Source organism: Candoia aspera, chromosome 2, assembly GCF_035149785.1.
Source record: "Candoia aspera isolate rCanAsp1 chromosome 2, rCanAsp1.hap2, whole genome shotgun sequence".
Classification (NCBI taxonomy): domain Eukaryota; kingdom Metazoa; phylum Chordata; class Lepidosauria; order Squamata; family Boidae; genus Candoia; species Candoia aspera.
Genome location: NC_086154.1, coordinates 15,772,442 through 15,916,620, shown reverse-complemented (window position 1 = coordinate 15,916,620; position 144,179 = coordinate 15,772,442). Strand labels below are relative to the sequence as shown.

The 144,179-nt window shown below is 44.7% G+C and overlaps 3 protein-coding genes across 5 annotated transcripts in view; all 3 read right to left on the bottom strand.

Moving 5' to 3' along the window:
- LOC134492197 (uncharacterized) overlaps positions 1-5,366 on the bottom strand; it is a 9,217-nt gene extending 3,851 nt beyond the window's left edge. Inside the window, exons 1-3 of the mRNA XM_063296386.1 lie at positions 5,288-5,366; positions 2,539-2,928; positions 828-911 (exon numbers count right to left, since the gene is read on the bottom strand). Of these exons, the coding sequence (XP_063152456.1) occupies positions 828-911; positions 2,539-2,928; positions 5,288-5,321 (508 nt within the window). The 5' untranslated portion in view covers positions 5,322-5,366. The remainder of the gene's footprint in view (positions 1-827; positions 912-2,538; positions 2,929-5,287) is intronic.
- Positions 5,367-28,165: 22,799 nt separating this feature from the next.
- Positions 28,166-45,231, bottom strand: LOC134488948 (nuclear factor 7, ovary-like). The gene is made up of 7 exons (XM_063291308.1): positions 45,047-45,231; positions 41,613-42,134; positions 38,001-38,096; positions 35,663-35,896; positions 31,602-31,624; positions 30,443-30,780; positions 28,166-28,971 (listed from the first exon to the last, which is right to left on the bottom strand). Exons 2-7 carry the CDS (start codon positions 42,036-42,038, stop codon positions 28,448-28,450), a joined length of 1,641 nt encoding a protein of 546 aa, XP_063147378.1. The 5' UTR covers positions 42,039-42,134; positions 45,047-45,231; the 3' UTR covers positions 28,166-28,447.
- Positions 45,232-51,984: 6,753 nt separating this feature from the next.
- DDR1 (discoidin domain receptor tyrosine kinase 1) lies at positions 51,985-122,748 on the bottom strand. 3 transcript variants are annotated; one of them, XM_063291304.1, is made up of 18 exons: positions 122,589-122,748; positions 93,270-93,394; positions 87,814-87,916; positions 86,123-86,351; positions 85,810-85,957; positions 84,625-84,727; positions 79,009-79,195; positions 76,402-76,648; positions 74,634-74,786; positions 74,342-74,505; positions 73,207-73,405; positions 67,938-68,048; positions 67,222-67,460; positions 64,673-64,800; positions 62,700-62,900; positions 58,761-58,995; positions 56,375-56,524; positions 51,985-54,764 (listed from the first exon to the last, which is right to left on the bottom strand). In XM_063291304.1, exons 2-18 carry the CDS (start codon positions 93,343-93,345, stop codon positions 54,624-54,626), a joined length of 2,814 nt encoding a protein of 937 aa, XP_063147374.1. In that variant the 5' UTR covers positions 93,346-93,394; positions 122,589-122,748; the 3' UTR covers positions 51,985-54,623. The 3 variants fall into 3 exon arrangements, with proteins under 3 accessions (XP_063147374.1, XP_063147375.1, XP_063147376.1); XM_063291305.1 differs by lacking the exon at positions 67,938-68,048; XM_063291306.1 differs by lacking the exons at positions 87,814-87,916; positions 93,270-93,394; positions 122,589-122,748 and adding an exon at positions 87,072-87,154.
- Between the last annotated feature and the right edge of the window lie 21,431 nt (positions 122,749-144,179).

The following is a 144,179-nucleotide window of genomic DNA, read 5'->3' as shown; positions in this document are numbered from 1 at the left end:
TCTCCTGAGGTAAAACAACACATTTTCAGAAAGCTTTTTTTTTTAAAAGGAAGTTGAAAATTGGCATTTTTTTCTTTGATTGTGCCATTGTGGAACTCCCAATGAGCTTTCAGCTCAGAAATATAGGAAAATTACTAAGTATAATTTCCAGTTCAGTTTGCATCTGACACCTTCCAATCAATCTCTATATCCAGATCAGAGCAAGCCCACATGCCAGCTAGCAAAAATATTGCTTGATGTTTCTTTATTAAACATCAGCAAAGATCAGAAGAGTTAACTGGCAAAAATGGGAGAAAAGGCTGGCAAAAGCAGGGAGAGAGAAAACCATAAACACCAGGCAATAATTTATATCAAGGTTTCTCTACCTCAGCAACTTTAAGATGTGTGGACTTCAGCTCCCAGTGGCTGGCTAGGGAATTCTGGGAGTTGAAGTCCACACATCTTAAAGTTGCTGAGGTTGAGAACATTGTGATGTTCATTATCTCTATCCCTCTCCGTCTGTCTGTATCAAAAGGCAGAGAACTGTTCAGAGCCACTGGAAGCAATAAGGGGGGTGATTAGCATGGACTGTCCCAAAGGGAGGGGTCTTTGGTTATTCCAGCTTTAATCTGTTTATATTACATAGCAATAGTAGAATAGAGATGGAAAAGAGGACACCAGGTGATCCCTCTTCTTTTTGGCACAATGAAAGAAACCATTCGATGGACGGGGATGATGTCTAAAAATCCAATCAAGTTCCCTCTTCCAGTATCTCATGTCTTTATTTTCTTCCATATTCCATTTATTCCTGGTTTTCTTCTTCACTTATTTCTCTCTCTCATACAAACCTGCTACATTTGTGCTTTTGCTAGAAGAGGTTCCCTTTCTCTGATCATCAAAGGCTGCAGCATTGGACTGGGTACTGCTGGTTTCTGTTAAGATTGTTTTTTTTTTAAAAAAAGGCATTACTTTTTTTAATGCAGACTCTTTAGGCCTGTGTGTCAGCCCTTCAAGGTAGACCAGACAAGAAACCAAAATCACGAGTACTAACACTACCTTTATTGCAAGGTAACAGGAACAGAATCCTACGCCCTCTCTTATCTGACCGTTCCCTAGGCAGTGTCTCTGGGCCCATTCTCCCAAGGTCATTCCCACATTCCATTACATCTTCTGAGATGCTTCCCATGCCCCCATTCCTTTGGTGGGCTGTGATATTTTTTGTCTGACCATTGTCTAGGCCAGCCTTTCTCAACCTTTTGACCCTGGAGGAACCCTTGAAATATTTTTCAGGCCTCGGGGAACCCCTGCACATTCAGGCTTAAATATAGGCCTTTCATGGGTAGGCCTGTCTATGTGCACTAGTTCTTAAACTAAAAATAAAGAATGAAAGATGTAAGTTATCTTTAATATGAAGTTGCCCGAATTTGAAATAATTTTTTAAGTAAATCATGACCTCCCAGGGAACCCCTAGTGACCTCTCATGGAACCCAAGGGTGCCACATAACCCTGGTTGTGAGAAACCCTGTGCAGCTGTTCCTCCAGTCTCCCAAGGCTGTTCCCACATACCATTACAAGATGCATTTGCTTTGAGCTTCTTCTGGCTTAAACTGCACTGTGTTTTTTAATCACTATCCTGATTTTTAAAAGCCCCCTTCCAAAGCAGCTGTTTGCTCCCTAATGGGGGATGTAAAGCAGGGGTGGGAGATCCGTGGCCCAGCAGCATCATGGGTAGGACGTTCAAGAAAGTCAAAATGACACCATAACCATCAAGCCTAGTCAATTTTTTATGTGTGTCTGACACACAATACACCTAAAAAGGAGTGGGGTTTCAGTTGTGCACTGCAGCTGCCCTCTTACCCTCCCCCTGATGTTCCTGAATGGCCCCATGGTGGGAACAGAATTTCTCCCATGCATATATGGGGTAACAGGGAATGAACCACAAGGATCTCATGCAGAGAGTTCCAGTGATTGCAATCCTTTTCGCAAATTGCCATGAGTAAGTTCCCATCCCTTTCCGAACCCCCGACAAAGAGTAACCTGGAAATATGGGCATTGTAGGAGGAAGGAGGATGGCAGATTCTGCCACCATGACTTTGGTGCAAAGTGTTGCTGGACAAAGAAAACAGTAGCTTCAGGTGGACATGAGGACTTCAGTCCAGAAAAGGTGGGTGGGGAAAGGATTAAGCATGGCCACACCCCTTCATCTGCTTTTAATGTTTGATTAGCCACAGGAGATCCAAATGTTATTTAAATGTTATTTAAAATGTATTCATCCAGAGGGTCTGATGTCAGGTTCCAATCCATACAAGCAAGATCAAGCAATAAAGCCAAACAAATAAATAAAATTTAACTTTGATAAATAACACTTAGGGTCCTCCCCTCAAGGGTATCTATGGGGAAGTTTAAAAAAATCAAGGTGGCCACCACAACTGGACAACTCAAGCCCCATTTGTTTCTGACACAGTTCACAATTGTGTGGTTGCAGCTGACATCTTGACTTTCTTGACCTCCCCACGGATGCCCTTCTCCCCATGTGCAGATCTACCTTCATTCTCTTACCATTGATCACCGTTAGGTTGATGTGGGCTGACAGTCTTACACCCAAAGCCAGAAACTTGATGCCATAAACCCCCGAATCTTCTACTCTGACGTCCTGTAATATCAGCGAAGCATCTTCAGAAGACCATTCTGCCCGATGCCTGTATCTCTCTGCTTTCTCCACTGTGAACTCACAGGCATCCCACCAGTGATGGCTACCATTGCCTCCCTTGCAGTTATCAGCTTTCACAATCAACATCAGCCATGGGCCGGTGATGAAATGCCATCGAATCTGGAAATAGTTAGGCGCCAAAGAAGACAAATTCAACGAGGCTGAGAGCAAGGCTGTCTTTCCACGGGAGACGTAAATCGAGGACAGGGGCGTAGACAGCCCAAGACCCGCAGCAGGGCCTGGGAGAAAGAAAACAGGGAAAGGGGTTAGCCATGAGGTCTAATCCAGCTCCTAGAAATTGATCTTTGGGCCTGCAAGGAGAAGAACTAGATCTGTTCTAATTCCTCTGCTGAACCCCATCATCTCCTTCCTTTTCCTAGTCCATTCCTTATCAATGGACCAAGGGAAACCTTACAGCTGAAAGATCTAACCGCCCTTTTCCTAATGCTGTAAAAATGTTTCCTTCTTGATGCTACCACAAAGCCGGAAAATAGACCCCACGGGCATCAATGGAGACTATATTAAGTCCTTTTTTAAAATATGATTTTTATTTAAGAAAAATAATAAGAACTACAACAAACTAAATTAGAACAGAAAAAGTGAAAACGAAAGAAAAAACAGAGAAAGCTAACAGTGCAACAAGAAAAGAAAATAGAGCAAAAAAGAGCAAGATAGAAAGAAAGAAAGACTTAAAGAAGTGGCTTCCAATGTTCTTCACAGAAGTTGTAAGTACAACTGTAGTTTAAACTCTCTCTCTAAAGTTACAAGTCTCTTCTTTCTAGAATCTATCCTGTCTAATCATTGAAACCATAAATTACAATACTTTTTTTTTTCATTTTTATGCAAAAAGTCCATCAGGGGTTTCCAGTCACCAATAAATGTAGATATTGTCTTTTTTCTAATCAAAGAGGTCAGTTTATCCATCTCAGCAAGATCTGTGGAGTCCTTGGTGCTCCCTGAGCTTGGTTGTTTGCTTGCAGACGTTTCATTACCTGACTAGGTAACATCATCAGTGCTAGTGAATGTGGGGTTTGCTCCCTGTTTATATACAGTAGCTTGCCCTGCCAGTGTTGGTGAGGGTGTGGGTTTCTCCTTGGGAGTTCCCTGATATTAGGGTATTGTTTTCTGCCTTCTGTTTCTGTTCTCTGTTTCAGGCAGAAAATAATACCCTAATCAAGGAACTCCCAAGGAGAAAACCACACCCCCACCAACACTGGCAGGGCACAGCAAATTATGGTCTTGATTTTCAAACTTCACCAAACCACACATTCCTTCAAAATATACTGAACTGGCATTCTACATGATAACTGCTGCAAGGATTTTATACACTTTACGTTGGAAAAAAAACTCTGATCTCCTCTATGGAAGAATGGTTAATTAAACTACAGGAATATCCTTCGATATCTAGAAGAACGCCGTGGTATCAAAAAGTGGTATATATTTTAATTTGTTTGGAAATCATTTCTGGACTACAATTCTATATATGGAATTGTGGCACATTCCAGATTTGGGTTCTATATGTTATATTTTAATCAGACATCATCTACACATTATTTACCCGATTCTTTTAACATATTGTTTACAATTTATTTTCTTTTTCCTCTTACTGATTTCAGTTGTGTTAACCAAATATTTTTACAATTCAATAGAGACATCTCTTGACTAGAACTTGAGTATGAAATATCTTGCAGTACATACTCTTAACGATGTATTAAAATATATTAGCCATATGATATTTTCAATCTGCTGGTATTCACAATTCGTTGGCTATTCATCAGTATTCTATTTTTTTATTCCCTATGTTTTCTTTATTTTAAATATGTATTTGTAGTAGCTTTATTCCCTTACCTTTTTTCTTGAAATTATCATATTACATTAAAAAATAAAATAAATAGGTATAGATGCAAATTCTCAGCCTTCTAACCCAACAGGCTTATATTATATTATATTATATTATATTATATTATATTATATTATATTATATTATATTATATTATATTATATTATATTATTATATATAATAACAGGTAATTTTGATCAAGAAAACACCATGAAGAGAAAGAATAAAACACTCTGCAGTTCCATTACTCTGACCAACATCCAGCCTTCTAAGTCCATGAGGAGTAAAGGGGTAGATAAATTGATTGATTGATTGATTGAATGATCAAAGACAAGAAGGAGGGAGAGATCAAGTGAGCATTCATTCTAAGAGTGGCTACCACCTGTCCATCTGGAATAGTACACCTTGAAGAGGTTGCATGGTCCTTCAACCAATGGATCAAACCAAGGAACAGGTTGCAGACCCAAGTTGCATGGACCTTCAACCAATGGATCAAACAAGCAAAGGTAAAACATTTGGAACTATAATATTTTAGGTGGGTTGGTGCAAGTTGGGAGTTCTACTTTGAAAGGCTTTAAAATTAAATTAAACCAAACTCCCCTGCCTTCTGTTTTGATGCTGCCCAAGAATTCCACCATCACTGCCGCTGTCCTGCTATGCTCTGTAGAACATGGGCAGCCTGAAGGTCCCATCCCAAGAAAAGTTTTTCTGTCCCTTTTCTGGTTAGCAAAACAGCCTCTGCTCCATCGTTTACTCACCCACCAGCATCAGGATCAGCCATGGATTTGGCATCACAGCCAGGATTCTCTTCTCCCCTGCCTCTGGAGCACTTTCTCCCCTGCCTGTCGCTCTCCCTTCATCAGCACATTTCACTTTCATTCTCATCTGCTCCACTTTGAGGAAGAGAAATGGGGCCAAGGCTTCCGTCCTACATCCTGGCTCCAGCCAAATTTTGCCAGCTCAGCTTAAATATAACCCGGGTTAAAGACCTTTGCACAACAGGCAGTAGCCAGGGGAGGAAGGAGTGAGGGTGGGGGGATATTTGTCCCCAACACTCACACCCTCCTGCCATACCCCTTCCTGGGACCCCCACCTTCACACCCCCATTATCTGAGTTCTGGAGTATGTCGGCGAAAGACTTTCCCCAGCAGGACTTGTTCTTGAACGAGGAGAAGCTATTCTCATTTGGATTTTGGATGGGGTGCAAAGTGAAGCATCTTCCCAGGAATAATGTTTTTAAGAACTGGACCCAGTTTTCCCCCCTTTTGCTGAGGTTACCAGGCCTGGATAATTCTGGAGTGCATGGTGCTAGACGACAAATCCAGCCATGGAATAATCCAGGAAAGCAAGATCGTTATTTTAATCCAAAGCACTTTGTGGCTTAACATACTGGGCAAACTTATGCCTACCTGATGAATCTATGATTCAGGATATGGTGCTAAATCAGAAAAGGGGCTAATTCAGTAATCAAATTGTATGAACTCAGCCAGTAAGTATTAAACAGAGATAAAGACATGAACTATTCCAGTCCATGAAGTAATCTGTTCATTGTGAATCAGGGATATCCGCAGGAGGAGGTCAAAAAAGTCAAGAAGGAAGGCGCAACCATGCAACTGAAGCCCCACCCCTTTTGCATGCATTGTGGTGCACATAAAAAAGGGTGGGGCTTTATTTGTATGGTTGTGGCTGCCATCTTGACTCCTTTGACCCCCATTGTGGACCTCCCAAGTGTAATCAGCTTCTACTGAGAAACTGAGATTTGAGGTGGGATGGAGTTCCAAATGCCTTCTATAGCCCTGATACATTTTTTAACTAAATTAAAAACCATCCTATATAGCAGCAGCCTAACTCCTCCTGACCTCCATAGACTATATAGTGGACTTCTGCACTGTTATTTTGGATCTTGGCCCCCAGAAGGAGAAACTAAACCCATCACATTCCTTTCTTCTCCATTTATCATGAAGCTGTTCCTTGAAAGGAAGAGAAAAATAAGCTTAGGTGGGTCAGTATTGTGACATCCCCACTACTTTCCATCCCACAGGCTAAACAGCTGGCACTCTGCAAAGAATATCCAGGTTTGGGTGTATTCATCATTCTTAACCCCCTCTTAAAAGCTGGGCCAGAGTTTCTGGCAAGTGCCTGCTATTCTGATCTGCAGTGAATCTTCAATGTGTGTGTGTGTGTGTGTATGTCTGTGTGTATTTAAACCTTGCCTGAATTGTTAAGCATTCAGCAGTTCACACCTAGTTAGCTTGGCCTGAAAATGGGAACAAGAAAAACAAAACAGAATAAGATTAATATCCTTTCTGTTAAACTTTCCATTTTTAGGAACTCTGCACGGCAATTGCAGAATCGCAGAAGTAGGTCTGGTATTTGCTAAACACACAACTTTACAGGACCCATGGGAGCAGGATTTGCCAAATTTCAAAGGGGTGGTGGTTCTTTGGTTAATGAAGATAAGAGCAGAGACATGTTATAAGCCTTAAAAGCATCAATACTCTGCCATCATAAAGTATCCTCAATATGAATTGGTGCTATATTTTCTAGCAATGGGAATTATTTGCCTTATGAGTAAAAAGGGTCTGAGCTGGGGTTCATCTGGGAACCTTACCTGGGGTACACTGAAGTTCTGGAAACTGCAAAAACTGGAGGGTTTTCTTGCAAAAGAAACCACAATTTTAGGAGCAGAGATGAGTACCCAATGGGCCAAGCATCTGGTTCTATGACACTGACTTTTGTTGACCTTAGCATTTTGTTCTGTGTCTCTTCCCCACCTGGTGACAATTGGATAATGTACATCTCACTGCCTTTCCCCATCTAACAGTTTTAAGTCAATAATTCTTGCCTTCTATTTCCTTGACTATTGTTATTTATTTGTTTAGTCGCTTCCGACTCTTCGTGACTTCATGGACCAGCCCACGCCAGAGCTTCCTGTCGGTCGTCAACACCCCCAGCTCCCCCAGGGACGAGTCCGTCACCTCTAGGATATCATCCATCCACCTTGCCCTCGGTCGGCCCCTCTTCCTTTTGCCCTCCACTCTCCCTAGCATCAGCATCTTCTCCAGGGTGTCCCTTCTTCTCATTATGTGGCCAAAGTATTTCAGTTTTGCCTTTAATATCATTCCCTCAAGTGAGCAGTCTGGCTTTATTTCCTGGAGGATGGACTGGTTTGATCTTCTGGCAGTCCAAGGCACTCTCAGAATTTTCCTCCAACACCACAGTTCCAAAGCATCTGTCTTCCTTCTCTCAGCCTTCCTTATGGTCCAGCTCTCGCAGCCATATGTTACTACGGGGAACATCATTGCTTTAACTATGCGGACCTTTGTTGTCAGTGTGATGTCTCTGCTCTTAACTATTTTATCGAGATTTGTCAATGCTCTTCTCCCAAGGATTAAGCGTCTTCTGATTTCCTGACTGCAGTCAGCATCTGCAGTAATCTTCACACCTAGAAATACAAAGTCTTTCACTGCTTCTACATTTTCTCCCTCTATTTGCCAGTTATCAATCAGCCCGGTTGCCATAATCTTGGTTTTTTTTGAGGTTTAGCTGCAAGCCAGCGTTTGCACTTTCTTCTTTCACCTTCATCATCAGGCTCCTCAGTTCCTCTTCGCTTTCAGCCATCAAAGTGGTATCATCTGCATGTCTGAGATTGTTAATGTTTCTTCCAGCGATTTTAACCCCAGCCTTGGATTCCTCAAGCCCAGCATGTCGCATGATGTGTTCTGTGTACAAGTTGAATAGGTAGGGTGAGAGTATACAGCCCTGCCGTACTCCTTTCCCAAACTTAAACCAGTCTGTTTCCTTGACTATTGGGATTATGAAAAGCATCTCATATCCTGATATGTTTAATTCATGTTTTTTTTTTCCTTTTAAAAACACTTCTGTAAGTGCCGTTTGTATAAGAAGCATCAAATGGAGAAGGGAATTGACAAAATAAAAACCTGCATTCAGATAAGGGACTGAAGTCACAAGATTGTTTGGGAGACGCTTTTCTTCTCCTTTTCTGGTCGGGGTGCTTCCTCATTTCTATTTTACAGGATCCTAAGCCGTCTTTAAACCAAAATCGACAGCTAAGAAAAAAATAGATGAAGGTTCCAGGGGGAAAGTCAAAGAGGTTTTTTTCTGTGTTAACAAGAGGCTGGAAAGAAAAGAGAAAAATAAAAAAGACTTGGAGAGAACTTTATAGAGGATGAGCAGCAGCTGGATCAACATCTGTCAGAGATACCTTAGTTTGCATTCCTGCACCAGGATTGAGGATTTCATTCAATTCTATGATTCAGTGATCAGAGGTCCAAACGCCTAACTCTTTAGAGGTTGCAGTGAGTGACCCTTCTCATCACAATTCATGTACAGAGTTCTCCTCTGCAAGGGTGAGAAAATGCTCCTGGTAGAAGAGATAGCCTGTTGGAGCAGATGAGGGCCCATCTTCTCTAGGACTCTGGTCCACAGCCTCTTAAGCAATGGCCCTCTTTCAACTGATGCAGAGAGACTGTGATATTACCAAAAGTTCAGCTGATGTTGGTAGCTGTCAACCTACTCTTCCTTGTAGGCAGGCTACTCATAGGTGAGGGGAGTTTGTAAAGCAGAGCTTGTAGCCACCATGGGACCCCCAACTCTGGCAAGAAAGAATGTCAATGGAGAGCAAGTGATGGTCTGTTTAGTGGCATGGCAGTTGCAAGTGTTTAGGCCAGCCTTCACAGTCCTTTGACCCTGGAGGAACCCTTGAAATATTTTTCAGGCCTCAGGGAACCCCTATACATTCAAGCTCAGATAGGCCAGAAGTTACACAATTATTATATTTGTTTCATGGGTAGGACTGTATAGATGCACTAACAGAGTTCTTTAACTAAAAATAAAGAATGAAACTTACCCCTTTAATGTGAAGTTGCCAGAATGTGAAATAATTTTTAAAATAAATCATGATCTCCCAGGAAACCCTTAGTGACCTCTCGCAGAACCCTAGGGCTCCCCGGAACCCTGATTGAGAAACCCCAGTTTATGCCATAGCAGTCTGTTTTACCACCAGAGATGTCCTTTTCTGCAGTAGCTGGAGCAGGAGAGTGAATTGTCCAGCAGTCTCGTTCCTTTTTTTGCACTGGTTTCTTTTTCAAGAGGAGAGAACATGTGTCTGGGTTGGAAGAAAGGGGAATTAAGACAGAGAAAAGGAGCTGGGCAGATGTATTGGAAGAGGGAAAGTGAAACTTCCCTTTTGTAAAATGCACATCTAAGAAAGAAAGATTCTTCTATTATCCAACTTTTATCAGTAGAAGATGCTGGCCTATCTTTGCATCCATCACCCCAAAGAGAGGAGAGAGACATGAATTTAATTACAAAGCATTGTCATGCGCTGCCTACTACTGAGTAAAACACAGACACTAATTTAGGGAAGATCAGGTTCTGGTTTATTTCAGCATAGTGCATAGCTGGAAAAAGCTGAGAGTGAAGGGAGCGCGCCGGTACGGGGTTTAAATAGCCCGCGCCGGTCAGTGCCCCCCCCCACCTCGGGTTGTGTCATCCCCCCAAGTCCTGTAGGCTTCGTTGCCAGTAGGTGAGGGGTCGCGGGGCCCCTGCTGGTGCCCCGGGCTTCTCTCGTAATCGTTTTCTTCCTCCGGCTGGTGATTGCTTTCAGCTGGGCGATATCCTTTGCGTTCCTGCTGACAGCTCCAGGTGTGCCTCGTGATCCACCCAGTCTTTGTCGCTCTTTCTTCCCCCTTTGTGTTCTCTTGACTGGATTTTCCGGCCGGGGTCGTTCCCTCCTCCTCGGGGTCTGTGTCTGTTGTTGTGCGTCGCTTTGCTTATCTTTTAATCCCTTGCTCTTGTTTCAGTGGTATTGTTATGTGTGCCATTGTGCTGATGCATTCAGCTCAACGGTGCTCATGACATACTGCCCCCCTTTCGAATGGTGCCCCCCCCCCCGGCATTTCCGGGAGAGCTGTCAAAAAAAATTTTTTTTTTTGTATTTCCGCCAGAGTGCTTTCCCGCCGGAGTGCTTTCACCCTTCCCCTTGCTCCGCCCTCTACCGCGTTTCCATCTTTTGGGTGTGTTCCGAGTGCACATGCCTCGACCACACCCTGCTCGTTCTTGCTCAGTTCGTCATGAGAGGAGGCGTGGCTGGTCTGGTGCTGTTTCAACTCCAGGTAGGATCCTTATCTTTTTGTTTTGTTGATTGTTTTGTTGTGTTGTCATGTGTGCATCCTGGCCATTTGCCCTCTGGCGATGCACCTATGACCAATCTTCCCTCCCCAATGGGCCCGGAGAGGGTGAGGGGAGGGTGAGTCTCAGGGGGGAGGAGGCCTACTCAAGTCGCGGGCTTGGGGGGTCCCTTCCCCTGGGGGTGACGCGGGTGGGGGGGGAGGCCCGAGGGGGGAAGTGTGTCCTAAGGGGCCAGTTCGGCTGGGCGCCCCTTTGGTTTGTCAGGATACGTCGTGTGGAATGCTCGGGTCAGGTCCGGTGCCTTAATGTGTTGAGCCGCCACCCATTCTGGGTGGGGGAAGTGTTTCCATTTTACTAAATAGTATAGTGTGCCCCGTTGACGGTGGGAATCGAGTATTTCTTTTACCTTGAAATGTTGTTGGCCGTCGATCATCACTGGGGAGGGCAGAGGCGTGCTTGGGTGCCATCGGGAGGTGGTTGCTGGTTTCAGGAGGCTGCTGTGGAATACCGGGTGGAGTCTCCTTAGATTGTGCGGCAGGTCCAGGCGTACTGCCACCGGGTTCACTATCTGTGTTACTCGAAGCGGCCCGATATACTTAGGCCCCAGTTTCTTCGAGGGTTGAGGTGATTTCATGAATTTGGTGGAAAGGTAGACCATATCCCCTACCTGGAATGTCGGTTGCTGGCGCCGGTGCTTGTCGGCCTGTTCTTTGTAGGCGGACTGTGCTTCCTTCAGCGCTGCCGTGATTACTGGCCATGATTCCGCTATCTTCCGTCCCCAGTCGCCTGCGCCCACTTGGGGTCCCGGGGGTTGTGGTAGCTCCGGTATGGGTACGAACTTGCGCCCGGAGACTACTTCGAACGGGGTTTTCCCTGTACTCGTGTGAATGGCGTTATTGTAGGCGACTTCTGCAAATGGAAGCAGGTTGACCCAGTCGTCTTGGTGGTAATTGGTATATGAGCGTAGGAATTGTTCTAGTGTGGCATTGAGGATCTCCGTGGCTCCGTCCGTCTGGGGATGCCAGGCTGTGGATAGGGCTTGTTGGGTCCCAATCAGTTTTAGAAAAGCCCGCCAGAATTTCGAGGTGAATTGTGTGCCCCTGTCGGTCACCACACGTACGGGGCATCCGTGTAACCTGTACATGTGTACAAGGAAAAGTTTAGCCAGCTGCTGGGCGGACGGGACTGATGAGCAGGGGATGAAGTGTGCCTGTTTAGAAAAGTAGTCTTTCACCACCCAAATGGTTGTTTTCTTCTGGCTGGGTGGTAGATCTAGTATAAAATCCATGGAGATTTCCTCCCATGGTCAGGAGGGCTCCGCCACCATTTGTAGTAGTCCCGGGGGCTTTCCCGGTGCCCGTTTGGCCATTGCGCATATCGGGCAGGATGCTACATAGGCCTTAACGTCCTGTCTCAATGCGGGCCACCAGAACTGTCGTCGTGTTAGGTGCAGGGTCTTTAGAAACCCGAAGTGTCCCGCTTGTTTGCTGTCGTGTGATCTGCGCAGGATTGCCTGGCGCTGCGAGTCCGGGACATATATTCTGCCTTCCCCCCATGCTAAGTCCTGTTCCATTGTCACCTTGTCGGGGTTTGCTAGTAGCCAGGGGTCGGTTTTGAGGGCGGCGGTGAGGTCCGCACGTATCCCTCCTGGTAGTCGCGGGTGGCACCGTCTGGTCGCTGGTTGGCTTGCCGTCGGTTGAGACGTGGGGTTGAGCTGTTTCTGGATAGGACCGTCCCAATCATATCTGGGATGGGCTCTTCGTCTTGGGGCAGTCAGGAGAGGGCGTCAGCCAGGAAGTTCTTTTTGCCTGGTATGAACTTCAGTTGAAAGTTAAAGCGGCTGAAGAATTGGGCCCATCTGACCTGTTTCGGGCTGAGGCGTCTGGGCGTCCGGAGGGCCTCGAGGTTCCGGTGGTCTGTCCAGACCTCGAATGGTTGGGTGGCTCCTTCCAGTAGATGCCTCCATGTTTCTAGCACCGATTTTACCGCGAACGCCTCCTTCTCCCATACGTGCCAGTGCCTTTCCGTCTCCGAGAATTTCCTTGACAGGTAGGCGCATGGTTTCAGGATTCCTGCAGGGTCCTTTTGGAGCAGTATGGCCCCCAGGGAGAAGTCTGAGGCGTCGGCTTGGACCACGAACGGCTGTTCTGGGTCCGGATGTGTGAGGATTGGCTCCGTGGTGAACAGCGCTTTCAGTCTGTTGAACGCTGTCTGACACGCGGGAGTCCAATTTAGTACTGTCCCTGGGTTCTTGGCTCGCCGTGTGTCCCCAACTCCTTTAGTTTTGAGGAGGTCTGTTAGGGGGAGGGCTATCTCCGCAAACCCCCATGCGAATGACCTGTAGAAGTTCGCGAAGCCGAGGAAGCTTTGAAGTTGGCGCCTGTTACGTGAGCGTTCCCAATTCACCACTGCCTCGACTTTTGCGGGGTCCATTTCTATGCCCTTGCTGGAGATTCGGTACCCCAGGTAGTCTAGGCGTGCTTTATGGAATTCGCACTTAGATGGTTTGGCATAGAGCTTCGAGCTTCTTAGCTTTTCGAGGACTTGCCTGACTAGGGTTACGTGTTCTTCGTGTGTCTGGGTGTAGATGAGGACGTCATCTATGTAAACTAGTACCCCTTTGAACAGGTGTTCATGCAGTACCTCATTGATGAGCTGCATGAACACTCCCGGGGGCCCCGCTAATCCAAATGGCAGTACCTTGTACTGAAAGGCGCCTAGGGGGCAGTTGAACGCTGTTTTCCATTCGTCCCCCTCCCTGATTCGGATCCTGTAATATGCCTCGTGGAGGTCCAGTTTGGAGAATACTCTTCCCGTGGACAGGTGGGCGAGCATGTCTTTCACGAGGGGTAGGGGGTATTTATTGGATAGGGATGCCGCATTGAGGCCCCGGTAGTCGGTGCAGAGCCGTAAGGTGCCGTCTTTTTTCTCTCGGAAGAGGACGGGTGCTCTGACCGGTGAGCATGCTGGCTCTATGAAACCCCTAGCCAGGTTTTTATCGATGAACTCCCGGAGGGTTGTCATCTCCTTCGGGGTCATTGAGTAAATCTTCGGCCTGGGTAAGGGGACATCGGGAAGCAGCTCAATTCTACAGTCCGTCTTGCGGTGGGGGGGTAGTTGGTCCGCCTCCTCTTCCCCAAAGACCTCTGAGAAATCAGCATATTGTTCAGGTAGTTCTTCTGGGGTTGCTGTGTTGTCCTGGGCTACTGCCTCTGCCCGTCCCACTGTGGGGTTGATCCTGCCTGCCAGAACTGGCGCCCGGTACGGGCCGTCATCGAATTGGAAGGTGCGGGTCTTCCAGTTAATGCACGGGTTGTTGGTCGCGAGCCACGATATTCCTAGTACTATGATGGGTCACCCTATGTGGGTTACCACAAAAGATGTTTGCTCGCTGTGGGTGCCCATTTGCAGGGTGACAGGCTCGGTCTGCGTCGTGGCTGGTTTCCCTCCCGCTGTTGAGCCGTCCAGTTGGTGGAAAGCCAGTGGTGTGGGGAGGGGGAGGCAAGGCAGGTCGAGCTTGGCGACGATGTTGGGGTGGATCAGGTTCTTGGAGCACCCCGAGTCCACTAGCGCCGCAGCCGTGGTGGCTCTGTTGCCGAAGGAAAGCCTGATTGTCCCCATTATTACGGAGCTTTCGTCACTCTGTCTATGTGTTTCGTGCCCCTGTCCCACCGCCTGCCTCGCAGCGCGTTTTAAGGCAGGCGGGGAGCATTTCTCGCCAGCCGGTCTGGGACTTCGACGTCCTCCCCCGCCAAGTAAGCGTCCAAGTCTTCGTCCGGTGTCGCTGTGGCTCCGGTCATCCGGCGGTGGGGGGGGGCGGCAGTGGGTTAGTTGGTTTGAACGTCGTTTTCAGTGCAGGTTTGGGAGCGCTAGTTGGCGTTCTGTTGGAGAAGCAGTCTGCCGCTTTGTGCCCCATTTTCCCGCACTTCGCACAGGGTCCACGAGCAAACTTCTTCTTTTGGTACGTGGGACCGGCCGGCCCCAAGTGTGGCGCGGGTACCTTTGGGCTGTTGCTTGTTTTGTCCTCTGCCATCATCATCAAGAAAGTGCGATGAGCGTGTTCCGCTCTCCCCGCTAGGTAGATCCAGCCTTGCAGTGTCTCCGGGTCATCCCGGTAGAGTGCCCATTGGAGTACCTCGCGGCTGAGGCCCCTTTTGAACATCTCTATCAGGGTAGTCTCGGACCAGTCGTTAATCTTCCCTGCGAGGGCTTTAAATTCAAGGGCGTAGTCCGCGACAGTTCGTGCGCCCTGTTTGAGGGCTTGAAGCGCACTTTTAACCCTCTCCTTGGCTAGCGGGTCCTCAAAATAGTGCTTCATCTCTGTGATGAAGGCGTGGAAGTCAGAGAGGGCTGGGGAATTGGACTCGTACATTTGGACGTACCAGTCTGCCGCCCTGTCTTGCAACTTGATCGCCACAGCTGCGATTTTGTCCGCTTCGGAGTCAAAGGAGTGTCCGTGCCGCCCCATGAACTCCCTAGCGTTCGTGACGAAAAACGACAGCTTCGTGGGGGTTCCGTCGAAGGAAATGGGGAAGTCCTTTGGGGCCCTGGTGTTTGGTGGATCCCCTCTCCTCGTGTCCCATCCCATGGCTTCTTCCGCCGGGGAAGCTTGCCTGTTAGCATTTGGCCTATGGGGGTGCCATGACCCGCTCGGGGTTTGAATAGGGGTGTGTACCTGCGCGGGTATGTTCATGTGAGGCATGGAGGACATCAACAACTGCAGCATGGTCCTGAGGTCCCTTAGTTGGGCTTCCATGGCCGTGAGTCTGGCTTGCGTTTCTCGGTCCAAGGTCCACGCCGCAGCTGTGATCAGACCGGTCAGCGTCTCTGCGTAGTTGGGCCACCGGTGGGGGTTAGGCGTTTCCATCCGCTGGTCAGCTCCCTCGACTTGGGAGCGAATCGGCTGGTTCGTCCCTCCGTCCTCCACCATGTTTCTTGCAGTTGGGCTGAAGCTCCACGCCTGTGGCTGGGGTGCGATGTGGGGCGGGGAGATCTCCGCGGGTCTCGGGAGGTATGTTGCTCCCTCCCGTGGTCGGGTCGCCTCCGCCTCCCTCCAGGGGTGGGGCTGAGGCTCGGGATGGGCCGGGAGGGTGTCCGTGGCTCCTGGGGTCCGCGTTGCCTCTGGCCTCTGTCGATTCTCCTCCACCTCTCGCCGTACGACTCGCCCGTCCTGGCTGCGACGCGTCGGCTCCATCGCTCTCCGCTTGTGTTCTTCTCGCCGCCTGTTCCTCCCGTGGCTCGTTTTTGTCCGGTGGGGCTTGGCGAGGCTGAGTTTAGGACTCTCAGCTTTATGTCATGCGCTGCCTACTACTGAGTAAAACACAGACACTAATTTAGGGAAGATCAGGTTCTGGTTTATTTCAGCATAGTGCATAGCTGGAAAAAGCTGAGAGTGAAGGGAGCGCGCCGGTACGGGGTTTAAATAGCCCGCGCCGGTCAGTGCCCCCCCCCACCTCGGGTTGTGTCATCCCCCCAAGTCCTGTATGCTTCGTTGCCAGTAGGTGAGGGGTCGCGGGGCCCCTGCTGGTGCCCCGGGCTTCTCTCGTAATCGTTTTCTTCCTCCGGCTGGTGATTGCTTTCAGCTGGGCGATATCCTTTGCGTTCCTGCTGACAGCTCCAGGTGTGCCTCGTGATCCGCCCAGTCTTTGTCGCTCTTTCTTCCCCCTTTGTGTTCTCTTGACTGGATTTTCCGGCCGGGGTCGTTCCCTCCTCCTCGGGGTCTGTGTCTGTTGTTGTGCGTCGCTTTGCTTATCTTTTAATCCCTTGCTCTTGTTTCAGTGGTATTGTTATGTGTGCCGTTGTGCTGATGCATTCAGCTCAACGGTGCTCATGACAAGCATGATGCAGCTTGGTTGAGGGTTTTCTCTCCATGAGGGGGTTCTTTTGGAAAATGGTACAGACAAGCAACAAAGAGACTGTATTTATCTTCCCTGTGTTTCCCCAGGGAAGTTCTTATTACAAAAAATTTAATAAACTTATTTCCTACCTTATTTACATAACAAACTTCCTTAAACCTATACTTTAAGCTAGTGTTTCTCAACCGTGGCCACTTTAAGAAGTGTGGACTTCAACTCCCAGAGTTCCCTAGCCAGAATACTGGCTAGAGAATTCTGGGGGTTGAAGTCCACACTTCTTAAAGTGGCCACGGTTGAGAAACACTGGTTTAAGCACAACCTTATACCTCTGTAACCCAACAGGAAGGCTGGAAGGGGAAAAGGAGGAGTTCAGGAAAGTGAAGGGTTTTTTTATACACATACACGTACCTATACCTATACCTATACCTATACCTATACCTACACCTACACCTATACCTATACCTATACCTATACCTATACCTAAACCTATACCTATACATGGAGTCGTTGGTGCTCTCTGAGCCTTGTTTTCTTGCAGAGGTTTCATTGCCAGGCTAGGCAACATCTTCAGCCCTGAAGATGCTGCCTAGTCTGGCAATGAAACCTCTGCAAGAAAACAAGGCTCAGAGAGCACCAAGGACTCCACAGTTCAACCCTCAGCTACAAATTTTTGCATAGACAGACAGACAGACAGATTTAAAAGCAAAGGTAAAAACTAATACAACCTAATATAGAGTAAGGAAGAAAAAGGAAAAAGAAATAAATCAAAGGAAGAGCTAAAAGTACAAGAACAAAGGTAAAAGAAAAATCAAAAAGAAAGAAAAAAGATACAAAGTGGCTTCTGGTCTTCTTTCCAGCAGTTATAAGTACAATTATAAATTACCTCTTTCTCTAAGGTTACATCAGGACTCTCTTCTTCCCATAATCTATTGCAGCCTTTCTCAACTTTTTGACCCCAGAGGAACCCTTGAAACATTTTTCAGGCCTCGGGGAACCCCCGCGCATTCAGGCCCAAACAGTGGCCAGAAGTTACAAAATTATTATATTCGTTTCATGGGTGGGCCTGTATAGATGCATGAACAGGGTTCTTAAACTAAAAATAGACAATGAAGCTTACCTCTTTAATGTGAAGTTGCCTGAATTTGAAATAACTTCTTAAATAAATTGTAATCTCCCAGGGAACCCCTAGGGACCTCTCGGGAACTGACGGTGCCATGGAACCCTGGTTGAGAAACCCTGCCCTATCCTGTGTAATCATCAAACCCATAAATCATAAATGCATTTTTTTCTGTTTTACAGAAAAAGTCTGTAAGGGGTTCTGGGAGAGTGAAGTTACAGCCCCCTGGGGCAAGAACGGCTTATTTAAAAAGCAAGCAAGCTGCTCAGCTTAGTGTGGCGGCCATGTTCCTGAAACCTCTTAGAGAACCAGCTTGCTGTTCAGTAGGGAGAGAAATTAGGCTCTGCCCTGCTTTGTTTTATGAGTTTTGACAAGTCCTGATTGCAAAGGCTGTTTTAGGGTTGAACTGATTTCAACTCCCATTTCCCCCACCCTGAAGGTCTATTAATGGGCTTGAGGATCACCATCCCCCATTTTTTTTCCTGATCTCCCAACTTGTCCTTGGAACCGGACCATGACTGGCACACAGGAATGAGCAAAGTCCATCTGTATTGTTTCATACCATGTCTCCTGCCCGGGGCGGGAGGTGCACAGGGCTGTGGGAACGGCCAGGGTTCCATTGTGACATCAAGGTGGAACCCTTGACTTGGCTGCTCAGGTCAATTTCAAAACCCGGGGAACTGCCAAGATGGTTGTTGGAATGTGGGCCTACAGTGCCCCACCGCAGGAAGGGAAGAGACTGTGGGTGTGCACCTCCGCCTTGATCCTCATTCTGGGTGGGCTTTTGGGGCGATGGATCACGGAGGTTGGAGCTGGGCCGATGAGTGAGAAACTAGCTGGTAAGAGGGTGAAGAAGCCTGGAGAAAGAGCTGTAGGCCTTAGAGATGTTTCCAAAAGTTGGCTCACTTTTCCTGTCCCCCAGGAGCACCCAGGGATTGGGGGGGAGGGGAGGGAGCCAAGGTGACAGCTACAACTGCATGATCAAAGCCTGACTTCCTTTTACATGTGTGCAATGCACATAAAATAGGGGAGGGTTTCAGTTCTATCATCCCAGCTGTTATTTTTATTTATTTTTTTAACCCCTTATCCCATGGATGATCCTGTTGCCTCTGCTTTGCCCGTAAACACATCATCTCTCACTGCAGGAACAAACAGGAGTCTTGAATGCTTGGGTTGGGTTCATGTTCTGTCAACATCGTCCTTCTCACAACAGGCAGCTAAATACAGCTCCTCTCCATCATGGCTTGCCTCTTTGTAACTGATTTTCTAAGATTTTTTTTTTAAACCATTCAATCATGTCCAAGTCTCGGAGACTGCCCAGACTACTCCCTGCAGTTTTCTTGGCAAGGTTTTTCATAAGTGGTTGGCCATTGCCTCCTTCCTAGGGCTGAGAGAGTTGGTGCCTGGGGGGAAGGGCACTTTTGTATTTATCCATGTTTTATGGATTGTTGTGAGCCACCTAGAATCCTTACAGGAGATAGGTGGCCATATAGGTCTGGTAAATAAATAAATAAAAATAAATAAATTGGCTGAATGGGAATCCGATTCTCCTGTGTCCTCATGGCAGGATAGCTTGGAGTCCAACCTGGCATCCTAGAAGCTCTTCTTTTAGAAACTAACTTTTGGTAGCTGCCAGCCCTGCTGTGCAAAATGATTGCTTGGTTCCCCTCATCTTCCCTTCTCAAGAGCATCACATTGCTTTCTGGCACCCTAACCTGGGACAGCTGGTTCTCTTATGCAGTCAGCCAGATATTGAAATAATAAGAATCAGAAGAATAAGAATCAGAATAAGCCAGTTTGGTGTAGTGGTTAAGGCACCAGGCTAGAAACTGGGAGACTGTGAGTTCTAGTCCCACCTTAGGCATGAAGCTGGCCGGGTGACCTTGTGCCAGTCACTCTCTCTCAGCCCTGGGAAGGAAGAGGCAAAGGCAAACCACTTACAAAAACTTGCTAAGAAAACTGCTGGGATATACTGTATCCAAGGAGTTGCCAGGAGTCAGCAGTAACTAGAAGGCAAATAATAATAATTACTCAAAAGAATTGGGATAAAAGCAGTCTGGGGAGACAAAACAGAATATTAAGCAGGGATAATTTCAGGAGAGTAGTTGGGGAATGGACCATGTCTTATATGAGGAAGCTAGACTCAATATAACCAGGTTAAAGCACTTGTGTTGCCTGAACTCTGTCTAATTCTGTTCTCAGCTAAGCTAAGGTTTTACATAAGGCAAGCCTGACTCAATGCTCAGTGGGACCTCTTTGGAGAAGAGCAGCCCAGTTTTGCCGGACTTGCATCATGACTCAATAATATCTCATTCATGACTGGATAACAGGATAAAGTTTCACTTTTCAGGCACCACTGTTGGCTGGAAAAAATGGCAACTGTAGTGGGATCTCAAGGACGCTGAAGTTGCAAGGGCCTCTGCTGGAGGAGGGTCAAAACAGTCAGGATGGTGGCTGCAAATGGACAGTTAAAGCCCTATCCTTTTATAATCTGCACTGTGACTGTGATGCATGTAAAAGAGTGAGGCTTGGATTGTGTGGACACAACCATCACCTTGACTTTTTTGACCTCCCCCTCTGCAGACATGTCTGGTTGTCTGTGGACATAGAGCCATCTGCAGAAGATACAGAACAGTCCATTGGAGTTGGGCAACTAATAAATTTAAAATCATCATCATCACCATCAGCAGCAGCAGCATCTATACTGAGGATAGTTATTACGAAATGGATATCCTCCCTCAATTTCAACCTAGAAAACTCCAGTTAGACCTGACTGTTTCCAAATCAAGTTAAACTTTGCCTGGATCAATAAAATGGTGACATCATTACCACTTCTTATGGACAAGTTTCAAAAGTAATGAAGTGTGCTCCCATCAATTCTTTCCATATGTCAGGTTGAGATCATATGTATAATATGATCATTCATATATATATATATATATATATATATATATATATATATATATATATATATATAATTTATTAATCAAATTTATCACTGCCCATCTCCCAAAAGGGACTGTGGGCGGTTTACAACATAAATAAAACTATAAAACTATAAAACACTATATTGCACAATAAAATAAATATAATAAAAACCTCGATGGCTGGAAGTTCTTTATAATTTATAAGCAGAGCAGGGTCCTACTAAGAAACTAACCATCCCCAGGAATGGCTACTCTCTCTCCCGCCCCAGGCGTAATTACAGAACCAGGTCTTTAGCTGTTTCCTAAAGTCCAGGAGGGAGGGAGCCAATCTCACTTCCGGGGGAAGGATATTCCAAAGGACAGGGTCTATTGCAGAGAAGGCCCACCTCCTGGACCCCGCCAGATGGAATTCTCTTGCAGACTGGGTCCGCAGCATGCCCTCTCTGCACAACCGGGTGGGACAGGTTGATGTGATGGGGAGGAGACGGTCCCTTAGGTAACCTGGACCCGTGCCATGTAGGGCTTTAAAGGTGATAACCAACACCTTTAAATATAATATAATATAAGATCATATACATAAGACATGCTCCAGAGCTAAGGACTGTTCCTCTTCAGGGAGCAAGTTTTCCGCCTTCCTAAAGAATGTCCAGCAACTGGAGAGTCTGGGGTATGCTATAAGGCGGGGTTTCTCAACCAGGATTCCGCAAGAGGTCCCTAGGGGTTCCCTGGAAGATCACGATTTATTTTAAAAATTAATTCAAATTCGGGCAATTTCATATTAAAGAGGTAAGTTTCATTCTTTATGTTTAGTTTAAGAACACAGTTAATGCATCCATACAGGCCTACCCATGAAGTGAATATGATAATTTTGTAACTTCTGGCCTCTACTTGAGCCTTGAAAAATATTTCAAGGGTTCCTCCAGGGTCAAAAGGGTGAGAAAGGTTGCCATGCAGATATGTTACAGGTGATGCCTTGAAGTGAAAGTACATCCCAGAATCCCTTACAAGGCACAGAGGTGTCTCCAAATGAATCCCGTATGGAAGGGATCCTGACAGGATGATGTCTGAATACTATTGAGAGGGACTAGTGGTGCTTAAAACCATTCCTATTTTTTTTCTGTTTTTGTTCACCATTTGAGTTTGGTTGTTACAGCTGAACTGCCATGGAGCTGCAGGGAATATTATTAAGATACTTCACTGGCAATGTATACTTGCTAATACTGTCTAAAGTATTTAGGATGAAAGATAGCACACGCATCAATCCATAACTATGTATACCCGTCTCATTTCTTCTCACTAGCATCAGGCATGTGCCCCATCATCCATCGGTACATTCCTCGTGATTCCAAAGCCTTCATCCCCATACCCCGCTCCAACAGTTACGCAGTCCTGTGCAGAGTGAACATCTCCTCATCCCAGTGTGAGTGGGTCTTGATTGCCAACAGAGGACGCTGTTACTACTTCAACCTGGGCCTGAAGGAACACCTCATCCTCCACCAGATGGGCCTCATTGTCATGCATATGAAGAAGGAGCTGGAAGGAGAGTATCAGGTCCTCTCTGGGGTAAACCGGACCTGCCAAGGACGAGTCTTGATGACAGCTGTGGGTAAGAGTCTCTGGGGAAGGAAGAGGGAATTTGCTAGAAAAAGTGATGGTGGACTTTTTGATTAGGGTGCTATATAAAGGGATAGTCTGATGCTTCTGGAATGCTTTAGATCTGATGTTTTAGCTAGGCCTGGAAAGAAGTGGTGATACGTCCTCAGCTATGGAATTCTTTGAGTGATCTCAAACCAGTGATAATTGGCTGCATCCATGCAACAAGCCACATTTACCCAAATGGCAGGCTTGGTTAATGCTGACTTTGGAGGGTGAGGTGTTGTAGCTCAGCATATTATGCAAACCCAGCCTCTTTGGTCGACTTATGGTTCCATGTATTGTTTGGGACCTCCAAATGGGTTGATTCAATAGCCAGGTTAATCATGTTGTGTGAACGCAGCTAAAGAAACAATCACAACACTGCTTCACAACTCACCCAACCTAACTGAAGCCACAAAAATTGAAATACCCAAACTTAAAGAACTCATTGACTTCTGCCTCCCCACATACTTTCAGTTTGATGGCCAAATCTGCAAAGAAATCAAAGGGGCTCCAATGGGACCTTCTGTTTCAAGACTTGTAATGGCCTATGGGAATGACCTTGGGAGAATGGGCCCAGAGACGCTGCCTAGGGAACGGTCAGATAAGAGAGGGCATAGCCTGCAGCTGGATAGTGGGTAGGGCAAGAGGCTCAGAAGGGACCTTCCCTAATTTCTCAGGGTGTAAAGGAGACAGGAGGAGAATTGTACTTTCAGACTTGCAAGATTCTGTTAATGTAGCCTTATAATGAAGTAGAATTAGCTCATCTGGTCATGTTTCCTATCTGGTCCACCTGGTAAGGCTGACAAGATTCATAGCAGAAGCAGTGATGCATCAATAGAAATTATAGTCCTTCTGTTAATACAACCCCAAATATGAATGTAGGGGTCTATGTAGATGACCCCTTCCTAATAAAAAAGAAAAATTAGGAAACACACATAATCTAATCAATCGCACATTTGATGGAACCAAATTCACAAAAGAAGAAAATAACAACAAGCTATCTGTTGTAGACATCCTTATCAGCAGAGATAACCATAGCGTAACCAACGCAAGTATTAAAAAAGCAACTCTCACAAACCAAATCCTCAGCCACCACAGGACACTAAGTTGCATAAAAACTCCATTAACACGCTGCAGCAGAACGCTGAAAAGCAGAAAGAAAGTAGCTGCAAGACGAACGCCCACACAATGTCAAGAAAAAGTCCACCCAACTGAATATGACATAAACACTTCCCAGAATAATACTCTCCCTTACCTCAAAAGTGTTTCAGAGTCCACCAGAACCGTCTGTTCAAACCCAAAGACCCAGTACCAGTAGAAGACAAAACAGAAGTCCTATACAAAAATGTAACTCAAGGACTATGGATACCACTACATAGGACAGATATGAAGAAGACTAGCAAAATGGATCCAGGAGCCCCAACTAGTAGTCAAAAGACCCAATACCACCTCAATAATCTCACTTCACACCAACCATTTGGGGGCAGAACATATTTCAACTGGGAAACCATCAACATTTTAGATTTAAATTTAGGTAACGTTTTAGATCTAGATTTAGCCAGATTAGAAAATGCAAGAGAATGTTTAGAAGCTCAGGACTCCAACTAAGCCACAATTTTGAAAAAATAGACTTAAACCTATCCAGGGATGCACCCAAAGATATTACCAAAGACTTCATTCACATGTCAATTTACTGCTACCAGTGGATCTCCCCCACCCAAGCATGTCCACATTTGATATAGTAGGAAGATAGATACAACTTTTGCTGACCAACCAATCTTACTTCCCCACCTCTTGCACTGGTGATATTGCCTACTGGGGTAATGACATGTTTGCAACCTCAACACCTACCTCAGAGAACTCTGCCCACACTAGATGCCAACCCTGAGCTACATATCTCCTCTCCTACCACAATGCAGTCTTTCTCTGTCTGGTGGCTTGTGGTGAGGACCATCACAGGAACCTTGGTGCCCCCTTGTGGGATTTCTTTTCAGGAGACACATAAGCAATAAGTCTGCTGTGTAGGGCCATTTAGCATCCACAGCATGACCCTAAGCATCTGTATCCCCAAACGTGCCCAGTTAAGAACAGTGGAACTTAAACTCCACTCAGAAAGATTATTCTGGAGGGGAAAAAAGATAATTCAGTCTTACTGAACCATTTGTGCTTCCTTGCTACATCTACAGAGAGCTGGCTTGTTAACAATTATGACTCAGAAGATTTCTCCTTCTCCTGATGCTTTTTTCAATACTAGGGCCGTTATTTCTTTATCGGATTTTCTTGCTGATCCCCGGCATCATGTTCCTGTGCGGATTGGGACTGCTGTGGGACTGGCTGATCAAAGCCCGCAGCCGCCTGGCAGCCTCCGAAGAGGAGCAAACCACAAACCAACGGATCCAGCGTGTCATCCCTCCCTTGGATCTGAGTGCCCACCCGTGACAGAGACTCAGCCCTTTTCCCCATTCACTAAGGAGGCAACACCAATGTGACCTGGCACTCATTTGCTCTGGACAGAGGGCTTGTAAATATCTCTTGACGTTTGTCCTGCTCGAATTCTGATTTTTGGTTCATTCATTTCAGAGGTTCTATTTAATAAAGAGTTGTAAACCGAACTGATTTCAGGGCTGGATAGTGATTGCTTGTTTGACGTTCAAAGCTCAGGCATTTGATGCAGGGCTGTCAGATCACTCTGGACTGGGCTCACGGTAACTGGTGGCCAAACCGTCTTAGGATCCATGAGGACTTGGAAAGGACCTTTTGGTCACGTAGGAATCTAGATTGAAGTATCCTTGACTCTGTGGAAGACAATCTGTGGAAGAAGCCCACCCTCAAAAGTCTGCAGAGGGGGTCAAAAAAGTCAAGGTGGTAGCTTTGCTCATATGGGTATGTCCACCATATCGACATTTTTTTACCTATGGACAGCCCTGGCCACCCCCTCTCTGGGTCACTGAGCTGCTGTTGAACTGCTGTTTTAGGAACTTTTTTCCTAACGATCTGAACCTGCCTTCCTATAACTTCAATCTGTTCTGCCACAGGCTGAACTTTAGAAGACGGCTCCTTTCACGTATCCAAAGAATGCTAGCATACCTTCCTTCTGTGGCCTTTCCTCCAGTCGAAATACACCCAGTCCACTTAATCTTTTCTCATCAGACTTCGTCTCCAATCCCCTGCCCATCTTCGTGGTCCTTCTGTGCAACTCTTCCAAAGTTGCCTGAATCCTTAAAAGGGGGGTGCCAGAAATGGACACAGGATTCAACGTGGAACCTGACCAGAGCAAGGGGGACTGGATCTGACCAAGGCAGGCTAGAATGCAATTATTTTGCGATACACTTTAAAAAAATATTGTAAGCGGTGCCTGCAGAGAGTTTGACCATGTAGAGATGAAATGAAACAAAGATCCTTTCTTGGATTAATTGCAGAAGGGGGAAAAGCTTGATTGATGTTTTTTAAAGAACAGCACATCACGCATGACATGAGGCCTGGTTATTTGAGGGACCACCTATCTCCCATAATATCTGCCCAGCCAATTTGATGTTGTAGGGTTGGCATACTCGGGGTTCCTTCACTTAAATGATGTCATCTATTGGGACCCGAGAAGCACGCCTTATCTATAGCATAGTTTTCCTCTGGAACGAGGTTCCCCCCAAGATCCAGATGATCCCCACCCTGCTGTGGTTTAGAAGAGCTGTGAAGACCTGGCTCTGCACCCAGGCCTTTGGTGAGGGTGACTGGACCCCCTTTGGATGTGGGGGCTTTGTTTCTCTTTTGTTCCTGTCTGGTTTTTCATGCTTGCCACCTTTTATTCTTTTTATTTTTGTCTCTTGTTATATTATTTTCCTTGTTTCTAATATTTTTACTTGTGAGCAGCCCAGAATCGTTGGGAGCTGGGTGGCATACTAATTTAATATATTAAAAAGTTGTTTAAAAAATCAGCCAATCTCATGTTTAGCTTGACCCTGAGTTATCTGAAAACCAACAGGCTCAAGAGGAGGAGACCAGCAGCAAAAAAAGTAGGTATAAATGATACCATCTAGGGCAGGGTTTCTCAACCAAGGTTATGTGGCTCCCTAGGGTTCCGTGAGAGGTCACCAGGGGTTCCCTGGGAGATCACAATTTATTTTTAAAAATTATTTCAAATTTGGGCAACTTCACATTAAAGAGGTGAGTTTCATTCTTTATTTTCAGCTTAAAAATCCTGTGAATGCATATAGACAGGCCTACCCATGAAATGAATATAATAATTTTGTAACTTCTGGCCTGGCCTATATTTGAGCCTGAATGCTCAGGGGTTCCCCGAGGCCTGAAACATATTTCAAGGTGTCCAGTGTCAGAGGGTCAAGAAAGGCTGATCTAGGTCCTCTTCTAATTGCTCCTATACATCCATTCTGAAAAGCAGTTCCAGGCAGGACTGTGATGGCTGACAGATTACAATGAGCAATAACAGATTGATTAGACGAACAGATTGGGAGTAACCGAAACAACTGAAATTTGAGCTCGAATTGATTCAGGACATTTCCCAACATCAAAGAGATGCTGGCAATCTAGAGATACCAGATTTAGGAGGCTAACCAAGTCTCCATTCTCCCATGCAGGGAAAAAAAGGGCTTCACAATTACTGTGGCACATGGTACACGTTTTTTCATATTCCTTTCCACTCTGGTCTCTGATCCAACATTTTACTGTTGCTGTTACATGACATCAAGCTGGTGTCAACTCTTAGCATCCGTACAGACAGACCTTCTCCAGGATGATCTGTCCCCAACCTGGTCCTTCAGATATTCCAATGATGTACCCATTGCCACTGTAGTCAAGTCCATCCATCTTGCAGCTGCATATCATCTTTTTCTCTTTCCTTCCACCTTTCCAGCACTATGGACTTCTCAAGCAATCTGGGTCTTTGCATCATGTGTCCAAAATATGATAATTCGAGCCTGGTCATTTGTTCCTTGAGTGAGAACTCTGCGTTGATTTGTTCGGTGATCCATTTGTTTGTACTTTCAAGACTCTTCTCCCACACCGAAGTTCAAGAGAGTCAATAGGCTTTCTTTCTATCCTGCTTCTTCGAAGTCCAACTTGTGCTTCCATAAAGGGTCATAGAGAAAACCATCCCTCTGGTTTTTGCAGGTATAGACACATCCCAGCATTTGAATCTTTACTAAGGCCTTCCCAACCGAGGGCAAGAAGTATGGCTTGCTTTCATTCTTTTTGCCTGCAGCTGAAGGTATTGAAATCAGGTAAAACCTTGCACTGCAGGCAGATCACGGGTCACATGCATGCTCCCGGAAAGGGTCTGTCTCAGCCAGCTTTGCCTTACAGGAGAAGTGTGCCTACATGGCTGAAACTTGCACTGCAGGTGGGCAGAGGCAAACTCTGTCCCCACTACTGTCTATGGGTCTAGGAATTTAAAGATAGGGGAAACAGGAGGCCAAGTTAATGAAGCCAATTTAGTGGCCTGCTAGAACCACTAAAATGGAGCAGAGCTTATAACACAGCTGAGAAGCTGGCACAGAAAAAGAAAATGATCTTAGATGGCTTCAGTGAGCACATCAGAGAGACACAGGTTATGGATCTTACACACTCAGCCCTCCCGAGCATAAAGAATCACACGCTCAGACATATTAGGTTAAGAAATAAAAAGAATCTTACTGACTTTATTGTTGCTTTTGTTACATCCATCTTGGTGGAAAAGATGAGGTTCCTTTGTTCTTCCTTTCCTTCTAAATACTTCGTTTTGCCCTAAACTCTCAGCCCTACAGCTGCCAAGAGCTGCGTGGAAGAAAGGGGAATTCTAGGCCCACCACATGGTGCCCAGAATGGAGGAGAGCAGCACACATCCCTCTGCTTGCTTCTGGTGGAGAAGAAGGAAGAGAGGGAAAGGAAGTGGGAGTGACAACAAACAGCTTCCTCAGAGTTGCATTGTGGGACAACTTAATTTACATGTTAATTCACATGCAAATGAGGCATGCTGTCTATGGGTCGAGGAATTTAAAGATATGGGAGATAGGAGGCCAAGTTAAAAGCTGTACTATAGAACTCTCTGTGTCAAGAACAATCATCATGAACCATAATAGTCTGATCAGGCCGGTTTCAAATCTTTGGGCGATTGCTTACAAAGAATGAATAGAATGGGTTGTCTCTCCCAACATCCCTCCCAGCACATCTAAACGGCTTCCTGTCCCTGATTTTCACCAGCCTATTCTTTGCCATGCTGCACCCTGAGCTAGGATCTCAGAGCTCCAGGTCCCACACTGAGAGGGGATGGCTGCTTTGGGTGCTGAGAAAGGGAAGCAGCTCTTCCTGGAAGCATGCTTGGAAAGTGTAGAGGTGGCTCATGCTGCTGCTGTTGTAGAAAGAGAGCTGCCCTCCTTCAAAGTCCAGGTAGACCCCAACCTTATCCATCCTCCCGCAGACTGAGAGCGGCATACGGGGTTCGCTCAGAGCTTGGTACTCTCCAGCCTTCAGCTCAATGGCCCACACGCCTTCCTTGGGTAGAAAGTTCAGCCGCTTCTTGCGCTTCACAGACTTTTTGGCTGTCCCCACCACCCAACCAGTGCTGTCCCCGACTCGGATCTCCCAGTAGAACCGCCCCGTGGCGATGCCCTTCCGTCCCACCACGCATGGGCTGGAGGTGAAGCGCTCTGGCTTTCGTCGCCAGAACCGTCGGCCAGGACTGAACTTGACCCCGGTGGCTTCTTCCACAAGGACCAGGCTGGGATGAGCTGAGTTGCAGTCAAAAGTGATGCATGCAGGGACTAGAGAGGGAAGATGGGAAGAACTGAGAATGAACAAGAGTGGACTTGCGCAGGCTAAGGCAGGAATGTAAAGTGGTCCAGGAAAAATTAGACACAAATGCAATATTAGCAATCTATCAACAGAGCTCCCATCCCCAACATCTCTGAAGCTTCCCTTTGGGTGCCAGTAGCATCATACTTTTCTACAGCCAAAGCAAACACCTAGAGCTAGTTCTGGTCTGCTTGCCGAAGACACGGCCATTTTTATTCCTCTAAATCTGAGATGTCGTTCTGAACCTTGTGGGATTCTCCAAAGGTCATCCCCAAATTGGTTTTTTTTAAAAAAAATCACACTATGGGAAAAAATATTCACCATAGATTAATCATATTCACAGTAGCTTTAATTTAGTTAGTTTTAACCAGGTCAAATTTGGGATTTATTGTAATCTAATCTAATTTGGGATTTTTTTTTCTGGCCTCATCCCTTTATTTGCCCTGGGCACATCTACTCTTCCCCCCGCCCCCAAATTGTGCAAATCCTATTCTAAATGATGGTAAAAATATTATCTTCAGGAGTTATCACATAGTCTAAACTTCTAATACCTCATTACACAAGGAAGACAAAAGAGACTGGAAGAGAGAACAGACATAAAAAAAATCCAGAGACAGCAACTAGCGAGCCCCTGGGCAGCTCACTTCGTAAACAGCAACCCAGCCCAGGCGCCAGAAACCTGAGAAGAAGCATTTCGGACCATTTGAGACAATGTATTAACACACCACTGTATAAAGAGGTAGGACATTCTCCTTACAGCTTCCAAGATTCTGTGTTTACCCCAGATGAACATTAAAGAGACTTTCCTGAACTCCTGTACAGCTCTTGCCTTCCTGATCTTGCCCAGCTACATGGGACTTAGCAGAAGCCTTAAGACCAGCTTCTAGTTTGAAGCAAAACAAGGGATGGACATCTCTAGAGGTGTACAACTGTGGTAAGGAGGGGAGACCTTTACAGTGCCAGTTCCCCCACCCGTGACATGAGCAATGGTCACAGTAGCTCCACTGCTTACACACTATGCATTTTCCATAGGATGAGGGATCAATAGTGGGGCTTTTTATGTGATGAACTGAAAGATATCTGGATACGTCCTGTCATCATCCACCCATGTTTGCTGCTCCTGATTAACAAGGCAGAACATCTAGAAAGCAAGAAGGAACGTTATAACCATGCCTATCCTGGATTTTCAAACAGCCAGAGGAGCATCACGGGGAAGGTGTTGCCTTTGAACCAAGAAGAGCCATGTTCAAGTCCTCCCTTGACTATGAGCTCACTGGGTAAGTTTGAGCCAGTCATCCTCTCTTTTAGCCCAAATCACACTACGGGGCTGTTGCTGTGGAGATACATAGCCTTGAACTTCCAGAGAAAAGGTGGGGTGTAAAAGTCATAAACCAATACTGAAACATTTAGTCTAAAAACCCCATCTCCACATCCCCTCACCTGGATGTACTGCACCGAAGAGCTCCTTCCAGGCATAGAATTGCAGAGGTCCTTTAAACTCGCCCAGGTTCAAGTCTACAGCCACCACTCCATCTTCACTCTCCTCCTCCTCTTCTACTGCTGCTGTCTCTTGTTCTTCCTCTTGTTCATCCTCTTCTTCTTCTTCTTCTTCCTTCTCCTCCTCCTCTTCCTCCTCTTCCTCGTCAACATCTTCATCCTCTCTCATCAGCCCTTCATCAACCTCATTCTCACACTCATCTGTGTCTTCACTGCTGGCCACCAGCCCATCTTCTCCTTCCAGTTCGTCTCCATCTGGGGCTCCTTGCTCCTTACGGACCCTACAGGAGAAGAACATCCCAAGGGTCAACCGTTTTAGAATGAACTGTTCCTATTCTACCAAACTGAGAGAAATCACATCTGGATCCTTCTAAAGAGAGAACTCTGAGCCCTGATGATCAAAAAGAATGATGTTGCAATTTTCCCTTTCTCCTCTTTAATGGGTTTTGTGCAGTAAGAAAGAAAAAGGCATGGAAAATACTGGGGAAAAGTGGGAAGATAGGAAACGGAAGACAATTATACCTGGGTCCCTCTCCTGCTCCATACATCAGGTTCTTTTTTTTATGTAGTAATTTTATTGAACATTACAATTACAGGTAGTCCTCGCTTAATGACCACAATTGGGACTGGAATTTCAGTTGCTAAGCGAAGCAGTCATTAAGCAAATCCAACCTGATTTTACGACCTTTTTTTGCTGCAGCCGTTAAGTGACTCACTGCAGTCATTAAGTGGACCATGTGATTGTTAAGCGAATCACACAGTTCCCCATTGGTTTTCCTTGCCGGAAGCTGGCTGGGATGATTCACTTAATGGCCACTTTGCTTAGCAACCAAAATTCCAGTCCAATTATGGTCATTAAGTGAGGATTACCTGTACTCATTTTGGCAGATCCAGCCACTTCTGAATGGTGGAAGACCATTAAGTCAGGCTGATGGTTTGCCCTTTTTCTACTCAGCTGGCAAGTCTTCCCCATGCCTAGAGTGGGGAGGCAAAACTGATGCATCCTGTAGGATCAGAAACCCCTCAATGGTCAGTCTCTGCTGGTTCATTTTTTTCTTCCTTTCATATATTTATTATATAAGAAAAGAGAAACACCACTTACTTCTCCAGCAACTCTTTTGCCTCCTATGGGAGGGAGCAAGGGAGGGAGGGAACGAAGGAAGAAAGAAAGGAAAAAGTGAGATAACAATCAAAATAATCCTTTCACTGGGTTACCACCCACTTTCCTGTCAAAGGCTGCTGTGTTATAATGGTGCCCAACAGATTCTTGACTCAGTAGATCAGGCCCTAGTTTATTATCAGAAAAAAAAAATCCCAGTGAAATACTATCACAACACACAAGGAAGAAAAGAAAATTGAGGGCCTGCAGACTGAGAAAGCTTGATCCACCATGAAAAACCCAAGGGTGATGAAGGAGCATGCACTGGCCATTCTCCCTTTTGAATGAACAGACACTGTGGAATCTATCAGCTGCTTGAAGAAAATCAGCCATAAAGAAAGTGCAGAGATGTTGTCAGTGGTGAACAGAAGCAAAGATATGCAAAGCAGTTTTTATATCAGCAAAGCTGCAAATTAAATTTAAGCAGTGTATTGTAGTTTAACTTCAGCAAAGGATCGTTACCTTGTCGTGGTGCTGGAGCTTGAGCACCTCAATGATGCCATGAGCTAAACCGTGAAAGGCCACCCAAGACAGGAAGGTCATGACAGAGAGGTCAGACTAAATGCGATCCCTGGGGAAGGTAATGGCAACCCACCTCAGTATTCTTGCCGTGAAAACTAAATGGATCAGTACAACCAGAGAGATGTCGGTATACCATCGGAAGATGAGACCCCCAGGTCGGAAGATGGTCAAAATGCTACTGGGGAGGAACAGAGGATGAGTTCAACTAGCCCCAGACATGATGACGCAGCTAGCTCAAAGCCGAAAGGACGGCTAGCGGCTGACGGTGCTGGTGGTGAACGGTGAATCCGATGTTCTAAGGATCAACGCTCCATTGGAACCTGGAATGTAAGATCTGTGAGCCAGGGCAAATTGGATGTGGTTATTGGTGAGATGTCAAGATTAAAGATAGACATTTTGGGCGTCAGTGAACTGAAATGGACTGGAATGGGCCACTTCACATCAAATGGCCACCAGATCTACTACTGTGGACAAGAGGACCAAGAAGAAATGGAGTAGCCTTCATAATTAATAGTAAAGTGGCTAAAGCAGTGCTTGGATACAATCCAAAAAACGATAGAATGATCTCAATTCGAATTCAGGGCAAGCCATCTAACATCACAGTGATCCAAATATACGCCCCAACCACAGATGCTGAAGAAGCTGAAGTAGAGCAGTTCTGTGAGGATCTGCAGCACCTACTGGACAACACGCCTAAAAGAGATGTTATTTTCATCACGGGAGACTGGAATGCTAAGGTGGGCAGTCAAATGACACCTGGAATTACAGGTAAGCATGGCGTGGGAGAATAAAACGAAGCAGGACATAGGCTGATAGAATTTTGCCAAGACAACTCACTCTGCATAACAAACACTCTCTTCCAACAACCTAAGAGACAGCTTTATACATGGACTTCACCAGATGGACAACACCGAAATCAGATTGACTACATCCTTTGCAGCCAAAGGTGGCGGACATCTATACAGTCGGTAAAAACAAGACCTGGAGCTGACTGTAGTTCCGATCACGAACTTCTTCTTGCACAATTTAGGATCAGACTAAAGAGATTAGGGAAGACCCACAGATCACCTAGATATGAGCTCACTAATATTCCTAAGGAATATGCAGTGGAGGTGAAGAATCGATTTAAGGGACTGGACTTAGTAGATAGGGTCCCGGAAGAACTATGGACAGAAGTTCGCAACATTGTTCAGGAGGTGGCAACAAAATACATCCCAAAGAAAGAGAAAACCAAGAAGGCAAAATGGCTGTCTGCTGAGACACTAGAAGTAGCCCAAGAAAGAAGGAAAGCAAAAGGCAACAGCAATAGGGGGAGATATGCCCAATTAAATGCAAAATTCCAGAGGTTAGCCAGAAGAGATAAGGAATTATTTTTAAATAAGCAATGCACGGAAGTGGAAGAAGGCAATAGAATAGGAAGGACAAGAGACCTCTTCCAGAAAATTAGAAACATTGGAGGTAAATTCCAGGCCAAAATGGGCATGATCAAAAACAAAGATGGCAAGGACCTAACAGAAGAAGAAGAGATCAAGAAAAGGTGGCAAGAATATACAGTAGACCTGTATAGGAAGGATAACAATATCGGGGATCGCTTTGACGGTGTGGTCAGTGAGCTAGAGCCAGACATCCTGAAGAGTGAGGTTGAATGGGCCTTAAGAAGCATTGCTAATAACAAGGCAGCAGGAGACGATGGCATCCCAGCTGAACTGTTCAAAATCTTGCAAGATGATGCTGTCAAGGTAATGCATGCTATATGCCAGCAAATTTGGAAAACACAAGAATGGCCATCAGATTGGAAAAAATCAACTTATATCCCCATACCAAAAAAGGGAAACACTAAAGAATGTTCAAACTATCGAACAGTGGCACTCATTTCACATGCCAGTAAGGTAATGCTCAAGATCCTGCAAGGTAGACTTCAGCAATTCATGGAGCGAGAATTGCCAGATGTACAAGCTGGGTTTAGAAGAGGCAGAGGAACTAGGGACCAAATTGCCAATATCCGATGGATAATGGAAAAAGCCAGGGAGTTTCAGAAAAACATCTATTTCTGTTTTATTGACTATTCTAAAGCCTTTGACTGTGTGGACCAGAACAAATTGTGGCAAGTTCTTAGTGGTATGGGGATACCAAGTCATCTTGTCTGCCTCCTGAAGAACCTGTATAACGACCAAGTAGCAACAGTAAGAACAGACCACGGAACAACGGACTGGTTTAAGATTGGGAAAGGAGTACCGCAGGGCTGTATACTCTCACCCTACCTATTCAACTTGTATGCAGAACACATCATGCAACATGCTGGGCTTGAGGAATCCAAGGCTGGAGTTAAAATCGCTGGAAGAAACATTAACAATCTCAGATATGCAGATGATACCACTTTGATGGCTGAAAGCAAAGAGGAACTGAGGAGCCTGATGATGAAGGTGAAAGAAGAAAGTGCAAAAGCTGGCTTGCAGCTAAACCTCAAAAAAACCAAGATGATGGCAACCAGCTTGATTGATAACTGGCAAATAGAAGGAGAAAATGTAGAAGCAGTGAAAGACTTTGTATTTCTAGGCGCGAAGATTACTGCAGATGCTGAGTGCAGTCAGGAAATCAGAAGACGCTTAATCCTTGGGAGAAGAGCATTGACAAATCTTGATAAAATAGTTAAGAGCAGAGACATCACACTGACAACAAAGGTCCACATAGTTAAAGCAATGGTGTTCCCTGTAGTGACATCTGGCTGTGAGAGCTGGACCATAAGGAAGGCTGAGCGAAGGAAGATCGATGCTTTTGAACTGTGTTGTTGGAGGAAAATTCTGAGAGTGCCTTGGACTGCAAGAAGATCCAACCAGTCCATCCTCCAGGAAATAAAGCCAGACTGCTCACTTGAGGGAATGATATTAAAGGCAAAACTGAAATACTTTGGCCACATCATGAGAAGACAGGACACCCTGGAGAAGATGCTGATGCTGGGGAGAGTGGAGGGCAAAAGGAAGAGGGGCCGACCAAGGGCAAGGTGGATGGATGATATTCTCGAGGTGACGGACTCGTCCCTGGGGGAGCTGGGGGTGTTGACGACCGACAGGAAGCTCTGGCGTGGGCTGGTCCATGAAGTCACAAAGAGTCAGAAGTGACTAAACAAATAAACAACAAATTGTAGTTTAAATCTGAGTAGAAGTCAAAATGGGCAACATTACATAATGGGAATGTAAAGTATCATCTTCAGCTGGTAAAGCCTCATTTTCTTTGTGTTTTCTGATGCTCCTACTGAATAGCTAGATTGGGCATACTCCCTCAATTTCTCCCTCTCACTGCCTGGGATCACATAACACCCTAAGCCAAACCAAACAGTGTTTTGTGGTTTAATGAAATGTGTGAACCCATAATGGTAACTTGGGCAACAAACCACAATTGAACAAATCATGGTTTGGTGCAATCTATGCACCCAGCAACTGTCTTCTTCCTAAGCAAACCCCACAGCCCAGGGTCCCCATTACCTTGAGGAAACTAATGTGGTCTTTGCACTCCAGGCCTGCCTGCACACGACAGAGAGTTTCTGAACATGAGGCCATCTTCCAGTCCAGTTCCTTGAGCTTGGTTTCCATCTGAGCCAAGTTCTTTTCTCGCCGGTTTTCTAAGGCCTGCTTTATACCCAGCTCCCTATCGCTCAGCAGCTGGTGCATCTTCCGAAACTCTCCAGAGACGTGATCAGACAAGGATTCGGAGCAGGTCTGGAAAAACAAGGATGTGTCACAGCAGAAGGCTGTGGTTTGGTCAGATAGAAATGATAGCCGGCCACAGTTTCTGAGATAAGCTGAAGTGCAAAGCTCCTCTTTTTCTCCTTTTATTAAGACAGTCAGTAAGGCAAACAGCATTTTCTTTGCACAGGCCTTTCTTAGCATGAGCAGTTTACAGTTAGGATAGCCGTACAGTACTCCATTCTCTGCTTGGCTGATAACTGCCGTGATTTTTAAAATGTATTGTGAAACGGACTTTTTTTCCTCTCTCTATTGAATATTACACAGAATATTACACAGAAACACAGTTTCTCAACCTTGGCAACTTTAAGATGTCTGGACTTCGACTCCCAGAGTCCCCCAGCCAGCATGGCTGGCTAGAGAATTCTGGGAGTCCAAGTCCAGACATCTTAAAGTTGCCAAGGTTGAGGAACCCTGGTCTAAGTGTTCTCTATCTATATTTATGCATAATAATAATATTTAATAATATTTAATAATATAATAAATATCTTAACTTACCTGTTCACTGCAATATTTCAAATTACTCTACTTCCTATTTAGAGATTAGTATGAGGCTAAATCATTTTGCTGGCATTCCTTCTTTCAGGTTGTTACCAGTGTTCTGTCTGGCTAATAAAACCTCATATCTGCTGAAAGCACACGACCCTCTGGACAAGTTACATAAGGTTCAGGCAAGTTGGCAGCCGCCATTCCATAGAAAATTTTTCCCCCAAAGGTGCACTTTGTTGATGTCCAGGAAACAATTTCAATCAGTTTTATTTCAACAAGACTTTGGCCCAGTTCATTGATGGGGGATAGCTATCTTGAGTTTTATCCCTTAATTATCCCTGCATCACCCAGATCCATTGGGACTGAGGTAGATTATGAGCACAATCAATTAACCGATTTGTGCCAAGTCAACAACTGACAACCAAAGCAGATCTTTCTGTACAGGCATCATTTCATCCCTGTTCCATGCCCCCAGTAGCTCCATATTACACTAGCTATGATTTCTAGACACTTTTCAAGGTTGGCTCCACAAAGAGCACATTGCAGTAGTCAAGACAGCGTCATCATGACTGATCTAGGCTCTCAAACATAAAATTACCATCATGCCAACATAAGGAGCTGATATGCCACTATACCATGATGTGTCTACAAAGATCGGAATCGTGCAAGCCATGGTATTCCCTGTGACATTCTATGTGAAGGAGCAGGATAGGAAGACTATTGACAACTTTGAACTTTGGTGTTGGAGAAGACTTCTGAGAATACCGTGGACAGCCAAGAAAACAAACCAATGGATCATCAGTCAACCCAGAGTTCTCCCTTGAGGCACAAAGGACCAGGCTCAAATTATCCTATTTTGGACACATTATGTGAAAACCCAGCTCTCTGGAGAAGGCTCTGATGCTGGGAAAGGTGGAAGGAAAGAGAAGAAAAGGACAACCAGCAGCAAGGGGGATGGACTCAGTTACAGTGATGATGGGGGCACCCTTGGAAGACCTGAAAGACCAGGTTAGAGATAAACTGTCATGGAGAAAATCGATCTCACTAGGAATTGAAAATGACTTGATGGCACATAATCGATCGATCAATCAATGCCACTATGATGATTGCTTAAGCAACACCAGCAATTTAAATATTTAACCTTTTTTATTATAATACTAGTGACAACCCATACACACATATATACTAAGTTCCATGCTAATTGCAGGAGTGTGTTTTGTGATAGCTTAGAGCACCACAATGCTTCTAAGTGTTTAAAACTGAATTGAGAACCCAAGGAGAACAGAACGGAATATCCTAAAAATGCACAATTGACTGCTAGCATTTTGAGCGCCTCACAACAACATTTTTATTTATTTTCTGCTGATGTCAGTCATGTGAATCAAATAAGCAAGTAGCTTTTCTTTTCCCTAGACTGAATCGCAGGAGCCTGGATTAAATGCTGACCATCGAACACTGAATATTAAATCAATGAGCAACAGTCCATAGCATCGATAGCAATGGTTCTTGGGATGACCAGTGAGAAGATACATTCAGTTTAGCATTAAACAGAAACTCAAAGTCCAACCATCATTGTTCCCAGCTGCACCTTTAATTCGATAATGTTCTCCTGCTGGTGACATCGACTCCTTTTCAGCCGTCGGAGACCTTGCTCTAGAGGCTCCAGAGATGCCTTCAGTTGGTCCTAAGGGGAAGAGAAAATCAGATCTTGCTTAAAATAAACACCATTTCAGAGAGAGCAAGACTGGGTGGAAGTAGCACCATGCATTCCTTGAAGATTTGCATGACCATGACTTGCATTGCTGCATTCAAGGATTTGGTTCACTGGGTCCTCGTACGCATATTCAGACACAGCAACTATCAACACCAAAGGGGAGCAACCTGAGGACCCCCAGAAGTCTTGACTGCAACCCCAAACACCTCCAAAGGGCATCACCACATTGTAATTTCTGATGTGATAGAAGCATCACGCTGCATAGAAAATAGTCACATTAACTCTATTTAATTAATCAAATTTATGTGGTTTTTTTTCTTGGCACCTCCAATTCTTTGTTCTGCCTCCTTGGCTTGTTTTTAATATGGAGCCTGATACTCCATCTGAACCCCTGGAAAAAGGATTTGTCAAAAGCAAATTTGTGGGTGCACGTGAGTGTCCCTCACAAGAGGAATCTGGTCTGAGTAAGGATTTTTAAGTTTTACAGAACTTCCCTGATGTGCTCGACCACCAGCGGGACAGATACCGGCCAGGGACGCTTTAATTGAGGAGTTCCTGGCCTAAGCAGAGCGCTGGACTCCATGGCTTAAATAGGCTTTCCAGCCCTAGCACAGGAACGGGCATCCTGGAGTTTATGGCCCTCGCCTCCAAGGGCTGAGACGGTGAGGCTGAAACTAGGGTTCCTAGGCAAAAACAACTGTTATGAAAACATCTCCCAGCTGCCTCTCAAGGCCATTAAGAGACCGGCCAAGTGTCCATGGCCTTGGAAAAACCAGGAAGGAAAAGATGAGTTTACGCACTCTGAAAATAAGGCCCTGAATTCCTCGCTGTGCTGTGGGCAGCCAATTCTGGTATCAGAGACTTCATTCCTGTTCAGTTTCTAAACTAGCTAGGTTGTGTCTTGCGGCAAATCCACACAGCCTCCCTGTCCCAGCAGGGGGAGACTCCTTATGGTTTCCCAAGGATGTGTCTGCATGTCTCTACCTGTATCTCTGGGTCCCCCTGCTGCTAAAACAGCCCAAGGACAGGACAGCTGAAGGTGCTACACTTCGGAACTGGCGTTCTTCCTAATCTCCTACTCAACACACTACAACAATGCAGGGCAGGTTGATGTGCATTGGGGAGGTGACCTGAAATAATGGGCTCCATAATGGCAACCTTGTGGTTCCAGCTGGATCTGCCAGTTTCCTGAGGGAGCACCCCCTTCAGTCCCTGACCTCTTCACCCACCCACAATCCTCTTTTGACTGCAAGGGAAACCAGAATGCTGGCTTTCACAGCCACTTTTTTTAAGGGCTTGGTCAAGCTATGTGGTCACTAGGAGTTGAAAACAACTTGATGGCACATAATCAATTACTCACTCAATCAATCAACCTAGACTACTGTTTCTCAACCTTGGCAACTTTAAGATGTGTGGACTTCAACTCCCAGAATTCCCCAGCCAGCATGGCTGGCTGGGGAATTCTGGGAGTTGAAGTCCACACATCTTAAAGTTGCCAAGGTTGAACATCACTGACCTAGACCAGCCCATAATGGCTTAACTAGTGCAACTGGAAGTACAATTGACAGGCATTGTCTCTTGTATTTCTGTAACCTGCCTGGTCAGGAGATACTTTCCCAGCAGTCTCTGCTCCTCATATTATGTCCTTAAGCTAGTTGATCACTCCCACACCAATTCCCACAATTAAGCTCTTTTCTCAAACTCCAGCTGTTCAACAGCACACATCCAGCAGCTACCTAAATACAGATAACATGTGGCTGCGAGAGCTGGACCATAAGGAAGGCTGAGAGAAGGAAGACAGATGCTTTGGAACTGTGGTGTTGGAGGAAAATCCTGAGAGTGCCTTGGACTGCAAGAAGATCAAACCAGTCCATCCTCCAGGAAGTAAAGCCAGACTGCTCACTTGAGGGAATGATATTAAAGGCAAAACTGAAATACTTTGGCCACGTAATGAGAAGACAGGACACCCTGGAGAAGATGTTGATGCTAGGAAGAATGGAGGGCAAAAGGAAGAGGGGCCGACCAAGGGCAAGATGGATGGATGATATTCTAGAGGTGACAGACTCGTCCCTGGGGGAGCTGGGGGTGTTGACGACCGACAGGAAGCTCTGGTGTGGGCTGGTCCATGAAGTCACGAAGAGTCGGAAGGCACTGAACGAATAAACAACAACAAAGTGGTCAATAGATCAAACAGCCACCTGGTCTGCACCTCATTTCAAGGAATTAAAAAAAGTTCAGTCAGAACTTTTACAGGGAAACAGATGCAGGTCAATGAAAATGGATCCTCTGTGCCCTTCCTATTACTAAGAAAACTAGTCTTTCAGTTATGATTCCAGTTACTCAGTGGAGGTTGTTACAATTCAATTATCAATTGTTTTCAGATTAGATATGGACAATTACAATGAAGAATGGCCATCCTTTCTTAAAACTGTTCTGTAACCCTTATTTTATAACTACAAATATCTATAAAGTATGAATTATATGAGAATCAGTTATATCTTTTCGTTGCATCGCTTTTTTCTTTTTGTGATTGTTTATTTTTTTCCGTTTTGTTCTAATTTATTTTAAAACAAAGCAAAAAAAAAAGTTCAGTCCGTTGATGGTACAGCAGAGAAAGAAAAAGAACAACATCTGCAGTGAACAGAGTAAGCAGAGTATTGGACAAGCCTGTTGGGGGAGGCCTTATATGAGCTGGATGATGTTGGGCAGGGCTGGAATTTCAGCCCAGGCTTGCCCCCAATCAGCATGTTGTACCTTAAAGCTGTATGGACAGCAGCACACACAGACCCACTCCAGAGTGCATAAAGTCACACTATGGAGTAGCGAAGCAGGATTATTTCCTTCTCACTTTAAGATGGAAGGTGGGCACAGCGAAGCACTGTTTGGATGTAGCCTCTTCTGCTAAGACTATCTTCTGAGTAAGGAGTTAAATATCTGGAGAACTGTGATTTATCACCAGGTCCTGGGCTGAATCCTGACATATGGAGGCCACCAAAGGACTTGCTGCAAATCCCTGAACCCCCTTACTATCTTGGTTAGAAATTTCAGCAGCAGCACTGAATTGTAGTGGGGCCCCATCAGGACCACTAAACAGACATTTCTGAGGTCCGGTTCATGGCACTTCCCCTGCCAACAGCTGCCCCTTTGCTGTGGCACTGAAAAGTTTAGTAACTTCAGTCCCATTACATCTGGAGGGTCATCTGGTTGGTGAAAGCTGGTCCTGGTGTCCCCAGAAAAGATCCTCCCTCAGAAAGTGGAAGATGAATTGCTAATATGGGAAGTACAGATTCAGTATCAGTGTTTCTCCATGCCTTTGAGAGTGGAAATCTAGCTTAGGTTTACTGGCAAATATTTTGGAGGCTTCAGAAGCTTCAGAAGCTCCTAGATTTCAACCCCAACCCCAACTCTAACCCCGTTTTTTATGATACTTGTTCAACCAGAGGCCACCTTCTTTCTCCTCCCAGGACCAGGATGCCCGTTTCTCACCTGATAGGCCTGAACCGCATTTTTGATGGGCAGGAAGTCATGCCCACGGTGCTGAGGCAAGTCCCGGCAGATGACACAGACGGGCTCCTCATCTTGGCTACAGAAGAGCTTGAGAGGTTCTTCGTGTTCCTCACAGAAGTACCAGCCTCCGGTGCCGCTCAGCTGAGCACCTTCATCCAGCTTCAGAAGCCGGGCCTTCTCTGCCAGGCTGCAGAGGGCTCGGTTGATAGTCATGCGGCGTAAAGCAAAGGGACGCCGGCACTCGGGGCAGAGCCCCCGTCTTTGCCCTTTGGGGATGCAGGACTCTAAGCAGGGAGCACAGAAGCTGTGGCCACACTCCAGCATGTGGGGGTCCCGAAAGATGGAGAGGCAAATGGGACACAGCAGATCTTCAGTGAAACTGGACACCTCTCTTACTGAGGCCATGTTGGTCAATTAAAAGGGAGCCTCACCAAGTTTCCTGGTTACAACTGCCCCTATTTCAACCTGTTTCTCGTGAACTCCTTCCGAACAATTCCTGTGCTGAAAGAAGAAGAGGCAGGGGTGTGTCAGCCCTTCTATGTAGACCTGACATGGACACCAAAGTTATGAATACTAAAACTACTTTTCTTATAGGGTTTTTTTAAAAATCGGTTCAATCGTGTCCAGTTCTCGGAGACTGCCTGGACAAGTCCCTGCAGTTTTCTTGGCAAGATTTTCAGAAGTGGTTTGCCATGGCCTCCTCCTCCTTCCTAGGGCTGAGGGAGAGGGACTGGCCCCAGGTCACCCAGCTGGCTTTGTACCCAAGGCAGGACTAGAACTCACGGTCTCCCGGTTTCTAGCCTGGTGCCTTCACCACTACACCAAACAGGCTCTCTCTTATAGGCTTACAGTAACCAAATCTTACAACTCTGGACGTGCCTCCTTACTCCCTGCCTTTATCCTAAAGTCAACCAGGAAGGGTCAAGTCGGTGACATTTTTTCAAATTCCATTCCTGCTTTGGACCCAGAAATTTCTTATCTCACCGTTGCTTTGGCTGTGGCTCTTCCTCAGGCTTATTCTCACAGCCCATTACAGGGAAGGAGAATCCCCCAATAGTTCTCTTTGATCTTCAGGAAAGCTTTTTTTTTTTAATTTCAGCCTTCTTCATTCGAAGAAAACCTCAGTGGCCCATCTGGCCCTTTTTCAAACAAGCAGAACAAAACATTACTTTGAAATAAAAGAGGGATAATTCTGAATTAAATTGTTCAACTCTTTATGCATCCCTAATACTTTGATAAGCAACCATGGAACTTTTCTGGTCTGATGTGGATTTCCTACAAGATTCAAGAGATGAATGAAAAGACAACAGAAAGAATACATTCAACAGTCGCAAGAGAAGGTCAGAAAGATCCTTCCTTCCATTCCACACTCAAAGCCCAAGAGACATTCCTTTGGGCTGGATACAAACTTAGGCCACAGAACATTGACAAGAAAGTCCTTCGCTGTTTAAACACGAAAAGAAGGTGGAAGATAAAATGCTAACATGTGAGAGAGGTACAACCTGTTAGAAACTGATCTTGGAATCTAGTAAGAGTGCTCTGAGAGTGGAAGTCTAGCTTATTGATCAGTAAATTTAAGCTAGACTTCCATTTTGGAGGTTTCAGAAGCTTTAGATCCTAGATTTCACTGTCCCTTGTTATTATGATACTTGTCCTTACCTGCAATCTAACCTGGTTACAAGGCAGTCGCTAGATTAGAGATGGGGACTTGTACAAAATAGTGTGAGCGTGCTTGGGGCAAATATGCGCTTTGGCTGCACAGGTGGCAGACTGGCCAAAATGTGCCAAAACGTACTGATATTGTCCTTACCACTAGCAGGTAGCATGGGAACAACTAAGGCCACAGCCGAAGAGCTGCTTTGCTGAGATCCAATCCCATCCCATCCCAGGAACTGGCAAGAAATCATGCTGCACTAAAGCTTGGTGAGCTTACAGTGCGCCTTTACCATGCACCAAAATGGGCATGTGCTGCACTGATATCCATACAGCTTTAACATGCAACATTCTGAGGGCCGTAATTGGTGATTCCCTCAGCTGAAATTCCAGGCCTGCTGCATGAAAAGCCTCCTCCAATCAGTATGCTAGCTGGGGAATTCTGGGAGATGAAGTCCACACATCTTAAAGCCACCAAGGTTGAGAAACACTGCCCTAGTTACTCCCTGCACAGCATTTTTTCTCTTCTCTTTCCTGTTGTATCATCAACCACGTGAATATTTTGCTAGTGTTCCTTGAAATTACGGGTCATCAGGTAACCAGGGGCCAACCCGTTGCTCTCTTTCACCCCAGCCTACCTCATAAAATTGCCACTGTGGGCAGTTAAAAAAAGGGAAATCCCCATATAATCTCTTTTCAGCTCCACTCTAGATCTTCAGGCTTCAAAAAATGAGGAATCCCATCTTGTGTACTCCAAGTCTTCGAATCCCAGCTTTGGGGTAGAGGAGGAGCACAATGTCCAATCCTCCTTTTAGGAATTCAAGGCAGGTCTTTGATTAGCTTTATTTCCTGGAATGTTGAGTTCCTCCTAACCATCCAGGTCTAACCCATCAGAAGACTTGCCTTAGAAATCAAACATCCTCCTGTTCCCATTCCTTTCTATTTCAGCCTCTTCTTAGGGGATACCAAGACCTGGCTGCCATTGTTTGGAGTATGACCCTCCGAAGAAATAACAAATAAATCCCTCGCATGGAACAATAATGTTAAGCAAGACATTTGATTCAGCATCTTCAGAGGCTGTAGACCTTCGCATACCTTCTATCAAGAGATCTTAAATCAAGATTTTCTTAATTCTTCTTGATTCTTGAATCAAAAATTAAATTAAAGCAGAGATCAGCAATGGAGGGTGGTGGAGAAGGGAGGGATTTCTCTCACAGGATTCGGATTTGGGAGAGATTCCAAGCCAGGATCTTGAGCCACTGCAGAGCAATTCAGCCTAGAATCACCTCGTATAACCCCAAAGTTACCTGCTAATAACAGAGGTTTCCTTGGAGGTTTTTAACTGGAATTTGGCTGTACAGAAAACCCACCAAAAGCAATATTAACACAAGATCATGCCAAAATCACCACAGCAGTAAATCATTTCTTACAGAAACTCACTTAATACAATAAGTTTAGTGAAAATACATAACAAGCAAACCACTTTAAAGTATATTTCTTTCCCCCATTTTCTGTTCAGTCCTTTCAGCTTGAGTCTGTTTTGAAAGAAAAGCAAATCCATTCAAGGCAAGTTGACTCAGAAGCAAACCCCACTGAATTCAGTAGGATATACTTCCCACTAAGCATGTTTAGGATTTTGTCCACATTTTCTCAGGCAATCTCGGGCTTCCTCCCCCTTCCCCCCCCCCCTGCCCCATAACTGAAATGAGATCCGTGGAGGCAGAGAATCTGGCTGAAGGAAATAGAAGGCACTCTCTTACCCCTGGGACTGAAACACTCTTCTCTAACGGCTGGACCTCAGCCTTCTTCCGGGCTAAAAGTCTCCTTATAGTCCCCTCTCCCACCCCAATCTTCCTTTTCCTTTGCGTTCAACCTCAGGGTGAGGGGAAGAGTTCTGGGACTGGAAATTGCAGTGTGGCTCTTCCTTCTGTGAAGCAACGATAATGCAGCATTTTTCCCCTTCTGCAAACTATCAGCATGCTAGCAGACCTGAATCAGCACTTTTTCACACTACTGTGTTAACACTACTGTGGCCACTGACTGGTTTGGGAAACAGCCACAGCATAAAGGTCTTGTCAAGGTAACTGTCAGACGTGAAGGCACAGAACGATCTCACAAGGTCAAAATTGTATACTGACATTGAAACCCATTTCAAGAAAACAAGAGTTAACCCCTAACTGTACTCAGCTATTCGCTCAACTCGGCTTGTTACTCAACTCGACAGCCAGGCCCTTGATGCTAATTTGATTGGTTTGCAGAATTCTCACCCTTCCAAATATTTCTGTACTATCCCTAACCTAGTAACCCATTATCCATCTTGTCATGGTCCTCTCTCTAGTTCCAGCATGCAAACCTACCTTTTAATTTCCCCTCAGCAGCAACAGTGTTTGTCAACATTCTTTGCTGGTCCACCCTAACAACTGCCTCCAGCAGCTTGGATGTTCATCAGCACTCTGTGACATCACAGCAACTCACTCAACCACTGGAAAGGGTCACTTATCTCAACATCAGCAATAGGTGACAGAGATTGATTATGTGTACGGGTTTCACATGACACCAATGAGATGTTCTGGGATTCCCATGTTTCTGAGCACATTCCACAGCTTGACGTGATTGACGTAATCAAAGGTCTTTCTATAATGAATGAAGCACATACCAATTTCTTTTTGGTATTCTCTGGCATTCTCAATTCTCCAGCAGGCATCAGCAATCATGTCTTATGTTCCTCAGCCTTTTCTAAAGCCAGCTTGAACAACTGGCATCTCCCTTTCCATGTAGGGCTCTACGTAATCTGTGTTGAATCATCCTAAGCATTATTTTACTAGCAGGTGAAATTTAGGATATTGTGTAGTAATTTGCACACTCTGTTAAATCTCCTTTCTTTGGCACCCTTCCAGCACTCTTCACTCATCCTCCCAGGAACTTCCCCACCCCCTTGACTACAGTGAGGCAGCACAGCAGGACATGGATGATAGAGTTAACGTTTATTTATTTTTTATTTATTCAATTTGTCCCCGCCCATCTCCTCCCATCGGGGGACTCTGGGTGGTTTACAATAAAATAATTGATTAAAACAACAAACATACAATATAAATACAATCTGTAAATATAACACGTTGTAATAAAAGGGGAAATCGCTATTTAGGGGATTTCCATTCTGGCCTAATAACTGTGAATCACAAAAGCGCAGATGAGACCTTGAAAAAATGTACTTTACACATGCGTGAAGTCCATCCTCATTTGGTAAAAGAGGTCCTGTCACACTCCCCGATCAAACGTTCCCAGAACATTTTATCCGACTCGCATCCATCTTCAGTCAACCCGTGTCAACCTGCAAGTCGACAGTTGGGAGGGGAGCTGGACTGGAGCGTGAATCATTTCGTTTAGGCTAGATACTCTTTGCCCCAAGGTCACCACGGAAGAAACTGTTCCAGCCATCTGCTGGCACAGGGAAGGAGGGGCGCATACCTTAGTGGGTAGTGAGGTGGAATTAGAAGTTTTTTCATTTTAAACTGTGGGATGTGCGGGAAATGCCATTTGCAGCTTTTGTAATAGATGCTACACTTCATTGAATAGATTTGTATGCCATCGCTTATGAGTCGTAATTGAGTGGAAGCTCAAGCGTGTCAATCCTTACAGGTCCTTGAATTATTTTTTGATTGTTTGCTCACTTAGAGGAGTCCCTGGCTTTTATTAGAGGAGAACACCATTGCAAAACTAAAGGAGGGCCAAAAGAGGGGGATACTGGAAGAACATTACCCCCTAAATCTCCAAAATGAGAATAATGCAGCGTAGTTGTGCAAAGTTGTTTTAAGTTGGTGGTTGCAACTGCAATTTGCTGAAGAAGCCACAGTGCCTGGGAGGGTTCCCAGGTTACCCCAAGCCCAAGCCAAATAAACCACACTGGGGCTGGGCAGGATGTGTGATTGTGGCACTGTGTGGGTGTGATTGAATGAACAGCCCTGTGCACTGGCATAGTTTTTAGGGCACACCCAAAGTCCCACTCAACCAGCAGTGGTTTGAACTGCAAGGAGACTTCTCATTAATTCTCCCATTCAGGGCGGGGGGAAAGGAAGCTTCCTTCTATTTTTGCCCAAGTTCAGGGTCACTGTGCGCACAACTGCTTGCACATTTTCAGAAGTGTGGCAATTGGGGCAGCCAGGGGTTTAAAAGATGGCAGCCACAACAATGCGATCGATGCTCTGCCCATTCTTTTTAACGGGCACGGCCCATGCACCCTCTCCCCACAAATGGGGAAGGCAGTCTCGCCTCCCAGAAAACCAGGACTGGTGGGGAAGAAGTGGAGGATGAAGGCTATTCAGCGGAGCATGACGAAAAATAGAAAGAGCAGGCCATGTTTCACTTCCACTTGCACGCACATGTGTCCCTTTAGGCTTCCCAGACAGCCATTCACCCCCAGCCTCTGCCCCCCAGAACTTAGCCTGACCTTCATCTGGCCAGAAAAGTAAAGAGAACAATTTTCTAAATGTCTCGTGCTTCAGAATCTGGGACCCCACCCAAGTTGCTCCCTGCTTAACAACAAGATAAACATTTAGCACCACCACTTTCTGTTCCTTTTCCCATCATCTGAGAACTCCCTCCCTCCCCTTTTCCTTGGTTCTGTTGGGGTCTTAAGTCCTCGTCCTCTTTCAGGAGGTACCAACTATATGCTGGCTCCACATCTGTGCAGAAGTCAGTAGCTGGAGATCAGACCTTGGGGCCTTTTGCACTGTATCCTACAAACCACATTTCTTTCTGTAATAAAAGCAATCTGCTTGAAAGTCTCCTAAGTCCTTCAGAACCAGGGACTCAGCCTGAGACACCTTCGGAAGAACCTACCGCTTTCCACGCGCTGCTGTTGTCGAATTCAAAAGGGCAGCACAGTACCGTTCTTATCCTAAGATTCTGGTGCCCTGACGCTCTGCACAAGAGGGAGAGAGGGTCTTGTTCTCACAAGGACTTGTGCGTTTCCGTCACCCACCTCACAGCGGTGAACATCTCTTGTGAATCAGAAGCGTTGCAGCGTTAAACAGTTTGTCCAAAGGTCAGACCGAGAGAGAAAGAGAGAGGGCAAGGGGGAAGAACAGACAAAATACAAACCCAGGTCTTGCCAGGATGAATCTAGAGCTAGGCACCAGAGGCCTTTGGAAATTCTCCGCCAAACACATCGGCTGAGAAATGGCGTACGGTAGATGGTTTCTCCAAACCTCTTCTGGGGAAAGAGAGATTCTCCAACCATTTCTGACGAGCAGGACTCTCCCTTTGCAGTATCTGTAGCACTGCTGCTATTTGAAAAAGCCCATGGAAAAGTCCTTGCATGGGATTGCATGAAAAACAGTTGGGAGCATGGGGCAGGAAACATTTGGAAGCAGCTAGAAAAGAAACGACAGGACATTCATGGACACCCTTGGACTCTTCAAGTAGCTGTAAGAGCAGAGGGGCTACCTATTTGCTGGTTACTCTGTTAAGTGCCTGCCTCTTTCTCCATTGCAACCCTAGGATCCAACCTTCTTGGCTCTTCTGTACCTCAAGGGCTATAGTTCTATGCAGAAGTTCAGCACAGCCTCAGTCTCTGCTGGCTCATGGAATATGTTAGACCCGAAACCTCCCCAAGTCCAAGTGATGTGTTTCTCTGGCATGCGTTGTTCAAACAGATGAACCATATTGTGGATTAATGTATCGGCCTGGTTCACACAGAGAGTAAAACAATGACTAGGTTCACACAACACATTGAACTATTGGCTTACTTGACTGTTGGTATACATGGTCTTGGGCAAAGCTAGGCTAGATGTGTTTTCTCAGATGTAAATTCCCAGTTAATGACTATCATGTCTCAGAGGAGTATAGCTACTAGAACTATGACAGCAGGAGAAAAGCTTTCCAGTCCAATTTCTCTACACAAGACTTAATGTTACCCACCAGTACCATATAATTCCATCTTTTTCCTAAGCTAATTTCTGAAACTCTGACCCTTTTCCTCATAAAGGAGTTATTGTAAGCTGTTGATAATTGGGCAGTTAATATTAGTTGGAAATGAAGAATCTCATCCCCCTCTCTTGGCTTACAGAAGCACAGGGATACTTATCAGAGGTGTCTTCCTTGAAGATTTTTTTTTTACTTTTACCTTTGTAAAGGAAAGCTTCTAACAACACTGCCGTGAGATTATATGGATCATTTTGCCAAAAATATTATTAGAGTCTTATGTTGATTATTTGCAAACAATTGTATAGAGCTTTGGGGCCCCAAACAAGTTTGGTTGCCATCAGTCTCCTAATATGAGTTCCAATAACTAACTCCATTGCTAAGCAAAGTGGTCATTAAGTGAAACATCACATGACTTCTCCACTTAGTGACAGCAGTTCTGGCAGTCCCAGTTGTGGTTGTTAAGCAAATCACCCATGGTCGTTAAGCATGACATCATGTAACTGCAACTTGTGACTTCCTGTTGGCTTCCCCATTGACTCTGCTTGTCAGAAGCTGGCTGGGAAGGTTGCAAATGGTTATCACATGACCATGGGATGCTGCAACCATCATAAATGCGTGATGATTGCCAAGCACTCAAATCGTGATAATGTGACTGCGGGGATGCTGCGACCATCGTAAGTGTGAGGACTGGTTGTAAGTCACTTTTTTCAGTGCCGCTGTAACTTTGAACAGTCACTAAGCAAATGGTCGTTATAGTTATATTCTCAAATTTCCCAGCCCTTAAATTTATATCATTACACAGCTACATTCAAATTGACATAGGTTCTTTTCATAGATGAATTTCTTGCACATCCCCCAGTCCAATTTCATTCTCTTTTCTGTAAATTGAAAGGCCAACTTTCACAGACCAACTCTAGTAGTATACAAAATGCAAAGCGTTTTATTTCATCACATAAATGGAAAGGACTAAAAACAAACAAACCCCCGAACTTCTATATATTAATGTAAAAAATCTGTCTATTTTTTTCTGCTCTTCAAATATATACACATCCTGATACATATAAAGAAACCAACTGCTACCAAGTATTCCCAGGAAAACACAAAAAAAGGCATTTGACAGGATAAATGGAGAGATGATGAAACAAAGAAGAAGCCGTTATGGGCACACTGTACCACTGAAACATTTTCAAACAGAAATATACATCTAGTTAAGATGTGTAATTTCAAACAAATGAAAATATTCAAAACATTAGCTTACCCCCATCAAGCAACAGTTAGTCATGACTAAAGCTACAATCCTATGTACAAATTCTTGGAAAAACATTCAGCTTTGTGGAACTTCCTCCTGAGAGAATAGAAATATAACCACAGCATAAATCCCTTTGCACACTGATTCCAGAGAATCATTCTACCTTTGGAAGAGCTTTTCTGGCTTAAAAAGACACATGAACTAAAATTCAGAGGTGCATCACTTTGCATGATCTTTTGCACAGAAGGTTTCACAAGCAGGGTTGTCATCTCTGGGCTGCAAAAATCCAGATGAACACTAGAAGGAAGCAAAGAGATACAGAAAACCTACGGCTTGCTGCCATCTAGCAATTTTCCAGATTTTTGCAGCCCAAATATGGTAGTCTGTTCAAGATGTCTGCTAATGTAACACACAGCACAATCTTTTGCTGTTTCTGGCAATGTCATAAAACAATAGCCATGTTTGTTTTTCATATGCCTGTTTTACATACCAAGCCAGTGGCTTATAAATCATGGCTTATGGCTTGCAATATGGGCACCCAGACAATCCAACAAACCATGATTAAAACAAGCCTGGGTGAGTACTGGGCATGAACCCCATCACTGTCTTTCAGTGCTAGAATTTCTTCCAATTGCATAAATCTGGATGCAATCAATTTAACATAATAGGACAGTCTATGCAACCTGAGTTGTGAACAAACCCTACAAATCTTACGGGAACTTCTGAGCAAAAACACGTAGGACTGAGCTGCACATTGTAACTTCCAAAGGACCACGTTCAACATATATTGTTGTTACTTATGCTTTATCTTGTTTTTTTCTGATAAGGGATGCTGTCATGAGTAAGGATGGCGAGCAGGGAGCTCCCATCCAGACTGTTAAGCGCATGCGTAGCACTGAGGAATTGGTCAGTCATTCAAAGAGACACAGATTGGGACCGCCTTAACCTTTGGGGTTTATATGTCTGGGTTTTTCCCACGTTTCTTCAGTTTGTTAGGATTACTGTTATGTATTAGCAATAAACATTAGAGACCAGTTCCCTGTCTCAGAGTGTTTCCTGGGGTGCAGGTGCCAATGGGTCAGGCTTCTTTGGTACGAAGAAGGTCAGAGCAGATGCTGGGGAAGTAGATGGTCGGATAAATCCCTTTTGGAGTTGATGTCCTGACTCCCAGGAAACACTCTGAGACAGGGAACTGGTCTCTAATGTTTATTTCTAATACATAACAGTAATCCTAACAAACTGAAGAAACGTGGGAAAAACCCAGACATATAAACCCCAAAGGTTAAGGCGGTCCCAATCTGTGTCTCTTTGAATGACTGACCAATTCCTCAGTGCTATGCATGCGCTTAACAGTCTGGATGGGAGCCCCCTGCTCGCCATCCTTACTCATGACAGATGCCTCCAAAAGCATAGAAAGCTCTATTTATTTTAGAACATGTTGAAGACATTGGGAATCCCCCCTTCTGCAACTCTTCTTTACAACTGTCCCTTTAAACAAAGCCTTACACTTTGAAAGATGTTCAGTGAATTACTTAATAAAATATATTTATTGCTTAAGACATTAAACAACATTTGGGGGTTAAAAAGAAAGTATATTTTCCTCTCTTTCCCACCAAGCAAGATATTGGGCTCAGCAGTTTATTGCATTGGTTACCTATCCTAAGTTGCCCGGTGTGATCCAACCCAGATCACAGGTAGACACGTGCGCAGATGCCGTGGCTAACTTCCAGGACACTTTCTGGTGGCATCTCTATCATGGAATCACAGGAGAAAACAACACACACACACTGATTGCCCAACTCTTCTGCTTACTTTGGAAAAGTGCATCTTTCCCACCACACTTTTATACAGTACAGTATCTACAATCATGTCACCTCAAGTCTCCAGGAAAAGGAAAACAAACAAGTGTACGAAGAACAGGGCCAAGTCCTCAACTGGGACGGATCCATGAGATGCGGAATGGCAACCAGCCCTTATGAGGAACCAGCATCAGTTCTTTTCAGTCCATGATCACATCCAGCCCAAAGTCCAGTCGGTGCCACATCAGATCTGGCCAGTCTTGGCTCCTGCCTCTTTTTCTTGTCCACCTCTTGAGAACAGCCAGGACCAGCTATCTCCTGGCCAGTCATGGATTTGTGAAGTATCTTTGAAGCCCCTTCTTCCAGCTTCTCCAAACATCCAGTGCTTACTTAATCCCAGTGTGCTTGGACCAGATGGTCCTCGTTATTTTGCCAGTGTCAGTCCATGAATCTAAAGTCGGAAACGCGGCCCCCACAAATGGAGTCTGCCAAAGGTCCAAAGGATCCCCTTCGACACATGCAGACCTTCACAGAGAAGTACAGAGGGAGAGAGAAACACCTTCGCAGAAAGACAACAGACTCAGACAGTGGAACCCTACAGAGTTCTCCAAGGTTAACAGTGTGAGCCTCCTCATGCAAGGGGGAAAAAATCCAGTACGCATCACCTTCCCCCCTCCCTTAATGATACTGAATCACAGTACAGGCTAGCCTTCCCTAACATTATGCCCCCCCCCCCCAGCTGTGACGGACTGCAACTCCCATGTTCCCAGCCAAGCCCCCAGACCAGCACCCACCATCTTTGTGTAAGCTGCACAGAGAGCTTTGGATGCCACGTTGCACAGGCTGCTGTGCATGAATCCAACCCTTAACCAGAAAAGAGATTTGTTCAGCTCAGTTTGAAGTCACATACAGGAAAAACGTTAGAGAAGGAAGGAAGGAAGGAAGGAAGGAAGGAAGGAAGGAAGGAAGGAAGGAAGGAAGGAAGGAAGGAAGGAAGGAAGGAGGGAAGGAAGGAAGGAGGGAAGGAGGGAAGGAGGGAAGGAAGGAAGGGCTCTCAACTCAGTGGGTGGAACAAACACCCCAACTTCATGTATAAATCCAGGGTGGTTGTCTGGTGAAGATCCCATTAAAGAGCATTCAAATCCCCCAGATCTAAGTTGGCAAGCTAGAGGGAGGTGGGGAGAGTGCTGCCCCACAATTACTCTGGAGTACCAAAGGTGAGAATTGCAGGGTATTTTAAAAAAGTGGTAATATTCAAGATGGCACAAAGCACAGGTCGCACTAAGCTTGATGGTTCAAAAAGTGCATGTACGTTACTGCAGCAATCCTTACGAACCCCTGCTAATAAGCCAGCATTAATATCCTCTCCTCAAGTTCCCAATGAGGGGCTGAAGTCTAGGGCTACCCAGTGATGGGTCTGATGAGCAATTGGGAAGGAGATTTTTCAGGTTCACAGCCCACTGCATGACACCAACACACACAGCTGCTAGCACTGAATGGATGTGGAAGACACGATGGCAGCAATGAGAACATTACACTGTGCCTGTTTTGATGCTGAAGGAAGGAGATTGGAGAAAGAGAGCTTCAGGAAATCACCTCGCCACTAACCCTGCTTTCTTAGGGAGGCTCAGCTCACCCTGAGAACCTGGAGATCATAGGACAGAAGGAAGACCTAGAATGACGCAAGAGAAGAAACATTCAGAAGAACAAGTAATGAAATATTTGTTCAGATTAAGGTAGGATGAGCAGGAGTAGATCAGACAGAGCTGCTCCCTCGCCTGGGTGTCTCCCAGATGTGTTGAGTCTGTAACTAAGTCTTTTTAGCCAACATGGTCTCTGGCTAGAGACAATCTAATGTCCTCCAGATGTTTTGGACTACAACTGCCCTTTGCTGCAAAGGTTCTTCATGGAATTTGGGACAGCCCAGACACATGGAGGGCCCCCAGTGGCTTACTCTGCGTTGATAAATACTAGCTGGGAACTTTGGGAATTGTCATTCTAGACCCACCAGGAAGGCCCCAAGGTGGTTTAAAGCTGAAACAGACTGGTTTAGGGCAAGGAGAAATATAGGTTAACAGAGTGGAAAACAGACTGTTTGGTAAGGATCTCAGAACAATAATTTTGGATCCTGAGATGGAATAAGTTAGTTAGAGATGACTAGGCAAAAGAAAATGAGGGGAGAAAGAGAACCACATGTTTGAGGTGAGACATGGATGGGCAAAGGCTGGGCCAGGGTGAACAACCAGATATCCCCCAGAGATACTATAGAGCATGATATCCCCTGAGCCACACCCTGTCCCCAGCAGTCTCTATGGTGCTGCCCAACTTCTTAACACAGCCTCTGATAGCCAGTGCTAGACTGGTTCACACCATATTGAGGGCATCTTCAGCCAAGAAGCAGTGCAGGTGTTGGAACGATGGACGGTCCTTGGCTTCTCGTGCCCAGCATCTCAGCATCATCTCATAGACAGCCAAGGGGCAGGCAGGAGGACGGGAAAGATAGACCTGAAGATGGAGGAAAAGGGACTGTTACATGGCCCTGAGGTGGGCAGGACAAAGACAGAACCAGGACTTCCTTACAGCGGAGCTTGATCTGAAGTAAAAGACTCAAGGCGTGTCCCTCCTGTCTCCATCCAAGTAGCACGGGCAGGAAATAAATCTCATTCCCTTGGGGCTTAATGTATAAGCTAGTAAACTGTTGCTTCATTCTCTGCATGGTGACAGCAGAAATCACACGGGCCCTGTTTCTAAGGGTCGCACCAAGCCCTAAACCAGACACGTGTACTGTGCCATTTTAAACCACACATTCACCAACCCCCAAGCTTGGAAATCCCTCCCCCGATTACTACAGCACTGCAATTTCTAATGTGACAGACGGGGAGAAATCTTAGGAGCTGTATTCCCTGACTTTTTCTTGATTTTAGTTCATTTTAAATTAAATAGAATGCAAGCTTTGTGTTAGGTGGGCCAACTGTATCCTGTTCAAATCTGGAGTTTAGCCCCCATGTTACCTGGAATTGTTAGCTTCAACATTAGCTTTTAAGGAAAGGTGATACTGGCATTTCTAACATGGCGGTCTAGGCCTCTTTTCTAACTTTAGGAAAACATTTTTTCTTCTGGGCCAAGGCCCTTTCTTCTGGTGTGTGAGAACTTGCCTCTTCAGCAACTACAAGAGGGCGCGTATTCTGAAAGTCCTTGAATACACTTGCAAGTTTTAAGATGATACAAAACCGGCTGGGAAAGGGAGTGACATAACCCATAAATTTGCCCTTTGTGGAATGTTATCAAGATTCAATGTTTTCTATTGTTCAATTCTCACATGTAATCAATGTCTTTTATTCTTTGATTACTTGCTTTAAGATGTATCACGTACACTGAATGTTTGTATCATTTGTCTCTGTACCCTTTAAAAGGACTTGACTCCCCCCCACCCCTTGATAGAGGCTTTTTGCTTTTGCCTGAATTGCTGCGTGATTCCTGTTTTCAGGTAGGCAGAAAGCCACCTTTGCAAAGGCTAAGTTGTTTCTCTCCCAGATTCAGGGAATGGGTCTTCAGCTCCACACCAGACTTGGGGTGCCTGAGTTTACAGGCAACACCCATACAAGATACCAAAGGCCAGGTGTGATTCTTTGCCAAAAAAAGATGGCACACTTCTGCTTTAAATGATGGCTATAGCCTGGTATGACAGCTGAACAAGCTCACTGTCTATTTTTGCTGAAATTTCAGGCAGACAAGGAAGCCTGAAGTTAAGTAATAGTGGGAGTACCCTGTTTTGAGTTTAATGAGTTTCAAAGTATGCATGGCACTTTTTTTTTTTAATGATGATGTCGGCCCCTCATCGCAGTGAATAGTCTTGGTACTCATCTAGGGACCAATACACAGTGGCTGGGTTCATAAAGCACGCTATGTCTAGGTTAAGTACACACAACTGCCATGTTTTCAACAACACACCGTGCACAGATAAATAAATCACAGTATAGCTTAACATTACGGTCTGGTTCACCCAGCAGGCCGAAGCCGTGACTTGAGTTTCCCACAACACAATGACCCACACGCTATCCCGCCCCCTGTGAGACCTAGTCTAACGTACTCTACAAACTGGGGCACGTGGTTACCTGTTTGCCCTGATGCCGAAAAAACTCGCCGGCGTTCTCAATGACCGCTTCATCCGTGAGTTGGCTGTAAGGCTGCTCCTGGCACAGCATGAGGATCTCCCACAGGGTCACCCCAAATGCCCAGACGTCACTGGCGGTCGTGAACTTACCCTGGGGTGGGGGGACAGAAAGACGACATTCGTGTGTTTATTAAACCAGTCTTACAACCTGCCTCAACCTGGAAGGACTCTGGGCAGGGCACAAGCAGGAAAACCTAGTCATAAAGACAAAAATACAAAATCCCAAGGAGAAAGCCTCGTAACAGGTTCCACTACTCAGTCCCTCACTGGGCCCGAAAGTGCTGCTTTAAATTGTTTCTGGAAGGCCAGCCGTCAGCTCTGCGAAGTGGACCAGATCCCAGCTCTACAGAAAGACTGGAACTTTATTGAGAGTTTTTGGTGCTGGTTTTTCCTCCTCTTTCTCTTGTAGCTACAGTGACCCTACACCCTTTATTATAAAGAACAGCCCTTTATTTCAGAAAGCTGTCCTTTAGATTTACAAGTAGTCCTCGCTTAACGACCACAATTGGGACTGGAATAGAAGACCAGACCAGATGGGTAGATTCAGCTTAGGCAAGGCATTGCCTGATATAGCCCAACCCTGTGACATAAAGGCCTTTTACAGAGAATGAAGGAAATCCTAGGAGTCAACCAATCCCTTTTCACTTCCCTTGAACTCCTCCATCTCTTGCCAAATTCTCCCCTTCCTGCATTCATCTTCAGTGCAGCCTGAAACCATCACAAAGATCTCCATCTTGTTTGTTCCCATCACGCCCAAACAAAAAGATGAAGGTAGCCACCCCTTCCCCAGGCATGGAAGAAATACGTTCCTTTTCAAGAAAAGGGCTTTTCTAGCTATAAGACTGCAACAGTATGAACAAAATGTACGGCTCACGCATAGTATCAGCTGGAAGCAAAAGAGAAATTTCAGTTCTTCCCATTCAGAGCCCTTGGTCTTCCCATCCCTTGCAACCAAATAGATGTGAAATAAGTGGACTCTAATACAGGAGCAGAGAAACATTCATAAACCAAACCCCCCCACCTTTTAAAATAGATTTTATTTTTTATTGTTTTTTTGGCAGCAAGCAGTGCGAAAGGTGGGTGGAGTGATCCTGCAAAACAGGGATGAAATCACATAAATGGAAAGGACAGGCATTTTCCAGGATTCTGCTTTTTGGGAGAATAGTGTTTGTTGTTTTTTAAAAAGTTGATCTAAAGTTCTGAATCTATTCTAAGGCTCAAACAGCTATATCTTCCTGTTTCCTACGTTAATAGGGTTTTTGCTGTGGGGGAAAATGAGAGAAGGGAGCATGATGTATACCACCTTATACCGTTTTATTCTAACAAAATAAATCAGCAAAACTTGTGTCAGAAACTGTACACGCACGCACGCACGCACAAAACAGTCCGGACCACCTGTGGTCCATGGGCCAACCCTGCTTTATATGTGAAAATGTATCCTATAATAGAGCTGTTAATTTTTAAAGTATTTTATTTATTTTATTCTGCAAATTTATATGGCTGCCCGTCTTAATCTAACTCTAGGGGGCTAATAAAGCATACAACAAAGCTGTACATATAAAAACAGTAAAAAAAAATTAAAAGATGCCAGATAAAACCAACAATGCAGACCAATTCTTTCAATACACAGCCGAGGCACTCTTAGCACCTTGGCCCAAACGCTTGAAGGAAGATCCAGTTTTTTAAGGTCATTTTAAAATCCAGCTTTTTAAGGCCAACAGTGTCAGAAGAAGAACCTTTGGTATTTTGGCTGATCTTCAAAACAATCCTTTCCCTGGATGTCACTTTGCATAAGGAACCAGGCAGCAACCAAAGAAACGGAGATAACAGGGAATGACAGAACAAAACCCATTTTGAGAAACTGTCCTTCCCATTACAGGTAGTCCTCTCTGAACAACCACAGTTGGGACCAGCAACTCCGTTGCTAAGCAGCACAGTCATTAAGTGAGACATCAAGTGACCAGGACAGACTTCCACCTCAGTCGTTGAGCAAATCACCCACGGTTGTTAAGCAAAACATCACATGATTGTGACTTGCGATTTTACTGCCAGCTTCTCCGTTGACTCTGCTTGTCGGAAGCCAGCTCTGAAGGTCACAAATGGCAATCATGTGAAGACAGGATTCTGCAGCCATCATAAATGCCCACTGGTTGAAAAGTACCTGGATCTCAATCACATGATCTCAGGGATGCCGCAGCAGTCGTAAGTGCAAGGACCACTGGTAAAGTTCCTTTTTCAGCGCCTTTGTAACTTCAAACAATCACTAATCAGTGCAGTCGTTAAGTGAGGACCAGCTGTAGATGAAGCTCGTGGCTTCACACACTCACCATGAGAATGCACTCCCAGGCCATCCAGCGGATCGGAAGCACTGCTCGGCCCTGGATGCGGTAGTAATCCCCAGCATAGAGGTTCCGGCTCATGCCGAAGTCTGCAATCTTGATGGTGAAGCCTTCGCCCACCAGGCAGTTTCGGGTCGCCAGGTCCCGGTGCACAAAATTGAGGGAGGCAAGAAAAGCCATCCCTGAGGCTATTTGAGCCCCTAAATGGACCAGAGTGGGATAGCTGAGAAGCGGGAAGAAGGAAGAAAACATGTCAGGAATGTTTATTTAGCAAATGTAAATCTCACCCTCTCCCTCCCTACGAGAGCAAAAAAGCAGGAGATCTTCCCATCTGGCAGCGGGACAGCGCTTGGTCCTTAACCAAGCAAGCTAGAATCCAAGGGAATCCAAGTGAAGTCATCGCAGGAGCTCAGTGACCCACCAAACTCAGTGAAACATTTCCATCTTACTTTCCCACTCTTTTTCCTATTTAACTGAGCACCTCAATCCTTGGATTTTTTTCAGAATTTCCAAGCTAAAATCCATCTTGTGGAATTGCAAATGTTGCTTTGAAAATCTGACTCCAATAGCTATTTCTGTGCTCTTTAGATATGAAGTCTCAGTCACCAACACAAATGCAATGTGGAGTCCTTGGCGCTCTCTGAGCTTGGTTGTTTGCTTGCAGACGTTTCGTTGCCTGACTAAGTAACATCATCAGTGCTGGTGAGTGTGGGGTTTGCTCCCTGTGTATATACAGTAGCTTGCCCTGCCAGTGTTGGTGGGGTGCGGTTTTCTCCTTGGGAGTTCCTTCATTGGAGTACTGTTTTCTGCTTGACTGTTTGTCTGCCTGATTGTTTGTCTTGTTGGTAGTGCCTTGGTTAGGATATTGTTTTCTGCTTGAAACACAGCACAGGGAATGGGATTAAACATAAAAATGATAAAATAGTTTCTGCTTGAACATAATACCCTAATCAAGGGACTACCAAGTTGATAAACAATCAAGACGACAAACAATCAGGCAGCAACAACCAAGCCCAGGGAGCACCAAGGACTCCACAGTTCAACCCTGAGCTACAAATATTCTCTTCTATTGGTACTCACGCAACGGTTTGCGATTCAGCAGGTCATATTCATTACCTTTCTATATGCTTTTTACATTATAGTAACATCTAACATTGGGAATTGTGACCCACATGCCAAAAACAATCATTATATAATTCTATTCTATGGCATCTTGGTGACCAGTTTGAGGAAAGAGGGTTGACACCACCAAAAACTGCTCTGCCATAAATCTCTCCATTGGCTATGAAGGTAATCAATCTGAAAAAAGTTTTTTGGAAGTGGATGAAAAGGGCTAACACAGCACAGGGAATGGGGTTAAACATAAAAATGGTAAAATAATTGAGAATCAAACTGAAGTGAGAAAATGCTGGAGGAAGCTTAAAGATTTGTATGGGAACAACAGTGGTGCATTAAGAGTGAAACTGAAACGAATGTTATAAACGTTAGCGTCCAGAGGGAAAAAATAATGAAATAGAAGCCTTGAATGGTGGGAGAATGCTGAAAAACAATGTAATCGGAGGAATGTTTAAAAAATGGATTTGGTTTGCTTATGGAACGGTTGTGTGATTTGTTTAGCAACTCTGTGAAGACTGCAGCTGTGCCTGACCAATGGAAGGACGGAATTAAGCTTCCTATACCAAGGGAAAGGCAGCAGTGCAAAAACTACAGGGGAATTAGGTCATTAAGTGCACTTGGGAAGGTGTCTGGCACAATTCTCGGTGAAACAGTACAAAGAGGTGACCATGAGCAAAATCCAACGAGTGCAGTGCGGCTTCATGCTGGGCAGGAGATGTGCAAATCTCTTTGCTCTTCAGCAGATCACTGAGGACTATCTGGATGTGAGAATGTCAAGTTCATGGTTTGCTTGTTGAATCAGAGAAGGTGTATGGTAAAGTGAGTAAGCCTGAATTGTGGAATGCAATACAGGTAGTCCTTGGCTTATGACCATTTGTTTAACGATGGTTCAAAGTTACAATGGCCCCCGAAAAAGTGATTTACGACCTGTACTCACACTTACGACCTTCGTACCACCCCCCCGTGATTGCAGTTCAGGTGCTTGGCAACCACCTTGCATTTACGACCAGCGGCAGCGCCCTGTGGTCATGCGATCGTGATTTGTGACATTTTTTGCCGGTTTCTGGCAAAAAACGTCCATTGGGGAAGCTGGATTCGCTTTGTAAAAACGGTCATAAAATCAGGTCCAGTCACGTGATGAGTCAACTTACGACTGCAACAACTTACAACAGAAGTTCCAGTCCCCATTGTGGTCGTAAGTAGAGGACTACCTGTACACAGTTGAAAATTGGTCGCTCAATAGAGCGAGAGCAGTAGATAGTAGAGGTAAAGTATGCGTGAGAATAAATGGAATGCCTAGCAAATGATTCAACATGAAGCAATAAGACAAGGATCCATGATACCCCCATGCATGTTTAATGGACTTACAGTTAAATGTATAAAGAATGCCTGTTACAACAATTAGAAGTGTATTGAGTCTCAGATGTGAATATGTGCCCTTTTGTATGCAGTCAGTGCCAAGTTGTTGGCTGAGAATTCAAATGATTTGCAGTGAATGTTAGGCAGACTGTATGATGCGACAGAGAGTAGGGATCTGAAAATCAATGTATCGAAGACCAAGGTAGTGGTATTCAACAGGGAAAAGAGAATGGACAATTACAAATCATGCATAAATGACAAAAAAGCAAGTAGATGAAGTGATGTATATGGTAAAATGTTTACTAAAAATGGGGAAAAGGATGGAGAAATGTAAAGATACGGAAAAGCTTTCAGAACGGGTAGTATATGGTCTGTGGTGAGAAATGAATGTTTGTTAAATAATGGGAAATGATTGTGTTATATGGGGGTGAGAGTTGGGTGCGGGAGAAGAAAGACAAACGCAAGCTGAATGCAGTGGAAATGGGCTGCTTAAGAAATGTGGGTGGTGAAATGAGAGAGGGACCAAAATAAACAGGTGAACCTATCTGAAGGAAATGCTTTGAGGTGACCTGGTTATATAGGGAGGATGATGGAGGATCAAATCACAGTATTAATATACAAAGGAAGAGGCGATGTGAAGAGGAAAGGGAAGGCTGAAAAAATCACGGCTGAGTGGAGTTGATGAGATCCTGAAAAAGAGAGAACTAAGAAGCTGAACGAACACAAGGCAATACATGAAGCAGTCTAAGAATGTGGCAAAACAAGGATGGTTTACAAGGACAGAAAGGCATGTACAGGTAGTCCTCACTTAACGACCACAATTGGGACTGGATTTTGGTTGCTAAGTGAAGCGGTCATTAAGCGAATCCTACCAGATTTTATAACCTTTTTTGCAGCGATGGTTAAGCAAAACACCGCAGATGTTAAGCAATCCACGTGGCTGTTAAGCAAATCACACAGTTCCCCATTGATTTTGCTTGCCAGAAGCCGGCCAGGAAGGTAAAAGAAGGCAATCATGTGACCACAAGATGCTGCGATGGTCACAAATGCTAACCGGTTGCCAAGTGCCCAAATCATGATCATGTGACCACAGGAATGCTGTGACAGTTGTAAGTGTGAGGACCAGTCGCAAGTCTGTTTTTTCAGCACTGTTGTAAGTCTGAACCATTACTAAACAAATGGTCGTTAAGCAAGGACTACCTGTATTGTGAATGTCCCTGATGCAAAGCCATTTTTGCTATTTTGTTTTTCTCATGCATTTGTTTTCTTTGGCTTACTGCTTCTCGCTCCTTTTCTGTGCCCTGCATATTTTAACCTGAAAGGGAATAGTGTAATGGCATTTGCATACGAAAAGTGCGATGCCAAGTCTACACAACTAGGTTGTCAATATTTCCTCCCAAATCTGTATCAGTTCCTTGCTGGATTTTGATTTCAGAAGTTTGGAATAGACACCTGATGGTTGGTTTCCCACCGGGGCTACCACCCAGCTTGTCTTCCAGCTCATGTCCACTCAGGAATTGGTTGAGGTCACCATTCTCCATGTATTCTGTGATCATACACAGGGGATCATCTCGCACACACACACCCAGCAACCTCACAATGTTAGGGTCCTTCAGGCGAGACATGATCTTCACCTCCTTCAGGAAATCATTCCTACATGGACAACAGAAGACATCGACAGGGAGATGAGGAAGGTAGTTTACAGGTCTCAAGAGAGGACATCTGGCCTCAAATGGTTTATTCATTTCCATTTTTTTTCCAACCATCAAAAATCCCCAAACTGTAGCAATTTGTAACATTTAGAATGCAGTCTTCCTATCAATGTAAGCATATTGATTGAACACGTGCCATCAAGTTGGTGTCGACTCTTAGCAGCCACATAGACAGGTTTTCTCCATGATGATCTGTCCCTAACCTGGTCTTTCAGGTCTTCCAACAGCGTCCCGTCACCTGAGTCTATCCACCTTGCTGCTGGTCATCTTCTCTTTCCTTCCACCTATACCGTAACTCTAATCCAGTGTTCAGAGGTAAGGTTGGAAGAGGGAACTTACAGACAGTGAATGTGAGTAGAAACTTTCATGATCTAGAAACATCAGAATTCTGGAACACAGGGAAATTTCCATTCACATTCAGACACTCACATGGAAATGTCTGAAAAGGAACAGGTGAGAATTCTGTCATTGACCGGCAAAGACAAATATGTATGTTAAGGCTTGCAAAAGCTTAACATGCCTATTTTTTTTTCCTCCTAAACTAAACTGCCCCAAGTTGCACCACCAAAACTTTGCCAGTTTTCTGCCAATTTTCAAACTGAGGCAGCTCCAAGACCACAATGGATTTGGAGGTTGGACAACCCATGGGTGCCTCCTCTTGTCCAACCCCAGGCAACTGTGCAAGACCAAGGTTACCCCAAAACCACAAAGATTTCCATGAAGGATCTTTAATTCTAGCCTTGGGTAAATACAGTACCCTGAAAACTGTATGAGGAATTTCTCAGTCTCATTTATAGTGAAGTAATTAAGGCAGAGACTGTTTGAACGTTTTGAAATGCTTCTTCCCCAATTCCTCTCCATCTGGGCTAAGATCTCTTTTGAGAGATAAGCTGTCATCAGATTCCTCCGCTGCTATCTCTTATTGTCTATGTCTGTATTCTCTTCCATTCGTTTCCCAGCTTCCCCACAATCCCTCACAACCCCTCACTTCCTAACGGAAGTATACTGAAGCAGGCGTACTTAAACAGAACACTTCTATAGTAATGAAAGCTGAATTCTGGATTGCTATAAAAGTTGCTCCTAGGGAATCACCTGGAGAAATGCTGCCTTAAGTGCCTTTGTGGCAACATAATCCTTTCAAATTATCTCCCAGCTGAAGTCTAAATGAGGAATCTTGAGCAGATAAGTAAGTGAGATGCTGAGATTATTTGTTTTATTTTTATTAATTAATTAATTGATTGATTGATTTCTATAGCCGCCCATCTCAACAAGTGACTCCAATGAAGAGTCACGTGTTAAAGATTAATGTTGAGAGAACAGGTCTCCTTTCTTAAAGTCTGCAGCCACAAACAAATTCCTTTGAGACATGTGGTCCTTGGGAAAACCTAGGGCTAACATTACATTTAAGACAGCTGAATAAAGATAAAATAAAATGTCCAACAAGGCATAGCTGAGAGTATTCCATTATGGACAATTATTTCAAATTACATCTGGAGCAAACCAGGTTTGGAAAACATGGCATAACATACTGTATCGTTCCTGGACTTTCTGATGTGTGGGTTTCAACCTCAGAATTCCTAGCAATGGCCAAGCAGGTTATGAAGCTCTGGGTTTTTAAATCACCCAGGATGCTGAAGGATAACCAGGTTGGAAAAACGTATATAATGGCTTGTTCTTTAACACTGCATACTTTTCCCCCCATTAAGCGCTCACCTGGCATTCTTCGTGGCATCAGAGCGTAAAATCTTCACAGCCACCAGCAGAGGGCGGCCTTTGCGCACATTGAAAGGGAACTCTAAGCTTGGCAGATCTTGAGGGTTCTCCACCTCACACAAGTGGACCTTGCAAGGAGAGAGAAAGGAGCCATGAGGAAACAGTGAATCATTATGGAATCATAAAGGGCACAGTGAATAATATAAAGGCATTGCTTGGGTCAGTGTTTCTCAACCTTGGCAAGTTGAAGATGTGTGGACTTCAACTCCCAGAAGATGTGTGGACTTCAACTCCCAGAATTCCCCAGCCAGCCATGGGGAATTCTGGGAGTTGAAGTCCACACATCTTGACAACTTGCCAAGGTTGAGAAACGTCAAAGCCGTCTTGGCCCCTGCATCACAAAGGAACTGCAGGCCTGGACCTGGAATATAGCCTTCTTCAATAAGTGCCAGTTCAAGACAGGGAGCTAACACAGATTTTGGAGGAAATGTTCCAGTTAGGCAAAATCCTTTCTTTCTAACGTGTGGCAGCCAGAACAGAAGCAATATAATAGGGTTTGACCGATGCAAAATAAAGTTTATCTATTGTTTCCGGCGATCTGGAAACAATACCTCCACTGAGGCAGCCTAAAACAGCTCTTCTTTTTCCACCCAGGTCATTGCATCAACTCTTAGTTAACTTGTGATCAGCTATAATTTCAAGATCCTTTTCACAAATTACTAAACCAGGTGTCTCCCATCCTATCCATGTGCACTGGTACTTTCTTCAGTTTCTCTCCCATGCTTTAAATCTTCCTCTTCGACATGTGGTTGTTGCTATGATTCTTCAAGTCAATCCTAGCTCCTTAAGTCTACAGCAGAGTTCCCCGGGGTGGTTGATATCGACCCCCAAGGGTCGTTGGGACTATCCAAGGGGGCCGATAAATGGCTGGGGGTCAAAAGGGGGTCAGTAAACGTCTGGGGGTCCATAGGTGGTCGATAAATGATGGAAGAAGGTTGACTGGGGTCAATTAATCTTTTGGGGTCTCTATTATTCTAAGACAGTCCCTAGTCCTGAAGGTGAGGGGGCTAGTGGTGAGACAGGGCTGGGTGGTCAACTGCCAGTGGGAGCGGCCTTGAGTTGTCTCTATTATTATTACTGTATTATTATTATTATTATTATTATTATGTGTAGTGTTATTATTTGTAGTATTATTAAAGTAGTATTTATTAAATTATTTTCATATAATAAACATTTGGGGGTTGGTGAACAATCTGAAACTTCATGAAGAGATCGATGAGCTGAAGGATTGGGAGACCCCTGGTCTACAGGAACAAGTCCATGGAATTTTCTTGATGTTTTGGAAATGGCTTGCCAATATTTTCTTCCTAGGCCTGAGAGAGAGCGACGACCCAAGGTCACCCAGCTTGGCTTTGTGCCTAAGGTGGGACTAGAACTCTCATACCACGCCTGATTGGCTCTTGGGCTGAGAGAGTGCGACAGCCCAAGGTCACCCAGCTGGCTTTGTGCCTAAGGCGGAACTAGAACTCACCGTCTCCCAGCTTCTAATCCAATGCCTCTGTCCACTACACTAAACTGATTTAGAAATTTTGATTCTGTGCCATCAAGTCAGTGTCAACTCCTCGTGAACACATAGACAGACCTTCTCCAGCATGATCTGGCCCCAGACTAGCCCTTCAAGTCTTCCAACTGTGCATCCATCACCACTGTAATCAAGTCCATTCCACCTGGTTGTCCTCTCCTTCCTTCACCTTCCATCTTTCCCAGCCTTTCACACTTCTAAAGATAACTAATTCTTCATATAGTAAAGGTAAAGGTTTCCGTCGACATTAAGTCCAGTCGTGTCTGACTCTAGGGGGCGGCGCTCATCTCCGTTTCAAAGCCGAAGAGCCGGCGTTTGTCCGTAGACACTTCCTCTGTGGTCATGTGGCCGGCGTGACTAAATGGAACGCCATTTGTGTCCAAAATTTGATAATCTGATCCTGACCATTTGTGCTGTGAGTTAGAACTCTAGATTGAGGCTCAGAGATGCCAACAATTAAATCTAAAGCTTTGGTGGCATCTACCATTAAGCCTCTACTACTTTACTTCACTGAAAATGTGTATCACATATCCACTTGAATAGTACAAGTAGTCCTCGACTTATAACCACAATTGGGACCGGAATTTCCATTGTAAGTTGTTGCAGTTGTAAATCAAGTTGCCATGCGACCGGACCCAATTTTATGAACATTTTTACAGCAGTCGTTAAGCAAATCCAGCTTCCCCAATGGGCATTTTTTTGCCGGAAAACAGCAAAAAGGTTGCAAAACACAATCACGTGACCACAGGATGCTGCAACAGGTCGTAAATGCGAGCCGGCTGCCAAGCGTCCGAAATGCGAGCATGTGACTGTGGGGTGTGTGTGATGGTTTGTGATGCTTAGAAGTGCTTTACAGGCCATAAAGCACCCATTCCAAGGCCGTAGTAACTTCAGATCATCGTTAAACGAATGGTCGTAACTCAAGGACTACCTGTACAGCCTGCGTCACATGTTGAACTGGACTTACTTCTCCAAACTGTCCTTCACCCAGCTTCTCCTTGAAGATCAGTCGTTCCCGGGGAAATTCGCCTACTGCCATGTCCTTGCCAGCAAGGGCATCCACTGCAACAGCAGGGACAGCATACGTGTTTCCCCCAGTCACTCCCTGCAAGTTGATGATGTCGGCTTCGGCATAATGCGGCACATTGTTCTGGAAGCCTGGCTGGCCGGCTGCCATTTCTGGTTCCATATAGTCAATCCCACATGCTGCAGAAGGAGAGAGAGAGACAGAGAGAACAAGAGTCATTTCAGAGGTGGAGAAAGAGGAATGGAGGACGTGCCCAACCCCAATGGGCTGCATCTGTAGGAACCCAGCAGCCATCACAAGGTCAGAGCCAGCTGGGGCTCTGCTTTGGACAACAGGAGCCCAGATAAAATCCTGCCCCATTCCCACCTTCCTCCACTCCAGAAGCTGCAGCATCGCAGAACCTGCAAAGCGGAAGGTGAAACATCGGTCTAAGCAAAAGGGGTTAGCCATGCACAGGGCGGACAAGAGGGAGATGAACTGGGGACAGATGCGGCGAGGAAAGAAAGAGGGAGACAGACAGACAGACAGACAGACAGACAGACAGACAGCACCCCCCGGCTGGCATGAGAGAAACTGCAGGAGGCAGGATGTTCTGAGCATGGAGTGAGGCCACCCAGGTTCCCAGCCGCACCGCACAAGCTCAGCGCCCTCCTTACCATTAGTGTTGATTGGCTTAACCTGGTTGGGTGGCGGGAAAGCAGGCCTTCCCATTGGCTGGGCATAGGTGGCCAGGAGGAGATGGTAAGCCGGGTTGCTGAGCAGCAGAGCTGTCGGGAGAAGGGGGAGGGGGAGGGGGTGGAGAGGACAAACGGACGGATGAGGAACGGACAGACGGATGGAGAGATGCATACGAAGGGTAAGGCGTGACGCAGAGAACAGGCAGCACTTTAGGGATTCCTGTCCCTGTTTTAGGCTTCACATCCCAAACACAGTAGCAAAAGACGCAGACACCAAATGATGCGCAATATAATGATGGTAACCAGCCATCATTAGTATCTTTGGACAGGAAGAAGGGGCCCAGGAATCCTGACATCTCCAGGCTGCCTCACCTGGTTCTGTCTTCTCCAAAAGGATCAACCAAGGTTGGACTTCCCCAATCTGGCCCTTTCCAGATGTACCAGGCTACAAGTCCCATTACCCCTGGCTCAGGATAATGGATATTCCAGCCAAAGACACCTAGAGGCCACAAAGCTGAGGAGACCCATCCCGGAACTTGATCCTGTTGCCTTTCCTACCCCACTCTTCCTCCACCTTGTCAAACCATTAGAAAGCAAACCATAAAATGTCTTAGGTCCTCCAAGAGGAAGAATTAAAACCTACTTCACACCAAGTGCAGGTGAAGGAACGTGACTAGGTTCAGGAAGGAAATGATTGAAAGTTCCCTTATAAAAACTACAGTGTGTAACAACTGGCATGACACTATGGAGAAGTGTTTTGGAGAAACCAATTCCTGGATTCATCCAAGCTCTCCTCCACATGAAAGCATCAGTCCAAGTGAAATCTTCTTCAGTAGCATGAAGCGGTAGGGTGCACAAGCTTTGGGACCCACAATCTTGACCGTCTCACCATCTGCTTTTAACTAAAGCCTTAAGTGACCTTGGAGGAACTGGAGAAGCCCTCACGTTTTGGGGTGGGAAATACAACATGCAGGCAATATGAAAGGGAGCAACAGAACAAATTTTATGAAATATGGTGGGGAAAAGACATCCACCCGCAAGAGAGGCCTGATCTTCTAATTCTTAATTTTCTCTTTTGTTCCCCTTACCTTTGTTCCCTATTCAAATTTAAGGACAATTTTAAAATTACTGGGCAAACCTACTTGCTTAGAAGAATTAAAAATCCTTTCTCGAGATTTTCCTATTTCAGACAACAGGTGGCATTGTGTTACTGAATGCTCCTTCAAGAAAAAGAGGCAAAGATACCTCTTTGCATGTAGAAACTAAGCACATCAGAAAGAAACCAAGCTTTCTTGAGTGCTAGTTCTCCATTTGCAGTTTCTTTTACATTAAAAGAAGTGCTGAAAAAGCAGACCATAAATCAGCATAATTTAGGAACAGGTTATAACTTGGTCTTGCTAATAATATCGACCACCCTCTTCAATGAAGTGGACCACTAACAAAACATGCTTCCTTCTTTCCTTCCTTGCATCCCCACAATTCAGAGCTTGCACTTTACAGCAAAAGACTATCAATATACAAGGGTATATTGATTTGATATTTTTGACACAGGCAAGGAAATACAAACACACACTAAATGCACAACAACAGGGACTTCCAGGGAAGAAATGGCAAACTGAAGATGGCTCCACTTAAAACAGAGCCGACAACCGTGGCAGAATGAAGAGCCGGCAAGTAAACAGGCTCTTCATAATTCCTCTGGACAAGGGGAGGACTTGAGATCGTCCACAAGGGCTCCAGACAGTTGCTCCTTGTGAGGAGACTGCAAGACAGCGGTCTGTGGTGGGTTTAGAACTCTGGGAGATGAGGGAATAGCCATCTTGCTCAAACCATGACCAGTGCCTTCAAAAGAACACTGGGTTCGCATACTTCTTTTTCTAATCCCTTTCAGAAATTGCTTGCTAACTGCTTTTCATCTATTAGAAACCTCTGGATCAACAAGTCCAAAAACACCGAGTGTGTCATGAGTACTGATGGTGAGCAGGAGGGGGCCCCTATCCAGGGGGGAAAATGCATGCATAGTAGCGAGAATTTGAGCAGCCATTCAAAGAGACACAGAACAGACCCGCCTTGACTTTTGGGCTTTATCTGTATGGGTTTTCTCACGCTTCTTCAGTTTGTTAGGATTTTCTGTCTAATGTAGCAGTAATAAAACACTAGAGACTTATTTCTCATCTCAGCGTGGTTCCTGCTTGTTAGGACAGGGTGAGTTTCCTTCAGTCCTTTGCAAAAGAAGTTTTAAATACAAGTTTAAAGACTTAATTTTTTTTCTTTTGCAGTAAACAGCAAAAGGGTGATTAGAACTTTGATTTTGGAAAGTTACAAACGGACTAAGGGTCCAGATGGATTTGGAATAAGATTTTAGAATTAATTATAAGAATCCTTCCTGTGGGAAAATGCTTCTGGTTTGAAGTCTCTTTAAAAAACATGATAGAATGAGACTTTGAAGACTGGACATTATAGGGAACCAGAAGGAACTAAAAATTACAATTAAAGGAAGTAATTTCTCTTACTCCCTTCAGTTGGAGCTTAATGGAAGTCTAAGGAAGTTTAAAGTCAAAAGTTTAATGAAATGAATCCTAATGCCGTGCTTTTCCATAACAGGAGGAGACATCACGAAATAATTCATTTAATTATGTCGAAGGAAAAGACATGACAGATCAAGTGTGGGAAAATTAGGGGTTATATACCCCTTTAGGGCATTTTGACCCCACATTAGTTAGAAGCATATTTTTAATGGTTCACCAACTTAGTGATTAAAAGCAGGTGATCCAACAGTTGAAAAGCTTTCATTTGGGTTGGATATTTTTCTGAGGGATCTGCCTGTCCTGATGAAATATGACAACTCGTCAACTTTTGAGACTCTTCCTAAGTATTTTGTCTATTTCAGTACAAAATAAGAAAGGCAGTGTATCATTTGCTGGGTACATTCACTCAGGCCCGCAACTAGGGTCTGTGTCACCCAGGGCAAACATGGATTCCACGCCCATTTTGGCATCCCCCCAATGCTCATTTTGGTGCCTCCCCAGGGCGGTGCCCGGGGCACATACCCCGCTTACCCCCACCCTCAGTTGCTCCCCTGCATTCACTTGGAACTTACTGAATTGATACAGACGAGCAGGGGGCTGAATTACATGATCTCAATGAATTCTTCTAACTCAATGGTTCTATGAAAATAAATTGGGCACAGAATGAATGCAAAGCTGCTTGATTTGAATAGCCTGTCTTTTCTAAGAGACGCGGGAAGGCAGCTCGTTTTATGTTCAAGTGCAACTAACTGTAAATGGAGGCATGCAGAAAAATGAAAGCTAGTAGAACGTATTACTTGCTACCTTGGAGAGGAGTGAGCTGAATTTTTATGTCAGGAATGACTAAGCACCAGTTCATGGACCAGATCCCTGTCCTGACACAACGCTTCTGTGGCCCTACCAAGTTTTAAAAATTATTATTTTTCTCATGCTTTCACTTGTGAGGATAAGAAAAAAGCTTGTAGATATGTCAAATAATTACCGTATTGCGATTTCATGAGCATGACAGAATGGTCAAAGACCATGGCTGGCCTCCTCCTTGAAAGAATGTCCCCCAAAAGGACCTCTATCTAATCTCATACCATTAAAGTGTACTTCCTCCATAATTTACTTAAATCCTCCATGAAGAATAGGAATTGCTGAGGGGTGTAGCTTTCAAGAACACAGATCTTGGCTATTTCTCCCTTAGAGCCAATGACGAAGGCTTTCTCTAAAGCAGTAAAGAGAGAACTGTTTCAGAGGGCCTTTGAAGGATGAGTGTCATCTTCTGTGAAACCGTTGTTGAGCAATTCTACTGCGGGATCATTTATGGTTCATGATTGTTTATCAGTTTAATTTATGGACATTTTATTGTGGACATGTTATTGTTATATTATTCACATGGACATTTTATTGGTTCATATTGCTGTTTTACATTGTTAGGTTATTCTAGGATAACATTGTGTTATGTTGGAATTGCTGGCTTTTGTCTAATAACCACCACAAATCTGAATGGATACAACAAAATTGTCCTAACAGTCAGGAATCACGCTGAGACGAGGAGTAGGTCTCTAGTGTTTATTACTGCTACTTAAGACAGAAAATCCTAACAAACTGAAGAAGCGTGGGAAAACCCAGACAGATAAACCCCAAAAGTTAAGGCGGGTCTGATCTGTGTCTCTTTGAATGGCTGCTTAATTCCTCAGTACTACGCATGAGTTTTCCCCCCTGGATAGAGGCCTCCTCCTGCTCGCCATCAGTACTCATGACAAAAAGGCCAACTAAATATATACCTAAATAAATAATAAAGTATGGCCTTCCTAACAAATAAGAGCAGGTGGCCATCGTGGCCAGGAGGGCCTTTGCGCAACTTTGGGTTGTGCGCCAGTTACGCCCGTTCCTGGATCGAGAAGCCCTCCGAACAGTCACTCACGCCCTGGTTATCTCCCATATAGACTACTGCAATGTGCTCTACGTGGGGCTACCCTTGAAGAGTATCCGGAAGCTTCAGCCGGTCCAGAATGTGGCCACGCGGGCTATTTTTGGTGCCCCTAGGTCAGCACATATAACACCGTTGCTGCACAAACTGCACTGGGTGCCAGTTTGCTTCCGGGTCCAATTCAAGGTGTTGGTTATCACCTTTAGAGCCCTACATGGCATAGGGCCTGGTTACCTGAGGGACTGTCTCATCCCCATTACATCGGCCCGCCCCACCCGATCATCCAGAGAGGGCACGTTGCGGACCCCGTCCATAAGAGAATTTCATCTGGCGGGGTCCAGGAAACGGGCCTTCTCTGTAGTGGCCCCCGCCCTCTGGAATATCTTGCCCCCGGAGGTGAGGCAGGCCCCCTCACTCCTGACCTTCCGGAAGGCCCTGAAGACCTGGTTCTGCCGTCTCACCTGGGGTGGGAAAGTGAATAACCATTCTTGGGGGTGGCTCGCACCCTAGAGTCCCTCCCACCAGCCTGGATTTTATACCTTTCTTGGATTCTATTTATTTACCGTATTTTTAATACCTATTTTTATGAGATTTTAATGTTTATATTTCGTGCTTGATTTTATTGTAAACCGCCCAGAGTCCCTCTTTTGGGGGAGATGGGCGGTGGCTAAATTTGATTAATAAATAAATTAATTAATTAATAAAATATTCAAGGGATTTATCCCTTCTCCTTGGCTGCTTCACTCTCTTGCCCCTTTGTTTTTGCTCACTCTTCCCAATAATTCCACCATCAGTCTCTCACCAGAATTCTCGGCACTGTGAGGAAGATCTGGGAGTTTCATGCGTGCCCTGTTGGGTTCCTGGTATTCTGTTTCACCCGAAAGGATGCGTTCGTATCGGTTGGAGTGCCGGTTGGAGCCCATTGTGTTGTTGATGACAATAGTATCATTCGGGGCAGAGAGGTGGACAGTGAGGTCATCGTCAGAGATGCGGCGTTGAGCCTACAGAACAAGGGAGCATCAAGAATAAGAGAAACAGTGAAGATTGTGAAGGTAGGTTTTCCCACCCCTGAAAAACACTTATTCTGCCAAAGTTGTCCTTGAAAAGAAGGAAAGCTTCAATATCCATCTCTTTCTTCATTCTCATTCCACTTCAGATGGCCTTTATTCCAGCCTCCCTGCCCCAACCTGGTGGCTTCCTAGGAATTCCTCAGAAGCTTCTGCTGAGGGTGCTTGATGTCAAGATCAATGACAGGCCAGCTGCCAGATTTAAGCTATTTTAATTGAATGTTATTTTATCTTGGGTCCAGAATCAAAAATGTTGCTCAGCAGAATCCGGGGAGTGGGGGGCAATAGTGGTAAAAGTGAGCATGGAGTGTTGCAGCATCACAACACAAGCCCCACCCCTTTTCTCTATGCATCACAACATTGCACATGGAGCCCAAAGGGGTGGAGCTTACAGCATAATGCTACAACTCTACTTTCATTACTCTGAGGATACCCTTGACATAGCCTATCCCTAGTAGAAGACAACTTAGAAAGCTGCCTTATGCAATTCAGACTCTTATCCATGTAGATCAGTACAATGTTTCTCTTGACCAGCTATGGGTACCCATCACTTGTTTCTGGTCTTTTTAGCAGGTGATGCCAGAATCCTTCCCCGTATCAACCCTTGGAAACCTGAAACTGGAGAGACCAGGATTTAATCTGATTCCTTTTACATGAAAAGCTCAACTACTGAGCTACCCTCTCTCCTTGATCCATGGGTGGATTTCTCTACAAATGGACAACATTCCACCCCTCTCACATTGTAAAAAATTAGCCTTCTCAGCAGGTAATAGATGGGAACGACACTTGAGCCAGCAGACCTCTGGCTGAGAAGAAAGTCTTAATCCCTTTCAAACAGACGCACCCTTTTCCTAAGTCAGCCCGTCTTACCTTTCCTAAAATCTTTTGCCAATATTGACGCCAGAGAATGAGAAATATGACAACCAGGAGAAGTAGGATGATGGCCACCAAGCAGCCAATCAAGATGGAGGTGTTGCTGTTGTCATCCTTGGCAATTGGCTGGCCAGATTTCGCTTCTCCTTCGCCCTCAAGGCCTTATGAGGGAAGAAACACAGAAAAAGAAGTCAAGAGGGTGTTTTTGAAATACATGACTACTTTTTTATGGCTGTGATGGTGGTGGAAGAACATTACAGCTTTGCTCTCTGATTTGCAAGCTACTCACCTGCCTGGGTGAGGTTCGAAGTGACATCAGCTTTCTCGTTGAGCGCAGAACCAAGAGCTGGAGAGATGGGAACGTTGCGGCCTGAAGGGCGAGGTGGGGCCACCACTGCTGGATAGTGACTTGAAACAGCAAGAGAAGGGTCATCCACAATATCTGGACAGGAAGGAAACAGAAAGGGGAATGGAAGCAAGGAAAGAGAAACGGAGGTATCCATCAACCAGGGTGTAAAAGCCAGAAGGAACACATGGCATAGAACAAAAAGAGGACGGAATTGGATAAAATGGATGGAATTTTACCAATTTATAGAATTCTATGATGTATATCTGATGCCGTAGTGGACCCAGGAAACTTAGCCATAGCTTCAGTGTGGGGAAATGGTAATGAGCAGATCTAGAGGACGTGCAGGGAGATCATTTAACCCTTCCTTTCCTGCTTGCAGTTTTTCCTCTGCAAACTCCTCCTGGCTTCTTCCACCCACTGTTTATGGAATCAGGTATAGAACAGCAGGCAGTAAGAAGAGGAGACTTAGAAAAGATCAAAGGAAGCACTTCTTCACACAGCACATTATCAACCCATGGAATTTGCTGCCACAAGGTATAGTGGTGGCCACCAGCTTGGATGGCTTTCCAAAGGGGACTGGAGATAGGTCCATCGATGGCTGTTAAGATGGAGGATAGGTCCATCAATGGCTGTTAAGATGCAGTGGCACCTCCTGGCTGGGGGGAACAAAGGTCAGAGAGAAAGATGCCTCCATCTCCTGTTTGCAAGCACCCCAGAGGCACTTGTCGGCCCGCTGGTAGGAGCAAAATCCAGGCCTAGTCTCATGTTCTTGCAAGGGGAAGGTTGGGTTACTGGGGGAAGTTTGGTGGTTAAGCATCCTCCTTGCAACTTGCCAGTCTCCCATACTAGTGACTGCCCACCCCGCTGCTCTTTGGCCTGGAGAAACAGCAGGGCTTCCCAGATCTGTAACAGTTGTCCAGAACATACAGAGGGAGAACAGATGGGAAAAGGAACATTTCTAATAGTATTTCTCAGGAGGTAAATTGGGGGAAACGTCATGTCATCTCCTAGCCATGCTCCCAGCCCTCCCACGAGACCAGCTGCAACGTGGACACAGCTGGGAATAAATGCCAAAGAGTCTGGTTGCTGGTCACAGCTGAGAAGGTCTGCTTCGTTCCATTCCTTCAGGCATGGAAGGAACACCCAGCTCCCTGGCATTGTCTTTCCTCCATTTCTTCCAAGCAGGACAACAGCTGCAAGTAGCTGGAACTAATGCAAAACTCTCCCCAAAGCAATGGGAAAAAAAGACTGAGAGATCCTCCTACTTTCAGAGATTTCTCTCTCCCCACTCCTATCACTCCTCAAAAAGGGCAATGCCAATCTAAGTGGAATCAACCAGTAGGATACTGCCCTTTCAGAGTGCAATGGCAATCAAACTTCAATTATCTAAGTTTTGGGGACAGTCTAAAAACTGTCTCAAAGCTAAGAGGCAATATGAAGCTGCATTCTTCTGATTCAATCTTGGGTCCAAAACCGTATCTTCTCCAGAAGCTCTCCAAAGTTTCAGACAAGGGTCTTTCTCTCCCAAGAGGACCCCTGAGATACCTTCAAGTGAAAATCATGGCGTGTTGAACCTAGACCATTTGCACATAAACTCTAATACGACTGACAATAATGAGTAACAACAATGACCTCAGATCCTTGAAGGACTCACTCTACCTTCCACCCTGGGCCACTGGCCCCAAGCAATCACCCAAACCCAGCTCACTTGAGAGAAAGGCAACTTCACTGAAGAGCATCCACTCGCCAGCAAAATGGAAATGGCACTGGACAAAGAGGCCGATTCGTCCCTGCAGGGGCACAGTGAGGGAGCGGGCACTGGGGTCCCTTACATCCACCGCAAACTGTTGAGAGACAGGTACAGGCTCCCAAGCTGTGGCTAGGCTGTGTTTGAAGAGGCAGTCCACCTGCCGGAAGACACTCACATCATGTGTGTGCATATTGTTGCAGTGAACCTGGAGAGGTTGGTGTGGAACAAGGGAAAAAAGGGAAAACGGTAAGTGGAGGACAGGATGATACAAATGATAGTCAGCTTTGAAACATGCTCATTCCCCTCCCATTTTAACCTTCCAGTGGAATGAGATCCACCCATCTAATGCTTGCTGTGCCCACTTGATGGTACCATTGGTGCTGACTGTGCTCCAGGGTGATGTGTGCACTAAGCAAAGCCTTCAGTAGGGGTCCTCCTGGTCAAGTCAAGTTTCTCTCATGGCAAGAGGTACCAGAATCACCACTCTTACAGGTAGTCCTTGACTTATGACCACAATTGGGACCAGAACTTCTGTCGTTAAGCGATGCAGCAGTTAAGTGAGTTTACTACCTTCACTACCTGATTTCACTACCTTTTTTGCCATGGCCATTAAGCGAACCACCATGGCTGTTAAGTGAATCATGCAGCTGTTAAAGTGAATCCAGCTTCCCCCATTGACTCTGCTTGTTGGAAACCGCCTGGAAAGGTCGCAAATGGTGATCGCATGTCCCTGGGATGCCGCAACTGTCATAAATACATGTTGGTTGTCAAGAGCCCAAATTTTGATCATGTGACCGCAGGGATGCTGCAATGGTCGTAAGTGTGAGGACCAGTCATAAGTCAGCACCGTCCTAACTTTGAATGGTTGTTAAATGAATGATCATAAGTTGAGGACTACCTGTATATTGGAAACTTTACCCACCTCTTTGGAGTGTGAGGAATGCAGCCAGCAAAGGCACAGCCAGTGAAGCACAGGCATTCCTTCTTGGCCCTTCATGTATTGGTCCTTCCAAGGACTGAGCACGGCTTATAGCTCTATGCGTTCACTTGATTACCATTCCACCTTCCCTCTTTCCCTGCATAATTTCCCATCATGGCAGCCACTCAAGATATTTTTGCAAAGCACCTGCACATCTAGAAAGATGCAGATGGGGAGGGAGTGCTAACATCAGGCCACAACTTTCCCCATTTTTCAACTATCCATCTTATGGTAGCTTAAACCCAGTTATTTTGGCCCTGCCCTCGGGCATTTCACTCCCCTGTCCTGAAAAACTTCTTTAAATATATCTAAAGGGTTATACAAGGAGGCACTCACTGAGGAATCACACTGCTAGACCATCTGGCCTAATCCAGTCAGTGCCGTCAGTGGGTGATGAAGAAAAAACTCAAAGGAATCAGAGGGGCTTGGATGGAACGTGACTTTTTAGCTGTAAACAGCTGAACTGCGTCTCCAATTCCATTAAGAAAAGGATGGAGGTAACGCAAATGTCCTTTCTGAACTCTTTCTCTCTCTTCTGCTCCCAGCACAAAGTTCTTCTCCTTGGATGCTTTTCACCAGGTTAGGCCCCTGAACTTCCACACTTCCACTGCCCTGTTTCCTCACCAATGCCCTCACTTCCATAATCTAGTATCAGAAATGGCGTCTTTCTACAAAAATAACCCAGAACTGTTTCACCTGGGCCTGATGGAGAAGCAGCTCGAGAAACAGCACGGGACTTTGCTTTGAGACATGATTACAGCAGCAAGACTTTTACATGCACAGAGATGGAAAGAACCACAACTTCCTACAGAGAGAAAATACCGTGGCTGGATTTGTTTCTGTTTGGCAACCACTTTTAAACTATTTCCTTGTGCCAGAAAGAAATGAAGTTTTGATTTCAGGTTTTAATGATAAAATGTTTGATTTGATAGAACTAATGTTACTAAGGTTTAACTAATGGTAAGAGATTATAAGGGATGCAGTGGCGCTGCGGGTTAAACCGCTGAGCTTGCCGATTGGAAGGTCGGCGGTTCGAATCCGCGTGACGGGGTGAGCTTCCGTTGCTAGTCCCAGTTCCTGCCAACCTAGCAGTTTGAAAACATGCAAATGTGAGTCGATTAATAGGTACCGCTTCAGCGGGCAGGTAACGGCGTTCCGTGTAGTCATGCTGGCCACATGACCACAGAGGAACTGTCTACGGACAAACACCGGCTCTTCGGCTTTGAAACGGAGATGAGCACCGCCCCCTAGAGTCGGACATGACTGGACTTAATGTCAAGGGAAACCTTTACCTTTACTTAAGAGATTATATCTGTATAATATGCATTTATATCTGTGTTGGAGAAGGTTGGAAGTCACTTTCTTTTTCTGTTTTCCATCTAATTCTGCACGTTTATAGTTTTTCTTTTTTCCTTTAGTTCTGTACTCTTATCTTTTCTATATCCTGTATTTTGTATTTTAACTATACTCTGAAAATTAATAAAGTTCATTTAAAAAAAAAAGAATGGTGTCTTTCAATTGGCCAAGCCCATCAATCCTGCCAAGTTCTTCATGCCCAGTTGGTCTTCCCAGAAAAATGCTGTTACCTTCATATACGTGAAGGATCTGACTTGGTCAAACTCAAACTCCATCTTGACGAAGCCATCAGGAAAAGAGCTTTTGCTCCAGCCCACGTAGTCATACCCGGGCCAAACACGCAGCTCTTTGGTTTGGGTGAAGTCATCCAGTCCTACCACCCCATCCGCCAACTGGCCAAGGCCCCCGAAGAGTAACCTGCATTAGAAAGGATCCCAAGTAACAAGAGGGCCAACAGGAGGAGAAAAAGAGAGACCAGGATCCCCCAAAGCTGTTAAATACAGCACCAGTTCCATTAATTTTAATTTTAATTGTACGGCCTTCTGTGAAGAGTAGGTTTCTCTGAATCCACCCCTGAAATTTGGGTACATTTTCAAGGATAGCAGCAGCACTGAAGTGTCTGAAGGTTGCAAGCAAACCAGAATGGGAAAATCCTCCAAAGATTATAGAGTACTTGGTCATTCACATATTTTTTAAAGTTAGGTTGGATTAAACTTAGCAGAAGCTTAACATTCCTATAGTCAGCATTAGCTTTCTCTTAGAAAGCCAAACAAATTGTCAGAGATTTGTTGCTAAATTTTGGAGATGAAATCTTTGTAAATTTGGGGCTGTGAGGCCACACATGGCCTCTGGCCATCCAGACTGCATTGTAATGTTCCACCTGAATGTAACTAGGGGTTATCAAAAGATGGAGCTAGCAATATTTGGCCATAATTATTTAGTTTCCCCTTCCCATACATTTCCGCCTGCCTGCCTGCCTTCTCCTACTCCCCCATTCAGTCGTCCAACTCTTCATACATCCATCCAAATTGGCATCCTTCTTCTGTTTATTATCGATTTACTGTACTTATATCCCACCTTTTCTCTGGAAGCTCAAGGCAGCACACACAGGGCCTCCCCTAATTTTGTCCTCCTCAACAGCCCTGTAAGGAAAGCTGAACTGAGAGAGACTGACTCACCAGTGAGCTCCACCATCAAGTGGGGGGATCTCACCCAGAGTCTCCTGATGATACTCCTTAATGACTATGCAACGCCAGCTCTTTCTTAAGGTTCGTATGTACAGTGCAGACCTTTTCCTAGTTCCCCAGGCAAAATGAATTTGGAGTTTTTATCTGGTTAGGTTGCAAGAAGAATGTGTGACTCCTCCCCAAAAGCCATCCTCATCTATCTCCAAGGTAGAACAGAGACATGGCTAGATGGGGAGATCAAATCCCTGAAGCTTAGGTGGCCACCATTTCACATCTGTCCATTTCGAGATCCTTCCCTTGGAAACTTGGGTGGAGTCGCACTCTCTGCCTGCAGCCCCATCCATGGGACCACAACATTTCAACTGGACTACTGTTATGTTCTCTACATGGGTCTGCCCATGAAGACCCCCAGGGCACTTTAGCTGGTACAGAATGCACCTGGGTATGTACCAGTGGGAGCTGCACAGGCCGCAGCTTATTACTGGATGCAAGTCGAGATGTTAGTAATAGCTTATACAGTCTTTTATGGCTCATGATTTGGGTAAGAGACTGTGCTCGGGTCAAGAAAAAAAGAGGAATAGAGTCCAGAGTCCCTCTTGTGGTCAGAGTCCAGTGCCCAAAGTCCCCCTTGTGGGGGGAGATGGGTGGTGGCAAATATTTGAAATAATAATAATAATAATAATAATAATAATAATAATATCATCTCTAACACAAACAACCAATGGAAGATCTCATTACAGGCTTATCTAACCAATCGATTCTTGCCTATCATGCAAACTTTTTGGTAAAAGGAGATTCCGAAGTTTCAAAGAGACCCTGCCTTAATCAAGTCACTAACAAAGGAGGGCTGGAGAGTTTCTATCTCAGGGCTCAAGAGTCTGTACTCTAACCCTTAAGTCTTGGCATCAAAGAATTCACATCAGTGTGAATCTTGCTCTGTAGTTAAGGAGTCCGGCACTACCTTTGAGACCATCTGCTCCATGTGGAATTTGCCCAAGTGTACCGGTCGAATAACCATGCTAAGAATCCCCACTCTCCTCAATGTATAGCAGGTGAGATTCAGAAGTAAACATTCTTGGGCTGAGCTTCCCTTCTATGCAATCAAATCCCCCCCAAAATAAGATCCGCATCCTCAATAGGGGGAGGATTTCTATGCCCTAAAAATGTTAGAAATATGCAAGCATTTATGACCTTAAAACCGTTTAAATATGACCAATTAAACCAAAAATATGACTTTTAAAGCGAAAATATGACTTTACCATTTTTCTGAAATTAGCATCCAATTTTTAAAAATCTGTGCTTACACACACAAATTAAAAGGTTTATTCTTCTTCACTTCCAGTGCAGAAGTGCTAGTATTGAAGGAATCAAATGAACATTTTGAGAGTAACATGGTCATCCCTGGATTAGTTTTCATTAACAGCAGAATTGCATTGGATGACCACGTGCATCCTGAGGTTATCAAACTCAAAACTCCTTCTGTTGTCCACCAGTATGTTCCTCTATCTGGAGAAACTCCGTTCAACATCACAAGAAGTTATAGGAACAAATTTGAAAAAAGCAAACTCATCTGGAGAAAATTCTGGCTCAAAGTCTTCAAATTTTGCTTCAAGTCCATTTAGAATGTTACAAAAGTTTTAAATTTTTTTGCGAAGTGCTGAATAACCCAGATTAGATTGCAGCACTCTTTGCAGTTTATCACTAATTTTTTCAGCCACTTTCCCCTTTGCTTACTTTAAATCACTCTCAGTTTGTTTTACAATGTTCAGTGCATCACTAAGTGTCATGAGCACCGTTGCGATGATTGTGTCAGCGCAACAGCTCACATAACAATACAAGGAAAAGGGGCCAAGGGATTAAAGGATAAGCAACTGACTAACAATAAAAAGCAACAGACACCGGCAACAAGGTAACGACTCCAGCTGGAAAAGCCAATAGAAAGATACAAGGTTGCAAAGAGAGAAACTGACAACGCCCGAGCACGAGGCACGCCCAAAGCTGTCAAAACAATCACGGATATTATCGCCCAGCTTAAACTCATCACCGGCCGGAGGAAGAAGATTAAGAAGACGCCCGGGGCACCAGCAGGGGCCCCGCGACCCCTCACCCACCGGCAACAGGATGCTCGGGGCTCACTCAGAGCAAGGAGGGTGGAGCGCTGACCGGTGCGGGCTATTTAAATCCCGTCCCGGCGCGCTCCATTCACTCTCAGCTTTTCAATAGGCATGCATCCTATACTCAAATAAAATCAGAACCTAACCTTCAAATTAGCGTCTGCGTTTTATTGGGTAGCAGGCAGAGCCTGACACTAAGTTCCATTCCTACAGTTTCAAGGTGGGTGATTGCTCTTGATAATCCACTGAAGTTAGATCCTATATATGCTAAGTTTCCAGCCAAGGTGTCAGAAAAGGAATCTCACACAATCTTGACGGAGGAAGATTCACAACAGTCAAATTATTTAACTATCTGCTGCAAGGAAGCATAATTTGTGAAATAATACATAGCTGCATCCAGCCAAGTCCCCCAACGTGTCACGACAGGTTGAGGAGGGAGAGCCAAAGTAGGAGCAATTTCTTTGAACTTTTGTACTCAAAGTGGAGCTTTAATGAACATTTTTTTTCCATTCGAAATTATCTTATCTACATCAGGATAGTTGCTTTGAATCTCTTCGGCCATTCCGTGTAACCCATGTGCAGGGCATGTGATATGAATCATTTTTGGATAAAGAAGTTTAAGTCCCTTGGCTGCTTTAGTCATGAGGATATTTCCCCTTTTTACACCGTCCGGCCAGAGTAGTTTCATAGAATCGTCAAAGAGCATAGCGATAGTGGATTTGTTTACTTTTTGTAGTTTCACATGTTAGAAGAAATACTTCACCAGGCTTTTCACATTTCAGAGTGCCAATAATAACACTGGCTACATATCTTCTGTTTACATCACTTGTTTCATCTATTAAAACCCGAATCTTTTTGTTGTCAACAGCAGATCTTATCTTTTCTAACACATCTTCATAGCAGGCAGAGATGTAACATTTCCTTACAGTTGATTCGTTTGGAATTGGGTGATTGGTGTACTTCTCCAAAAAATGCCTGAGGCTACCTAATTTCCTTAAGGGAATATTTGAAGTAACCATCATTGTACAGAGATCCTTACAAAGTTCTGACTGGGCATTTGACGAACCTGCAGCTGAAGAAGCAGCTCTCTCAAAAAGGAGATGTTGCCTGTTCTCAGTGAAGGTAAATCTTGCTGAACAACTCTTGTGTTTCGCAGTGTCACAATGTTGTTGAATATTAAAATGCTTTTGGGCCGATACCTTAATTTCACACAATTTACAAAATAAAATATCACCATCTCTACTGAAAATATGCTCCCCAAATTCTTGAACAAGATGCCATAATTTCACACTCACTGAACATCTACTTTTAGGCATGTTGAAATCAGATTGCAGCTCTCACGTGACTGCACCACCTCGAACACACACATCTGAGTTGGGGAGCAAATGAGGAAAAGAAAAAAAATAGGCAAATTCTCACTCCTCTTTTTAGGCCTGGTCAGGGAAGAAGCCTCTGCCTGCTGAAGTCATTTTAAAAAAGGTTGCTCTCCCTCTCTTACACACACACATACGCATCCCTGAATTGGGGAGAAAATAAGAAAAAGAAAAAACAGGCAAATTCTCACCTTTTTTTTCAGGCCTGGTCAGGGGAGAAGCCTTTGTGCCCACGTCTCTCTCTCTCTCTCTCTCTCTCTCTCTCACACACACACACACACACACCCCTCCTGAGTTGGGGAGTGAATAAGAAAAAAAAAACAGGCAAATTCTCAGTTTCTTTGCTGGCTCGAACTTTCTGACTTATCAGGAGGGTTGCCAATGACCAAAATATGACATTTGTTACAAAATTAAGCAGAAATATGACATAACACCTTTAAAAAGTCAAAATATGACTTTTCAGGCAAAATAAAAAGCATCTAATTCTCACCAGATTACTCTAAAACATGTTCTAACTTACTTATAAATTCAAATAAAGGTTCCAGAAAAAATATGACATGTCACAGAAATCCTCGCCCTACTCAATATTTAGGAACATGCTGAAAACTTGGTTGTTTAGGTAGGCATTAAGGAATTAAGATGTTGAAATGTTAATGGCCTAGGTGCCTGAGATGGAGGGGGTTGCTACTTTAAGTTAGTATGCCTACTAGAGTCCCTTTTGGGAGATGGGCAGTGATAAATTTGATTAATAAATAAATAAATAAATTATGAATTTGAATCGTGGATATTTATTTCTATTTTTGTATAGCTATTTTTGGCTTATTCCTTTCATGAGTCACTTAGGTTAGCTTTAACTGAAGTGGCATCAAATCACTTATGAATAAATAAATGAAGATAAATCAGAATTTTCCTCCTTTTCACTCTGAGGATGAATACTGATTTCCCCAGTTGGCTGTCCTTTAGATATCTAAGATTAAAGCTCTCCAAATCTTAGCAGCCTGAAGGTCTGAAACTCTGGAAGCTGTCGTCACATACATCTGGAGCACACCAGACTGGGTGACCCACCACGATCTTGCAAGCCGACAGACAATGAAAATGTTGAGTAACAAACACCAAATTCAACCCCCAATGGCTACGCTTGAAAGCCACCCTGGAGCTTCTTACTCACTCACTTGCTGACACTGGGCCCATCGTATGTAGAGTCATTCAGGTAGACCGGCTCCGGGACCAAAGGCATGATCTGGCCTAAAGGGGCCGTATAGGATTGAAGGCCGTCTGTGGAAGGACACAATGTATTCAGAGGCAGATTTCCAGCTGGTTACACCATTAGATGCAAGTCTCTGGTGGGTAAAGTCCCAGAGTCCCCCCGATGAGATGAGATGGGCAGGGACTAAATAAGTAAGTAAGTAAGTAAGTAAGTAAGTAAGTAAGTAAGTAAGTAAGTAAATGTGGATGCATTGCAAAGATACCTGAAGCTAAAACTCTGAGAAGCCCAGGGAGGAGGGGAGGAATGTCCATTTGAACAATACGTGTTTTTTTCCTCCATCACTTTGTGTCCATTGAAATCAATAGCTCAATAAATGTGCCAGGGGAAACCCAGAATAGCAAAATAACTCTTCAGCTTATACTTAATTAATCCATCAGGTCTGTTAAATATAATGTTTGATCCATGGGGGGGGATAACATTTTAAATTTTTAATAAAATTATATTCATTACAAAATGTACTATTTGATCCATTAAGTCCTTTAAAATACTAAAACATACTTGGGGAAAACCCCTCCATGAACATGGCCCAGTCCTCGCTTAACAACCATTCATATAGTGATGGTTTGGACTTAAGACAGTTCTGGAAAAACCGATTTACAACCGGTCCTCCCACTTAACGACCATCATAGCGTCCCCCACGATCACGTGTTCATGATTTGGGCGCTTGACAACCAGTTCACATTTATGACTGTTGCAGCATTCTGTGGTCATGCGATTGCCATTTTGAACCTTCACAGCTGGCTTCTGGCAAGCAAAACCAATGGGGAACCATGTGATTTATTTATTTATTTATTTTTCAAATTTAATTACCACCCATCTCCCCCAAAAGAGGGACTCTGGGCGGTTAACGACTACATGGTTTGCTTAATGCCTGCAGTGATTCACTTAACAACCACAGCAAAAAGTCGTAAAATTGGGCCAGACTCGCTTATTGACTGCTTTGCTTAGCAACCAAAATTCTGGTCCCAATTGTGGTCGTTAAGTGAGGATTACCTGTACTATTCCCCCACCTCAAGGGCTATCTGCACCCAGCCTGAAGAAGTGCTAAAACCCAGCGTACTATCAGCGATGCAGACACGGGTTCACCCACCTTTCCAGACACAGCCGTATAGCTCCACTCGCAAGCAGACGCTCATGACACGGTCTGCACGGGGGTAGAAGCGGACGTACCGGGCAATGATGGGAGGCCCCAGATCCTTCAACACCACATCATCGGTATTTTCATTCCCTGAAATCACCTAAGAGAAATGGAGGAGAAAGGAGTGAAACGGAGGGGAGGTTGAGGAGGGCCTGACAAGTCAACTTTGCCTGATCAATTGATTAGACCCAGACGCAATCCCCTGGAAAGAGTGGTCTCTACATTGTCCCACCTCGCAGAAGAAGCTACAATGCTGCCTACTTACCTCATTGCCCCACCGGTCATGCCAAGGCATCCAGTGGTGCCCATCGCGCTTGTAATGGAGCCGATATGCCCGAGCAAACTCCTTGCCGTGGCCGCTTGCATGGCGACCCTGCGTCCCCACTAAGGTTAGGAAATGCAGCCGGTGCAGGTCTATCTCCAGGTACTCTGCATCATTGGGGAAGACAGGTCCTGCAGGGCACCAAGCTCCATCGCCCTCACTCAGTGCCAACCTGGAGCGCATGAAGGTAGATGTGAGACAAGCCTTTGGGCAGCCAGTTATCACACAGCTGACTCCTGTTTAGCTTGTGATCAAGTACCATCCCAAGATCCTTTTCACGTGTCTGATCCCCAGGCCAGGTAGTCCCCATCCTATATCTCTGCATTTTTATTTATTTTCCCAAACCTCCATTCTGTTTTCAGCCTGCTTGTTTGTCCGCCCATCCATCCATCCAAAACACACACACAGACACACACACACAACTTATCCCCTGACTTAAAGGAGGGATACAGCTACACACTAACCCAAGTACTGGGGAGATGTTTTTTTTTTTAAGGTGGGTAGGGCAGACCTCTTTGACATATCCAGCTCATTTTGAATTTTGTTTTGGCCTTTTAGAGTGTTAGCCATGGGCACCTGGGGAGCAGGGGAAATGATGACCCCCATGTCATGACATCATTACACAAATGGCACGACTTCCTGCTTACCCTGGGCAGCTTGACACAATTTCCGTAATTTACATAGTTGTATCTTTTGCCCAATGGCATCATGATGCGCAAGTAGCCACATTAAGATTCCTGGATCTATGGATACCATTGGTATTAGCTAGCCCACCCAGTCTGCAAATCTGATCGATTACGGACAGTAAAAAGAAAGCTTTGTTGATTCCTTGTCATGCAAAGGAGCATTCTGGGGAAAGCCATCTTTATAAATTGATTGACACAACAGATACTTTAAGCTTCATAAATGAAAACTAATCTGGTCTAGAAACTATAGATCAGAAGTCAAAGATTTCTATCCAGTTATATAAATACAAGTAACAGATTACAATGGCAGGTAAGTAGAGGCGTTTTGCAAATCTTCAGTCATCATTCAACTACAGGTATATTTTACTGGGCACCATCTGAACTCAATTTTTTTTAATGTAAATAAATTCCAAGTTCCTAGTCCTTAAGATATGGTATATTTGAATATGCGTACAGATAGTCCTCGCTTAACAACTGTTCGTTTAATGACAGTCCAAAGTTATGACGGCCTCGGAAAAAGTGCTTTACGACCTGTACTCATGACCATCACAAAATGTCGCACCACCCCTGCAGTCACATGATTGTAATTTGGGCACTTGGCAGCCAGCTTGCATTTACAACCAGTTGCAGCATCCTCTGGTCACATGATTGTGATTTCCAACCTTTTTTGCCTGTTCCTGGCAAAAGTCCATTGGGGAAGCTGGATTCACTTAATGACCATAGTAAAAATGGTCATAAAATTGGGTCCAGTCCCATGGTGACTCATTTAACGACCGTACCGCTTAACAACCAGTTTTCCAGCCCCTGTTGTGGTGGTTAAATGAGGACTCCAGTAGCCATTTAGAACTTTCATCTTAATGGACAGAGTGCTGAGAAAGCATGCATAAATAAACCAATATCTTTGAACTGATTATATCATACAAATTAAGCAATGAATACCATCCTCACCTGCTGTGTTTTGCATCGGTTGAATCAGACCAGGAGCTTGATGCCGAGAGAGCTTCATCTGGAATGGTACGATCCTGCATGCCGAGTGCATACCGACACTTGGCTGTCAAGGGGAAGATGTGAAAGGCTGAATAATACTCTCTGTAGCAAATGCAGTCCCCAAATGCCGATACACTCCTATTGGAACCGGGTGTGCCACTGACTCAGCTATGGCCTAATGCAATTAATATCAGCTGGAAGAAAGTCAACACAAATAATGACACGTGTTGGGTGTGATTTGTCTGTTGCTTATAATGGGGTTTAAAGCCAGGCTTATACGCTTGAGCAAATGCTGGTCACTAAGATCCCTACTAGAGTCTTATCATGACATTCTAGCCCTTTTATAAAAAATGCTATAGATTGATTCATTTAAAAAAAAACCTTACCTAGACCTCTTAAGGCCAATTTATCCCGTGGGTAGCTCTGACAGAAGGAGCAGAAGTGTGTTCCAGATTGTTTTATCCAGCTAGTTAAAATGTGCAGGTTAATCATTTGTGTGAAACCAAGATTATGGCAACCAGCTTGATTGATAACTGGCAAATAGAGGGAGAAAATGTAGAAGCAGTGAAAGACTTTGTATTCCTAGGTGCAAAGATTACTGCAGATGCTGACTGCAGTCAGGAAATCAGAAGACGCTTAATCCTTGGAAGAAGAGCAATGACAAATCTCGATAAAATAGTTAAGAGCAGAGACATCACACTGACAACAAAGGCCCGCATAGTTAAAGCAATGGTGTTCCCCGTAGTAACATATGGCTGCGAGAGCTGGACCATAAGGAAGGCTGAGAGAAGGAAGATAGATGCTTTTGAACTGTGGTGTTGGAGGAAAATTCTGAGAGTGCCTTGGACTGCAAGAAGATCAAACAGTCCATCCTCCAGGAAATCAAGCCAGACTGCTCACTGGAGGGAATGATATTAAAGGCAAAACTGAAATACTTTGGCCACATAATGAGAAGACAGGACACCCTGGAGAAGATGCTGATGCTAGGGAGAGTGGAAGGCAAAAGGAAGAGGGGCCGACCAAGGGCAAGGTGGATGGATGATATTCTAGAGGTGACGGACTCGTCCCTGGGGGAGCTGGGGATGTTGACGACCGACAGGAAGCTCTGGCGTGGGCTGGTCCATGAAGTCACGAAGAGTCGGAAGCGACTAAACGAATAAACAACAAAATCATTTGTGTGAGCCTATTTACAAGGCTCAGCTGGACACATCTAATTTCACTTTTACAAATCTCAATCCTCATATTTCTTTTTAATAATTTCTACTCCCTGCAATCCATCACTGCTGACAAAACCTAGGTCCTTTTATTAAAAAGGGAAAAAAAGCTTCAAAATGACATTAGTGGGAAACATTCTTTTAAAGTGTATGAGATTTTAACTGCAAAACACCAAACATACATTTCTGGGAGCAAAATATAGCAACTTGGTGAAGTAAAAAAGACCCGACTGGCCTTTTGCAAGGCACAAAAAACCTGGTTTTGCCATCAAGCCTATGGCCCTGATAGTACAGGTGAGCCCGTTTCATAGTTATTTTGAGTGTTAAGAGTTGCTATATTATGTTATTTATGTTGTTTCTAATCTTGGTAGTTTTTATTCTGTTTTAATTGTTAGCTGCCCACAGTCATGCGCATGAAATGGGTGGCCATCATTCTAGCATAGCTCATAAGGGAATCTTTGGTGGGGGGCAAATAATGTTTGTGGAGCAAGTAATAAACTTTGAAAAGTCCATGATGAATATTACAGACACTGATACAAAAGCATAATGCTTTTAGGAAAAAGACCAATTTCCTGTTCCTTGAAAAAAATATATATAATTCAGTTGTTCAATGAAGTTTAAGACTATCTCGACAGAATAAGAGAAATGGCTGAAAAATTGAATGAAACTCTTGAGAGACCAGTGGAAAGTTTTTTCAAATAGGATACAAAAATCAAATGTACCTGTATAGGATGGGGGGTGACTGGCTTAATAATGTTAACTGCGAAAAAGTTCTTCAAAGAATATTTGATAGCAAACTGAATATGAGGCAGCAACATGAGGCAGCCGCAAAAAAGGCAAATATCTTTTGACTGCTTCAACGGAAATATGCTGTCCAAATCACAGGAAGTAACTGTTCCTCTTCACCTCATTACATTGCCCAGCTCTGGCTAATGTTCTTCCAATAAGAATTCAGAGAAATTGAAGCAGATTCTGAGAAAGGGGTGGGTGGACTATGATAGCATTCTTCAAATACCTGAAAATGGCACACAGAAGGAAGTCAAGACCTGTCATCGTGTTCCAGAAGACAGTGTAACGCAGTGTTTCCCAACCCCGGCAATTTCCAGAAGTGGAAACTTCAACTTCAAAGCCAGGGTCCAGGAGGCGAGCCTTCTCTGCAGTGGAGCCCGCCCTATGGAATATGTTGCCCCCGGAGTTGAGAAGGGTCTCCTCGCTCTCGGACTTCCGGAAGAAACTGAAGACCTGGTTCTGCCGCCTTGCTTGGGAGGGGGAGAGTGATAGCTCCACCTGGGGATGGCTGGCGCCATAGCACCCCTCAGTGATTGTGCTCCATCTCCACTTGGATTTTACATTTGTTTTTATGTATATTTTAATGGTAATTTTTAGGTGGTTATGTTTTTAGTGTTGTTTTATTGTAAACCGCCCAGAGTCCCCCACTAGGGGAGATGGGCGGCAACATAAAATAAATAAATAAATAAATCCCAGAAATCCACAGCCAGCATAGCCATTGATGAGAATTCTGGGAGTCACAGTCCACGCATCTGAAAGTTGCCAAGGTTGGAAAACACTGGTGTAATGGGTTTAAAAGCGCATAAAACAGGATAATGGATTTAAATTACAGGAAGACAGATCCCAATTGAGGGTTAGGAAAAAGTTGTGTTCAAAGAGAGGCTAGGCAGCCATCTATCTGGCATTCTTTAACCTGGATTTCCACCCTGAGCAGGGGGTCAGATGCAGTCACCTAACTCCTTCCTTCCAGTGATTCTGATGTATCAGTATTTTCCATTAGAGGGTGCTCTAATTTCATGCACAAGAAGAGGGGAGGCCACAAAATGAGTAAGTTTCAACAGAAACTTGAATCGAAACATAGAAATCCAGAAGACAATTAAACTGATTCAACAAGACTCAGAATCTAAATTGGATTCTTTCAAGACCCCCTCCTGTCCAAAATGCTGGAAGCTTTTGGGAATTCCATTCAAAAGGTAAATTGTTAGGAAAAGTGCCTGAGAAGAAAGCACAGGATGACCCTAGAATGAGATTGAAATTCTCTGGTGATAATATTCGGCACAGAGGGAAGAACAAACTTCAGTTGTCAAATATCTTATTCATTTATGGAATCTGCTGCCTTCAAAATGTAGAGATGGCCATTGACTTGCATGGATTTATAGGGAGATCAGAGAATTTGTGTCCAACCTGATGACTGCCCATTAGTCATAATGACCAGGTGCAATTTCTTTGCCTCTGGGCCAGTGTCTCTCAACCTTGGCAACTTCAAGCTGTGTGGACTTCAACTCCCAGAATTCCACAGCCAGCCATGCTGTGTGGACTTCAACTCCCAGAATTCCACAGCCAGCCATGCTGTGTGGACTTCAACTCCCAGAATTCCACAGCCAGCCATGCTGGCTGGAGAATTCTGGGAGCTGAAGTCCACACAGCTTGAAGTTGCCAAGGTTGAGAGACACTGGCCCAGAGGCAGGCCAACTGCTTGAAAGCAAACAGCAGAGAAGTGCTATTGCCTTCAAATCTTCTTCCCCAACAGGGCTCTGTTTCTAATGCTGGGAACAGGACTTTGGATTTCCCTCTGCTGTGGTGCGCATGTGATGTTCTGCTACTACTTGTCAGCCTGAAAAAATAACGGCAAAAGAAACAAAACAAAAACTCAGGAATGTGAACTATTCCAGACAGGAGGAGATCTGGATGGAGATCAGTTGACCACTTCGTTTCCACTCGATTGGCTTTTATATCAGCCTGCAACAACATCGCCCAGTGTGTCCCACGGAGTTTTTACAGGGAAGTGAGCACCCCAACTGGCACTTCCCCCCTTTTCCTTTCCTTTCTTCTCCATAGAACTCAACGGGCTGTAGGTTGGCTTCAAAACATTCCATCGTGGAACGAGCAGGGAATGGACCATTCCGAGTCTTCTGGCCCTTCCGGAGCAGTCGGGACCACCTGTTCCGAGGTCAGACTGTTCCATGATGGAATGCTTTGAACATTCCAAGCGTCTCTCATCCGGGCCCCGATCCTATCAGTTCTGCTTAGCTTCAGCAAGGATGTTGCATCAGTTGTCTTCAAGCATAGGATTCAGTCTTCTGAGTTTTCATTTACGGCTGGGAAGCATCATTCTCCAAAGGGTCTGGTAGGGATCCAGAGCTGCTCTAAACATTGTCCACGAATTGCAAACTTTTACTGTAAAACTACATGAGGAATGATCGCATGAACTCTTATTTGATTAGGGAAGTTTAAAAACAAATGAAATGAAATCTCTTTGTCCTGGGCACACCTACCCCAACAAACTACTCAAAGGCAAGGTGTTGCTTGTAACCGACTTTCCCCAATTGTCTACCTGTGAATTACAATTATTTTTTTTAAAAAAACTGTTCTTTTCCTAGCTATTCTGACAAGCCTGTTTCCAGATATAATTTTGGTCCATCTTACTATTTCAATCTGTCTTGCTCTCTTTGTGACATTTTTATGATTATTAGATTTCATTCTCGTCAACCCTGTTTCTCATGCAGTTAGCTGGGATTGGTGGAATGTACAGGTAGTCCTTGCTTAAGGAATTTTGGTTGCTAAGCAAAGCAGTCATTAAGCGAACCCAACCCAACTTTACGACCTTTTTGTGGAGGTTGTTAAGCAAATCACCACAGGTGTTAAGCAAACCACATGGCTGTTAAGTGAATCATGCAGTTCCCCATTGATTTTGCTTGCCAGAAGCCAGCAAAATGGTGATTCAAGTGACCATGGGATGCTGTGACAGTCATAAATGTGAACTGATTGCCAAGCACTCAAATCATGATCACGTGACTGCAGTGATGCTGTGACGGTCGTAAGTGTGAGTTCCAGTCGTAAGTTGGGTTTTTCAGCACCGTTTTAAGTCCGAACCATCACTAAATGAATGTTTGTTAAGCGAGGACTGCTTGTACTTATTCGTTAGATTTATATTTTGCCTTTCATTCAGGAGCTCAAAGCAGCATATACAGCTCTCCCTCCTCCTACCTAGGAGGGAGGCTGGGCCAAAGTTCCTCCTCCCAACTTCCCAGATTTGAAAAGTTCATCCTCTCCCCAAACCACGCAATGCTAGTGCGCATTAGAGGCTCTTCTGGTTAATCTGAGCTCTGTGAATTTTGGGGGTTTATTATTCACCTGCTCTTCTACAACTGAAAAGAGAGTTGAATCCTGATGCCAGCCAGCTGTCTGTCTCACCTGGATCAAAGTGTTCTTCCAACTCTGATGCCCCCATGGAGACTAACACGAAAAAGCAAAGCATCCTGGGTCCCATCCTGCCTCCTCCGAGTGGACCGGTTACATCAATCACTGAACTTTCATGCCTGTTGAAAAAGTGGAAGAAAGAACCAGTTAGCCTTGTTTGGGTCTTTCCTACACCGCTCAGTTTGAGGGTTCAGTGATTTCAACCTGACTTAGCAGGCCTTATTCACTTCCCTGTTCAAGCCCTTGATCGGCTCTAATAAATAGCACACATTCCATACAAGGAAATCACTCACATGCTGCTATTGTCTTTACTTTCCCAGATTCCAGCCAGAAGCGCCTGGAAGTGACACACCAGCAGCATTATAACACATCATCATCAGGGACAAAGAGGGCTACGAGCCAAATCTGTGGCTCAGCGTACATTTTGCCTCTGGGAAAATCCAGGCTGGAATAAAAGAGCTGGTCAGATGATTGGTCAAAAAATAACTTGTCTGGGTAGGTCAAATATTGGTGAAATAAGCTCAAGTAGGGCGAAACAATGATCTTATTTATTAAGAGCAAAGCAGGCAGACTCATGCTAATTACAGGGCATCTCCAAGTTGCATTTATGCACAACACAAGCTAGACTGTCAATCCTAAATGGTGAAATTGCTTGTATTCCATTTTTTTAATCAGTTCAATCCTATCCGATTCTCGGAGACCGCCTGGACAAATCCCTGCAGTTTTCTTAGCAAGGTTTTTCAGAAGTAGTTTGCCATTGCCTCCTTCCTAGGGCTGAGAGAGGGTGGCTGGCCCAAGGTCACCCAGCTGGCTTCATGCTTAAGGCAGGACTAGAACTCATGGTCTCCTGGTTTCTAGCCTGATGCCTTAATCACTTTACCAAACTGGCTCTCTGAATTTCATTAAGATCACCCAAAAGCATAAGAAAAGTCTAATTCTGGATGAACCAAGGACTCAGCCCATCCCGCACACTGTCTCCTCTCAGAGGTTTCAAATAAGTAGAAAAAGAACCATAGAAAAAGCATCCCTGTTATTTGTCCCCAGTTCTGGTATAATGCCTCTGAATATGGAGGTTCAAATTAACAGGCACTGTTAGACAGCTCCTTTGTTAGTCTGCTTTGTTCATTGTCAGGGGCACCAAAACTATAAAATGCAACATGGGGATTTAAGCTGCCCAGCTCATCCTAACTGCAGCCCAACTACCACAGTGAAGCAAGTGTCATCAATTATTACTCATAACTAAGAATAGAAATACAAACATGTGCAATAGATAGTCAATCTCTTCTCCCTGGCATTCATCCTGGAGTTCCAGGCACATTTTTTTCAGTGATGTCATTCCTCAAATTAAAAACAACACAAAGCAAGCATAAAAAGAGGAAGAGCAGAGGAAGACATTATGACTGGCAAGTCAACGTGGAGTTTGTTTATTTTTGGCTTAGTGTAACATTCAAATCTACCCATAGCAGCTTCTAAATGACAATGAAATGTCACTATATTAAACCCAACCCAAGCAAATCCCATTACAGGTACACCTCGACTTACAACCATTCGTTTAATGACAGTCCGAAGTTACGAGGGCCTCGGAATGGGTGTTTTACTGCTGTAAAGCACTTCCAAGGGTTGCAAAATGTCGCACACACACGCACACACCCTGCAGTAACATGGTCACATTTCAGGCACTTGGCAACCAGCTAGCATTTATGACCGGTTGCTGCATCCCATGGTCACGTGATTGCGTTTTGCGACTTTTTTGTTCCAGCAAAAAATGCCAATTGGGGAAGCTGGATTTGCTTAATGACTGTGGTGATTCGCTTAACAACCCATGATTTGCTTAACAATTGTGGTGATTCACTTAACGACCACCATAAAATGGTCGTAAAATCAGGTCCAGTCACATGGTGACTCGACTTACAACCACAATGACTTACAATGGAAATTCCAGTCCCACTTGTGGTCATAAGTTGAGGACTACCTGTACTGCTTAGAGTCCCGCAGGAACACAGCCTCCATGCAAAGTTCAGCATTATTTTGTGAAAAGCGTTTTTGAAAGGGGATGATTTTAAATCAGGGGAAAGACTCAGTGGTTCTCCAGATAACTTCCAGCATGTCTCACCATCAGCCAGACTGGCTGGGGCTGCAGGAGGGTCACAGCTGCCTCACTCAGGAAGAGCATTTCCTACGTAGCAAGTTCCACTCCAGATTTCCAGAGCAAGGAATATGTATTATTTATTTATGTGCTGCATTTTTATGCTGCCATATTTCCTAAGGACCCTGTGACGTCACACAGTTCAAGGTGCTGGTGGTCGCTTTTAAAGTCCCAGATGGCTCACGGCCTGGATCTCTGCAAGGTCAATTTCTCCCAGCAGATGCTACAGCTTCTGCCCATCCGCAAAGATCCAAGAAGGAAGGCACCCTTCAAGTCCCCTCGAGTCAATGCCATAAAAAGGGGTGCACCTTTTCTATCCCTGCCGGTCCTTTGGATATACAGAGTGTACCAAAAGTCAGGCCCCCTAGGCCAACAGACAATCCAAAGGAGACCATCACATCAGAATTTGTGAACATCAGAGAAATGTACTTAGGAATGTTCAAAGTCTACACATTAAGTGAGTAAGGAATGGTTTAGAAGCAAATTCTTGACAGTCAGAGTGGTCAATCAGAGGAACAGGTTACTGCATGGGGTGGTGTCTTCCTGTTCCCTGGATGTTTTCAGACAGGCTGGACAGTCATCTATACAGTGTAGTACTGTAAATCCTGCATTTTGCAGGGAGTCAAGCTTGATGACCTCTGAGGTCCCTTCCGGCTCTATGATTCTATGAAATGGCAACCAATTTTGAACGCTGAGTGTAATTTATACAATGGCCTAGGGGGACTGGCTTTTGATACCCCCTGTACATCAGCAATAGAATTAAAAGTAAGATTAACAGATGCCCAATGAAATGGCCTTCTGAATAGCTGCATTGTCAGAGCTGGCCTCTGCGGCTCAGGAGAAAAGCATCCGTTTGTGCCAAAAGGTATGTGCTGTCACACAAAACACCCATTTCTTTCTCTCCCCTGAATTTCCTGCAGCACACCCACCTGGGATAAGCACTTTGAATGGATAGAAATATTTGGATGTAGTAGAGGGGGAAATGGTTTTTGAATACTATTGCAAATACTATTACTATTTTTCTTTTGGCTTTGCTAATCTCACTGATCTATCTCTTTTTTTCTTATCATTTAACTCAAGGAGCGTGGATAAGTTTACACTGTTCTTGGTCTGAATGCCCTCCTGCTGAGCTTTGGCGATACTGCTGAAAATGCATCTTTAGGTCAGTCTTTTTCAAACTAACTTTGGCCAAATGCATTGGACTACAATTCCCATAATTCCCTGGAAGCATGGATCAGGGGACTGAGTTGTGGAACATTATTTTAGATCACAGGTGCAACACCCACAGCCACCAAGGGGTCCCTCGACCCTCCCAAAACTACAACACTGAAGTTCAGTGCCCAACGACTGGATGATGGTACCACAATTTCATATCAGATTTTAGTGGGAAATCCAGTAAAATGCCAATAAATATAGGGGGGGTTGTAATAAAAATGTGCCATCTGACTGCACAAAAGTTTCATGCAGATTCCCTACATCTAGGAACTAAGAAACAGACATATAAAGGAAGGATTAAGTATACTCTCCTCTGAGATTTCTGTACTAAAATTTCCCCTTGTCCCCACCTGTGCTTTTCCTTTTAAATCTACAAAATCAGCATTTTGCAAAGCAAGGAAAACCACCAGAGTTGCAAGGTTATCTCTCCTGCAGATAAAATGCAGTTTAGGAGCTAAAACAGCTTTTACCCTAGGATTATTTGATAAAGGTTGTGCATGGTCAGTGACAGTAAACCAACTGATAATCCAATTGGTGGACACTCCTGGTTCATTGATTTGTGCCCAGAAGAATCAAGCGATATCAAATAACACAACTAGACCTTCATCTGAAACTTCTGCTACGTTTGCCCCCCCTCCCCAACTTAGCAACAGCGCTTCCTTGCATGAGGTTTGGCTGCATAAAGAATTACACTTTAAGAATGGGTTGGCTGAGCACATGGGTGAGCATGACTAAAATGAAGTTATGAGTGCTCTTGCGGCCTTCACCCTATTGCCCAAAGAGCTGTTTCAAACTTTCGCTGCGAAAATGACATTGCCTGAGCATCTGTACTCCAGTTTAGGATTTTCTCACATCAATGTAAGAGCCATCTATCCCCCGTTGGAAAATCCTTTCTCATGAAAGTAACAGCTGCAGAGCAGATGGGGAACGGGTGATCCCGACTGGGGGTGCAGGACACGGCAGGGCAGGCAAAGGCAAAAAGCCAGCCTATGCTCTCGATTCAGCGTCTGTTTCTCCGCTCTTACTTTCTCTTTGTTTTATGAAATTCACTCACATTATCCCCGAATATGTTGAAAATGAGCGTGAAAGGAAAACAGTTGCAATTAATACACAACCGGGACTGCCATACGGTTACAACATGCAGCTCTCAAACTCAGCCCAGCCCCTTCCAGAGGCCCAGTGCCCACCCTCCCCAGCAGCATGGACATGGCTATCAATGAACAAGTTAGACTGCTTAAGAATTAGTACCAATCATCGAGCCGATATCTATGTCTGTCTGTCTGTCTGTCACCGTACCTGCCTACCTACCTACCTAGGCTCCTATTCCACCCCAGTCAAAAGCAATGTATCACAGACTTCCCCCAAAGATCACTGTCTAGATTCCCAACATCACTCACCAACATAACAAAGGGCCATACTAGAGGGGGCAATGGAGCATGTAGTCCTCACTTAACAACCACAATTGGGACTGGAATTTTGATGGCTAAGTGAAGTGGTCATTAAGCAAATCTGACCCAATTTCACAACCTTTTTTGTGGTGGTCGTTAAGCAAATCACTGCAATCATTAAGTGAACCATGTTGTTAAGCGAATCATGCGGTTCCCCAGTGATTTTGCTTGCCAGAAGCTGGCTGGGAAGGTTTAAAATGGCAATCATATGACCGGGGGATGTGGCGGCAGTCGTGTGAGGATTGGTCACAAGTCGGTTTAGCACCGTCGTAAGTCTGAACCATCGCTAAACAAATGGTTGTTAAGTGAGGACTACCTGTAACACATCCGGAAGGCATTAGGTTGGCAAAGGCTAACCTACAAGGGCCTGCAAGCATGCTCTGCCCATAAGGCATCCCCAATCTCCATAGTCCTCAATGTAGTAAAGGTAAAGGTTTCCCTTGACGTAAAGTCCAGTTGTGTCCGACTCTAGGGGGCGGTGCTCATCTCCGTTTCTAAGCCTTGGAGCCGGCGTTGTCCGGAGACACTTCCGGGTCATGACGACACGGAAATCCAATGTAGTGTCCCTAGAAACAGAGCGAGGGCAAGAATCCACACACACACCCTGTTTCCAAGGAAGCGAGTTCGCTCTCCCTTCACTGTGCCTTAATCTGTGGGTTGGGAAGAGCGTTGTGGGGTGTGTGTGTGTGTGTGTGTGTGTGTGAGAGAGTGGTTGGCCAGCTGCTCCCATAATCCTTTGCTGGAATGTCCCTTCTAACAGCTGCCAGCAACAGCAGCTGACAGGCCATGATTTTGGGAGGGGGGCAGGTAGTGGGCAATGCAAACGGCGAGGGGGATGAATCAAACATCACTGATCAGGCCCCCTGACCATGGGGGATGTCCCTTCCAACTAACCCAAGCAAGACTTGGGGCCAGAACTCAGAGTCTGCACATAAAACGTTGCGAGGTCAGTCCTTGAGCCAGCCAGGTACCACAGAGGAACCGATACTCCAATCAGTGTCACGTTAAGCTGGAGGACCAAGCAGAATAACTTTGCATAGGGGACATTCCGGCATTTTTTAGGGCAGCTGAAAGGAAAGAAATCGAAGAAACTGAAGAAGCGGGGTAGAATCGGCTGGCGGGGGGGGGGGGGCGGCAGGGAGGTATGGACCCTGCCGAAAAAGGCAAGCTTGAAAACTTGCAGCCCTTCCCCGTGATCTAAAATGCCCAACAGAATCACTTCTACAGCAAGGGGGAGGAAGTCTCCCCATGCACAGATGTTGCCTTTCATTGCTTTTATTGTTGGAAGCTTGGGCTGAGCAAACCTGTTGAGTTGGAAAGCAGGCCACGGGTTAGTTGATCATGAAAACCATCTCAGGAACAACCAACAGACTGTTACAACTACACAGCACCACTGTAGCACACAAACCCACCAAAGCCCTCCAGAACGTCTTAACCAAACCAAAAGACCCAGTAGCCCAAGAAGGAAAAATCAGGAGTCATCTACAACAGACGGTGCAAGGACTGTAAGAGCCACTATGCAGGACAGGCGGGCAGAAGAGCAGCAGAGGGCATCCATGAACACCAACTGGCAGTCAGAAGACACGATGAGAACTCCTTCATCTCACAACACACGGACAGACTCAACCATAGTTTCACCTGGGAAACTGTGAGCATCCTAGACCAAGCCAAATCCAAAAACGCTAGGGAATTCCTGGAAGCCTGGCACTCAGACCAAGCAGCCAACAATAGACACATAGAGATAAACCACATTTACACACCGTTCAAAAGAGACAATAATAATAATAATAATAATAATAATAATAATAATAATAATAATAGCTAAGAAGGAAACAAAAAGTCCAGAACACATCCCCGCCAGCAGCCGACACCCAGATAAGCAGGGATTAACTCCAGACAAACGATCAAGCAGAAAACAATATCCTAATCAAGGAACTCCCAAGGAGAAAACCGCACCCCCACCAACACTGGCAGGGCAAGCTACTGTATATGCACAGGGAGCGAACCCCGCCCTCCCTCGCACTGATGATGTTACCTAGTGGGATGATGAAACGTCTGCAAGCAAACCACCAAGCTCACGGAGCACCAAGGGCTCCTAGGTTAATTACTCACTTGGAAGATGTCTAGCATGAATTACAATGGATGGTAAGTCAGGAACCATAGCAAATGCTTCTAAAAATTATCAAACCAGTCTGATATAATGATGAAAGAGTCAGGGTTGAAATTAGGGCACCTAGCTTCAATCTCTCATCTGTTTGGGAACTCAGTCACTTGCAATATCTGCTTCTCTCAGACCAACCTACCCTACCTTGCAGGATTGTCATGAGAACAAATTTCATGGGAAGCAAAAGACTCGCCCTGTTCCTCGTAGGGCGAGTGAGCTAGAAATACAAAGTCTTGTTGCTGTTGTTGTACCATGTATGACCTTCAAACTTAGTCAAGATTTAGCCTTAGAAACTGGTTACAGATCTCCCGCTCATCACCCCTCTGCCTGACGCTGAAAACTAATTAAGCGATAACCCCGGGCTGAAAACATAAAAAATCGACATTCCTGGAGCTAAAGCCTAGCTCATATTAAGCCTTGTCTGGATTTCAGAGTATTTACTGCAGCAACAAAAGCTGGTCACCTCGGGGTTTTTTCTTCCCCGACCCATCCTTTAACCCACATTCTCAACAGCAGCTGATTGAGGAGGGTGTCCTCATTTTGCCCAGCTGGATTTTAACCCCCTGCAATGCAGAAGTCTCCCCAGCTTGGGGCGAGGGGGGTGGCAGGGAGGGGAGGAGACACAATGTGCTGAAGGGGTAAGGAATCCCAGCTATGTACGAGGAATGCAAAGCCGCAGTGCCAACCCAGCCAACGGGCCTGTTGGGGAAAGCGGCAAGGATCAGTGGATGCCCCACAGTCCTGAGTCCCTGCCAGGGACCAATTAACCATCCGATTAAATTATCCATACAGCAGAACCCCAAAGATTGCCTGAAGAACATGAGCTGAGGCTCCATCCAGGAACTCCTTCCAAGGGCTGAGAGAAAGTGACTGGCCCAAGGTCACCCAGCTGGCTTTCTATCTAAGGTGGAACTAGAACTCACGACCTCCTGGTGTCTAGCCTGATTATTAAGGAATTATTATTAAGGAATAGGAGAGCCAGTTTGGTGTAGTGGTGAAGGCATCAGGGTAGAAACCGGGAGACAGTGAGTTCTAGTCCCACCTTGGGCACAAAGCCAGCTGGGTGACCTTGGGCCAGCCACCCTCTCTCAGCCCTAGGAAGAAGGCAATGGCAAATCACTTCTGAAAAACCTTGCCAAGAAAACTGCAGAGACTTGTCCAGGCAGTCTCCGAGAATTGGATGCGATTGAACCAATTTTTTTTTTTAATTAAGGAATACTAACTCTCACACCTATTGAGAATTCCACTTTTGGGCCATGGATGAATTGCAAATTCAAGCCAATTTGAAAGCATTTTTATGGTGCCTGGTTTAACATCTATACCTCTTCCCATGATGATGGATTAGTAATTTAGGGTTAATAACTTAATTACTAATTACCAAGTTAATTAATTAATTACCAAGTAATTGAGCTGCCCAGTTTGTCATGGGTGCTAAGAATTCTTTGCTACAGAAGATTCCTGGTGCACCACCACCACCACCCACCACCCCATCCCTTCCTCCCCACCAGATGTGACCTGCGTACAGATCCATCCTAGATTTCCCTTTCAGGGTAAGTAATGTTATGCAAAATACAGAAGAGAAAGAAAGAAAAAAAGAACTTTAAAATATATTAAACTTAAAACTTTAAATCTTTAAGTCCTTAAAACGTGGTTCTTCCAGCAACCCTGGAGATCCCACTGGGAACCAGCAAGGTGTTGTATGATGTCAGATGACTGTTATTCTCGTACAATCTTGGGTTTTTTAATGATTTTACTTTTAATCCTGTTTCAGGGTTTTAAGGGCGTTATATTGCTTTTAACTGTTACTGTGTTTGTACGCCACCCAGAGTCACGTTTTGTGAGATGGGAGGCCATATAAATTTGCTAAATAAATAAATATGGGGTAAGAAAAAGAAGAGGAAGCATTAGTTACATCTGATTACACGAACCGCACTCATGGTATTTCTCCATACCTTTCAATTCTTATTTTCAGTATACCCATATCCTGCTTCATATCCTGTCTCCGATTTTTTAAACTTCTCACCTCACTCATTCTGAGCATCTCGTTAGCGCCATCCAATTACTTCTCATTCTTCCTCTTCCTTTTAACTGTTTCTTCATATATTTGTTTTATGATTCATTCTCTGTATGACCAAACTACCTCACTGTAACCCTCACTCGTTCAGCATCTACAGTATTCATTCCTGCTTTATTACATCCAGTTCTTAAATAACCGGTTCTGAACGTATTTAACTTTCTCTTGGCCTGCTCAACTCTCCCTTCCTTACCACAACTTGGGCAGAAGCACACTCTTATACACAGGCATGTTAGCTTCTTCTGACAAACACTCATGCCGTGCCACAGACCACATACTACCCACCATCTTTCTACCAGCATTTGCGTGCCTTCCAATTTTCCCATCCATTTCCCCTTCTTTAGTAAAGATTCCACAAAGGTATGCAAATTAACCTGCTTGCTTTAGATTTTCATCATGTCTGTATAACTTGCAATAGTGCGCTCCATTTTCCTTGGCAAATCCAACCATCTTTGATCCTTTTAATTTTTAGATTCAGCTCCTCCTCGCATTATACAATTTATCTAACATTCCCTGAAAATCATTCCGGTTTTTAGCCAGCAACACAGTATCACCTACATAAAAAAGTGCACATTCACATTCCCAGCCAACACCCTTCTAAAGTCACCACGTGAATCCCTTAATACATTTCTTCACAAATATACTGAACAACCAAGGGGCCTTATCTTAACCCCTGCTCAGTGCTGACCTATTTGCTAAGCATATCCTGCTCTTAACACATTCAGCAACCAACCCTCAATTTCACATCCATTCAAAATACGATTATTCCAACCAATTCACTTTGTCATGTTTCCTCTAAACCCACAGACGTATAATAAATGTTCCTTCTCACACTCTTATGTTTCTCAATGATCTGGTGAAGAGCAAAACTCTGGTCTACCTAAAGCCAATTTGCACCTTCCAAATTTTGCTCATTTTCACTTCTCTGATCACTTTGTAAAATGGCTTTCCAGGCAGCCTTAAGAAATTTTCACCCATAGTCTCTGCGTTCACTCTTCAACAATAAGGGAAATAATAATAAAATGTACTTTCTTTGTTTTAGTTCTACTCTGTGATATATCATTCATGATCCCATATAAATTGCCCAGAATGCTGGGAGTCGGGTGGCATATCATCATCATCACCATCTTCATCATCATCTAAAATACTCCTTCCAGCATTCTCTCACCTCAATTTCATACCTAATAATTTTATCTTTTTTCTTTTTAATTCCATTAATCCTCTTCACCCACTTCCCAATTTATCAAAAGTGCTCTGCCTTTTCTTGTCCCTTTTAACCTTAAACATTCCTTCCTCTCTGAATACATTCTTTAAAACTCTCTTTTTCTCTCCATATACCTTTATTACCATCTATATGTATTTTTCTTATCCACAGTGTTTTGCTCTTCATCTTTCCACCAAGCATCCTTTTTCATCCTTCCTATGAGTGTAACTCCCTATAGTTCTACATCGCTCTGTAACAATTCTTTCCACACAGCTTCCACATCATCTTTCTTACATCTGTTTTCCATTCATTCTGTTGGGAGATTAATCTAATTTCTAATACTTTCTCATGCAGGACTCATACTTCCTCTTTCTGCAGTCATTCTACCTTCATTCATGTTCCTTTCACTTCCATCCTTTTCTTTTGGGTCCATTTCTTCCAAGAAACTATCCTTGATGCTATCAAATAATGGTCTGTCCCACATTCAGAACCTCTCATCATATCCTCCATGAATTCTCTCAATTGTTCATCATAAACAATCAAATTGTGTTTTTTAATTCATTCCTTTTCCATGGGTACCAATGAGTTAAATCACATATTTAAAATAGATGTTTTTCTGAGCCCAACTCACCAAACAGTCCCCACATTCATTCATTCTTCAGTTTCTGAGTAGCCCGATCACTTTTCTTGCACTCTTTGATCTCACTCCCACCCATCTACCCTTGTCATCCAATGGAGTATTGTTTCATTCAAAATGTTGCACATTTTTCCCAAACCAAATTGTGGGTCTTCCATTGCCACCATTTGCTGGAGTGCACCATGCAACTATCATCAACTTATGAATGTCTACTTTCATACACCCTCACAGGACCCATACCAATACAGACATACATTTTACCCCCTTCATTCCTTGTGGTTTTTACTCTTGGCTGTTGGTCTTTTTCTGAATTGTTTATTTTATGTTCTAATGGTCATTAATCTTGCGGATTCTATTTTTAAACTTTGTTCTCTGCCTTGAGTCACTGTGGCAAGAGGGGCAGCCATATAAATCTAAATCAATAAATGCCGTTACCAACTCCCCTCCACAAAATCAGACCACCTTTCCCTTTCTCTTAGTTTCACAGACACACAACACCCTATTTTTCTTTATTTCATTTCTTCCTTTAATTCATGCTCTTTACATTTCAATTTGGAACCTTCCATATGCTATGGTAATCACTAGATGGACCCCAAGATAATTATCTCAGTCACCTACCATGACTTTGGAGCTTTCCAAAAGTGCTTTTTAGTAAGGTAGAGAAGGTGTAGATCAGATTACCAGGTTTTGTCACACTCATGCCACAGACCAGGGTTTCTCAACCAGGTTCTGTGGAGCCCTAGGGTTCCATGAAAGGTCACTAGGGGTTCCCTGGGAGATCATGATTTTTTAAAAAAATTATTTCAAATGTGGGCAACTTCACATTAAAGAGGTAAGTTTCATTCTTTACTTTCAGTTTAAGAACATGTTAATACATATATGCAGGCCTCCCCATGAAACGAATATAATAATTTTGTAGCTTCTGGCCTGTACTTGAGCCTGAATGTACAGGGGTTCCCCCAGGCCTGAAAAATATTTCAAGGGTTCCTCCAGGGTCAAAAGGTTGAGAAAGACTGCCACAGACAGTATATTCCATTGTTTTAACCGTGTTCTTATTGTAAACTGCCCAGAGTCCCTCCTCGGGGGGAGATGGGTGGTGATAAATTTGATTGATTGATTGATTGATTGATTGATGAATTAATTATTAATGGTAAGGACAGCACAGTGAGCACATTTGGCTAGTGTGCCTCAAGCACAACCAAGGCCCAATTTTACCCCAAGCACACTCATGATGGTCTATGCAAGTGGGGATATCTAATCTAGAGACTACCATACAACGCAACAATCTATTGTTGTCATTGCACAACCAGGAGCCTCATGCTTTGTCCTAAAACATACTCTGGTTGCACGGATGTTGAACATCAAGATGTTAGATTTCCACCTGCATCATCTCACACCAGCAGCACAGAGATGGACATTCAAAGCAACTAAAGGGCACTCAGAAGGAAGAGCTCTCCTCAGAAGATCATAGAACTTCACCTCCTAGAATTCCATGCTCAGCAAGGTTCATGCTCCAGTTGATGGATGACACCCCATTACTATTTTGGAGAACCAGAAATGGCCTGTGGTTATTTGAAATGATTCCCTCCCTTCTCAGAATCCCAATTGCTTTCCTGTAGGAACAAAATTCCCAACTGTTACAACCAGAACAAAAACCACAGAAATCTAGCAAACTGGGGTTGGGGTGGGGGGGAACGACACACCAAACCACTCACATATACCAACCAGGAAAGCAAAGGCTCAAAGTTTTTCTTTTTTTCTCTCTTGCTATGTTTTGCTTAAAAACAAAAAACCACTACACGTATGTATAGACACATGCATGAAGCACTGGCTGAAATGAAAGGACTGAGTTTTGACAGCTGTCCCTGTCTCCCTGATATCTTATCCTTTTTTGGCTACCCTTCATGTCTTCTCCACACTGCTCCTCACTCATGTGCAGGCGAAGGTGGCCTCACCTTGGCCGAAAGGAATGCCTTGCATTTCGAGATTGGTTCAGATGCAGAGCAGCCAAAAATGGCCTCTGATGCAGTGATTTCTTGTTGGCCACCAACAATAAGCCCGTTAAAAATCTTTGCAGGAGTATGAAATACAGGAGGTTTTTTCACTTTGCCCAATGCTTCCAATGAGTACCACATTTTGTTCATATCTCTTCCCCAGTGTGAACCGATCTTGTCTCTTTCAGAAACTGTTGATCAAAGAAAAGCTTCTAATAAACAGCAGTTCCCTTGACATCGATCTCACCCTTCATTTTCACAGAAGTATCTTTTGCCAAGTTCTTACGATGAACTTGGCTCAGCTCCACATACAAAATTTCCTACTTCACATAATTTGCTGGTTCTTTTATAGGCTTTTTGTCCTTCGGAATTCCAGGGATACATTTCCCAAATATAGATCACGTCAACTTTGCTGTGATTTACTTAGGCTTTGGATCTGTAGTCATTTACAGGGGGAGGGAGGATGCCATTCCTTTCCAGTTTCACCAGTTCCCACTTCAGTGTTTACTGCAAAGCTGATGAGATCTAAACCTCATGATCCACAGACAAATCTGTCCTTGACAAGGCTGCCTCTAAACAAACATGTTCTTGATCCTGCCATATACCTCGCCCTCTTGCCCACTAAACTTTTAAGAATGAAAGAAAAGCTTTGGTAGATTAAATCAAACACTCCTACGTCCTGCTTCTAATAGTGATAGAAGAGATGCCTATGGAAAGCCCCTCAGTATGACATGTGGGCAATCATGGCTTTCCCCAATGTTGTTCCCCAGGAAATGGAATTCAGAGACACGTTGCTTCTGATCCTTGCAGTAACATATAACCACAGAAAGAGTCATCCTCCATGAATTTGTCTAATCCCTTTTACAGCCACCAAAATCATACAGGTCACTACAGGGTTGGAACAGTCCATGAAAGACGTCAAATACAAGTCCCTGCTAAGTGCAGGAATCCAGATTAACATATCCATAAAAGATGAGTATCTGTAGCCTGCTCTGTACAGGTAGTCTTTGCTTAAATTCATTTAGTGAAGGTTCAGACTTACAACGGTGCTGGAAAAAAAACGACTTATAACCGGTCCTCCCACTTACGACCATTGCGGCATCTTCAAGGCCACATGATCATGATCTGGGCGCTTGGCAACCAGTTTGCATTTATGACCGTTGCAGCATCCCATGGTCACATGATGGCCATTTTCGACCTTCCTGGCTGGCTTCTGGCAAACAGAATCAACGGGGAACCACATGATTCGCTTAATGACCATGTGGTTTGCTTAATGCCCACAGTGATTCACTTAATGACCACTTCACTTAGCAACCAAGATTCCAGTCCCAGTTGTGGTTGTTAAGCGAGGACTACCTGTATTATCCACCCATCAGCTTCATCAGATGAACCTGCCTTCAGGTACTGTATGTAAAAGGCAGAAAATTTTCCTTTTGTCTATTAAGATCTCTGCCTGTAATGAAAAGAAAATTTACTCCATGCAGGAAGCCCAATCCAAGAACTGTTTCTTGGAGAACAGACAAACCAATAGCATGCATAATTTTGTAAACTCCTGATTCTCTTTTTTCCTAATTAAAAGCCTAAGCGTTGTAACCTTTCCTTCAGCTACTGCCCCATTTTTCTGCACTTTTTCATCTACCTTGTTTTTCTCAGTTGCAACAACCAGAAATGCATACAGTATTTCCCTTGCAGTTATACCACAGACGTGTACAAAGGCTTTATGAAATTAGGCTGTTTTATTTTCTAATGATCTCTGGAACTGATGTTTTTTGCAGCAGCCAGGCTCTGGGTCATCTCCACTGTATGCGCCACCCTCAGTTAAAGAACAAAAGACAAAAGTATTTGAAAGTAAGAGAACAATCCCATTGGAGCAATGTAAGAGACAGTGTTTTCCGCCCAAGTGTCTGTCATGGGACTGATGCTCTTCAAGTTGTTTTTTTTTTTAAATTTGTTGCAAATAAATATTTCCAACCTCTCACCTAATTCTTTAACCACAGTATCAAACGAATACCATTTTCCATTGCTGAAATCAAGAAAAATTGGAGTGTGGGAAGGGATCTGTATACAAGATGCAATTCTGGAACCAAGAAGAAATTCCTACATTGAGCATACGGGTAGTCCTTGCTTAATGACCACAATTGGGACTGGAATTTTGGTTGCTAAGGAAAGCAGTCATTAAGCGAATCCGACCCAATTTTACGACCTTTTTGTGGTGGTTGTTAAGTGAATCATGCAATTGTTAAGCGAATCACATGGTTCCCCACTGATTTTGCTTACCAGAAGCCGGCCGGGAAAGTCGAAAATGGTGATCACATGACCGCAGGAAGCTGCAATGGTCATAAATGGTCATAAAAGAGTCCCCCTTTTAGGGGGAGATGGGCGGTGATAGAAATGTGAATAATAAATAAACAAATGCAAACTGGTTGCCAAGTACCCAAATCATGATCACGCAACCGCCAGGGACACTATGATAGCCGTAAGTGTGAGGACCGGTTGCAAGTCAGTTTTTTCAGCATGGTTGTAAGTCTGAACCGTCACTAAACAAATGATCATTAAGCAAGAACTACCTGTATGCACACAGGTAATTCTGCTTCAGACTTTTTTTTTTTTTTGCACTTGCTATCAGTTTTGGATCTCAGGATTCTAATAAAAAATAGTGTGGATCCTGACAGCAGGAAATATTTGACCCTGATTGTTGCTGAACTTCAATTCCCATCATTTCATTAAGACTGACCAATAATTTGCCTTCTTACTTTAAGATTGTTAAAGTATGCTGGCTGAGGAATTCTGGGAGTTGAAGTCCACTCATCTTAAAGTTGCCAAGGTTGAGAAACACTGGCTTATAGTGAGAAATTTACTCAAAACCTTTTGAAAGTTCAAATATATCATTCCCACTGGGTCAATCACTAAACAAATACTTATTTCCATTCTCAAAGCTCTCTAAAAGCTAAACAAGACAGGACCTAATTTTTGTCCTGCTGATTCTCCTTTACTAAGATTAATTCTCACACTCCATAAATTTTCCCACCATGTTCTAATTATTATCATTACACCACACTTAATAATTAGATGTCTGATAGCTTCTGTAATGCTGAGTAGGAATTCAGCTTATAAGAAAGTTATAGTCTATTTCCAATGCACCAAGCTACTCTTTTTTTTGGTTTGGAGGCTGTATCATGCATTGCAGCAACCTCCAACCCAACATTTCTGTCCCTTTAAAAATAAAAAAGAGCTGAAAAGTCAGAAAGTGGCATGATATTTCACGATGGGCCACATAAAAACATAAGCCAATCAGCACTGAGATATCCATATATATCACGGATTTAATTAGATCCCTCTTCCTATCCAGCTCTTTCATCAGCTCTTAATTTAGTTTGATAAACACTGGCAGGAACGCAGCCTGCACAGGCAGAGCATCAAACTTGAAGCAGAAGCAGCCCATTTCATTACAGTGTAAAATGTCTGAACCAGTGAAACTAGATGAGTGTCAATCCAGTTCTAGAATAATACAATTACATGATAATGGGAGTAAAACAGGAACTAGAAAATTGACAGCCAGTGTGGTGTAATGGCCAAGGTGTAGGACTTAAGAAAATCCAAGTTGTAGTCCATCCTCAATCAGAGGAGGTCCCTAGAGAACTCTGGACCAGTTTCTCTCAATCCAAGGGCCAGGGGCTGAGTGGTTAAACCTTTGGACTAAGAGCGGGGAGACCCAGTCCCTCCCTTTCAGCCTAAGAGCCAGTATGGAGACGAGGAGTCACAGGAGTAGACTGTGGAGATCCCTGTTCTAGTCCACTCCCAGCCATGGAAACTCTGGGGTGATTCGGGGCCAGGCATTCTCTCTCAGCCCCACCTCCTTCACAGGGTTGTTGTGGGGGAAAATGGGAAGAGGGAGTTTTATGTCTACCATCTTGAGCTCCTGTACAAAAGCTGGGACAGAAATCTCACAAACTGGGAATTAACTGGTACACAGTGAAGCAGAAGTATCAGCTGTGGCACAGAGTCACAGCCATTAACCACACACCTGCCCCTGAGTTTCCCACTTTGCAAAGGGCCATAGCTTAATTAGAGAGCTCAAGCTTTTGACGCTAAAGGACAAAGGTTTCCCAATAAAGGTGCACTACATTCCAAGTTTAATTATAGTGACCATTTCTAATGAGCGTATGAAAACATTATGCAAATCCATGCCTGCTTTGGTCTTTCTTCAAGGGGATGCTGCATTTTCTCTTTTGAAGCAATCTGTCAGTAGCCAAATTATAGCCGACTGCCCTTCTGCATTTTTATTGCCCCACCAAGATTGTAAAAGTCATAAATCAAATAGAGAAAATCACATGCTACCAGGTCATAAATGGTACAGATGCTAGAGAAGAGAGTGATAATTAACTGTCAGGCTACCTGTGTCATCCTTGGCCTTTCCAATTGAAAGGATCAGGTAGCAAATCCTTGTAGAAGCTCCTTAATTGAGACCCCTGACAGACATTGCCTGTTGGGGAAGACGGCGAAAGGGGTGACTTGCTATACAGGTAGTCCTTGCTTAACAACCACAATCAGGAACGGAATTTATGTTGCTAAGGGAAGCAGCCATTAAGCAAATCAGACCCGATTTTATGACCTTTTTTGCAGCAGTCATTAAGCAAATCACTGTGGGTGTTAAGTGAGCCACATGGTCGTTAAGTGAATCACATGGTTCCCCATTGATTTTGCTTGCCAGAAGACGGCTGGGAAGGTTGAAAATGGCAATCACATGACCACAGGACGCTGCGACGGTCATAAATGTGAACCTGTTGCCAAACACCCAAACCATGCTCACATGACTGCGGGGGCGCTGCAATGGTCATAAGTGTGAGGACCAGTCATAAGTCGGTTTTTTCAGCACCATCGTAAGCCCAAACCATCACTAAACAAATCGTTGTTAAGCCAGGACTAACTGGGAGTCAAAAGAAGGAACCGCCTCATGATGGCAGCCTCAAATACTATGAAAGAGCAAACAGAAGGTGGAGAATCTGTCTAAAGCAGTGTTTCTCAACCTCGACAACTTTAAGAGGTGTGGATTCTGGGAGTTGAAGTCCACACCTCTTAAAGTTGCCAAGGTTGAGAAACCCTGGTCTAAAGAAAAAGGAATGTGCATTCTTCTGAAGCACAATGTCAATATATGAGCCTGGTTCCATTTTATTTAACAACTGGTTTTCTTGTCTGATGGGGGAAAAAATTAGGACAGCAAAAACAGAGCAGCATGGGATTATGTGACTTCTCTATAAATTCCTCCATGCAGTGTCACCCTCCAGCAATGCCTCCCTAATTTTAGGATGACCTTTGCTTCCTGGTAGCGAAGGTAGCCTCAATGTCTTCCTCTTTAGAAACTCCCCTCTGGATTGCTCTGAAGTTTGCAGGAGACGCTGCCTAGCATCAGGCAGGGAAAGCAGAGAATTAAGGGCTTGAGTTTGCAATTGGTCACTCAAAAAGCTCCAGAAAGGCAAGTCCAGAGGAAGAATGTCCCTAAAAGAATTTCCCCACCTGTTTTTCCTTGACTTGTTTTGTTTTGTTTTTTTCCCCTCTCAAAATCTCCCCATCAAGTCTTCCAAACAGAGATTTAAAGCGTCTGCCTCATTTTGGACAGATTAATTTTCTGAATCTGAAAAAAGAGCCCAGAACGCTGGAGGGTTAAATAAATGCCGACATTTATGAACTGCATCAGATTGTTCAAAGTACTTTGCGTATTCCAGGCTAGACATAATGGCGGGAGCCGTATTTGTTTGTTCACATGTCTGCTGTAATTTATCTATAAAACATGGGGGTAGACGGATGTAATTTTAGTCTCAAGAGGATCACATGGGGGCAAAAAACTAATCCCCTTCCCCCAGCCCCCCAGTCCTCAACAAAAAGTAGTACTTCAACATGGGGAGTATGCTGGTCTAGGACAAAAATTATCTGGGGAGGATGAATCATTGGGAGGGAAGGGGAAGAACTAAGATGGAGGCCAATTCAACTCTCTTCACCTGTGAGCCTCCTTTGGAAGATCCAATTTCTGGGGGACCTTCAGCTATATGGACTTCAACTGCCAGAATTCTCACCAAGGGTATCCATGGGGCTGGGGGGCAAAGAAAGGTCAAGATGATGGCCATGGGTATACAGTTGAAGCCCTATCTTACTTTACATGCATCATGCATCACTCCACCCTTCCATGGATGCCCCTGATTCTCAGCAATAACTTTGCTGGCTTGGGAATTCTGGCAGTTGAAGTCCACACATCTGGGAGGCATCTGGTTCAGGCAAGGCGGGTGTAGACCCCTCCCTTCCCTGCTTTTATACAAACGGGACAGAGTTATAGTAGATGACATCTGTCATCTTGCCCAGGAACCTTCTAGTGATCCCATCACCATCAGGAGGACATCTATCTCTGCTCGGTCTCCAGCCTCCAAAGGTTGTTGACAGAAAGTAATTCTGTCATTAACTACATGAAGAGTAACCCTACTAAAGCTATTTAGTTTTAATCACATTTACATGTAATTGAAATCGAATCAAATGCCATTTTTGCCCTGACGTCCCCCACTACTTCTTGGAGAGCACTCCCCTGGTATTCCGCTCACTGGCCAAATCTAGACCTCCCCAGAAAAACATTTGTATCCTGTACTTCCAGATCCCTGGAGCTTGTGGCTGAGCGTCTACTGTCTGAGTAAGGTCTTCCAGGCCTACAAACTCATCATGCCCTATTTCTTTGGCGGGTCAGAAACCCTATACAGAAGAGGAGTACAAAATACGATGCAAATAAACAAACAGCAGGCCGCAAGAGAAGAGAGAAAAGGAGATCCAATTAAATCTAATTTACACTAACCCCATTAACTGGGTATCTCCATATCTTTGTAAGCTTGTAAAACACCCTAGCTTCCACCACTTCCAACCACTGCTCCACATTGCCTTCTCACCTCCCTCTTCTTCAGGATCTCACCTCACTCCAACTCCTCCCTCAACCCATTCATTCTTCTTTTATAACTTTTTCTAACACCATCTATTGAGTTAAAGGCTAGAGAGCCAATTTGGTCTAGTGGTTAAGGCACCAGGCTAGAAACCGGGAGACGGTGAGTTCTAGTCCCGCCTTGGGCATAAAGCCAGCTGGGTAACCTTGGGCCAGCCACCTTCTCTCAGCCCTAGAAAAGAGGCAATGGCAAGCCACTTCTGAAAGCTTGCCAAGAAAACTGCAAGGACTTGTCCAGGCAGGCAGTCTCTGGGAATCGGATACAACTGAATGGATTTTTTTTTAAAAAAAATAAAGGAATGCTAAGTTTACTTTAGAACTCCTACCTCCATTTGCCTTTTTCCAGCTCTGGGGTTTAGTTAGTTCTGAAGTTTGGCGGGGGATAAAGCAGCTAGCTAGCAGTTAGCAACTTTAAGATGGGTGGACTTCTACTCCCCAAACGTCTTCTCTGTACCCCCAAAGTCAGAACAGGATTGAAATCTATCATTAGGGGTTAGTTTTAAAACAGAAAATGTAGATGCAGTGTGAATCATTAATATTGCATAAACATTGGGAAAAAAAGTGGTTGGACACAAGAGTTTTCCTGCACCAAATGTTATTTTATTATCAGATGCATAAAGCCTACTCAGTTTTATCATTATATAAAGAAGGAGCTGTAGGATTTCAGCCTGAGTAACTCTTCTTAAACGTCCCGCATTTCAACAGGAAGAAGTCTAAAACCTGGTCTCAATTCATGGCAAATCACTAGGGATGTGCAGAAATCACCCTATCTCAGCGTTTCTCAAACCTGGCAACTGCTGGCTGGGGAATTATGGGAGTTGAAGTCCACCCATCTTAAAGTTGCCAGGTTTGAGAAACGCTGCTCTATCTGGTTGGAAAGACTGATCTGGAATATAAAAGTGGCCCCAAATGACCATTTGAGTTATTTCAAAGGTAGCCCAAGCTAATGTGAAGCCCAGATCCAGAGTAATATTCAGAAAAACCGAGTTCTATTTCCCTGTAATCCAGCACAAGAAAAATTGAAGTACAGTGACTATAACGTGTGTTTGTTTTTTTTTGGAGTTTCAGCAGAACCAGATTTTATAGATAAATTCAAACTGGACAAAGCATGCCAGGTCCCTCTAAAATCAATGCAAGCGTTTTAAAGATACATTCCTTTCAAAACTGATTTGCTTTCTTCGGAAAAAAGATGCTCACACAGAATGTAATTAAATTGATAGAAGTAGTCATGCCTAAATGGGAAATGCTCGTATTACATTTCAGGCAGACAACTTTAAGAACTGGGCTAAGAAGGGTAGCATTCATGATGATGCCTTTTCCTTAATGCAGGGGAGCAGATTATTAGAAACTGAGGCTAAAGTAAATATGATGAATTCCCAGATCTTTTCCATGGAATAAAACGGACACAAAGCCAACTCAGCTAACTCACACCTTTCTGAAAACACCATCCCATATCAGCTCAGAGAAGGAGCTGGAATAATGATTATTTCCTCTTAACTATCAAGAGTGCCCCACATCACACCCCGATGTAAGTGGGTAACCAGTGGAGACTTAATCCTAAGGGCCACACTGATCTGAAAGCAAATCTCTTGGTCATGGGACCTCAAACTCTTTTTTTTAAGGCATTTGATATTCATTCATTCATTCATTCATTCATTCATTCATTCATTCACTCACATTTCTATCACCGCCCATCTCCCCCTGAAAGGTAGTCCTCGCTCAACGACCACAATTGGGACCAGAATGTCAGTTGTGGCAATCATTAATTGAATCACTGTGGGCATTAAGCAAACCATGTGGGCATTAAGTGAATCATGTGGTTCCCATTGATTTTGCTTGCCAGAAGCTGGCCAGGAAAGTCGAAAATGGTGATCACATGACCACGGGAAGCTGCGATGGACATAAATGTGAACCAATTGCCAAGCACCCAAATTGTGATCATGTGACCAGGGGGAAGACGCTGTGGTGGTCATAAGTGTGAGGACCAGTTGCAAGTCAGTTTTTCCAGCACCGTCATAAGTCCGAACCATAACTAAACGAATGGTTCTTAAGTGAGGACTACCTGCACATCATTAAACAACTGCTGTTGATTCCCATGTTTTAGCGGCTGGGGTGCCACTCAACAACAAGAGGAAAAGGTAAGATAAAAGTTTCTGGGTGACCAAAAATCAGAATGGAGCAAATTCTGATCTGTTTGTTCTTTGCCGCAGATAAATGAGAATCTGTTTGAATTACCTTCCTCTACCTTGTTCTCTAGCCTTTGGCTGAATTTAATGCACCTCCTACAAATAATCATTTGCAGCCACATCTGAACCTAGCAAACAAAGGTTTTCCATTAACTACAATTGGAGAATTCTAATCTTCTCACATGGAGGGGAGGTCTACTCATGCCTTACACCTTCATTTAACAACATGTCTAAACAAGCTACGATGCTTCCTGGAGATATGCAGTGGACATCAACCTTATATTTTTTGCTATGCCTTTTTATTCATCCAGGCCTTTTAGAATGATTTAAAATGGACCAGAAACCAAATAGTATTTCAATATTACTGAGATACCTTTTTGTCAATCATACCATTATCTGAGTGCAGGTGTTCATAAGTATCATTTCACAGGACTTACGCAGAGAAAAGCATTAAAAGGGAGTTGAGGCTGAAGCAGAATGGAGGAAGCCAGCTCACCTGCTTGTCCTGTTTTACTCCTGTGAACCTTGAGGTGGACAGGGTCTTTGAATTGGCCTATAATGTAGTCCAGTTCCTCTTGGCTGATACTGGCTGGAAGTGAGCTAATGGGAGTATTTTTATTAATGCCTCCCTCAACTAGAGGGGGGTGTCACCTGCCTTGAAAAAACAGTGGAATGGCTGAGTTGGCACCTGCTGTTTCCCACCCTGGAACCCCTCTGGCCAAGGACCAACCGGATTTGACTGTCCATGTGCAGAACATTTTGCATGTCCCTAATTGGAACCTGCCATAAAAAATAAAGAATATACAGATGCAATGACAATCATGCCCTTTCTTCATGCTTTTTTCAAAAGCAGTCACTTATGCCCATAAATGTAGGTAAGAAATCAGCCTTATGAACATCTCATCCACAGGAACTGAGGTCAAGCAGAATAAAATACCAAAATGGCTATAGAATTCATCCAGGAACTCCAGCCAAGCCAGCAATTTTCATTTATTCCTTTAGGGATTTATTATGACTTCTTCTTATGGGAGAATCTTTAAGCAAAAAACAGCTTATACCTTCAGTGCACCATTCCCCAACCACCCCGTGTGAAAAAAATGACTATGCCAGGCTGAACTAGAGTCCATTTATTTCTATATTTTATCTGAGAACAACATGCCAGTTTGGAAGGTCATTGGCAGGGCACCATGGATCTATCCATCCTCCTTTCCCTGTTTTTATTATCATCACCATCACCATCACCATCCCTTAACATCTGGTAATCAGAGGTAAATAATCTGGGAATGCAGAGATTGTATTTTTCCAGTCCTTGATGGCTCCAGCCACGTATTATGAAAAAAATGTATAGATTGCAATCCCGCAACTGGGAATAAGTCCCATTATGTAAAAGACCTTTGAGTAGGTAGATATATATATATTTAATTTAAGAACTTTTAATCGTTCCATCTTGGATTTGATATTTTACATTTACATTTACATTTTTTAAGAAGTTCTGTTTTTTATTGTATTTTAATCTGTATTTGTTTTCAGTTTTATTGTAAACCACCCAGAGTCGCTCTTTGAGATGGGCGGTGACGAAATTCGAAATATATATATATATATATATATATATATATATATATATAAATCTAAATAAATTCCTGTGCAACTCCAGCCACAGAAAACTATGAGGTTTTGGTCCCCTCAGTAGCATTCTGGCATTTTGCATTTTCATTTCCCACTTCCACTAAAAAAAAAAAGGGAGGTCAAGAAACCTTTCCTTTCTACAGTGCTTCCATCTGCTCTTCTTTACTTGTGTGTATAGGTATAATATTCTCAGACTTTCATTTGAAAGCTGCACTCTGTATACTCCTGCAAGGACTTTGGCCCACATGCCATAAAACTTGCTGCACGCTTATCAGGAAATAAAACCAGCTGAACATGACTGGACTTTCTTTTGAGTGGATACGTTTGCTTCTTCTGTTTCTCCTAGTTTTGGAAAGAGCAACGCACTGGGCAACGTGCTTTTCCTGTCACGCAACATGGTTTACCCAGAGTGCTAAGCCTCCGCTTAATCATACCTTGCTGAACAAGCTACCAATGGCTGGGTTCAGATGCCACGCTAAGTCATCAACCACAGAAGCTTCAAGCCACCATTTATTTATTTATGCACCAATTTGCGCGCTGCCCACTTCAGAGACTCTAGAAGGTTTACAATAATCGCCATCCAGCAACCTATAATAAAACAATCCCCTACCAGAAACAGTCAAAACCCCAATTTTGTACCCACGCACGAGGCGTGGATCTCAATGTTACACCCACCGTTTTGCTGTTTTTGAATCCACCCACCTCCTTCAGACGCCACAAACCACACAGGTTCCAGCCGCACCGTGTGCGAAGCCAAACCAAATAAATCATGATTGCACTGAAAGCCCATCTCTGAATTCCTTTTACCTCCTCCACATGTTCAAGCATGTCGTTGCAAAAACTAAGAGCAAGAAAGGTGCTTTCTAAAACCATGAAATGTGAGACTCACTGGGTGGCGAATTTTATAGCCCTGCAACTTCTTCCAAGGGAGAGAGCCACATCTGCTGAACTATGCTGCTGAACTCAAATCTGTACCAGGAGCAAAGGAGAGACAGTGAGGCCTAGTGGTGATGGTATTGGACCTTCAGCCAAGGAGACTCCCTGGGTGACTTTGGGCCTGCCATTCTTTCTCAGCCCAACCTACCTCACAGGGCTGTTGTGGGAAAAATAGGAGACAGAACTACAGTGCCTGAGGGGGCAACATTGTGGGAAGCTAAAGGACAGAGTTAGCCTTTGAAAGGCACGGCAGGGAATTCACTCCCTAACTTGGGCAGGGATGGAAGAGAAATGGAATTTGGTTTAATTAACGTTTGAGACCCAGCTAATTCATTTCATAATTTTCCTCTTCTGCCACTTTCCAAATTGCAATCGGGTGGCATCTCCAAGAAGGCCTTGAGACCTAAACTTATAGCTCCCATGGGGCACAGTTTGTAGACCCCATAATACAGTGTTTTTTGGGGGAACAGGATGCTGGTTTAATCCTAGTTCATTTTGGCATTATGTTAGAGAGGAGAACTTCAGTTCAGCTCCTTCCAGACTCCCATTTAAGTCCGTTTAAGCAGCCTCTGATTCTGCCAGATGCCATGAACTGGGCAAAGGACCTGTTCCATGAAACCAGTGTTTCTCAACCCTGGCAGCTTTAAGAAGCGTAGACTTCAACTCCCAGAATTCCCCAGCCAGCAAGCCAAGCTACCTCTGTTTGGCACTTCCCCACTGGCATTTAGGTGGGACCCATTTAGGACTTGGAAAAGAGACCACCAAGTAAGGATGTCTACAGGGGGTGGTCAGAAAATGCAAGACGGTCCCTATGATGGTGCCAAAACATGCAGGGGGAGAGCAGAAATTTCTCACAAGCTGAACAATAAACTTCCGTTAGAAACCGGGTTTCTCTGCCTGAACAACAACCTGCCTACATTAGCAGGCCAGATTCAGTGGCCTCGCATGTTGGTACAGAGAAAACTGATCATTTCAATATTTTGCTGTTCTGGTATCATCAAGGTCAGAAATTCTAAAATGCTGTTACAGTACACTCCCACATAACTCTGCACATGCTCTGAAAGTCAAGGTTCTATCAAGCGGATGAAAGGTAACTAGCTACGCTTGAGGGACTGCACTGTTTTTATTTAGAAGCCCATGCACAAAGAATGTCCCTTTCCTTTTCTCTTCCTCCCCGTGCCTGCTTTATAGGTTTTCTTGCTTTAAAAATGAAGCTCTACTAAAATCTTTGCAATGGACTACAGTTGCAAAGCTGTTAAGCCACTGCAGGTAGTCCTCACTTAACAACCATTCATTTAGTGACAGTTCAGACTTATGAATCTGCTGAAAAAACTGACTTGCAACTGGTCTTCACACTTACAACGGTCACAGCGTTCCCCCCAGTCACATGATCACAATTTGGGCACTTGGTAACAGATGCGCATTTACGACCATTGCAGTGTCCCATGGTCACCATGGTCGCCATTTTTGACCTTCCCGCGCAGCTTTTGGCAAGCGAAATCAATGGGGAACCATGTAATTCACTTAACACCCATATGGTTCACTTAATGCCCACAGTGATTTGCTTAACAACTGCCACAAAAAGGATCATAAAATTGGGTTGGATTCGTTTAATGGCCGCTTTGCTTAGCCACTGAAATTCTGGTCCCAATTATGGTCGTAAAGCAAGGGCTATCTGTACTTGTGTTCTTAACGTATTTTATAAGGTTCTGTTGAATTTGCAAAACCTTCCATACTAAAACTCTGGGAAAGGAGATCCAAACTGGCTTACTCCTTCATATTTCTAGATTTGGAGTCTTCCAAAAACACTGAAGTGCTTTACAGCAATCTCACAGCCTTTTCCTAAGGTGAATCCATGCATCAGGACACAGACGCACACCAGGAAAAACATTTTCTCTGTTCCATCTCAGGGCAGAGGCTGCATTTGACAACAGAATCTATAGAGCAGGCAGAGCTAAGGGACACTTTGCACATGCGAAACTTCAAAGCAGGCTCACACATCACACTAAACCTTAATGATGTTTGCTTATTTGTGGTTTAATATCTTGTGCAAGCTCAGTGCATTGGGACTGCAAAGTATTCAGCAAAATATGGCTTCACCAATTAAAACATTCTACAAAAACCACTTAAAGCAATTAAACATAGATAAAAACAAGATCACGAGAGGGAATGCATCAGAATATTACACGCGATGCTCCCTGTTGCCAGGGGATCCCCAGGCCTGTTGAAAAAAGTAAAGTCTATAGTTTAGCATAATGTGTGAACTGGGCATTATGTCAACAAACATGGCTAAAATGTGTCTTAGATCAACTATGACCCAATCATCTCAGGAGTGAGATCACAGCCAAGCAGAGTCTTGACCCTGGATCTGCCTGATCAACACCCAAACATCTCTGTTAACCTGGGGTCCTCCAGTTAAGGGAGACTTCCCAGCCAATATGGGGAGTTCAAATGCTAATTGAGCATTATGGAAGGTCAATCCCCACATACCTCAAAAGGCCAGGTTGGGAAGGCAATATTACCCCATATTAGTTCTATAGCAGTGTTTCTCAACCTTGGCGGCTTGACGATGTGTGGACTTCAACTCCCAGAATTCCCCAGCCACCTTGGCTGGCTGGGGAATTCTGGGAGTTGAAATCCACACATCGTCAAGCTGCCAAGGTTGAGAAATACTGTTCCATAGGCTCAGAGGTGAGCCCCACTGGGTCCAAGGGATTGCTCCTCCCTCTGACCCATTTCAAATCCCAAATAAGTTTTCTCTTAGCCTCTCTCTTCCCTGAATAGCAATTAACAGTTAATTTCAATCCCAGGACTGTGCAGTGGGTGACACACTAAAAGCCAGGGATATCAGGGGTTATTGATTACAAAGGTTACCAAGCAGAACTCCCATATGTGGAGATGGGCCCAGCATGGTAACAGGAAGCAGGCTAATCCTACAGATAGCTCTTTGGTTCAATCCCGAGACAACAGCACACTTTTTGATCTTGCATCAAGAACAGCCATCTTCTGGTTTGGCACCTGCAGGCCTTAAGGAAGCAGAAAGGAATCACAAAGAATCTCTTTGCTAGTTTTTAACCATGCTATTCACAGGACCAATCTGCACTGTGATCGTGAGCATGCAATCATTATATATGCAAAAATGCTAATTAATAATTATTTATAAAGGAAATGCTTTTCCAAAGTACTCAGATTGCGGTCACTGCAGTATCTCCGAAATAAGCTGAACCACCACCAGGTGTGGTAGACTAGCCCAGCTCCCCCCATATTAAAAGTATTAATTTTTAAACCAAAGTGCAAGTTTGCTTTCTAAAAGAGCCTGTGGATTATTTGTTAAATCCAGGGTGGAATTCTAATATAGAGAAAACACTTTTTTCCCCGTGCAAGCTACCCCATTCTTTGCATACACACAGAAAGGACAAAGGCTGCTAATCCACCTGCCTTTTGAAACTCACTACTGAAAAAATGGGAAATGAAAACTATGTATGTTGAAATTGAACAATGTTCTTAATTTTAAAAAATGGGAAATGAAAGAAAACTTGGGAATCACCACTGCTTTTGATTCCTCCCATCTGTCCAACCTCCCAAATAAGATTAGGAAAAATCACCAGGCATGAAAGTCGGTCAAAGATTCATGTTGTGGGAAATGGAGATCTGTATTGATTTCTCAATCCAGGTGCAGAAAGTCACGCCTCCCTGAAACATCTGTCTCCCGAAATCCACAAAGGCGGGGAAAGTGGGAAGGGCTGGCTCAGGTTGACTTCAGACATGATAAAAGTCCCTTTGCAAATCGGAGATCAACTCCACCTCACATGGGTTTCTATGTAAATATACATTCAAGTGTTCCTCTGCAGCCCTATTTAACCAATAAACACAACAAAAATGGCCCCCAGGAAAACGAAGCACAGAACCTGAATTTGCCCCCATGCGCCCAAACCATTTTGTGTATGCATTACTTTCCAGCAGGTACAATGCTGAGTACATTTATGTGACAGGTTACGCACCAAACTCACGTATTTCACTGAACTGTGGTTTTCATTAACCATGGTTCTGTTACTGCTGGGTTCCTACAGAACACTCAGAAATAAACCATAAATCGGGGTTCACCAACATGGTAAGCCAAAAGCAAATCAAACCCATGATGGTTTAGTGTGTGCAAATCACCCACAAAGCCAGTTTGGTCTAGTGGTTAAGATGCTGGGCTAGAAACCAGGAGACTGAGAGTTCTAGGCCAGCTTAGGCACGAAAGCAGGCTGGGTGACCTTGGGCCAGTCCCTCTCTCTCAGCCCAACTCACCTCACAGGGTTGTTCTTGTGGGGAACATAGGTATGTCCCCCGCCTTGGAGTTATTTATAAAAGTAATAAAGGTGGGATAGAAAATAAATTTTTAAAAAGCTGCTATCCCTGGTCAAGTTTGCCTCAGGCTTTAATGCACTCTGTCCATGATCAGAAACACTGTCTCCTTCGCACGTTCTGGACTTAAAATGTGACTGAAGAAAAGTCTTTCCCAAACTCGGCCGAGCCCTAATTTCTTCCAGCTCAGAGTCCGCTTCCACCGCCGGCCCCGCAGCTAAGTCGACAGCAGGTGACTCGGCTTCGAACTAAGGCACGGTCGGGAAGCGAGCGCGCCCGGCCCCTCTTCGCTGCCCGCGTCCTGCCCACACCGCGCGCCCCTCTCCACCCGAGTCCAGGCTGCCAGGAGCACGCGATTACCTCTTCCTCGCCTCTTCTCTCCAGCTACGGAGCGTCAAAGCCTCCCGGCTCCCGGACGGGCAGAAAGCAGGGATCCGCTCCGCCGAGACCTCCGCCGACTCCTTGCCCGGCCCGCTCGCGGTTATCCAGCCGAGCACCGGCGGTGGGAGTTGCACGGGAGGGAGGGAGGCAGGGAGGCAGGGAGACGTGGGAACCGGTCCTGCGAAAGCACCGCGTCCCGCTGCCCTCCGGCACGTAACTGGCGAGGGCGGGAGCGCCGCTCCGAAGTTGCCAGCTAGTTGCTCGCGGCTGATCTCATCCGGGATTTGCATAACCCCCTTTTTCCCGGCGCTGGCGAGGCGGGGACTCGCTCGCCAGTGGCCGGGCGGCGGCGAACGCGGGGCCCGGGCCGCCTCCTCGCCTCTCCTCTCCTCCTTCCTCCCTCCTTCTCTCTTTCTCCTTCTTTCTTTCTCTCTCTTTCTTTCTCTCCTTTCTCTCTCTCTCTCTCTCTTTCTTTCTTCCCGTCTCCCCCCCCCCGCTCTGAAATTAACTCACGCCTTCTTGCCCAGCTGTCGGCGGCGCTCTCCGAGGGGCCTCTGGCTTGCGGGGCGCCGGGGTGTGCCCGCCAGGGAGGGAGGGAGGCCGGAGCGGCGGCCGCGCTGCGCCTTAAAAGCCAGTCGCGCCCCTCCAAAGCCCGAGTGGGTCGTCTCCTGGTTTTCCCGGGACCGAGAAGGCTCGCTCCCGAGGTTGCTTCGTGACACGGGGCGATCACGTTTGCCTTTCTTAGCTTTCCCACGCAACCTGGGTCGCAAGGACCCGCCACGATCTAGAACCCCCGCCAAATAGAGGGAATGGATAGAGAGCGGCTTCTTTATGGGGGGCTTGTCTTAGCGCCATCCGGGCGCGGAGAGTTTTGCAGATTGCAAAAGGAAAGGTCTCTGCCTCCGAGAAGCGTCCAGTGCTTAAGCCGACTCTGGAAGACTCTCTAGCTCTTGGCTGGCTAGGGAATTCTGGGAGTTGAAAGCCACACATCTTCAAGCTGCCAAGGTTGAGAAACACTGCTCTAGGTGAAGGGAGAAGAATACAGCATTGTATATTAAATAGGTTCATTCGCCGAGATGGTTTGCTGACTTTAAATTAAACTTTATGTCACTCATGCCATAGTCACCTCGCAGCTTGACTACTGCAATGTGCTGTATGTGGGGCTGCCCTTGAAGATCACCCAGAAGCTTCAACTGGCCCAGAATGCGGTGGTGCAAGCAGCAATGGGCATGCCTTGGCATTGATTTATTTGTTTGTTTAGCATATTTGTATAGCCGCCCATCTCACAAACACGTGACTCTGGGCGGCATACAACACAACAGTGAAAAACTCCGTAACAATCTAAAAACCGCCCAGAGTTCCCCGACGGGAGGAGATGGGCGGGGACAAATTAGATAAATAAATAAAATAAAAACAGTTGAAAGTAAATAAAATAGACAGATAAATCCCAAGAAAGTGGTTTGCCCATGTAGCACCTCTGCTAGTTGTTGGTTTGCGTCTGGGTGCAATTTGAGGTGCTGGTTGTTACCTATAAACCCCGACATGGCATAGGGCCTGGTTACTTAAGGTACCACCTGTCTCCCCTAGCATCTGCCTGGCCAATGCAACCTGGTACGGCTGGTGTGCTCCGGGTCCTTTCGATTAAACAATGCCTCCCATCAGGACCCTGGAAATGTGCCTTCTCTGTAGCAGCGCCTGCCCTCTGGAATGAGGTTGCCCATGAGATCCTGATGGCCCACAACCTGCTATGGTTTAGAAGAGCCGGGAAGGCCTGGCTCTGCACCCAGGCTTTGGTGAGGGAGAGTGAGGCCCCTCGCTTCATCGCGCTTGCCATCTTTTATCTTTATTTTTTGTCGTTCATTGGTTTTATTGTAATTTCTTTGATTGTTGTGAGCCACCCAGAGTCACTGGAAGTCAGGCAGCATGCAAGTTCACCCTGGTACCCTCTAGATGTCTTAGCTTCATTATTAGTTGAAATCTAACACACTTGGAGGGCTGTAGGCTGTGGAAGCTGGTCTTAAGTACGTAAGTATTTTTCCTTTAATATCGACGTGTACTTTAATATCCTGAGTATGCGTGCGGACACTGCATACACCTCCGTGTTGATGCAATGTGGGCAAGAGTGCTGGTTTATAAGAGATTCTCCAGATTAGAGGCCCTAGCTTGCATAGAATAGCATGAGTGTAGTGGATAAATCTGGGCTTTTGTTCACATGGCATTCAAGGGGTCGATGGGTTTTTTATATTGTGGATTTTAATTTTGTAAGCCGCCCGGAGTCACTGTGTAGTTGAGTGGCCATTTAAATGTATTAAATAAAATTAAATAAAATAACTCAATAAACTCCAACTGGTCTTACTGTCAGAGGGCTAACTAAAGCACCTAGTTTACACGTTCTTTCCACTACTCAAAAATGTTCTGTGAAAACCTCAAGGGAGCAAAGCCATGGTGGGTGGCAAAACCCGATCTCTGGGGGCTTATCTGGTGATGCCCAGGGCATGTGGAAGATTGCGCCTTGGCGCGTAAGCCGGCCAAATGACCAAGAGCGTGAATTGATGAATGAGAGGCAAGCAAGAACATTAAATAAGTTGGGTGCTTGTAAAACAGAGAGAAAGAGGAAGGATGTGATTCATCTGGGTGAAGGTGGGCTGATCTGGTGGAATGGAGTTGAAGAGATGCGGGGAAGGTTGACTCATGAAAGAAAGAGCTAAGAGGTAGGTGCGAAAGTATGAACTAGTATCTTGCTTGTCCGTCTTCCCAATGTAACTGCAGAGGTCATAGACCCTGAGGGACAGGAGGAAGAGCCGTTACCGAGGCAACAGTCAGATAAGTGGGGCTTGAGTCCGGGCCAAGAAAATAACTTGAGAAAACGTCTCAGACAAGCCCCTCCCTACTTCACAGGAAGATAAAGGGAGCGAGGGGGAAATCACATTCAGACTTGCAGTATTTGGTTTCTATAGCTGTTCCAATACAGGTAGTCCTTGTTTAGCAACCACAATTGGAACCAGCAACTTGGTCATTAAGCGAAGACATCACTAAGAGAAACAACTGTGCTTATGATCTTACTTCAGCTTTATGTTTTACAGGCCCGTGAAGGTTGTAAATGCGAGGATTGGTCACAAAGTTACTTTTTCATCACCACTGTAACTGCAAACGGTCACTAAATGAGGCAGTCGCTAATTGAGACCTACCTGTAAAAGTAATCCTGACCTATATGGCACTGGTTTCTTAGTCTGGTCTACCTTGTAGGGCAGACAGTAACATCATGAAAAGAAGGGGCACAAGCAAGATGCATCTTCTGGCAACTTTAGAGGAGAGTGTGATGTTTGTGGGCATTATATTCCTGTGCTGAAAAGAGGGCTGGGGAATCTGACTCTGGGCAGTGGTGGTAGTGGGTTGCTGGGAGCTGTAGTTTAGTCCTATCTGGAGGGTCAAAGATTTCCTTCCCTGACATACAGGATGTTTAGAGAATATATGAGGAAGAATGCCAATAAAGCTCCCTAATGTCATTAATCTTTGTGCACAAGCACAGTGTCTTAATGGCAATGAAATTACCCCTGGTGAACTGGGAGTTGGCAAAGATTATAGCTAGCAATGATTTCAGTAAAGTGCCGGTTGCACGAGACACCAATTTAAAGACAAAGAATGGTGTGCAGTGTGGGAACATCAGGCAGGATGTACACTAAAATCATTGCCCGGGGTTGCACATCAAGCTAAGCCAGCGTGATTTACCTGGTGTACTTGATTTATGCTGTGTGAATTCAGCAAATTGCACCTTAGTTACCAAACTATGATTAAACTGTGGCTTAGCCATCTTAGACTGTCTTTGTCTTAAACTGTTGGATTAAACTTACAAATGCGTAATAAAAAATATTGTGGATGCTACTTGCATTTTTGGCTAAAACAGGTCTCAGGTGTGAAAAGGAAAACCATAATTTTAGTTTCTTTGTCTGTGCCAAGAAGCAGAATTCATTTTTTCCTCTGGGGGAATATAATTATCAGAGTGGACTGTCTTCTGGGGAGAAAAAGAACAACTTTCGATCAGAAATGTTTCTCTCTCTCTCTCTCTCTCTCTCTCTCTTTGGCAAAAAGTGTGCATCGGGGACATCAGGGTGAATCACGCTGTTCTCAAACCCATTGGTTCCTGGCTTCAGAAGTGAGTTAGATCCTGTCCTCATCCTGCAATTGACGCTACGCCTCTCTGGGCTGGAGGTTACAGAATTAGTGAAGAGTGAAAGGTAGTGGGACACATTTAAATGTTACTGTATAAAAACATTTCCCCAGATCAAAACTTTCCTTTCAGCCAATCCTAGAGGTTGGTTAATGAACATCAGATGTTTAGTGCAGTGTTTCTCAACCTTGGCGACTTTAAGATGTGTGGACTTCAACTCCCAGAATTCCCCAGCCAGCTAGGGGATTCTGGGAGTTGAAGTCCACACATCTTAAAGTCACCAAGGTTGAGAAACAATGGTTTAGTGTCAGATACGTCTAGCAAAGTGGCAGCATCTAGATGACTATGGCTCACCTCAAAACATGGTTAGGGTTGGACTTCTTGTCCTTGGATGGGAGACTACCAGAAAATCCCAAAGCCAGGGTGTCTGCAGGGTATAGTCAGAAAAGGCAAGATGAGGGCTGCAGTGGTGCAATCAAAGCTCTGCCTGTTTTTTAATGTATTTTGCACACACAACACACATAAAAAACAGGTACCACCATAGTCACCCCCTGGGACTTTTTTGACCATATCCTGAGGACCCTCCTGCGCAAGGCTATAGACACAACTGGCAAAAGAGGAAAAACACAAACTGGTAAAAAGCGATGGCAAACCGCTTCCATATGGTTTCTGTAGTGGAGAAAATAAACTTAGCCAGCAAAATGGAGGTTGCACCCTTTTCCTCCCTGTCTTGTAGATATCACCAGAGTCAAAATCCAGCTCCTCTCTTTATCCAATCCTTTCAGACCCAAATTGACTGACACCCCCCCCCCAGACAAAACCCCCTGCAATCCCATCTAAACCAAAGAGCAGAAGCCTCCTCACCAGCTCCCAATACAGCCCAAGGGCAGCCCTTACAAGGGAGTTGCAACCTAGAGAAAGCCCAGCCTTCCATCCTTGTTCCGCCTGCTGGCCTCAACAGTCCATCTCCTTTAACCATGGACTTCTTCAACAATTCTGCTGCCCTCCTGAAAGGCCCATTTTGCCTAATGATGGAACTAACCCCAGGTACACAGACAGGGACCGGCTAGCTTCCCCAAAACTGGCCAGCAAATCAGGATTTCCCGCCTTGTAGCCCTCAACTTCTGTAAAACTCTCTGCTTTCCCATTGTTTGGGGTCCCCCTTTCTCGTAAAGCAGGCGCCCAACGACTGCTGCAATAAACATGGTTCTTCTCAGTGTCCCCAGTGCGCCTTCTTCAGACTGAATCCACGACAGCTTCCCAGTTCATTAAACTGGCATATCCCTAAAGTCAGAGGAGCTCAGCCTGACCAGATTAAGTTGCTGACACAGTGACGGGGTCAGCATGAAGGGACCAGTAGCAAGTGGGCCTTAGTTCTCTACTTAGTTCTTCGATCTCCTTTCCTCTCTCCATATATTCCCTAATGTGCTGATATGAACAGAAAGGACAGTTTGCAAAAATAAATCAGTTGTCTATAAGATGCTGCAGGACTTTCTCTCTCCCACCCTGTTTTTTATATATGGGGATTATTAAGTTGCCTCTTCCAGAAGGCTGTGGCACAAATTATAGGTAATCCTCGCTTAATGACCACAACTGGGCCTGGAATTTTGGTTGCTAAGCAAAGCAGTCATTAAGTGAACCTGACCTGATTTTATGACCTTTTTTGTGATGGCTGTTGAGTGAACCATGTGTTCGTTAAGTGAATCGTGCAGTTCCTCATTAATTTTGCTTGCCAGAAGCTGGCTGGGAAGGTGGAAAATGGCAAACACATGACCATGGAATGCTGTGATGGTCATAAATGCAAACCGGTTGCCAAGTGCCCAAATCTTGACCATGTGACTGTGGGGATGCTGCAATGGTCATAAGTATGAGGACCGGTCATAAATCTTTTTTCCAGCACCGTCGTAAGTCCGAACCATCACTAAATGAATGGTTGTTAAGTGAGGACTACCTGTAAGCCAAGCTGCAATCCTACTCTTATCTGGACATGAGTCCTTTGAACTCTATGGTGGGGTCCACAGAAGTAACTAACCACATTTTAGCCTAGTGTGTTGTATAAACTCAACAGGGTGATTAATTTGCAGTTCAGGGTGTTAAGTGAACCCCGAAAGTGGAATTAATGAGGTCAACCATGGTTCACTAGATGTACGCATCTTCCCAGATCCGCATTGCTGCCGAAACAGATTGTGATCCACAAAAGTCAGTGTGATAATATAGTTGTTATTCTTTAAGATGCCACAGAACTCTGTGGCCCCCCCCAGCAAGGAATTCTACTGCTACTGAGTTATTGCTGCATTGCTGGAGTCCTGCAGAAGAGGAGTGCAGCCTAGCAACTCTGCCCCGAGTGCCTTCCCTTTTCTTAGGAAGATCAGCTGATTGCTTTCAACAGCAATCCTTGACAATGGGGAGGAAATAAATGAAAGGGGGACATCTCTCCCCTCCCCACACTCCTCACTGGCTTGCAACTGAGGCCCTGTGAAGGGGACGAGGGGAGCACTTTGGGGTGAAGATGGAAAAAGACACAAATGCACAAAACTCTCTCCTGGGTTCTGAACTGACATTGGGCAGACTTTGTTTGCTAATACTGTGGGAGTATTTAAGCTATGCAAACCTCCTTTAGGCTCAGTCTGGATCTTTGCAAATAAGTGCCAGTCGTACAAATGCCAAACATTCATTCTGGCTATGTCCAGAATTGGACACAGTATTCAAGCGGAGCCTGATCAGGGCACAGGAGAGAAGATCTCGGATCATTGCGCTGCACCAGACAACTTCCTGTCTCCTGAACACAGTAACGCAAATAAGAAGAGGAGACGTATTTTCTCAACAAGTCTAGATTTTCAGTTGATGGTTATCACCTGATTTTTGTACCTGTCTATCTCTTTCTGTGTAATTATTTGTGTTTAAAATTATATCTCATCCCCAAAGGGTTTTTGTTTTGTTTTTTAATCCATTCAATCATGTCTGATTCTTGGTGACTGGCTGGACAAGTCCCTGCAGTTTTCTTGGCAAGGTTTTTTGGAAGTGGTTTGCCATCGCCTCCTTCCTAGGGCTGAGAGAGAGGGACTGGCTCAAGATCACCCAGCTGGCTTTGTGCCCAAGGCGGGACTAGAATTTGCCATCTCCCGGTTTTTAGCCTGATGCCTTCACTACACCAAACTGGCTCTCCCAAAGGGTGTACATCAGTGTTTTTCAAACTTGGCAACTTTAAGATGTGTGGGCTTCAACTTCCAGAATTCCCCAGCCAATTCTGGGAGTTGAAGTCCATACATCTTAAAGTTGCCTAGTTTGAAGAACACTGGTATGCATTAACTTTTTTCCCCTTCCCCACATTCATCCCACAGCAAATTTCTGAAGTTCAAGCCCAGCCTGTATGGAGGGTACCAGTTTGAAGAAGACACCTGAAACTTCCAGTCTGTACAGGATCTGCACAGACTGCACGGTGTAACCTGACACAAACACTAGTCTAATATGTGCGCCTTCAAGTCAGTGTTGACTCCAGACGCATGCCTAGACAAGTCCCTGCAGTTTTCTTGGCAAGATGTTTGGAAGTGGTTTGCCCTTGCTGGCTTCTTCCTAGGGCTGAGAGAGACAGAGGGACTAGCCCAAGGTCTCCCAACTGACTTCATGCCCAAAGCAGGACTAGAACTCGCGGTCTCCCTGTTTCTAGCCTGATGCCTTCACCACTACACCAGACTGGCTCTCAAACATCTATTCCAGTCAAAAAAGAAACCAATGTGGTGGAGTGGTGAAGGTGCTGGAAGCAGGAAGACCTAAGTTCAAGTCCTCTCTTAGCCATGGAATATCCCTGGGTGAGTTAGCCAGTCCCCCCTCCCGCTTCCCAGCCCAGCCTACTTCAGAGCAGAGATGTCCGCTGGTCCCTCACTTCTGCCAGAATGATGAAAGAGGCACCACACCTAAGCGCCACGCACAGAAAAGGGGCAGAGCTTGCCTCACATTGGCAGCTCATCGTTCTCCCCCCCAGCCACCCTTGATTTCTGCCTCACGGGGTGGTCTTGTGGGGATCAAACAAATGGAAATCCTCATGTAAGCAGCCTTGAGTTAGTTAGTTAGTTCGTTCCTTTATTTGTTTATTTACCTGACCTATATGGCCACCTATCTCCTGTAAGGATTCTAGGTGGCTCACAACAATCCATAAAACATGGATAAATACAAAAGTGCCCTTCCCCCCAGGCACCAACTCAACCCCCATCCTAGCCCAGTGCTTGGGGGAAGAGCCAGGTCTTCATGGCCCTCCAGGAGGCTGCCAGGGCAGGGGTCCCTCAGATCTCAGGTGGGAGGCCGTTCCAAAGGGCTGGGGCGGCCCCGGGAAGGCATGCCTCCAAGGTCCCATCAGGTGGCAACATTTAAGGGAGGGGACTTGGAGCACACTCACCCTACCTAGCCTAGAAGGACGGGGAGATACCCTTGGGGCAGGTGGTCCCACAAGTAACCTGGCCCTGTGCCATGGAGGGCTTTAAAGCTGATAACCAGCACCTTGAATTGTGCCCAGAAAGCAACTGGGAGCCAGTGCAGCTCGCGCAGCAAGGTGAACTGTGGGGCACCAAAAACTGCACGTGCCGCTGCATTCTGGACCAGCTGCAGCTTCCAAATGGTCTTCAAGGGCAGTCCCATGCAGAGCGCATTGCAGTAGTCCAAACGGGAGGTGACTAAGCCATGAGTGACGGCGAGCAAGGCCTCCCAGTCCTGGAGAAAAGGCAGGATATATATCTAACAAGTAAAAGACCAGAGATGCCGGCAAGGGGAGGTAAAAAAAGTCAAGGTGGCAGTTTGAAATCCTTCTTGACCCCACCCTTGCAGACACCCTTGTAAAGTACATTTAAAAACTAAGAAAACGAAGTCTACTAGTTGAGATGAGCCCACCTTTGCCAGAGCTTCAAAATCCATTGCCCAGACTAGCCACATTTCTGATGGTGGCTTATGCTTAAAAAGATTCATAAGGAGCAATTGTGTGCATGTGTGTGTGTGTGTGTGTGTGAGAGAGAGAGAGAGAGAAAGAGAAAAAGAAAGAGAGAGAGAGAGAGAAGAAACACGTCTGTAGAGAAATACCTTCAATACAGTGTGCTTTGCTCTCTGAAATTGATGTATCAATGTGATCATTAACAGGGAATTCATGGAATGAGATCATAAGACAAGAATCTGCTCTAGGCTGGGGGAGGGGCATCAATTTTTTTTCTCCTTCCCTGATGCAAATGGATAGTTTGTTATTTTCAATTGCTGGCTTTTTATTACATTGTACAATGTGCTTAGATGTAGATTTTATCACCGTTTTTACTGTATTGTTTATCTGGTTTTACACTGCAAATTATCCTGAGGGTCCTTCATAAGGAAAGCTGTAATAAGTCATCCTTTTCTAAGCCCAAACTCCAGGCATCTGTGATAGTGGGAGGTTAAACTGCTACCATTTGCAAAGAGTAGTATTTTTCAACCTTGGGAACTTTAAGATGTGTGGACTTCAACTCCCAGAATTCCCCAGCCACCATGGTTGGCTAGGGACTTCTGGGAGTTGAAATCCATACATCTTAAAGTTCTCAAAGTTGAGAAACACTGGGCTAGAGGCTTCGCCTGAGGCCTGCTTAAATATAGCTGGCTGGGGAATTCTGGGAGTTGAAGTCCACACATCTTAAAGTTGCTAAGGTTGAGAAACACTGGCACGGAAAGTTTGAAAATTGTCTTGTAAAGATTTCAGAGTGTTACGGAAGGAACTTTCTCTCCATGGGGAGGGCTTGGGGCAGGGAATGAAAAATGATGGCCTCTCATCCCACTGTCTGCATCCAATTGAGTGGTTTGGGCCCCTGAAGCAGAAAATCCCACAAGCCTCTTTCTTTGGAAGTAAGAATAATAATAAAAATTTAAAAATACAACAGTAAAAAATAAAAGTCAGTAAGAATGATTATAATGAGACATTGCAAATGCAAATGCTATTTTGCTGTCTTTTCTGGTCCCCCCCAATTGGCTGCCTGAGATGACTGTCTCATTCTACCCCCCAGTTTGGACAAAAACAAGAGAACAAGTGGCAACAGGTAACTTCTGAAGCTACCTTTAAATTTAGAAAATAAAGCAAGGGAAGAACCTGTTTGCAGATTTCCTGTATCATGCCTAATGTGGCCTTTTCAGCTTGGAAAGGATCTGAAACCAAGCAACACAGATAATTGCTGGTTTAGAATACATGATTATCAGGAAGAAAAGCTGAAAGGACAGGACAGGTGTAGTCTGGTGTAAAGATGAGAGGGAACCCAGGCAGTGATTTTCTAAGATTCAAAAAAGGTGATTGTAAATAACAAGAAGACAGGAATGCTGCAGACGTGACCAAGGTGCAATGCAAGAGTTTACAAGGCAGTCGAGAAGAATCAGTTCACAAGGCAAAGGAATAAATCGAAGTATACAGGAATCAGTGGCAGAAGCTGAAGTTCTGTGGTCACCTATGACTTTTGGAATAAATGACAAATATTCTTTTCAGCTCCCTATACAGGTAGCCCTTGCTTAACAACCACAATTGAGACCAGAATTTTGGTTGCTAAATGAAGTGGTCATTAAATGAATCTGACCTGATTTTACAACCTTTTTTGCGGCGGTTGTTAGGTGAATCACCATGGGTGTTAAATGAAGCAAGTGGTTGTTAAACAAATCGTGCAGTTCCCCATGGATTTTGCTTGCCAGAAGCTGGGCAGGAAGGTTGAAAATGGCAATCACGTGACCATGCTGGCTGGGGAATTCTGGGAGTTGAAGTCCACATGTCTTAAGGTTGCCAAGGTTGAGAAACACTGGGTTATAGAGATGAATGATCCTGTTTTAATCTTTCCTGGAACCTGTTCCTGGTGGTTCTCGAGAAATGCTCTGCTCAATGGACCTTTGGCCTCTGTTGGCATGGAAATGCATTTCTTTGGGCTTCGCTAGATAATCTAACTCTTCAAGTGTGTAGAGCCCGAATCAACAAACTGAACATAGGGACGCAGTTGTGTGCTGTAAGAAGAATGTATGAATTACATTTTTAAGGATTCTGGCTGAAATCAAAATAACCCTCCACAGAGGAGAAGCTGCCCATTGACATTCTGTATGAGATACTGAACTGCCCATCTCTCCAATCTGTATCCATCGCCAGCAGATGATCGTGCCACATTTTGTTTCTCAACACAGAGCCATACAAGAATGAGTTGCATCATTACCACTGTATCTCTGCACAAAAATGGTTCATGTAAAACTATAGGGTGAGATCCATACTCCGTTACATTTTGAGTGGCCATTCTCAGTCTTTGGCACAGGTTAGTCATTTGAATGAGTCTGTTCTATGGGTTGGGTCCTATTTTATGGTTTAAAGAGGTAAAGTCTACATTGAGTCGACTGAGTGTCTAGACCAGTGTTTCTCAACCTTGGGAACTTTAAGATGTGTGGACTTCAACATGGCTGGCTAGGGAATTCTGGGAATTGAAGTCCATACATCTTAATGTTGCCAAAGTTGGGAAACACTGGTCTAGATGGACATGTCTATCTTGTTTCCTTCCCTACAATATAAATCTATTTGCACTGCCTTATCCCAGGTGTTTTTTTTTCCTGCTTTGTAGGTTAGTGCACTGAATGGGTTTCCCTTTCAAGTACTAACCAATTCTGATCCTGCTAAACTGGGTTAATTTCAATGTGGCAGCACCATCCTGGGGAACTCCAGAGGTCGCAGAAGGAAAGGGATGAAAGGAGATCCATGGTTAAATCCTCCCAAATCTTTTTCCTGCTTGAAATAGGGTAACAGGGCAGGCAGGATCAGGTTGAATAGGTCTGGGGCAGCGCATAGCTCAATCCTTTCTTCTTTGCACCATTTCCCTAAGTGAAATACTTCCCAATGTTATTATTATGAAAGCACGCTTCCCCTAACTGCTTTCAGAGGGCCTTAATTTCAGCAGAGACATGGTGAAGGGCAAGAAATGATGAATTGCTTTGTTCTCCAACACAGGGCCCTGATCGAAAATGCATGCCTGTCTATTTGTAAACAAAACACACACACACACACACACACAAATGACAGAAGTCACACTCAGGGATCTCTGCAACCTTGAGCAAAGCACCCCAGTCCCCAGAATGAGTGGATGGATGTTTTGCTTCGAGTTTGCACTCCTAAAAGTCCCTTTTTCACTTTTCCTGCCACCCAGGCCCTAGCCGCAGGCCCTAGCAGGTAAAACATCAACCCTGAAAGACTTATTTAAGAGCAGCAAAGTTTTCAGCAGGGCAGGTCTAGACGTCTCCTGCTGGATTAACTGAAGATGACTCAGTGAGCAGCTGAAAGGGGGGAGAGAGAGACAGAAGCTGGAATTTCAAGTGGGTTAAGCAATGGGGGAGAGGCAGGGACTCTCAGGATCCCCTCGAGTGGAATCTGCTACATTTCAAGCAAGAGGAAAGAATGCTGGATGGACTCAGTGCCTGAATGTGCCTTAGGGACATCAGAAATTAGCGGGGAGAAATGGGAGGGAGACCAGGGCTTTCTAAAGTGGACCAAGGGGAACTAGAGTTACTGTAGGTTGGGAGGCTGGGTTCCTTAAGAAAGGTGGAGAAATTGTTTCCCATCCTCTCCTTGTGCAAGTGCAGAGAAGGCAGAATCTTGAAACAAGATCTCTGGATCTTCAAGAAGGTGGCAGTGGATGGAATGTGCCAGTCCTGTCACAAGGCAAGGTGACAAAGTTGCCCCAAGCAGTTGATTACAGATGACAGTGAGGACGGTGAAATGGGAGGCCAAGGGTTGTGTCCCTCACAGCAAGGGCAGCTCTCTTGCCCAAGCTGTGCTGAAATGAATGGCTCTTTGGGTAGGAGGAGGAGAACTGCCATTAGGCATTCAAATGTCTCAGCAAGCCCCAATTAAAGAATCAGTGTTTTCAGACATTCCCAGGTGGAGGAGGCTGAGAATAGGCTGAGATCCTGGCCGAAGAGACCAAACGGTCCTTTTTATAGCTCTCAAGAGGCTAGCTAATGCTTACAGGGAATCTCAAGCAGGGAACTAAGGTACCTAACCTGGATCCTATGGAGAAAGGCTCGTCCATGGGAAGGGCACCGCCTGTTGAGATGGACTCATCTGATCTGGTCCTCATTCAAATGGATTAGGAAAATGGAAGGATAGATGAGAGGCACACGCTGTTAATCCAGGTCCAATAAAAGCAATCCTATTTGAGCACTGAATGTAACTCAGTAGTATAGCAGATGCTTGGCTGGTGGAAAGTCCCACTTAAAGAATCAGGTTACAGGTAGCCGATGAGAAAGCCATCTTCCTGAGATGCCAGGGAATGTATGCTATAGATAACCCAAGGCTAGAGAACAAACAGTCTTCCCAATCTTGAGGCCTCCAGATGTTTTATCACTGTTTACCAGTCTCTCCCTCCCTCCCTCTCATCAAACATGGCTGCATTTAAAATTCCCCACTGATGTCATTTCAGAGTACTGTTCATGTGCAGATGTACAAACAATCCTTCCCCAAATAAAAGAGTGAGTGGTCTGCTGCCTCTCCTTTACGTGTTGAAAGCCTGGAGGTGGGAGGTGACAGAAATATAAAGAATGTTAGTGTTGATGGAAAGGGCAAACATTGGTAGAGAAATGGCTGCTGTAGACATGGCTGCTAACCAAAGGGAAGTGGGGGGTGCCCATATCTCTGGTCATACTGACAATTGGTGGCCAGACCTGACTTTGATAGATTGATTATATGCCATCAAGTTGGGGTCAACTCTTAGCACCCATATGGTGATCCTTCAGGCCTTCCAATGGTGAACCCATCACCACTGTAACTGAGTCCATCTACCTTGCTGCTGGTCATCCTCTTCTTCTCTTTACTTCCACCTTTCCCAGCATCAAAGCCTTCTCCAGAGAGCTGGGTCTTCACATAATATGTCTGAAGTAGGATAATTTGAGCCTGGTCATTTGTGCCTCCAGTGAGAACTTGGGGTTGATTTGTTCAATGATCCATTTGTTTATCCTTTTAGCTCTCCATCGTATTCTCAAGAGTCTTCTCCAACACCAAAGTTCAAAAGCATCAATACCCTTCCTATTCATCTTCTTCAAGGTCCAACTTTTGTTTTACATAAAGTAGAGAATGTAAAGACTTGATTTTATCTCCAAGATAATGAGGACAAGACTTGATTCTCCCCAAAAGTCCAAGGAAATCAAGAGGAAATGACTTGGCTGATCTCAAAATGTTAAGCAGACTCTGGTTAGTAGTGGGATGGGAGACTGGAGAGTCAAAAACACATCTCAGAAGAGGTTGATGGCCAACCACTTCTACATTGTGACTGAGAAACGAGGAGGTGTCCACACACATACCAGGAAAAAAGCTCAACTCAAGGGTATTAACCCAGGCAAATTCTGCTTAATTTTTCCAAATTAACCAAAGTTTGCTCACATTATCTGAGCTACCTAGGAGACTCTAAGATGAATAACTGACCGTTCTCATGACTGTGAGGATTAGCAACTGTTGAAGCTCATTTCTTAACATGATATAAAATTGATTATGATATTATTGTGATGACTGAGACAATGAGTTTCTTCCTCTTTGGTGCAATTAGAGATTTTGTGTGCAAAAAAAGATGCTCATTTTTATTTATTTATTCAATTTCTATAGCCACCCATCTCAGCAAGTAACTCATATTCATACCATCAGGTTTATTTCAGAAAAACAGTACAGTAGAAGTAAGACAGGCTTACAATCCACTGAATCAGAGACTTTTTATCCCAAATTAAACTCTGGGATGGAATAGTCCGTCCTATTGCCTGCCACCCTGGGTCTCTCCCTGTTCAATAAGCCCACTGTTCACATCAGCCTGCTATTTCAGAGTCTTGCAGAAGGCTTGGCTAGGAGGGAGTGGAAAACAAATGTAACAATGTCGATCTTTAAACCGGCTTTCTTTACAAAGTACCCATAAAGCTGGAAGAGTTTGAAAAATATCCCTTCTAATCAAATTTAAAAAGTGACATTTGGAAGACTCACCCACAGTCGCTGGTTTCCCCAGTGTAATAAAATTATGAATGTTGAAAATGTTAAAAGGTCAAAAGGTCGCATTCTTATTTTTAAAGGCCATTTGCATAATTTCATTTTGGGCCAGTGCCCAGTGCCCTCGGTTTGATGCGCTTGCTGTTCCTAAGTAAATGTAAGCAATGCAGACCAATTAGAAATAGTGAAAATGATAGAAGCAAGGAACTAGCAAAAAATGAATCATGCACTTGAAAGCTAAAAATACTTTCATCTTTTTTGTTTGTGCTGTTTGCTGCTGCTGCTGCTTCTGCTCCTCCTCCTCCTCATTATTATTATTATTATTAATTATTACTTCTTAAAGATCCCATGATGCTTTGCTGAGGTACATTTCAAGTTGCCAGAACATAGACAGAAGCAATTGCTGAGTGCACTACCAGAAGTGTTTATTTTTTTATTTGTTAAATTGAAGCACCACTTTTAATACAAGAGCTCAAGCTGCATTTGGAAAATGGTGCTCAAATCGCGCTTAGAACACTACCAATGCTAATTGCTTTCTCAACAGCCATGAGGACTGGAAACTTTTCAAAATGGTGGCTGTCGGGATTATAACACAGGTTTGGAATTTCAAACAGAACTTCCGATTGATTGATTTATTGCCATCAAGTTGATGTTGACTCTCGGCGAACACATAGATAGAGCTTTTCCAGGAGGCTGGTCCTTTAGGTCTTCCAACAGTGCCCCCATTGCCAGTATAATTGGGTCCATCTACCTTGCTCCAGCTAAGTACCTGGGACAAGTAGCCAATGAGGCAGTTGAATGTGAGAATAATTTCATCTCCAGCAAGAATGCAAAGAGATTGCCACCCTTTTCTTCCAGGATGCAGTCAGAAGGGTGTGGTAACGGATGGACATGGTGGAACACCTATGCACAGACCGATCTCCTTTCTCCTTTTCCAGTCCCCAGACCCTGCCATAAAGCTATTTGGTTTGCTGAAAGTCCCTTCCAGAAGGTCTTCTAAAAGAGAAAGAGCTACGCAGAATCCAGACCAGGACATCGGTGTGCCAGTTAGGCACCAATTCAGCAAAACTCTGTCCTTTAGTGAGTCCTCAAGCAATTCTCCATGAGGGTTATCCACAGGTATGGTCAAAAAAGTCAAGGTGGCGGGAGGGGGCTATTGAAGCTCCACCCATTTTGTATGTGGTTTGATTGCATCATCATGGCGGCGATCTTGACCTTTTAACCATAGCTTGCAGACAGCCCTGTCTTCCACTAAGAGCAGGTAACACTGACTTGCTGACTTTGGGCCGATCGCTACTTAACTGATCCTACCCCACAAGGTTGTGAGGATAAAATGTGGGGAACCCCAAATGGAAAAGCAGGATGTTAAATAAAATAAATAAAAATGCAGGAGTCCTGACAGAGAAAACAAACGAGAAAAAAAAATAGATGTTATCTACTCCACCTCTACTAATTTTTGAAATGAGAGCTTGTTGTAACCCATTAAGCTGGAAAATCCAGGCATGGCATTCTTCTATGTTCCCTTTCAACCCAGGCTGTTACAGACCAGCAGACAGAATTAGTAAATGCAAAGGTATATTGTATATACTTTCTATATCTTATTTAAAACAAAAGGCAGTTCAGACAGATGCAGTGTTTTGTGAAGGGTCCAGAAAGGTAGCACTTCACCGAAATTCCTTCTTCTATGAAGCTGTTAAAGGCACAGAAACACTTTCCCATCTAGTAACACTCACCATCTGGGCTTATTCCTGCTCAAGGAAGTACAGTATCTCAGTTCCCACTTAATGCTTGCAAGAATGCAGTTTGTTTGGTTTGGACCAAGTATATTGCAGGAATACGACCCTCATGGTTTGTAAGTTATGCTCAACAGCTTCAGCTGTGGTGTGAATCCAACCAGCTGCAACAAACAATTCAAAGTGCTGGTTGTCACCTTTAAAGCCCTTCATGGCTTGGGACCGGGTTACCTGAGGGACCGTCTTCTTCTGGTTGTTTCTACCCATCCATTCCGGTCCAGCAGGCGGGGCGTGCTACGGGTCCCATCCACCAAGGAATGTCGGCTGGCAAGGACAAGGAGGCGTGCCTTCTCTGCCATAGCCCCTGCCCTCTGGAACATCCTCCCTCCAGAGATTAGGATGGCCCCAACCCTGCTGGCCTTCCATAAGGCCTTGAAGACCTGGTTATGTGCCTGGGTCTGGGGCCCCGAGTGGATTAAGGGCCCCGTTTCTTGGCTATATTAACATCTATGGCAATAGTTTTACCCGGCAACCATATATATTTATTTTGTATTGCTTTAACTGTTTTATGTTTTTATGATGGAACGCTGCCCCGAGTCACTTGTGGAGATGGGTAGCTGTAGAAATCCAAATCAAATCAAATCAAGTCGATAAATAAAGCAAGCACTGGTTAGCATAACAGAGGGACTCAACCTATTTGGCCATCCCTCCAGCTCTCCAGAGTTTGGGAAAGGAATCTTCCTCACCGGCTACCTGCCCTTTGCAGTGGGGAAACCTGGGGATCTCACAGGTGCACCTTCCGTGGGCGAGGCAATGGCTGAGCTGCAGAGTTGGGCTTCCTGCCTCCTGGCCCTGCATGCCTTGAATCAGGGCCTTCCAGGGCAGCACTCCCCGCACGCAGAGAGTTAACTTGTAAGGCAATTGTTTCTCCTGTTTGCCTTTGTCTTGCACCAGACACTCCCCTGCCAAAGTGCCCTTGCAAGCAACAGCCGAGGCAGGAGAGGGCAAAGTGCCCAGCTTCCATGCCTGGCAACCCCCCTCCCCGTTGTTCTTTGGCAGGCAGAGAGTTACGGCTGGTGGAGGGAGGGAAGGGGGGAGATCTAGCCTGCCGAGGGCACTGCCAAGAGAGGGCTGGGCAAGGCATCTGCAACAAGGACAAGTAGGGAGGGAGGACAATGGAGGTATTGTTGGGCCGGGCTTGGCTTGGGGGTGTGACTAATTCAAGGTCTGGGGAGGGCAAGAAGGCCAGGGCGGGGAAACCAGGAGGATGCCTGACTGGAGACCAAAAGAGGACAGGGAATCTGGAACAGGCCCCAAAGAAGGGGCATTCGCTGTTGGAAGGCAGAAATAGGGGTGCCGTCCAGGCCGCAACTGGGGGGGCAAGCGGGGCATGTGCCCTGGGTGCCACGTGGGGGGCCCCAAAATGAGCATTGGGGGGCGCCAAAATGGGTGCGGAATCCATGTTTGCCCCAGGTGACACAGACCCTAGTTGCGGCCCTGGTGCCGTCCAAACTGGTCCTCTGGGGGAGAGAAAGAGACCCTTTTGTCAGGCAGCCATTGCTAGGAGGCAGCAGTGATGCTGTTCCCACTGGTTCCTGAGCCACCATCCCTTCTCTGCTGTCGGAGGGCAGAGCTGAGCAGGCAGTATTTAAGCTAGCCTCAGAGGAAGCCTCTAGCCCAGCATTTCTCAACCCTGGGAACTTTAAGATGGGTGGACTTCAACTCCCAGAATTCCCCAGCCAGCATGGCTGGCTGGGGAATTCTGGGAGTTGAAGTCCACCCATCTTAAAGTTGCCCCTAAGGTGTCATTTGGCTGTCAAAAAAAATTCTGGGAGTTGAAGTCCAGACATCATAAAGTGGCTAAGGTTGGGAAACACTGGTCTACAGTGTCATAAAACTCTTGGTCATTTTAAAGCTAATATGTCAACTCCTTTGGGAACCAGAAAAAAATAACCGCAAGAGCCACTGGAAACAGCCTGTAGGGACTCAGAGGCTATGCACATACAAACATTCTCACACACACACACATACACACACACACACTTGTACACCTCTGAGCAGCAGAAACAGCACCCCCCCGCCCCCCGTTTTCTGTCGGTGCCTCTCGTCTCTCTAAATGCAGAAGGGTGAAGGGCAGGACCCAACACCTTCCGAAGTATCCAGGCTCCGGGCTGCCAGCCGGAGAGAGTGTTTTTGGATGGGGATGGAAACTCTGATTTCCCAGGGAGATTATCTTCGAGGGGGGAAGGGAAATGGGAAAATAAAGGCCTTGCCACCTTCCTCTAGAATTCAGCTGGATGTCTCCCCCTTCCACCCACCCGCAGTGGGCTGTGTTCTGTGCCTCCCCCACCGCCCAGTCCCCATCTGCATCCCAGCCTCCTTCCTGGACCTCTCACAGGAGTTGGGCCAGGATCAAGGGTGAGGCGCCTCTCCTAGAAACAGAGGATTTATCTCTTGTGAATCCAGGAGGCTTCATGTGGTTAAATATAGCTTAAGGGGGACAGAGAATGAGAGAGAGAGAGAGAGAGAACCAAGCTCACAGAAGAGAAAAGAGAGCAGATGGTTAAAAAGACCACACAGGAAAGAGCATTTGTGTGCAGGGACACGTCAAGGAAATCATTATTCTGTACTCCAAATGTTGTGCCTTGAAAAAGCAGATTCTGGAACCAGTACAGATAGTCCTCAACTTAAGACCACAATTGGGACCGGAACTTCCATCACTAAGCAAGGCAGCCATTAAGTGAGTCATGCCTGATTTTAAAATCTTTTTGCCATGTTCGTTAAGTGAATCCAGCTTCCCCCATTGACTTCACTTGTCGGAAGCCAGCTGGGAAAGTCGCAAATGGTGATCACATGACCCCGGGACGCTCAACCATTGTAAATACATGCCAGCTGCCAAGCGCCTGAATGTAGATCACATGACCTCAGGAATACTGCAACAGTCGTAAGTTTGAGGACCGGACATAAGTAACATTTTTCAGCACCGTTGTAACTTACTTACTTACTTACTTACTTACTTACTTACTTACTTACTCATTCATTCATTCATTCATTCATTCATTCTTCAAATTTATATCACCACCCATCTTTCCCAAAAGGGGACTCGGGGCGGTTCAAATGGTCGTTAAACAAATGGTTGTAAGTCGAGGACTACCTGTATATATTTTTCACTTCCAAGATAGGTAGCTCTTTACTCCTCTTTGTAGTAAGTCATCCTGTCACTCAGCAAAATGAAACCTTTCCTAGAGAAGAAAGAACAGAAGAATTTTCTACCCACAAATTGTTCCACCAGCTGTTTGACCACTGGGTTTCCCCAGGCACTGCCCACGAAAGTCTCAGTCCTGTCACATACTAACAGCCGTTGCATGTCAAATGTTAAATATCTAAGGTCAGGTTTCAGAGACAGAAATCTAATAGCTGTAGTTGTCAAGTAAAGACATTTATTTTATGATTTAGATTGATATCCTACCCTTCTTCCAGGTCCTAAAAGCCGCACAGAGAGATCTCCCAGACAGCAACTTGTAAAGGCAGGTTGGGCTGGCCACAGTAATCAGCAAAAAGTCACCCAGGCCAAGGGTGGACTTGAACCCAGCTCCCTCTGGTCCTACTCCAGTGTCTCAACTACTACACCGCACTGGTTTTCTTTCCAAGACTGAAATCCAATACAAGTGATCAAATAAATGTATTAAATATTGGATCCATAGATAGCACTGCAAGAAACAAAATTTGCAGAGCAGGATTATGAGGAGCTTTTTAATTTCTACCCTAACATCTTTCTTAGGATATGAGTCTAATTTGTGTGTATTCAATTAATGTTTTAATCAATGAAATAAAGAATTTTAAATTTTGGGACAATTGTACATTCTCTGTTTATTTGCTGCTATTTTATTTTCCACCCACTGTGTCCTTTTTCACTTCCTTCTTTTTTCTTTATATAATCATTTATGCTGTACCTTAAATGTTTTAAAATAATTTTTTAAATGTTAAAAAAAAAAAGTCTTCACCCTATTAAGTTGCAGTCCTGTAGTCTGGTCAGACTGGCCCAAAGCAGTGTTGCTGAGGTTGAGAAGCACTGGTCCAAAGGGACTAATGAGGAACACCTTTCTTTGAAACAGGGGTATCTGGATGGGGGGGTGTTCAAAAAAGTTGGTATGGCAGCCATGACCATGTCATTGAAACTCCACCCCTTTTTACAAGCACTGCAACTGTGAGATGTACAAAAATGGGGCCATTTACTTTTGTGTCCCTGGGTTTCATGAAAACTCTCTGGTCATGATGGCGCTCATGATCTCAGCTGCAAATGCTTATGTCTCCTGACATCTGCGGTTGGCACACCCCTTTCTGTATCTTCTCCCTCATCTGAATCCCATGTGTCTTGCTCATCCAGTTTTTCTGCTTGGATCCAGATGAGCGTTTGAGCTATTAAAAGCTCAAACATCAGCATTTTCTCATGAATCACAAACATTCATCTTCTTGACACACAGAGACAGTCAGGTACATGTAATGCTTTTCAACACACACTCAACGGCATGCTCTTGACTGTTCAGTTTACCCTGGCAACTTAGCAACTTACACAGTAAGTGAACAGAATGGTAAGTTACGTGCAAACAATCCAACTCAAAGGCCTTTTTTCGACCTTTAAAGATCAAAGTCAGGGGTTACCAACCTGCAGCCTTAAGATTGAATGAGCCCTC

Excerpts from the sequence above, each read along its gene's own strand:
- LOC134488948 (XM_063291308.1), bottom strand. The coding sequence starts at position 42,038 with ATGGCCTCAGTAAGAGAGGTGTCCAGTTTCACTGAAGATCTGCTGTGT. Across the intron at positions 31,625-35,662 it reads ACCACATTAGTTTCCTCAAG|GAGGCAAAAGAGTTGCTGGA; the intron begins GTAATGGGGACC and ends TCCCTCCCATAG. Across the intron at positions 28,972-30,442 it reads CTTCGGTGCAGTACATCCAG|TCCCTGCATGCATCACTTTT; the intron begins GTGAGGGGATGT and ends TTCCCTCTCTAG.
- DDR1 (XM_063291304.1), bottom strand. The coding sequence starts at position 93,345 with ATGGGACCCAGGATGCTTTGCTTTTTCGTGTTAGTCTCCATGGGGGCA. Across the intron at positions 79,196-84,624 it reads GATGGGCCCAGTGTCAGCAA|GTTACTCTTCGGGGGCCTTG; the intron begins GTGAGTGAGTAA and ends TTTCTAATGCAG. Across the intron at positions 67,461-67,937 it reads TAAGCCAATCAACACTAATG|CATGTGGGATTGACTATATG; the intron begins GTAAGGAGGGCG and ends CTCCTTCTGCAG.